This window comes from Toxorhynchites rutilus, chromosome 3 (assembly GCF_029784135.1).
Source record: "Toxorhynchites rutilus septentrionalis strain SRP chromosome 3, ASM2978413v1, whole genome shotgun sequence".
Taxonomy (NCBI): domain Eukaryota; kingdom Metazoa; phylum Arthropoda; class Insecta; order Diptera; family Culicidae; genus Toxorhynchites; species Toxorhynchites rutilus.
In genome coordinates, this window is record NC_073746.1 from 328,993,598 (window position 1) to 329,137,776 (window position 144,179).

The window sequence follows — 144,179 nt, forward strand, 5'->3', positions numbered from 1 at the left end:
CTTCATTTTATTCAAATCCCGCACAAAAAAGTAGCACAAAACAAATCACACGAGATTTTTCAAAAACAGGTTTTACTGTACTATATCATTTGAGATGATCTCATAAAGGGTGTGTCACATCAAATTGCATCACGGAAAAAACGCTGTAGAAATTCGCCCAGTAGACCGATCCTTTTGAAAATTTTAGACAGTAAAATAAAAACTATTAAACAACTTTTGGCATTTTCTTTTTATTCATACTTCGAGCCCGAGCCCGTATGCTCGCACCTTCCTCTTTACCCCGTCCATAAGGTTCTGTACAACGTCAGGTTGTAGTTTTTTTTGAACAGAAATCCATTTTCTCTTGAAGTCCGCCTCCGATTTGACAACTTTTGGGTTCTTCCGGAGGGCCTGCTTCATAATCGCCCAATATTTCCCTATTGGGCGAAGCTCCGGCGCGTTGGGCGGGTTCATTTCCTTTGGCACGAAGGTGACCCCGTTGGCTTCGTACCACTCCAACACGTCCTTTGAATAGTGGCACGAAGCGAGATCCGGCCAGAAGATGGTCGGGCCCTCGTGCTGCTTCAATAGTGGTAGTAAGCGCTTCTGTAGGCACTCCTTAAGGTAAACCTGCCCGTTTACCGTGCCGGTCATCACGAAGGGGGCGCTCCGCTTTCCGCAAGAGCAGATCGCTTGCCACACCATGTACTTTTTGGCAAACTTGGATAGTTTCTGCTTGCGAATCTCCTCCGGAATGCTGAATTTGTCCTCTGCGGAGAAGAACAACAGGCCCGGCAGCTGACGAAAGTCCGCTTTGACGTAGGTTTCGTCGTCCATTACCAGGCAATGCGGCTTCGTCAGCATTTCGGTGTACAGCTTCCGGGCTCGCGTCTTCCCCACCATGTGTTGCCTTTCGTCGCGGTTAGGAGCCTTCTGAACCTTGTATGTTCGCAGGCCCTCCCGCTGCTTGGTCCGCTGGACGAATGAACTTGACAAATTCAGCTTATTGGCGACATCCCGGACCGAACTTCTCGGATCACGTCTAAATTGCTTAACTACGCTCTTGTGATCTTTTTCACTGACGGAGCATCCATTTTTGCCGTTCTTCACCATCCGGTCGATGGTTAGGTTCTCGAAGTATCGTTTTAGTACTCTGCTGACCGTGGATTGGACGATTCCCAGCATCTTACAGATGTCCCGATGTGACAACTCCGGATTCTCGAAAAGAGTGCACAGGATGAATTCACGACGCTCTTTTTCGTTCGACGACATTTTTCCAAATTTACGAAAAATTGACAGTGAAGCATGGCCAACGTGTTCTATACACTCTTATCTGATTATAAACGAAAGCTGAAGATATAATTCCTAAAAATTAAATTTCTACAGCGTGTTTTCCGTGATGCAATTTGATGTGACACACCCTTTACTTTTGACTGTAACTTTCCAACGAAATCAAATATCGAAAAATTCTTTTAGGACAACATTTGTGAGGGCCATCAGCTTCCCTGAAATGCAAACAAACCCCCTTTAAAAAGGCAATGGATTTACAAATCACTATCCGTGCAATTAAAGGGAGGCTGAATTCATCGGTTGCGGATCGAATCAAGAAAGTGTCGATGCATTCCGAATGTTAAAAAGCACAATTTATCAGAAGGAAACACATAAGTAAGCCCTCGCATTTCTGAACATGTCATGTGTTTGGATAAATCTAGGCTTAAGCTGTTTATGTGAATTCCAGAAAAGGGCTGAAGGGCCAACAAATGGTTTGACAACAAAATTCTCTCTTTTCCAAAGAAGACATAAAATTATCAAAGTCTCGATATGGAGAGCTCTGACAAGAGGTTGACGAAATTCAATTCCTTGCCCAAAAAAACTTGTAAGTACCTGGCGAAAAATAAGAAATAACAAACAATAAACGCCCATCGAGAATCTTCTCTTCCTCCATTGAACAAAAAAAAAAACCGAACGATTTATTCCTTCCCATTTTTACGGGATTTTTCTTCAAGTTTCAAATACGACCACTCAACCGGAAAATATGTTACCCATCATTGTTCCACGCCGAACATCACGAACAAACGATCGCCGGTCGGTTGGAGGAAGCTCGAATCCAGGAAGCGCAACCACCAGCCAGTCGGTCGCGTGAGCCAAATCGGATTTCGTCCAGGAACCTGTCCGCACCATTGTTCCATCGCACTTCTCGGGCCACCGGTAATGATGGTGGGTATAAAAGGATTATTTTTGGTCAGGCGAGTTTTTTTTCTATTGCTCTCGAGAGGGGCATTTTTTATGCTTCGTGAATATGGACTCGGAAAGAAGGATTAGAGATAATTTCATAATTGTTAATGAGAGGAAGAGAAAATTGTTCATGAACTGTGGAGCTTCCGTTTTTTTTTAGATTGCCTACAAATGATAACATATGGGCACTTTGGGATTCAATGGAAGGATAACGATTGTATGTTTCATTTCTGTATACTCGTTAGCAGTGAAGGAATTAGGGAATAATGGAATTATAGATTACAGAAAACAACAATACCGAATAGCATAATATCTTCCAATATCTCAATAAACGGTAAGAAATGCGCAAAACCACACTGTTCTGTCTCTAGATAATTAATGAATCTGCTTCTATATTTTGACAAATTGCCATCTCAACTGGATCACTCCGCTTGAAGCTTGAAGAAACCATTTATCAAAGTTATCTCTCCGACGACTTCTTTGCTCATCAAAACCCGGAAGGATGTACGATTTGCGTTTCTTTTCCTGATTGTTTTGGTTGGAAATTTCGCAGAAAGGACCAACAACAAACTCGACGAGTGAATATTGGGCGAAGTTGCATCGTTTATTTATCTTTTTGACTAATTTCACTGCATCTTCGCAGCAGCCCGGCTACACAAGGGTTGCTTATTGACTTTTTGTTTATTTTCACAAGACGTCTCTGTTGGACGATGGCAATGCGTCCGAAACTCGAAGAAAGCAGCAACATCTGCGCAGACTCCTGCAAGGATTATAATCATTAGTGGGTGTATTCTTTGGCCATTGATGTTATTTAGATAGCAGCAGCGACAGCATCCACACAGTTGCTGCAACATGAGGAAAAAAATTGGAAAATCATTGAGGAAGACTCGTCGAGACAAGAGGGCAAACAGATCCGCTGAGAGGAAGAAAAATAAACTTCTCATCTGCGTGTGGGTGTGTTTTTGTATAGCGTTACGCTCCCAAAAAGGGTTTCTTGTTTGGCTCGTGTGCTATTTTTCTTGATTGACTGACTGAAGGAAGGAGATCTTGTTTCAAGATCGTGTTCGCAGAAGGCCAAGGTTAGAATGACACACCAGGGATTCGATGCAGCCGGATCGGCGAATGAGACTAATTGAAGGTTCCGCTCGGAGACGGCGACCACGTGCCCTCAGCTAGTTTTGGATACCATTTGACAGAGTTCTTCACGCCTTCCTGAGGAAGAGGAAAGTGTGCCAAATTATTCAACCCCTTCACTGGATTGTAGAAATTTTATTGTTCGAAGTAATACTTGGATCACAGCATTGTTGACGTAGGCGAAGTACCAACAATGTTCATTCGACTGAGGCAAATAACTTTACTTCTAAAATATTATTTAATATCGATCTCATCTTTCAAATGTAAACGACATAATCGTTCTGAGTAGCTGAGTAGAAATTAGAGCCAGTTTAAGGCAAACACACTCAAAACAAGAAATGTTGAATTGTCATAGTTAAGATCCGACCACATGCATAGTGAAAATTACTCTATATTGAATCAATGTCATCCATTCATTGATGGATGATACACAATGGATGAATTTCATGGCAACGAATCTTAGGAGTTGGCAGCACCATCTCAAATTAGAGTGAAATGTTCTGGATGTAAAAAACATTGATCATTTAAGCAACATTGCATACTTGAAATCTTCAAAAAAGAATTAGAACACATTTTGAAAAGTGCCAAACTTTTTTTTTCTTCTTTTTACAAAAGACTCTGACTTAAAAATTAACAAAAACAGGGTGGACTCAATTATATACAGTCTCGGATTTCTTCTCACTGTATATAATAGAATCCTGTATATAATCGAGTCAAAAAAAAATATTCGTTTTTCATTCCTATATTTTTTGTTATTTGAATAGAAAAGAAGAAATACATTTTTGATTCATTCCCACAAAGTCAGAAAACACCTTTCTTACATGGAAAAAATAATTTATGACGAATTTCATGCCAACTCGTCTTAGGAGTTGGCAGCACCATCTCAAATAACAGTGAAAAGTTGTGGGTGTAAAGACATGGGTCATTTAAGTAACTTTTCATACTTGAAATGTTCGAAAACGAATTAGACTACTTTTTGGAAAAAAGCCAAATTTTTTTCTTAATTTTTTACAAAAATTTATAACTTAAAAACTATGATACCTACAGAACTCATGTCAAAGCATGAAATGTAGGAAATTGTTTAATTTTCTACAAAAAAATACCAAATAATTTATGGAAAAAAATTTCGCTGACAAAAAAGTTATTTTCATTCGTCTTCCTAAGCTCGAAGCCGCCGGACGGTTTTATATCGTTATCGTCCATCGTTGAAGTGATACCGTTATTTTCGTGGCTGGTGAAGTGAGTGTTGGACACTAACGGGATTCCCTGTGAATTCATTGAAGCAGACACAACAAGCGAGAGGAAGAAACCCTGCACGCGAGCGCTGTGTGCTGGTGTGTTATCGCCGTAGCACCGTCTTCGACATCATCACCGCGTGGTGCGATACACGGGTTCAGCTGTACCGAACGATCAACACGCAGCACCGTTATAAATAATCCGCACTGGTGTGCATAATAAGTATACTGAAATTAATAGGTTAAGGTTATTAGGTTAAGGTTAATTATAAAAAAAAATTGCAAAAATTATAAGAAAGTGTACATCTGCCATTTTAAATGGCAGAAGGGGAAGAAAGCGTTGACATGGATATCGAATCCACTGTCTCCCCCTCCCCAGCTACGGGTGCTGGGAAGTCGCTTAAACGCGTTCCCCCCTCAGAAGATGTCTCTTCACAGGAAGAGTTAACTCACCTCAACAAGCCTCCCTCAAGAAAATTTGCAAACCTTTCCTCTTCAACCCCTCATTCTCCCGCTCCCGTTTCCGCTCAACTCCCGAACTTGCCTCCCAGCCCTACTGATCCTGCTCCCGCTCAACAATCGACCTCGACCTCCCCCTCAGTTGCTTCCTCTCCTCGTGTCAAGGTCTATCCAGAAGATTCACCTGGAGCTGGCCCATGGGTTGTTTTTTTTCCGGCCCAAACCGAACGGAAAATCCATCAATGTCATTCAGGTTTCGAAAGATCTGGCAAGATATTATTCCTCCGTGGTCGAAATCTCTAAGGTTAGACCGAACAAACTGCGTGTTGTCGTGAGTGATCGGAAACACGCAAATGCAGTTGTGATCGACGAGAGATTCTCCCGAGAGTATCGTGTCTACGTGCCGTCCCATGACGTAGAAATCTCGGGGGTGATAACTGAATCGGGTCTGACGTGTGAAATGATAAAGGAAGGAGTTGGTAAATTTAAAAGACTCCCGTTGGTGAGCGTTAAAATTTTGGACAGCCGCCAACTAGGGAAAGTATCCCAAGAAAAGGGAAAAACTAAATTCACGCCGTCAGACTCGTTTCGAGTAACTTTTGCTGGTTCCGCTCTCCCTGACTACGTCATGGTGGGCAAATTAAGACTGCCTGTGCGACTCTTCGTGCCAAAGCCCATGACTTGCCAAAAATGCAAGTCAGTTGGTCACACTTCAGATTATTGTGCCAACAAGGAGCGCTGTGCCACTTGCGGAGAGCAACATGAGGGGAAATCCTGCAGTGCGACTGAGCATAAATGTCCATATTGCGGGGGATCCCCACACGAGCTCTCAGTTTGTGAAACTTACAAGAGTCGCTGGGAGAAACAGAAGCGCTCTTTGAAGGAACGCTCGAAACGCACTTTTGCGGATATTTTAAAGGGCGCTTCTCCACTGGCCCAACAACAACAACCAATCATCACACAAAATGTCTCCGCCACGTTGCCCGTTGACGAAATGGAAGCGGACACAGCTAACGGGGGCACACCGTTCATTTTCCAAGGGAATCCCCGGCGCAAAAATGTGACCACTCCCAAAGTTCAAGGACAAGTCCCTCCGGTGATACCCCCTGTTAGCATGCCTAAAAAATCGAGTGCAGCGGACAAGCAAAATCAGGTTCCTCCTGGCTTCCGTGGGAATAGTTCACCTTCGAACGACCCAGCACTCGAGGGGACATCAAAAACCCCAAATGTCCCTATTTTTCCGTCCAGCTCAACTCCCCAATCGGGATTTATAAAGTTGTCTGACCTTTTGGACCAAATCTTCAAGTGTTTTAATGTTTCCGACTCCATCAGAACCATTGTCATTTCAATGCTTCCAGTATTAAAGACAATTTTGCAACAATTGATGCAAACATGGCCCCTCCTTGCAATGATTATCTCTCTTGATGTCTAATTCAAATAGAGAGGTCGGAGATATCACTGTTTTACAGTGGAATTGTCGTAGTCTTATCCCTAAATTGGATACATTCAAATTTTTAATTCATAACTTCAATTGTGACGTTTTTGCTCTGTCCGAAACTTGACTTTCTTCGCGAGATGATCTCTCTTTCCACGATTTTAATATTATACGCTTGGACCGTGTTGACAGATACGGAGGGGTGCTTTTGGGGATCAATAAGTGCCACTCATTTTTTAGAATTGACCTTCCACCTATTGGAGGGATCGAAGCTGTTGCTTGTCATGCAAACATCAGAGGCAAAGACCTCTGTATTGTCAGCTTGTATTGGCCTCCGGGAGCTGCGGTTAGCCGCAAGCAACTTGTTGACATGTGCTCACTCCTTCCTGAGCCACGATTGATCTTGGGAGACTTCAACTCTCACGGAACTGCCTGGGGGGAACAGTACGACGACAATCGTTCATCGATGATATATGACCTTTGTAACAGCTTCAATATGACCGTTTTGAATACTGGGGAAACAACACGTGTTCCTAAACCTCCTGCTAACCCAAGTGCTCTTGACCTCTCGCTTTGCTCGAATTCATTATCGTTAGATTGCAAGTGGAATGTAATCCAGGACCCCAACGGTAGTGATCACTTGCCAATCAAAATTTCCATCACCATTGGTTCGAATTCTTCTGAATCTATAAACATGGCATATGACCTCACAAGACACATTGACTGGAAAAAATATGCGGACGCAATTGCTCTAGCCATCAATTCCAGAGATGGTTTGCCTCCATTGGAGGAGTATAACTTCCTTTCTCGTTTGATATATGACAGCGCGGTTCGCGCTCAAACGAAACCCATCCCAGGCTCCACTTTTTGTCAAAGGCCTCCCAATCCATGGTGGGATAGCCAATGTTCCAAGCTTTATCAGGATAAATCGAACGCATTTAAAGCTTTTCGGAAACGTGGAACCATTGAGAATTTTCAAACGTATTTTGACCTTGAAAATCAATTTAAAAACTTGATCAAAGGGAAAAAACGTGCTTATTGGCGAAATTTCGTGGGAGGTTTGTCACGAGAAACGTCAATGAAAAAATTATGGAAAGTGGCTCGAAACATGAGAAATCGCTCTTCATCGAATGAAAGCGAAGAATATTCACATCGATGGATTTTTAATTTTGACGGAAGGTTTGTCTCGATTCCGTTCCTGTGCAAAAAATTGTTCGAGATATACCACAAGATAGGTGCGATCTTGATTCTGAGTTTTCGATGGTAGAATTCTCTCTTGCTCTCCTTTCTTGTAACAATTCGGCTCCAGGAACGGATAGAATTAAGTTCAACTTGTTAAAAAACCTCCCTGATGTGGCGAAACATCGCTTGTTGAATTTATTCAATCGGTTTATGGAGCATAATATTGTTCCAGATGATTGGAGACAAGTGCGAATTATAGCTATTCAAAAACCCGGAAAACCCGCGTCCGACTTCAATTCGTACCGCCCAATAGCAATGCTGTCTTGTATACGGAAATTGTTGGAGAAAATGATCTTGTTTCGCCTTGATCGATGGGTTGAAACGAATGGCCTACTCTCAGATACACAATATGGGTTCCGCAGGGGCAAGGGGACGAATGATTGTCTTGCGTTGCTTTCTTCAGAAATTCAAATGGCTTACGCCGGAAAAAAACAAATGGCTTCAGTATTCTTGGACATAAAGGGGGCCTTTGATTCAGTTTCAATAGAGGTCCTGTCAGACAAATTACACTCTCGGGGTCTGCCGCCTCTATTGAATAATATGTTATATAACTTGCTTTGTGAGAAACAGTTGAACTTTTCTCACGGGGATTCGACAGTAAATCGGGTCTCCTACATGGGCCTCCCCCAGGGCTCATGTTTAAGCCCCCTTTTGTACAACTTCTATGTAAGCGACATCGACAATTGTCTTACACAAAATTGCAGCCTAAGACAACTTGCAGATGACGGAGTGGTGTCTGTCGTAGGATCAAACGAATCTGACCTGCAAGGACCCTTACAAGATACTTTGAACAATTTTTCAACCTGGGCCATTGGGCTAGGGATCGAATTCTCCACGGAGAAAACAGAGATGGTGGTTTTTTCTAGGAAGCATAGACCAGCAAAACCAAAGCTTCAACTTTTGGGTAAACCGATCACTCATGCTATGTCATTCAAGTATCTTGGGGTCTGGTTCGACTCCAAATGTACTTGGGGGGCCCATATTAGGTATCTGAGTAAAAAATGCCAACAAAGAATAAACTTTCTCCGTACAATTACCGGCACCTGGTGGGGAGCCCATCCCGAAGATCTTATAATGTTGTATCGAACAACTATTCTCTCAGTGATGGAGTATGGCAGTTTCTGTTTTCAATCAGCTGCCAAAACACACCTCATTAAACTCGAGCGAATTCAGTATCTTTGTCTCCGTATTGCGTTGGGATGTATGCCCTCAACGCATACCATGAGTCTCGAGGTTTTGGCAGGCCTACTCCCACTAAAAGATCGCTTCAATTTATTATCGCTTCGGTTCCTCATCCGGTGTAAGGTTATGAACCCATTGGTGATCGGAAATTTTGAGCAGCTTATCGAGCTAAATTTTCATTCAGGATTCATGAGCTCATATCATGAATTCATCTCCATGCAGGTTGATCCTTCTTCGTATACTCCCAACCGTGTTTGTTTTCCTGACTACATCAATTCCTCTGTACATTTTGATCTGTTCATGAAGGAGAAAATCCATGGAATTCCAGATTATCATCGATCGGGGATCGTTCCTACGATCTTCAATGCAAAGTTTGGGCGTGTCAATTTTGATAATATGTACTTTACTGATGGGTCCTCTATGAATGAGTCCACAGGATTTGGAGTGTTCAACGAATTTTTTAGCACCTCCCACAGTCTTCAGAATCCTTGCTCTGTGTATATTGCTGAATTGGCAGCAATACATTGGGCGCTGGACAGCGTCGCCTCACGACCTGTTGAACACTATTACATTGTAACGGATAGTCTTAGCTCTGTCGAAGCTATCCGTTCAGTGAGGCCGGAAAAGCACTCGCCGTACTTCCTTGAGAGAATACGAGAAAATTTGAGTGCTTTAACCAGACGCTGTTATGTCATTACCTTTGTCTGGGTCCCTTCACATTGCTCAATTCCGGGTAATGAGAGGGCTGACTCATTAGCAAAGGTAGGTGCAATTGAAGGCGATATTTATCAGCGTCAAATCGCTTTCAATGAATTTTATTCTTTAGTCCGTAAAAATACCATCGCTAACTGGCAACGTAAGTGGAACGAAGATGAATTGGGTCGGTGGTTCCACTCGATTATCCCTAAGGTTAGCCTCAAACCATGGTTCAAAAGTCTGGACTTAAGTCGGGACTTTATTCGCACCTTCTCTCGACTCATGTCCAATCACTGTTCGTTAGACGCGCTACTCTTTCGTTTTAATCTTGCCTATGGCAATATCTGTGCTTGTGGCCAAGGTTACCACGACATCGAACACGTTGTTTGGTCGTGCGAGGAGTATCTTGTTGCCAGATCGAATTTAGAAAACTCTCTTCGGGCTAGAGGGAGGCAGCCCAATGTGCCGGTGAGAGATGTGTTGGCTCGGTTAGACCTTGATTACATGTCCCAAATGTATGTCTTCCTAAAAGCTATCGATATTCGTGTGTGATTGTCCTTATATCCTTATATTCTCCTTTTCCTTTTCCTTCGCGAGAAATCAAATCCCTTCTTACTAACAATAGAATAAGGTGAAATGTAAATACATGTTAGATATAAGATAGGCTTAAGAATTGAGTATGATGAATGTGAGTGCGAATGTGAGTGTGAACATTGTCAACATATCCTTATATCCCATCCTTTTCCTGAAACAAAATGTCACCCTTCTAAACTCGAGCAAGCCGCGAGTAATCGGTTCTCTACCTCATTAACATTAGAATTAATAAAAAATGTTTATGTATACTTGTAACTATACAGATAGGAGTTTGGCTCCTTTAAACTTATGTAACTGAGCCTGTAAAAATAAACGATTTAATAAAAAAAAAAAAAAAAGTTATTTTAAAATATTTAAAATTATTAAAATTAAAATATTTAAAATTATTAAAATATTAAAATTAATTTTTCTCAAAAACGTATTTCTTTTCCAAAATTCCCAAAAATATATATATATGAAAGACCCTTAAAATTTCCAACAAATCGTCCATACATCGGAAGATGGGCACTTTTAGAGGGAAAAAGTTTTTCGAACAACATTTTTTTCACATTTTTTTTTGAAAAAAAAATACAACTTATCCTAATTTTGTTTAAAGTCAAGATAGCGATATAATGTATTCGACAAAAGTTTTAGATCTGGCTAAAATATAAACTTTTGTCGAAGACATCAACTTTCTATCTTTTATAGTTTCTGGAATATAAGTCATTTTTGTATGAAGACTCCTGATAAAAATAATGTTTTGCTCGTAACATTTTTGTGCGTAAATTCTCATGTTTGACATGTTTCTAAATAGAGAAAAGTTAGCAGATCATGCAAATTGCGATAATTCATACAATAGAATATTAATAGCATTTTTTCAAAGAAAAACATGAAAAAGTTGTTGTTTGAAACACTTTTTCCATGTAAATGTGCCCATCGTCCGATGTATGGAAAACTCGTTGGAAATTTTAAGTGCTATTTATATCTATTTTTTCAGAATTGTTTGTTTTCGCTTATGTTTTCGAGAAAAATGAATTTTAATTTTCTTCTGATGGTAATTGTATGCACTATTCTTCGATCAGAACTTTGAAAATATATGAATTTTAGACAAACGAATTTTGATTTTTGAAATGATGCTTTTTCAATGAAATATTTGTTTTCGAAAAGATATTTAATTTTTGAATGAAAGATTAACACGTTAAGCCCCGTGTCAGCTTATGTTTTCGAGAAAAATGAATTTTAATTTTCTTCTGATGGTAATTGTATGCACTATTCTTCGATCAGAACTTTGAAAATATATGAATTTTAGACAAACGAATTTTGATTTTTGAAATGATGCTTTTTCAATGAAATATTTGTTTTCGAAAAGATATTTAATTTTTGAATGAAAGCTTAACACGTTAAGCCCCGTGTCAGTCACTAGGGACTGACGTTGTGCTTTTTGGTGCCCATCTTCCGATGTATGGGTGACTTGTTGGAAACTGTAAGGGCTATTTATATCTTTTTTTTCAGAATTTTAAAAACACTTGTTTTCGAGAAAAAATAATTTCAATTTTAAATTTTTTTTTCTCTATGATATTTTTTTCAAAAATTTCTTTGATATTTTTTCATGAAAACCTAAGTTATTTCCCACATTTCATTGTTTAACTAACATTCCGTAGATCTCATAGATCTTATCCTAATTTAAAAGATTTTTCGAAAAAAATTGGAAAAAACTCAAAGTTTCTCACACAAAATCTATCAGATCTACAAAATTTTAGTCAAGGAATGAAATGTAGGAAATTATTTAGGTTTTCATCAAAAAATATCAAACAAATTTTTGAAAAAAATCATTCCTACACAATTTCCTACATTTCATCGTTTTACCAGAATTTTGTTGATATATTTTTCTGAGAAAATATTACATTTATGAAAATGGATTTTATTTTTGTTATTATTGATTGTATTTTTATTTAAGTTTACTCTGTTAAAGATAGAGAACGCTGTATTCTTTTATCTTTTTTTTTGAAAGCTGGGGTTTTTTACATAACAATCAGAGAGATGTTTTTTTCGTTTATGAGTCATGAACTTTTGAAGTTAACTGATGGTTCGAAAAAGCATTTTTTCCCTCTTTTTTCCACTACAAAAATTCATAACTTTTGAACTACTGGACGGATTCAGATGATCGACATATGAAATTGAAGCTTATGAGTTAGTTTTCTTTAAAAAAAATTAATTTTGTGAAAATTTTGGATTTTTGTTTTTGTAATTATTGATTGAGTAAGTTTTTCATAGTTTTCTCGGTTAAAGATAGAGGGCGCAATATTTTTTAAAATAATTTTTCTGGAAAGCTGAGGTTTTTTACATAGTATATATAAAAATAAGAGAGGTGTTATTTTTCGTTTTTGAGTTATTCTTTTGCAAATTGAAATATTTTAAATCTTCGTTCAATATTCCTATGTGACTAGACTAGACCTATGCGACTAGAATCCAATGTTCCCACAAGTGTGGTATTTTTGTCAAAGAAGGTTAGCTAATTGGCTTCAATTGAATATATGGATCATCTAAATCGGTCCAGTAGTTTAAATGGTATGAATTTTTGCAAAAAGTCATTTTTGGGTAATAGGTCAAAAATGATTTTTCAGACCACCGGTTAAATTTGAAAAATTATATCTCAAAAACGAAGAAAAAGTCTCTGATATCGAGATGTGTTTTGTAAAAAATCCTCAGCTTTCAAAAAAAATATTTAAAAAATATAGCGTCCTCTAAGTCCAAAGCCATAAAACAATAAAAAACGACTATAATCAATTATTACGAATATAAATCCATTTTTCCCCAGTTCAATATTTAGCTCATTGGCTTCAATTTGATATATCGATCATCTAAACCGGTTCAGTGGTTCAAAAGTTATGATTTTTTCTGAAAAAAATCATTTTTGGGAAAAAATGGAAAAAATGATTTTTCGGACCACTCCAAAATGGAAATGGGCACCATAAAAAAACGGGTCCAATGTTTTGCTATACAGAACAAAATTTTCACTTTTGACGAAAATCGGAGAACCACTATATCGGTTTAGCATGGAATGGTTGTATTCTAATAATATCTAAAACTTCGTCGAATGCATTATATCGCAATCTTGACCCTGAATAAAATTAGGATTAGGTGTAACTTTTTCAAATAAAAGATCAAAAAGTTGTTGTTTAAAAAAAAAATCCTGTAAAAGTTTCCGATGTATGGATGACTTGTTGTATGAGTGATTCATATTTTATTAAGAATTGAGCAATTCCAAATGAAATCGTCAAAAAAATGCAGATTTTAAAAACATGTATTTTTTATTCGAATGAATGTTTGCATTCCGTTTGTGTTGGAGGAAATATGAGATTTCTACAGCAGCAGGGATTTTTTGACATTTGTATAGGGCGTAAGAGAAATCTTTGATTATTTATATCTCAAAAACTATGAGTCGTTCCGAAATAGTGTCTTAGAAAGAGTTATAGAGTATTGATGTTAAAATGTTAAAAAATATACACTGAAAAAAAATCAGTACTCTTTTTTTATTTACAAAAAGAAATTTAAATTTGCAATACCTAAAATATGTATTTTTATTATTTTTTTTCATATAAAATAGAAACCATGTTGAAAATTTGGAAAATGAGTCCGAGATGTTAAAATTAATTTTGACGAACTTTGTGGAACATCGATTTTTATGAATTTTCGAAGCTTCGAATTTTTGTATATTAACAATCATTTTTAGCCATTATGAGTCCTGATGTGACTTAAAACAAAAAAGCTCTTCATCAATCTCCTTCTAAATGCAGCCATTCTCGAGATATTCAAAAAAATATTTCTAATTTATTGTCTTTTTCAGTTTCCACAAATTTTTGTCAAAAATAGTTTTACCATTTTGGACACATTTTTTAAATTTTCTACATGTCTTCTATTTTATAAGAAAAAAACAAAAATATAAAAATACATATTTTTGATATTGCAAATTAAAGTTTGTTTTGTAAATAAAAAAGAGTACTATTTTTTTCTCAGTGTATATTTTTTTCACGTTTTAACATCAATACTCTATAACTTTTTCTAAGACACTATTTCGGTACGACTCATAGTTTTTGAGATATAAATTATCAAAGATTTCTCTTACTAAAATCGGCACGCCCTTTTCAAAAGTTACACTTGAGTAAAAAGATTCCCAATTGCTATGGTAAACTCATATTTCCTCCAACCCAAACGGAATACAAACTTTCATTCAAAAAAAAAAACTCATGTTTTGTCATTTGTCGATTTCATTTGGAATTGCTCAATTTAAAAAAAATACGTTTTTGAAAAAAATCAATTTAAATTTTAAAAAAATATCTTTTTTTCAGTGCAATTATTAAAAAAAAAGACGTAATTACTTAAATAATTTCCAATATTCCATTCACAACCAAAATTTTGTAGGTATCAAAGTTTTTGAGTTAATATTTTTTTTTAAATGAGAAAAATGCTTTGTTTTTTTTTCAAAAAGTAGTTTAATTCTTTTCTCAAGATTTGAACAATGCAATGTTGCTTTAATTATCAATTTCTTGCTGCCAATGGCCAGTCGAGTTGGCACGTATTTCGTCAATGAGAAACTAATTTGAATTGACGTTCGGTAACTATCACCGAGCCTAGCTCGCTAAAATTAGATCGGCTTTTCACTATTTCTAGGTAAAATTTTCTAGAAACACCCACACACCGATCTTCTGGATTATGTATCATCCCCCAATGCACGAGGGCGAAATGTCTGCACCCATTTGTGCAGAGTGGCAGCATGTGACCAAACCGTTATGTCGCAGTTCGAAAGCAAAATGCAAAACGAAACGGTAGTAATGAGCGATAACCCTTTTCAAATCCCGTCCCATCCTTGCAGCTTTCCGTCCTAATCCTGTCATCTACCCCCTTCCGCAGCGGGAGCACACGTTTCTGTACTACTATATGGTGGTGTTTTATTTTTTTAGGGCATGTGCAGGCAATCGATCGAGAAACTGCACACACTTTATTGATTCTCTAGTGAAAGTATTTGTTGACTATTCACACTCTCGGGTTCAGATTTGTTGAATTACCGGGTGTGAAAAGGGCGTTGCAAATCATCGCTTAATAGGTGATAAAAAACGATCGCTTGATTGACTTGCATACGATCAAATGAAAAGCGGCTCATTCAATGGAATAAAGGACTTAAAATACAGTTAATCTTTTCATCTCATTGTATCGAAGGGTTTGTCACTCTCAACGCATTGAAATCGTTGTCAATAAAACGTTTTTCACGTGAGTGACTGTTTTGCTCGCAAAACGACGAACCCCTTTTTGATGCTACCAATCGAGATTCTTCAAGTGAAAGTCTTTCGATAAAAGTTGACTGCTTATATTACACAGAACATTACATCACAACTAACTGGTTCGAAAGTAAATTTGGCAATCGCTGCATTGCATCAAGTGATGACTTTTTGGCAAGCGCAACGATAGAAAACTCGTTCGCGTTCACTTACCTTTCCGGGGTAGAATTATCCAACCTGTGCATGGTGTAAATCGCTCTATTGATAAATGCATTTATGGGTTTCCCCCGCATTCCACAGGCACAAGTTGGAACACACAAATATTCATCGTCTGGATCGTCGGTTGCACCACTTCAAAGACTCACCGTCTGTGTCAAGCGACTTGCGGCCACCAACTATGTTCCAACGCTGGTGAATCGCAAAACCAGTCTCAGACAAACCTCTTTGCTTTCACGCCTAATTACACAACTTCCGGATGTGCAGTTATGATTGATGAGCTTGTGCGACAATGTGGTCAATCCATTTCAATTGACGATTCTATCGAGAAGCTGCTACTGGTGTTCAATGCTTGCTGGCTGTTAAGATGAGAATGTTTCACACGGAAGTAATCGTCAGTATTTGTTAGCTATGCTTGAGTGGAAACGATTTGATGCTTTCTTTTCACGGTTCGGTGATATTCAAACAAACCGTTATTGGGTTGTTTGGTGGTATTGTGTCGTACGGATCCAACAAAAGTCCTACCTAGCCCAAGCTTCAAGAATTTGTCAAGACACAGAAATGGGCAATGGTCTTTGCGAACATAAGCTGATTATGTGACCATCCTGCGCAAGCGAACGGATCAGGCGACATTAAACAGAAGGAACGAAAATTTGCATTTATCGGCTTTAGATTTACCGAGCAGAGATAACCGAGGGCGGAAGATAAGAGCTTTGAAGTTGCGTTTTTCCTTTCCGCAGTCTAAATTGTAATCCAATTCATTCACAAATACTGTAAGTCGTGGGGACCACTTTGGTGCGCCTTTCATACGGTTCAATTACCAATTTTGTTTTCGAATCTGTGCCTATGTAAGCAGTACTTTTCTAAAATTTTGAATCTTGTTGTACGAATAGCGTTCGTGAAGGAAAATTCTTACAGGTTTTTATTTTTAAAAGTTTGATGTATTATCGAAATATGAAATCACATTTATCGTGCGCTCTTTTTTTCGTATAGGTTTGTTATAAACTTATTGCTGTTTATTTTGCAGAATGTACAATAATCACGGTCAGACATGACAAATTCTAGATCAGATAGCAACGGAAACAGCAAACGATACCTTTGATAAATTTTACTAGACAACGTCTCGCAATATTGGTCGAGCTAAAAATTAAGAGCCAATCCGCGTAATATTGTTCAAGGCAATCAGGCGAAGCATTCACAGAAAATTTGAAAGACAAAAAAATGAAACAAGTGAATTCCACACAAAAAATGTCGCAACAAAATTGATTTCACACTCGTAATGTGTCGTGTAACTAAAAAATGGATTCTCTACGGCAAAAAAAGACTTATTGGGGTGCCCACTTATATTTTACGGTGGTCAAAAAATTTATTTTTATCCCTTTTCTCAGAAAATGACTTTATTCCAAAAACTCATAACTCTTAAACTACTAGACCGATTCCGATGATCATCAAATTGAAGCCAATTAGCTAGTCTTTTTAGAAAAAAATATTATACTTGCGACAAAATTGGAAATTGTTTTCTTAATTATTGATTGTATTTTTTTTAGTTTACATGATCTCGGGACGTCCCGCCCAAAATTTATTTTTCGTTATCACATCCACGTTTTCTTACTAAGCGCTGTTCATGGGTCCAATCGCAGAATTACTCATTGATTGATCTTCTGATCTACCCTTTTGAATTACCTTTTACTATAAAATCCCTAGTATTTCTACCAACACTCGACATTATATTATCAGATTATTTTCAGACACAATTCTCGTTAAAGATTTTTCAACCACTTGCAAATAACATGTTTCTCCGTTACGTTGCATGCCAAATTTCGTTTTATTTGCTTTGATTAATTCTTGAGTAATGCAGAAATTTGTGTTTTATTTGTATGGAAGAACCCTTCCCCTTAAGAGAGCGGGGAGAAGTATCTAACCGCCATAGAAACATTTATTGCACCCTAAAGTTTCCATATGCCTAATTTGGTTTAATTTGCTTGATTAATTCTCAAGTAATGCAAAAATTTGTGTTCCATTGGTATGGCAGCCCCCCCTAAGAGAGGGGAAGGGGTATCTAACCACCCTAGAATCATTTATTGCACCCTAAAACCTCCACACGGCAAATTTCGTTTCATTTGCTTGATTAATTCTCGAGAAAATTAAAAATTTTGTGTTTCATTTGTATGGCAGCTCCCCCTTAGAGAGGAGGAAGGAGTCTCAAACAGTCACGAAAACCTTCCCCAGCCCCAAAAACCCCTACATACCAATTTTCATGTCGATCGGTTCAGTAGTTTCCGAGTCCATAAGAATCAGACAGACAGACATCACTCCATTTTTATATTTATAGATCTTGAAAGCTGAGATTTTTCTACACAACATATCCAAAATTAAAGAGGCGTTTTTTTGTTCGTGAGTTATGATTTTAAAAATTAACCGATGGTCCGAAAAATCATTTTTTCCCTTTTTTCCAAAAACCACTTTTTCAAAAATTCATAACTTTTGAACTACAGAGCTGATTCAGATGGTCGATATATCAATTTGAAACCAATGAGTTGAACGAAAAAGTACTGGCTAATTGGCTTCAATTTGATATGTCAATCATCATCGGAGTCGGCCTTGTAGTTCAAAAGTTATGAATTTTTGAAAAAAAAATCATTTTCGGAAAAAGGCGAAAAATTTGATTTTTTGACCACCCTAAAATGTAAATGGGCACCCTAATATAAAAAAATTAAAAAAATACGAGTCTGATATTTTGAGATAAAGAACAAAACTACCACTTTTCACGAGAAAAAATCGCAAAGGACAAGGTCGAGAGAATACGGGGAATTGGTGGAATCGGTTCAAACTTCAGGTTTTTCAAAGCCTCTACATTTGCACGCGAAGTATGTGGACGAGCGTTGTCGTGTTGCAATATAATTGGCGCCAAGTTATCTCCAACAAGACAAACTCGACGTGTACAGGAGAAATAATACTTCTACATACCACCTGTCGCGCTGAAGTTTATTTAGTTTGTCTTCTACAAGCATGTATATTACTTATCACCCTACCCTTGTATGATCCTCTATCACCTCCTGAAAGATTCTGGATATATGCATTTTTGTAGGAAAGATTATTTGTGATCTTAAGGGAATGTACCAAAAAATTAAATCCTTCTTTCATACCTAAAAAACAAAAATAAATATACGGATGTAAAACAGTGAGTAACAATGACCCTCCCGATCGAGGTCCTCCCTTAATAAGAGGTCCAAATAATTTGTTTCCGCAATTTCACTTTATTTAACATCAAACTTTAAGTCAATCTGCACTTTAATGAAGATCAAAATGAAATGTATTCAAGAAATGTTACTTGGGAAAATTTCTATATGGAAAGATTTTCAGCCAAATAATAAAAAACGACAATTTTTTAAAGTTAAACGGTTTCATTGGGATTAAACATAACAATAATGAAGATAGTGTACAAAAAGTTAAAAAAATATTAGGTGTACCGATAAGTTCCTTCGGTTGTACAAAAGATGGCGTAACTTGATTATTATTCCAGTGAATAAAATTTCCAGACATTCGGTGGAAAGCTACTGTCATTGCGCGTTTTATTTAATATATGCCAAAAAGCTGAAGCGTAAACATAGTTTTTGCCACTTCGAATATGTCGAATTTCGTACCAACGAGAGTGTTTTTGCGTGTAATTAAACAATTACTTCAATATGAAGAAAAAAGCTGCGGAGAGTCATCGCATTTTGGTGGAAGTTTATGGTGACCATGCTTCAACTGAGCGAACGTGTCAGACGTGGTTTGCACGGTTCAAAAGTGGTACTTTGACTTGGAAGACGAAGAACGTTCCGGACCGCCAAAAAAGTTTGAAGATGAAGAACTGGAGGCTTTATTCGATCCGATCCGAAGATCCGTCACAAACGTAATAAAAACTTGCAGTTACACTTGGAGTAGCTCAGCAAACCATATCCCATCGTTTAAAAGCAATGGGAATGAACCGATAATTATAAACGTCGGGCAACGTATGGATACCTCAGCCATTCATCAACATCGGCATACGAATGAAACACACAAATTTGCATTACTCGTGGGGGCTGTTATATAAATGAAACACAAATTTCTGTAGAGAGTTATTCCAAATGAAATCGTCCTAAAAATGCAGATATTCAAAACATGGGGGCACAACGGTTATTTCCAAAGGGAATCCCCGGCGCAAAAATGTGACCACTCCCAAAGTTCAAGGACAAGTCCCTCCGGTGATACCCCCTGTTAGCTTGCCTAAAAAATCGAGTGCAGCGGACAAGCAAAATCAGGTTCCTCCTGGTTTCCGTGGGAATAGTTCATCTTCGAACGACCCAGCACTCGAGGGGACATCAAAAACCCCAACTGTCCCTATTTTTCCGTCCAGCTCAACTTCCCAATCGGGATTTATAAAGTTGTCTGACCTTTTGGATCAAATCTTCAAGTCAACTTCTTTTAATGTTTCCGACTCCATCAGAACCATTGTCATCTCAATGCTTCCAGTATTGAAGACAATTTTGCAACAATTGATGCAAACATGGCCCCTCCTTGCAATGATTATCTCTCTTGATGTCTAATTCAAATAGAGAGGTCGGAGATATCACTGTTTTACAGTGGAATTGTCGTAGTCTTATCCCTAAATTGGATACATTCAAATTTCTAATTCATAAAGTCAATTGTGATGTTTTTGCACTGTCCGAAACCTGGCTCTCTTCTCAAAATGATCTCTCTTTCCACGATTTTAATATAATACGCTTGGACCGCGATGACAGATACGGAGGGGTACTATTGGGGATCAATAAGTGTCACTCTTTTTTTAGAATTGACCTTCCACCTATTGGAGGGATCGAAGCTGTTGCCTGTCATGCAAACATCAGAGGCAAAGACCTTTGTATAGTAAGCTTGTATTGGCCTCCGAGATCTGCGGTTAGCCGCAAGCAACTTGTTGACATGTGCTCACTCCTTCCTGAGCCACGATTGATCTTGGGAGACTTCAACTCTCACGGAACTGCCTGGGGGGAACAGTACGACGATAATCGTTCATCGTTGATATATGACCTTTGTAACAGCTTCAATATGACCGTTTTGAACACTGGGGAAACAACACGTGTACCTAAACCTCCTGCTAACCCAAGTGCTCTTGACCTCTCGCTTTGCTCGAATTCACTATCGTTAGATTGCAAGTGGAATGTAATCCAGGATCCCAACGGTAGTGATCACTTGCCAAACGAAATTTCCATCACCATTGGGTCCAATTCTTCTGAATCTATAAACATGGCATATGACCTCACAAGACACATTGACTGGAAAAAATATGCGGACGCGATTGCTCTAGCCATCAATTCCAAAGATGGTTTACCTCCATTGGAGGAGTATAACTTCCTTTCTCGTTTGATCTATGACAGCGCGGTTCGCGCTCAAACGAAACCCATCCCAGGTTCCACTATTCGTCGAAGGCCTCCCAATCCATGGTGGGATAGCCAATGTTCCAAGCTCTATCAGGATAAATCGAATGCATTTAAAGCTTTTCGGAAAAGTGGAACCATTGAGAATTTTCAAACGTATTTATCCCTTGAAAATCAATTTAAAAACTTGATCAAAGGGAAAAAACGTGCTTATTGGCGAAATTTCGTGGGAGGTCTGTCACGAGAAACGTCAATGAAAAAATTATGGAAAGTGGCTCGAAACATGAGAAATCGCTCTTCAACGAATGAAAGCGAGGAATATTCACATCGATGGATTTTAAATTTGGCACGGAAGGTATGTCCCGATTCCGTTCCTGTACAAAAATTTGTTCGAGATATTTCACAAGATAGGTGCGATCTTGATTCCGAGTTTTCGATGGTAGAATTCTCTCTTGCTCTCCTTTCATGTAACAATTCTGCTCCGGGATCGGATAGAATTAAGTTCAACTTGCTGAAAAACCTCCCTGATGTGGCGAAACATCGCTTGTTGAATTTATTCAATCGGTTTATGGAGCATAATATTGTTCCAGATGATTGAAGACAAGTACGAGTTATAGCTATTCAAAAACCCGGAAAGCCCGCGTCCGACTTCAATTCGTACCGCCCAATAGCAATGCTGTCTTGTATACGGAAATTGTTGGAGAAAATGATCTTGTTTCGCCTTGATCGTTGGGTTGAAACGAATGGCTTACTCTCAGATACACAATATGGGTTCCGCAGGGGCAAGGGGACGAATGATTGTCTTGCGTTGCTTTCTTCAGAAATTCAAATGGCTTACGCCGGAAAAAAACAAATGGCTTCAGTATTCTTGGACATAAAGGGGGCCTTTGATTCTGTTCCAATAGAGGTTTTGTCAGACAAATTACACTCTCGGGGTCTGCCGCCTCTATTGAATAATATGTTATATAACTTGCTTTGTGAGAAACATTTGAACTTTTCTCACGGAGATTCGGCAGTAAGTCGGTTCTCTTACATGGGCCTCCCCCAGGGCTCATGTTTAAGCCCCCTTTTGTACAACTTCTATGTAAGCGACATCGACAATTGCCTTACACAAAATTGCAGCCTAAGACAACTTACAGATGATGGAGTGGTGTCTGTCGTAGGATCAAACGAATCCGACCTGCAAGGACCCTTACAAGATACTTTGAACAATTTTTCAACCTGGGCCATTGGGCTAGGGATCGAATTCTCCACGGAGAAAACAGAGATGGTGGTTTTTTCTAGGAAGCATAGACCAGCAAGACCAAAGCTTCAACTTTTGGGTAAACCGATCACTCATGCTATGTCATTCAAGTATCTTGGGATCTGGTTCGACTCCAAATGTACTTGGGGGCCCATATTAGGTATCTGAGTAAAAATGTCAACAAAGAATAAACTTTCTCCGTACAATTACCGGCACCTGGTGGGGAGCCCATCCCGAAGATCTTATAATGTTGTATCGAACAACTATTCTCTCAGTGATGGAGTATGGCAGTTTCTGTTTTCAATCAGCTGCCAAAACACACCTCATTAAACTCGAGCGAATTCAGTATCTTTGTCTCCGTATTGCGTTGGGATGTATGCCCTCAACGCATACCATGAGCCTCGAGGTTTTGGCAGGCGTACTCCCACTAAAAGATCGCTTCAATTTAATATCTCTTCGGTTCCTCATCCGGTGTAAGGTTATGAACCCATTGGTGATCGGAAATTTTGAGCAGCTGATCGGGCTAAATTTTCATTCTGGATTCATGACTTCATATCATGAATTCATCTCCATGCAGGTTGATCCTTCTTTGTATATTCCCAACCGTGTTTGTTTTCCTGACTACATCAATTCCTCTGTATTTTTTTATCTGTTCATGAAGGAGAAAATCCATGGAATTCCAGATTATCATCGATCGGGGATCGTTCCTACGATCTTCAATGCAAAGTATGGGCGTATCAATTGTGATAATATGTACTTCACTGATGGGTCCTCTATGAATGAGTCCACAGGATTTGGAGTGTTCAACGAATTTTTTAGCACCTCTCACAGTTTTCAGAATCCTTGCTCAGTGTATATTGCTGAATTGGCAGCAATACACTGGACGCTGGACAGCGTCGCCTCACGACCTGTTGAACACTATTACATTGTAACGGATAGTCTTAGCTCTGTCGAAGCTATCCGTTCAGTGAGACCGGAAAAGCACTCGCCGTACTTCCTTGAGAGAATACGAGAAATTTTGAGTGCTTTAACCAGACGCTGTTATGTCATTACCTTTGTTAAACGCGCTACTCTTTCGTTTTGATCTTGCCGACAGCAATATCTGTGCCTGCGGCCAAGGTTACCACGACGTCGAACACGTTGTATGGTCGTGCGAGGAGTATCTTGTTGCCAGATCGAATTTAGAAAACTCTCTTCGGGCTAGAGGAAGGCAGCCCGATGTGCCGGTGAGAGATGTGTTGGCTGGTTTAGACCTTGATTACATGTCCCAAATATATGTCTTCCTAAAAGTTATCGATCTTCGTGTCTGATTGTCCTTATATCCTTATATTCTCCTTTTCCTTTTCCTTCGCGAGAAATCAAATCCCTTCTTATTAACAATAGAATAAGGTGAAATGTAAAAACATATTAGATATAAGATAGGCTCAAGAATTGAGTGTAATGAATGTGAGTGTGAATGTGAGAGTGAACATTGTCAACATATCCTTTTATCCCTTCCTTTTCCTGAAGAAAATATGTCATATGTATTCTAAACTCGAGTAGACCGCGAGTAATCGGTTTTCTACACCATTAACATTAAAATTAAGGAAAAATGTTTATATATACTTGTAACAATACAGTCAGGAGTTTGGCTCCTTTAAACTTATGTAACTGAGCCTGTAAAAATAAACGATTTAATAAAAAAAAACATGTATTTTTGATTCGAATGAAAATTTGTATTCCGTTATGAGTTTTCCACAGTAAATGTGAATGGGAAAGAAAGATAATTAGGAAGATAATTTATATTTCCAAAACTATGAGTCGTACCGAAATTGTGTCTTAGGAAGAGTTATTCTTTTTTTTATTTACAAAGAAAACTTTAATTTGCAATATCTAAAATATGTATCTACATGACTTCTATTTTATATGAAAAGAATAAAATTTCATATAAAATAGAAGTCATGTAGAAATGAGTTACGTTGAAAAACATTTTGAAGACATGTGGGTTAAAACTCCTAAACATATATTTTTACCATAATGATGTATTTGGAAAAGTTTTTGAAAATTATAAGCAAATTCATAAAATTTCATGAACATGATGGTATAACACGACAAACATATTAAAAGCCCATATTTACTATAACTAAGACAATAAATTAGAAATATTTTTTTAAATATCTCGAGAATGGCTGCATTTAGAAGGAGATCGATAAAGAGCTTTTTTGTTTTAAATCACATCAGGATTCATAATTTGAGGTTAAAAATTATTATTAACTTACAAAAGTTCAAAGTTTCGAAAACTCATAAAAGTTCGATGTTCCACAAAGTTCGTCAAAAATAGTTTTACCACCTTGTACTAATTTTTTAAATTTTCTACATGACTTCTATGATATGAAAATGATATGATATGATATAAAAAAAACCTATTTTAGATATTGCAAATTAAAGATGTTTTTTGTGAGTAAAAAAAAGGAGTATTAATTTTTTTTCTCAGTGTATATTTTTTCACGTTTTAACATTGTTAGCGCATAAACCGGGCTAACTGCGGTTGGATGGTTCTGGCTAAGCACACTGTGGAAATTGAAAAACACAATTTTTTGGAGTCCAAATTTTCTCTTTATATTTCACTCATTACACAACATTTGGTAATCACTTTGTCGTTGGCGGTTAGGAAAATAACTGGGATCATGAATCACGTTGTGCGTTGCTTTTATGTTTGTCGGAAATTGGTGGGGTGATTATCCTGTCGGTTCGACTCGGCTCGCTCGGGTGCTGTTCGTTTGTAATGTTGCTACTTATTTCATCTCGCTCTCGCACGTTGCGGATGATACGATGGAATGAAATGGAGAGCAATTGCTTCGGGTAGTGAATGGAAAATTTCTGTTGCTGACAAAATGGAGGATTTTAATTTATTTGTCCTGACATGTCAGAACACGTAAGCGCTCGCTACACGTGGCGCGAACAAACATCAATACTCTATAACTCTTTCTAAGATTTCGGTACGACTCATAGTTTTGGAGGTAAAGTTATCAAAGGTTTCTCTTAATAATATCAGTTACGTTCTTTTCAAAAGTTACACTTGAGTCAAAAAAATCCCAATTGCTGTGAAAAACTCATATTTCCTCCAACCCAAACGGAATACAAACTTTCATTCGAATTAAAAATACTCATGTTTTTCATTTGTCGATTTCATTTTGAATTGCATAAATGTTTTTATGATGGTTAGATACCCTTTCCCTCCTCTCTGAGTGGGGGGCTGCCATACAAATGAAAAAAATCTGCATAACTTATGAACAAATGAAGCAAACGGATACAAATTTGGCATGTGGAGGATTCACTGAACTACCTCCCGACCGTAGTGGAATCTCGTCTCATCAAGCCAGAACTTCAAGAGGTATTCTTCTTTGTACAATGTGGAGTCGATCAAACAAATACGACTGTCACAAATATCTTGACTTTCGCTCCACCGGGGCAAAAACCTTGCTTAATCACGGAATTACGAGCAAATTTATTCATGAATACGATCTTTAATCTGCCAGGCACACATTTTAGGTAAGCATTTTTGGCCAGAAAACTGTCCGAAATCCATCCTTAATTAAGTTCTCAATTGAAGTAAGTCATCAATTAGCAAGCATCCTTCGTACCCCAACAGAAACTGATCTTACCACCTCGCGAGCTTTGTTTGTTCTGTGAAAACAAAATAATACTGGTAGACGGCTTCTATGTGTAGTAAAAGTACTCTTTTTTTTATTTGTTCACAACTCCAAAAAAAAAGTCGGAAATCAGTGCCTCAACACTAGAATACCCCTCTTAAACACAAAAAAAAACAGTAAATGACGGCACGAATGTCTCGATTTCTTCGCGCAAAATACATCAGAAACCGATAAAAGCTCTGAATCGTAATGATGGTAAATTGTTTGTTGTTGACGTTTGCATACGACCTCATGACTAAAATTTACCAATGTTATGTCCTACTGAAAAAAACGCGTGAGTTTCTGTTTGTTTAATATCCAGCCAATTGAGGATTTTTATAGGCATGATAGTTTGCTCAATAATTCATCAGTAAGAGAAAATTTCAACACGCCATTATTGAAGTTTTGAGAAACTCTTCACCGTTTATACCTCTGTTAAACACAAGCAGCTTCCAGGAGCTGCAACCTAACTGTTGATGGCATCCGAGCGAAAATACGATCTACTATTTTTCACATGTCAAATCCGATCCCGATTTTCACACCTTTCAATTTTGATCCTCACTTTTGTCTCCTTTAACGGGTTCTTCCGAAGAATGGCTTAACGCTACCTCGTGTCCCTGGGAAAGGGATTTACGAGACTCATCTTTTATCGTCGTGATAAAGAAGGGGTGCGAGAAAAAAAATTCGGGAAGGAGATTACTTCTAGGAGTTTTACGAGAGAAAAAAATGCAATGCACGAAGGTGTTAATGTGACATTTTCTCGGTCAGATTGTTCCCATTTTTTGTTGGACTCTTGACTGCAGCTTCCGTCCCACTGGTTAAGGGATAAAAAGAAATCTGTTTGCTGGCGACTTAAACTCGTTGCTCTCCAGCAACAATTCAAGGAAGTGTTTAGATAATGTTTGCTTGGCAGAGATTGAGGAAGGATTTGTTTGTTTTCTCGCATAATCCTTCGCTGGAGTTAGAGATGTACAATTATGGTGTTAGCAAAACATAACACGCAAAACAAAATCTCTTCCTTCGATGAGCTTGCCAAAAGGGTGTTACCGAGGTGTAATTTTACGAGAAATTGTATCCGGAGAGTTGAAAATTCCCTAGAATTGATTGATTGACTCTCTGTGATTTCAGATTGTTGTTAAACGTTGAGATTAGTAATGTTTTCGCCTATTTTCCTTGTAATTCCCTATTCGACATCTGTTTAACTGCGGATAACATACCGAGCAGAAAAAAGAAGGCCTAAACAGCCATTTCTCAATAATAATTTTCAGCATGTAATAAGATTCCTTTCAACCGAAATCGTATACACCGGTAGACAACGTGGAAAATTGCCACCGCAAAATTCGCAAATCATTCACATTTTTATGCAAATCAACATAACCAAACGGACCAATGATTTGGCAATTTTCTTTCAACAGAATTCACCTTTTGCGCCATTGTTTGTCGTTTTTCTGCTGACCGATGTGGTTTTTGGCTAGAGCTATTTAGTTTTACAATTTCCTAAGACTAGCAAATCGGTTTCTTCAGAGACTTTTGGGAACAACGCAAAAGTTGTTGAGTCATTTTCGGCAACTCTTTTGCTCCGTTCGTTCATATTTTTTAGCAAAAGGGAAGTTCCTGGAAAAACTTACGTTAGCTGGGGACTTTCTTTCGCTTCCATGTTACATAGGTTATTTCTTCGACACCTTCACTCTTCTTTATTAAAGATTAGCAGCTTATCATCTTCTCGGGGATCTCTCACTTCTGCTTCATCACGTGCGGCAAATCGTACACTCCGCGGACACATTTAATCTTGACACCGGGCAAATCCTGCATCCGCCCGACTCGCACCAGCACAATGTTGTGCTCCTGCAGATTATGGCCAATACCCGGGACGTATGCCACCAGCTCCTTGCCGGTACTAAGCCGCACCAGTACACACTTGCGGTTGGCCGAATTGGGTTTCTTAGGTTTTTTGATTAGCGTCTTCAGCACAACACCTTTGGCGAAAGGTTTCCCGTCCAGTGGCTGTCTCGGGGGACGTATCTTTATGAGTGGCCCGGTGCGATGCATCCGGTTCAGCGTGGACTTCTCGGCTCGCTGCAGGAACGATGAGAAGGCTGAAATGGGAGGCGAATGAAGGCACGCGTTAGAAGGGTTTCTTAGTGGACCCAGGTGCAGCTCTTTGTTCATTGGTGTTGTTTTTGCATAAACTTAATTTCATATATTGGTTATATTGGTGAATTATTATATTTATATAGTTTCTAATGTTTTTTTTTAATATCATATGTTTGGAAGTGTTCTTATATTTTTGTCAGTTGAAGAGTATTAGTCCAAGAAGCATTATGAGTAATAGAAATTACCTTATTTATCGTCAGTTTATTTCCGACACGCGAGTACCGATCTCTACATCAAACGATCACATATAAGTAAAAGACTGATCTGCCCATGATTGCATAGGAGACAAACATTTTTTGTTCGAAAACATTTGAGCAACTTTGAAAAAACGCTTCCAAAAAATCACTGTTTGTCCGCATAACAGACATAGTTCCATACAGCTTTCATACATCGTTCGAAAATCAACAATTGTCAGTATTAGGTGCTGCAAGATATTTTTACATTTGAATCACATTCTTACCAGAGTCCAAACACGCCTTTCATGATGGTGTCTTATCACATAGCGTTTCCTGATAGATGAATAGATGAATAGAAGCAACTATTGAAACGTTGCTCCATGCTTATATAGGAGACGTAAACGACAAAATGAACAAAATCGAGTTTTTCGCTGTTTCGCATTCTACACAATGGGCCTGATTACGAACGCTACTTCACGGTGAAAACGGAATGAAATGCAAACAAATTGCATACAATTCATTTCGTTTTCACCGTGAAGTGACGTTCGTGATCAGGCCCAATGTAATACGTTTGCTCAACATGCAAACAAACATTTTGACGTAGGACTACGTCTTTCATTTCTATACCGGGGTGTAAAATCAAAGTTTCGAAAACGAAAGCGTTACGCCGGAGACCGAGATTTTGAGCGTTAATAGCTCCTAAACAACTGAACGAACCGGTATGATAAACACTTTATTCGAAAGATAAAATGTCTACGCGTTCTATACTTGTTACTTTTTGATCCAAAAACTTGTTTCAATAGTCTTAAAATTGCTTTCAAAACAGGCTATTGAAATCATCAATCGGTATATAGGCTAGCGTCGCTTGGAAGTCCACTCAGTTATAATTGAACAGCGATTGGAGCATGTTGTCGCTATTGTGGTGAAGCTCTTCGTTTATCATGAAAGCGCGGATGAACGGTGTCACCAAGAGCCTGTTTGTGCACCTTAGGCCAGAAGAGAATCCATCAGGAGGAGAGTGATGCCACAAACGGTTCCCCGGGAAGAGATCGGAGCAGCCGCCACACAAACACATACATGTGCGGAACTCTTCGTTTGGATGCCATTCAGCATCGAGAAAACTCCGGAAAGATCCAATCGTTACTGTAAAATACATTTATGCACAAGAGTTCATTTTAATGTTTTCTATCCATGTAACACTGCGACTAAATATTTTTCAATCAAGTGCTATTAACAGGTGGTTATCGAGTTAGAATTAACCACTGGTGGGCTTCGAGTATCGAGGAAAATCAGGAAAGAACTAATCGTTGCTGAAAAATACTCTACCAGTTCCCCTGGGAATTGAAAAATACATTGATGCGAAAGAGTTTATTCTAATGTTTTCTATCCATATAATACTGCAACCAAATACATTTGGTTTTGTGGTTTTCAATCAAGTGCAATTAGCAGGAAAGCTTCTGAAAATTATTCTTCCCCATCAGTAGGACATTTTCGTATCCAATATTGGATGCATAAAACCTTGTACCCAACGTAACGCTCTCGTTTTCGGAGTCCCCCAAATATTCATTTATTCATTCATTCAGAATGAATTCAGATTCAACTTCAAACAAATGATCACTAAATCAACGATAGTCCTACGTCATCATTGCGGTTATACCATAGATATAACCCACTTCCTGTTTTTTGTTTGAAAACATTTGAGCAATTTTGACATAGTTCCATACAGCTTTCATACATCGTTCGAAAATCAACAATTGTCAGTATTATGAGCTATAAGCTAAATCCAGGGGAAGTGGGGGCGTAGTGGTCACCCTACGGAATATGTCCATTTCCAGCGTCCACAAACCGATTCAATTCCCGTTTTTCGAAGAATATTATAGCAAATTTGTTCAAATTATACTTGATAAGACTATTCACCCATAGTCTCAATTGAATTTTTCTCATGCATACAAAAAAGTAGTAAGAAACACATAACGTTCCGCATAATAAGGCTTCGTTTAGTTGGAGTGGCATATTTTTCCAGGGTCAATACCACAAAAGAAACCTCTTCAAGAGCAGAATGTGACGAGGTATATCAACTTTAGTAAACAGAACATTGTAATTTGTTATTCACCTATGACCACTCTGCCCTCAAATACGGAAGAAATCTCTATGCTAATTAATCGCTGAGATTGAACAAAATATCTGTTCACCTCTCCTAGAATAGGGGAACAGTTGTCCAAACTGATGATTTGTCCAACATATCAGATTGAATATACTAAATTTCACGCGAAATTCCTTAGATACCATGCGCACAGAACTACGGCCCAATGGCTCTCGAGAGAGCAATTTTTGTTTTTATTTATATTTTGACATTTTTACAGCTCTACTGAAGTACAGGGTGACTCAAAAGTCATTAAATTCTTCAAACATAAGGTGACTATCAATACGGTTTCAACATTCAATAGTTATAGTACCAAACAAGCAGGTGACCACTTTGCCCGCCATGACCTATTTGCCCCCACAACCCTTACATTTGAATCACATTCTTTGTAGAGTTCAAACATGTCTGTCACGATAGTGTCTTATTACTTAGTGTTTCCTAATAGATGAATATAAGAAACCATTGACACGCTGCTCATATAATTACTATTTTCTGTACACGATGAACAAAGAGAAACAATTGTGTTTTTTAATGTTATAAATACCTAAATTTCTGCATTTGAATCTTCAAGTAGATAATGAAACAATCTTAGCATTCGGCACTCTTCGGATTCAACATTGTATTATTCCAGATACTCAGCATTTACTCATACCGTTGGAGTAAGTCACTACACCATCTTGCGATTGCGATTGATCGTGATATCGGTAAATCATGTTGCTAAAATTACAAACATTGCAGATTTCCTTTACAAATTCAATTAATTAAAAAAACACGAACCTGCTGTTCTTATCATATCCCTAAGTATTTTTCAGGAAAAAAATTATAGGAGGTTGTGTTCAAGACACGATCGCATTGTTGACGAAGAACTACGCTGTGGTTTAATTCAAGTTGCTTGTTTATTACTGCGGATTTTATTTTATAATGAAACGAAAATTTTGAAATAACCATTCTACCGGTTTGGTCGCTCTGAATTTTTTTTATTGTAGAATAATTTGATGATAAATGTTTGATGATTCATTCTTGTGCTCGCAGTGATCCCCGATAATCGATTAATCGAATACTTCCTACAGAAATCGATTATTAATCGAACGAATACTGCGCAACCAATAATCAAAGCGAACGAATAGTTTACGTCGATTAATCGATCCAAACCCAGAGAAAAAAAAACGTATGGCCGCTGCAGTTTTATACTGAAATTCAATCATTATCTTTGACGCTCCTCTGGGATCGTAAACAAAGCTCAAAGGCGTCAATGCGAATTGAGCTTCGTTAACGAGTTTAGGGGAACGTAAAAGATAATAATTGATATTCAGGCGCAATGAACACTTTTTGATTCCAGATGGCTTTCTAGCAAATGAGGAACATAAGTCTAACTAATTATTTCGCTCAGTGTGACGATTAATCGATTATTTGGGGCGATTAATCGTATCGAATAACAAACTGCTGAAAAGTATTCGATTAGCTGATGAACGATTAATTTAAAAAAATCGGGGATCACTACGCAGAACAATCCTTTGCTCGAGATAAGCGCAGCTGTCATCCTTAGTGGAGAAAGTTTTGCTACTGGCAAGCGAAACCAAATCACATACAAAATTCCAGAACGACATTTACTTTCTTGGTGACTAAATAAACGAAATAAACTCTATCTGTTAATCTCAACAACCTTGAAAAGAGTAGCACTGCTTCATTATGATCAAGATTAGTGCAAATGCAATCCTAGTTGAAAGCAGTTTTGCGACTGGCACGCGAACCCAAATAAATTAATTACTTAATATAACTTATTGAATAATTTGGTATTCCACAAATAATTTCTTGGTGCACAACCTTAACACCTGCTTCACCATAGCGTCAGTTCAATGCATTGATGACAGAAAACAAACAATGTTGATTGCTGAATATTTGCCTCAGCAGAGATTCATTACTAGCGTAAATATTTACCCTAGCGTAAATATTTCCCTCCCGCTATATTCCCTCCTTGTTTATATTTATCATTACGACTGCATAATTTGCAACACAAAAAAATCGGCAATCATAGCATAAAAATAGGTTATTTTTGCATCTTTACAGGGCCAATGCACACAGGAGCAGATACAAATGGGGTTTCAGCGTAGCACGCACGTACGCACACAAATATCCATATATCGATGGGTTGAAGCAACTAAATATACACACACTTATCTCCGTTCTGCGCTCTGCTCAACAGAAGCCCTTTCTGTTAATATTGTCAGTCTACATTAGCTTAGCTATCATCCTTTGTGGAGAGAGTATTCCTACCGTCATGCGAAACCAAATCACTGACAAAATTCTAGAACATTGATGATTCCCTACACAATTGTGTAGCTCAGAACCTTAATGCAATGGCGTCAGTTTGATGCAATGATTGCAATGCTCGCGTCCACAGCTCAATCCGAAACGAAGACATGTGATGACGCAAAACAAGCAAGAACAAGCGATTGTCATTGCTTTGAATACAGAACGATACTGAAAGTTTGCCTTCTTTCCTTGCTTGAGACTTTAAAGTTCTTCAGTTCATTCGTCTCTAACCTTCAAAAAGGCCCTTGGAAAACTTTACTTTATCCATCATATTACTCCTCCACCCCCATTGCTTTGAGAAAGGCATTCGATCCCTCGCCGTGCAGCTCGCCCAGCAACGATGTTGTTCAGTCGATTTCCTCACGAAGAATGAAAGTTTGCCTCAGCGAGATCCACTGTTCATATTCTAGGCAAATATTCCCCTTCTTCTTCTTTTCCTTTGTTCACTTTACATCTAACGATTTCCCTTTCGTTGCTCGTCGATAAGTTGCTCGTTATTGACAGCTCTGTTCGGGAAAGCACACAAATGGACAGAACAAATGTATGAGGAAATGGGAATTCTTCCAATTTTCATCAATTCAAACCATATACAGACTATGGGATTGTAATGTATAGCATATCAAACAAATCTTAGGGAATTTCCGATTCGTTTGGTATACAAATCGCCAAAATCCGTTCTCGGCAAAAATAGTTATTAACGTTAACTTTATTTCATAAAAACGTGACCTGTTTTCTGATTTGGCACCCTTAATGAAAGACGTAGTTCTACGTCAAAAGTACTATCATAGACTCGCAACAAATCAAGAGCACCTTTTCCAGACATTTCACTAAATTTCTTCCAAACCTTTTTGATTTTATCCGATAACAACTGAAACTACCGACGGAGACGTTTTGACTATTATCAGAATTGTAAACACTAACGCTAAAAACAGAGAAACCTGGTGATTACGTCTAGCTATGCGGACAAATGTTCATTGAAACGATTGATTGTCCGCATAAATAGACGCAAGCGTTTTCCAAATGGAAAAATATGTTTTAATCCGCAAAATCACCTAGGCCCTCTTTTTGTCGATAATATCCTTTAACTGGATAGATCATTTCAAAGGAAATTTGCATGGTTATGCTTGTAGGCCAAAAAACAACAAAAATGCGTTTTCCGAACACTAATGATGTTGTCGATTACGTCTCCAATGCAATCATGGGCAGTACAGCTGCTGTATAGAAATTTTACTACAAATTCAGTTGTTTAATTTTTTATTATAATTTATTATAACATCTTAACCCAGTTAACCCAGGCTCAATAAAACAAATCGATATTTTTCTAAAACTCCACTTTAAAACATCTTTTAGTTGTTTTTTTTGTTAATATCTCCAATTTTATCATTTGATGGTTATAATTATAAGAAGAGTCTCTGGAGAAGATTATAGCCTTAATGATAGATTTTCGATCGGATAACTTTTTTTTCTCGGCGTTTGATTTTATCCGACATCCGCTTTGTGAATGCTCTATGTCTCAGCCTGAGCCATCTACTGCCATCTGTAATTCCACGTCGTCCTGAATCGTGGCCGGTGAAATGAATTCATTTTCACCTTCCGTGTCGGAGCTATCGTAGGTTCGCAACAAATCCAGAGCACTTTTTCCAGACATTTCACTAAATTTATCCCAAACCTTTCTGATTTTATCCGCTAACAACTGAAACTACCGACGGAGACGTTTTGACTATTATCGAAAATGTAAATACTAACAGACAGACAGAGTAACCTGGTGATTACGTCGAGCTATGCGAACTAGGATTGGGCGATCTCAGATCGATTCTTAGAAGATCGATATTTTCCATTCAGATTTCCGATTTTTTGGATCGATCTTTTGTACTCGAGAAAATCGAGAAAATCGATTTTTTTTGCCTTCGATCTTTTCGATCTTTTTGTAGATTTGTTTTTAAGTATACATCGATTTTTAATCTCACCAAAGGCAAACTAACATTTTTTTTGAAACATAATGTCAACGTTTGGATCGCTTCTTGTACGATTTATTTCTGTAAAAATGCTGACAGAGACAGAACTAGCGGCAGCTACTGAGGGGTTGTACCAGTTGCGCAAAGGATCACTGAACTTGATGTTGACATCAATTACAGACAAAAGGTTGTTTTTTAGAGCTGGCGTCAAAATTAAGAATCGACTCCTACCAAAGGACAGATGTATGGTACGATTGGTTTTTATGGGGTCAGTGTAAGCTGAGTTCTGGGTGGTATCGTTTTTGGCTGTTGTTGAATCTAATAATGTTTTTCCAATTAATTTATTTATTAAAGCGACTGCCTGACGGGACAAGATGAATGCATTAAGTCCTTCATGCTGAGGTCCAAAACAGAATGCTTTTGATGTTTGAATAGAAATATAAAATTTGTATTCCCTGTTTGAAGAAAAACGACATTCATATAGAATAAGCAGATAAATAAAAAAAGCTTTTAATTTTTCAAAGATCGATTCAGCAAAAATCGATTCGGCAAAGATCGATTCTTTGGTACCGATTTAATCAGTGGATCGATCCCCACGTCGTTTGGAAAATCGATTCGACAAAATCGATCTTTTTGAAAGTCCGCGTAAATAGACGCAAGCGTTTTCCAAATGGGAAAAATATTTTTTAATCCGCAAAATCTCCTAGGCCCTCTTTTGGCCGATGATATCCTTCAAGTTGACAGATTATTTCATTGAAATTTTCATGGTTATGTATGAAGGCCAAAAACAACAAAAATGCGTTTTCCCAACACTAATGGTGTTGGTGATTACGTCTCCTATGCAAACATGGGCAGTGATTTGCTGGAATAAAATGATCCACTTCCACCACTATTGGAACTGTCGATTAATTTAAATGGAATAACCAATGACATTGTCAAATGGTATTTCCACCATTTCCAATATATGTTTTCGTTACATGTGAAACATAAAATGAATATGCCTGATTTTCGATGAATGATCGTAACAATTATGTATTTTTCGATATCTCACAAAAATAAAATTCTTATCTTCAGGAATGCAACATCAGAGGAAAAATCTTGAAAACCACCCATAAACCTGTCAAATTGCTGTGCATTACAATCTGCGAATACACGAGTCAACCAATGCTAAAAAGTGACGATCCCTCCAGGGATCGGACGAAACAAAAGAAACGAAGCTAACCGCACAAAGCCAGCAATCGGTGTCAAACAAACGGATCAATTTTCTTGCGATTGCCTTTTTGGAAAGAAACACACATACGGAACTTCTCAAGAAAAAGAAAACGCAACCAGAGAGGAACACCAGAAGAATATGTTATGGTTGTCAGGGAGCAAAAGAAAAAACAATCGACAAAAAACACGCTATTTTGTGGCGTTACGATCTCTATTAGATGGTGATTTACAAAGAAAGATCTACAAAAGGTGATAGATAAATGATTGAACGATTTCCCTTTGTTTGAAGCCATTGTTCGCAGCCTCTGATGAAATGACACATGACCGATGGTTGAGACCATAACTCTGTGGTCACTGCAGCTGAACACAGATATCAGGCGTGGTTTCTTGCATAAAATTGACCCTTTGCGATGGAAAATGATCGAAATCATAATTATACATGCTCGAGAGCGTTTTGTGGAATTCGCTTGAGACATCCAAAGAGTTGTTTGCATTTCTAGAGAATCCACGGCAGAACACACCGTATGGTCAAATAGATCAAAATATCGAGATTCGTTCTCTAATCCGAGGCAATTGAGTTTTCAGGGCTGGGCCAACTGTTGTCAAATCCTTTGGACATAGCTTTGGCAGTAAAAGTAATAATAAGAGATGGGTCCACCTGGCTGGTGTTGGCCGCTGTTGCCTGATGGCGAAAATCCTTTACGGTATTTTACCTCTTTTGTGCTTCATCATATTCTTCAATATTTGATATGTTCTCTGTCCCCGCCGCAGGCCATAGGGTGCACAAATGACAGAACATACAGGCAATGTGGCGAAGAGAGGCCGTGAAATATTAATCTCCTCTTCTTTTATCAACGATGGTTGGCTCGGATGAATTGATTTCTGTTTGTTTCTGGCGGAACAGATTGTTTCGATTTTGTTTCCGCATCCAGTGACCAGTGGTTGAGAGACGTGAACGTGAGCCCTGATCTAACGAAAGGTTTGAGGCCATATTGCAGTACTGATTGCTACCCGGGTTGTATCCCTCATTTTCCGATTCGTTTGTTAGGATGGATGACGTTCGACGCCATTCGAACACCTATCTTAATATACACTGTTGCTCCAGCAACGAATCGAAACGCTTTCCGTAATTTTAATATTTATTGCGATGATAATGTATTAAAATTTCCCTACAAAATATTCACATTAATTCACAGTTATCGAAATAAATCAATCCTTACGTTTGTAGGTTCTCGATAATTCCTGATATTTCGTTATACGTTTCAATATCTTTTTCCCTCCTCGATAAGCCTGAATTGAAAGTATTTTTGAATGTAAATATTTTAGTACTGTACACTGAAATACCTTAATATCTCTTTTTTTGAACACAATTTTCGTATTTCTATTTCAATATCTTCTATCTTCTATCTACGACACTTCTGTTCTATCTGCGACTTTTCTTTGGCGCCTTTTTTGAATTTGCGCTATTCAATTTCCTTTATCTGATTTCCTTTATCATACAATAGCTTTTCTAATTCTTGTGCTACGTCACTGTGCGTTACGGTTGGTACATAGGGTTTTGATATAGGTGCGTTGTCACATCGAAGTTGTGCGCAACAGTCCCCCCCTAAGTTGGGCTCTGGTTCAACTTGTTTATATTTGCACCGATATCTAATACAGCTAGTTTTACCGCTGGTCTTTCGTATAAACCTGAAACTGTTTGTACTGTTGCTGAACGAACCTGGCCATCTTTGGATATTTTTGTCGCTACCACTCTTCCTTTAGGCCAACATGATCTAGGCATATTAGGGTCTACAACAATCACAATATCGCCGACGCCTATCGGTTTCGCTGGAAGGAACCATTTTGTTCTACGTGTTATGGTCGGTAAGTATTCCATTACCCAACGTCTCCAAAATAGTTGGCTAGAATTTGTGATGTTTTCCAGGAATGTTTTACAACTATCGCGCTATCATCGTAGGGGACCAGTGGTTTAGAGCCGTTGGATGATCCCAGCAAAAAATGATTGGGAGTTAATGCTGGTGATGATACATCGTCTACTGGTACGTATGTTAGAGGTCTACTGTTCACGATGTTTTCTATTTCAGTTAAAGTATTCCTCAACACTTCATCGGTGAACGATCGTTTAGGATGGATTTCTGCAAGAATCTTTTTAACAGATTGTATAAGTCTCTCCCAGCTACCACCCATATGTGGTGATGCAGGAGGATTGAAGTTCCATGATGTTGTTGACGATGTAAACTCTAGCATGATCCTCTGCTTATCAACAGTCTTTAGCGCATCAGAGAGTTCTTTGCTTGCTCCAACAAAGTTGGTTCCACGATCACTGAAAATCTCCACTGGAGTTCCGCGTCGTGCCATGAAGTTTTTTAGTGCCATGATACAGGAGTCTGTGTTAAGAGAGTGTGCGATCTCTATATGGATCGCTCGAATAGTTAGGCAGGTCATAAGAACTCCCCATCTCTTTTCAGTACGTCGACCAACCGCGACATTATATGGACCGAAAAAATCTACGCCAGTATAGGAGAATGGACGTACAAAGGCAGCAAGTCGTGCTGGAGGCAGGTTCCCCATAGCTGGTGGTTGAGGTTTTGCCATTCGTATTTTGCATTGCTGACACATACGCCTGACCTTTTCGCACTGGACACGTAAACGAGGAATGTAGTATTGCTTTCGCACTTCATTTATGTAGGTTTCATGATTTTGATGATGGTACCTTTCATGTCTTTCTAGCAAAATCAGCTGTGTGAGACGATGGTCACGTGGAAGCACAATCGGGAAGGCACTTTTCTTGCCGACAAACTCACAGACATCGATTCGGCTATGAACTCGCATTACGCCATTGTCGTCAAGGAATGGACTGAGTTTGTACAGTGAACTTTTCCTCGGTAGAATTTGCTGATTTTTTATGCTTTTAGCTTTCGTAAGGATTGCCATTTCTTCAGAGTAAACTTCGTTTTGTGCTCTTCTATAGTGAAAGTTTTCGGCTGTTGCTAACTCGTGCATCGTAAGTATTCCTGTTTGTGTTACGGCTTTTGCTAATTTGCGTTTTATATTTTCAGCGAATCGTATCACCAGCGCCGTTATGCGTCGCAGATGCTTCCACTTGGAGTGATCTTCTGGTCGCAAAATATCGTTGAAATCAATTGTATGATGGAGGAGGTTTTGGCGGATTTCTTCCACTGTGACATGGTCGGATGTTGGCATCTTTGGCCACTCACATTCATGCTCCCATAAAAAGGAAGGACCATTGAACCAGCGGCTGTTAGCATCGAAATCCGGTTGTCGCTGCCACTTGGTACCCTCATCAGCAACATTCAATTTTGATGGAATCCAATTCCAATCCTTGATCTCTGTATTTTCTAGAATTTCGCTTGTACGAAAGGCTACAAATTGGGAGTATCGACGATTGTCTGAATTGAGCCAACATATGACATCCCGTGCATCCGTCCAGAAATAACGTCGTTTGATGTCCAGTGAATGCCCTTGCTCGATACTTTTGGCTAATCGAACACCGATGACTGCCGATGACGTGGGATCGAGACAAATTTGATGGGAGCTACGCGTGTTTTAGCCCCAATTAAAGCACATTTTATCACACCATCCTGTACAAAACGAAAGTACGAAACTGCAGCATATCCCAATTCGCTCGCATCTACGAAGGTGTGTAGTTCGACGGCATGTTGATCTCCACACGACGAAGTATGATAACAACGAGGAATTCGTATTTCCTCGATCTGTGGTAGAATCCGAAGCCATGTAATCCATCCCTTAAGTTGCTTTTCATGAATCATATCGTCCCATTCTGTTCCTGCTCTCCAAATCTCCTGCAAGAGAATTTTCAGGAACATCAGATAGTTCCCTATCAGGCCGAGAGGATCATAGATGGACATTAGAACGCGAAGAATTTCTCGTTTGGTTGGATGCTTTCCTTCAGCAAGTAACTCGCGATTTCGTTCGACATTTAATTTGAATTGGAAAACGTCAGTTGTTGTGTTCCACCACATGCCAAGCACCTTTTCCAAGGCAAATTCTGTGATGATATCCAGATTCATCTCTGGTTTGCGGCTCGTTTGTAAAGCTTCCAGAACTGGTGTCGAATTTGAAATCCAGTTACGCATTTCAAAGCCACCATGTTGATGTATTAACCGGACGCATTTTGCTAACTCGATTGCTTCGTTCTCTGTATCTACGCTCGCAAGCAAATCGTCGACATATTGATTCTTCTGAATCGCTTCAACAGCTGCCGGGTACCGTGCAGCGAAACGACGAGCATTCTCGTTGATAACAAATTGTGCACAGCTGGGCGAGCAGCTCGCCCCAAAGGTCATCACTTTCATGATGTATGTGTTGGGATCATTCGATTGATCTTCGCCACACCAAAGAAAACGCTGACTATTTTGATCGGCCTCGTTAATCAACACCTGGTGAAACATTTCACGAATGTCGCCACAAATTGCTACTCTCCGCTCTCGGAATTTGTATAGCACCGAAGTCAGAGCAGTCAATTGCTCAGGTCCCTTTGAAAGAACTGAATTTAACGAAATGCTTCCTACTTTTGCAGCTGCATCCCATACCAGTCGTATTTTCCCTGGCTTATTTGGGTTAATGACAGGAAAAATTGGCAAATACCAAGTGCGGTCATTTCGCTCTTTGCTTTCTTCCAATGAAAGTTTCCGAATATAGCCTTTCTCTTCATAGTTTCTCATTATTGCCTTCAATGCTTCAGCAAGAGATGGGTCACGAGTCATTCGCTTCATGAGACAGTTATGCCGCTTTAAAGCCATCGGCTTACTATTAGGTAAGTGAATATTGTCATACTTCCAGAGAAGTCCTGTTTGATACCGTCCGTTCTGAAAGCTTGTAATTGCCCGTAACGTTTTCATACCTCTTTCATATTCGATTGAGTGAGAAGGTTGATCATCTTTCACGATACCTAAGCTGTCAAGAGCGAAAAAATTCTTAACGATGGTGTTCAGATCTTCATCTTCTTTGTTGGAGTGATAGCATACGTGGAAGTTGTGAGACATACTACTCTGGGAACAAGTACCGAAAATGGTCCATCCAAGACGTGTTTTTACCGCTATTGGTTCATGCTCTTTACCTTCTCGACTATTTAGCACGTGTGTCAAACGTATGTTGCTCATTCCTATCAACATTCGTGGTTGAATATCCCTATACGATTCTGCTCCCACCCCTCTCAGGTGACTATATTTTTCACTTAGATCCGTCATTGAGAGAGACTGACGGGGTAGATTCAAATCCTTTACAGTATAAACGTCGGTTATTCGGTGTTTGCTGCTGTTTTTTGGCGAGCCTGATATTTCTAAACTAACCCGAGTAGCCGAATCTTCATAACGGCAGGCATCAGAGGTCCAGCGAAGACACAACGGGTGTTTTTCACCAGTCAAATTCAACTCCTTCGAAATATTTTCCTCCAACAATGTTATGGATGATCCTGAATCTATGAATGCGTAGGTTTGTATACTTAATTCACCGTTATGTAACGTGATAGGAATATATTGAAACAATACTGAGTGAGCATTTAGTTGGTGAGTGCTACACGTATAATCGTTAATCTCGTTTGGGATGGGATTGTCCTTAGCATCATTATGCAAAAGTTTGTGGTGCTTGTATGGACACCCATTTTTTTTGCAAATTTTTGCCAATCGACACGATCCTCTATGGTTTCCCAGACAACATCGGCACAACTTAAATTGACGTAATACGACCCAGCGTGCATTATGATCTAAGCTGATGAATTTTCTGCATTTGGTTACTGTACTGCAATCTCCCTCACATACTATACATGTGTGACGACTATTCGTTATTTGACGTGGATATGTTTCAGAATATGCGCTCAGGTAAGGATAATTTCTTTGAGGTTTATTTTCGGTAGAATACTGTGGAAGAGTTACTGAACATGCAGCTTCAGCTATAGTGTACAACCAATCGCTAAATTCTAACAGTGTAACTCTATGCAATGCTTGCCGGTGTGTTGCCCAGGTAAGTTTGATCATCGGTGGTAGCCTGTCTACTAGTCCTTGAAGGAGCGCTATGTTGTAGAGATGCTCTTCAATATTACACGCCTGTACCGTTGCCACCAGGTTGCGTACCGCCAATGCGAATTCAACTATTGAATTTAATTTCTCTGCTCTTGGAGCAGGAATCGTGTGAACCTTTTGTACTAGAGAATGAATTATAATTTCTGGTCGACCGAATAGCATTTTCAGGGTTGACAACACAGAACACATGTTGTTGTGATGTAACAGCTGGCTTCTGACGGCTTCTAATGCTTTTCCTCTTAAACAGCGTTGCAGCCGTACTATATTTTCCTCCAGTGTATAGCCGCACAATCTTGTTGTGTTCTCAAATGTTGCGATAAAAAGTGGCCACTCTTCAGGATTGCCACTAAATACTGGCAATTCTTTAGCGATAGCATGTCTGGCCGCAAGTTGGCTATTATTCAACAGAGTAGCCTCACCAGTTTCGTGTAGCTGGTTATTTGTATGAAGTTCGTGTACAGTTGGTCGGATGGAGTGTAACGGAGATGAATGGTAAGTAGGATGTGGAAACGTGTCGCCACCAGCGGTCACTCTCTCCGTGGGTGAATTTACAATGTTTAATGGTTGCTTAGTAGATGCATTAATCAATACCTCGTACTTTTTTTGTAAAAATTTTCGCTCAAGAGCCCATTCCTCCTCTAGTAGTTTGATTTGCAGTTCTGTCGACGATAGATTTGCGTTTTGCGCTGCGTGTTGGTTTGCTCGCGATGTACTCGAGATAGCAAGGTGTGATTGAGCGCACTGTGGTACGAACAAAGCTTGCGATGTTGATGGCTGCAGTGAAGCTGGCATGACGGTGTGCTGCGTTTGTTCCATCGAAACGCTAGGCAGATTTGGTTGAAACGACGCTGCCGTAGTAGTCAGCGGTGAGGATACAGGTAGACTTTCGATTGTTAAAGGGCGATGTGGTACAATTGTGGGGGTAGAACCGATTGCCGAAAGTTGCGTAGGAGCGGGAATTTTGGCCTTCAGGCATTCCTGACAGCTCCAATCATAATTGGCAATATTATGGTCTACATTTACACATGTAAAATGATACCATTTTTGGCAGTCATCGCAGCAGACCATTCTGCTATTGTCAGGAGACTTACACAGCGCACAGCTTTGCTCCTGGGAAGGTGAGGAAATTTCACATGGCATTTTCAAATTAAATATCGAAAAACGGAAATTTTAAAATGTTGCTCCAGCAACGAATCGAAACGCTTTCCGTAATTTTAATATTTATTGCGATGATAATGTATTAAAATTTCCCTACAAAATATTCACATTAATTCACAGTTATCGAAATAAATCAATCCTTACGTTTGTAGGTTCTCGATAATTCCTGATATTTCGTTATACGTTTCAATATCTTTTTCCCTCCTCGATAAGCCTGAATTGAAAGTATTTTTGAATGTAAATATTTTAGTACTGTACACTGAAATACCTTAATATCTCTTATTTTGAACACAATTTTCGTATTTCTATTTCAATATCTTCTATCTTCTATCTACGACACTTCTGTTCTATCTGCGACTTTTCTTTGGCGCCTTTTTTGAATTTGCGCTATTCAATTTCCTTTATCTGATTTCCTTTATCATACAATAGCTTTTCTAATTCTTGTGCTACGTCACTGTGCGTTACGGTTGGTACATAGGGTTTTGATATAGGTGCGTTGTCACATCGAAGTTGTGCGCAACAATACACCAATGCCTGATTTCAGCAGCACAATCCAATCCAGATTATAGAAAACAAGCTGATATAAGCAGCGAAATCGTTGTTTCTTATAACAGAACAATTTGTAAGATTTGTACTATTTGCATAATTTAAAAAAAAACCATCTAACATGTTTGCGATATCTTTTGTCATCATTCGATTCTTTTGATGATGTCGTTTTTATTGCTCATACCTGTTCTACATTTTAGAATTATAAATTTTACAATTTTATCAAATTGAAACTAAAGTAGGTTAGGTAAAGTACGTATCTTCGATAGTCATTTTTGTTACGGCATTGTCATTCACTAGTAGCTGATCTGTATTTTTTTCGATGATCTATAACATCTATTTACTGTTTTTTTGCTTCATGAATTATGTATGACAGATGAAAGGAATAAGTTTCTCATAACAATGTTATACTCATACGGTCGATAGCGGAGCAATAAGAGACAAGCTCGTTGGCGAAACTGTGAAATTAAGAAAAAAATCAAACTGGGACATTCTATTCAGCGAATGAAAGCTGAATTATTAGACTAATTGAATTCGTTATTGTTATCTGGTGAACTATTGTCTTCGTCCACAATAGTTTTAAAAAAAAAACAGAAAAAAAAATCTCAAATCGAAAATATGTAACTAGAAGCAGAAATGCCAACCAAATTTTTAAAAAAAATTTGGAAAAAATTGGAAAAAACTGGAAAAATTTTGAAAAAACTGGCGAAAAGCTGAAGATTTTTTTTTTAATTTTTTCTCAGTTTTACCAATAAAAATTACAATATACAGTGACAGTGTCAGTATGTAGCATTGGTACTTACATATTGACGTCACCGGAGCGTAATTTTCAATATGAATTTCATTATTTATTATTTCATTTTTTTCCGTAATGAAATTTATTCTATGTCTAATGTTTGGGCCGCCTTGATTCCTTATCTTCGTTAGACAAGGACTTCGCCCCACATCACATTAACATCAGAATATTTTTTTTTGCAAAAAATAAATTCACGCTCCGGTGGCGTTAATAGGTAATTTTTAATTTTATTGATCCTGTTTGTGATCATACATTTTAAGATAATACTTTTGTTTTCCATTTTATGTCATTCTAGGTAATTCTGACTGTTCTTCATGCATGTCTACATAATGTTTGAAGGCTAGAATTTCTCGCACAGTTTATGTTCTTGTTCTATTAATAAGTTTTATTTCGTTCAAATTATATTCTGAAAACAATCATTCAACGGTTGCTTAGGAATACGGCAGAATCAGAAATGTTTTTTCTCTTGAAGTCAATAAAATCCAGGTTTCGGATATCCCTAAATGAATTATCGATATCCTGAATATAATTACAATTGCCATTATTCTGATGACTTTGTAGGAAGGGAACAATTGACATATGCTTCCTTTCTATAACATTAGTTGAATCAACTATCGTCATGTTGGTGATCAAAGGATCATTGAAATTAAACCGTTTTAGAATTTGATTGCAGAGTGCAATATAAAAACTTATCGAATCGATCTTAAAATCAGCTACGACGTTGTCTGAAATTATATATACGGACAAATTTTCATTGCTCTACATTTCAGTCGCGGCACCTGCATAAACATTATCCAAACTGACATAATTTTCATGATCGAACTGTGCGTTGTTGATAATCACAGTCTCGTAGAGCGTTTTGGAGTCAGTTTCAATAACTTCAATCAAGTCGTAGAAGCAGTATTTAACATGGCGTGTATCTTCCTTCCAAAAGAACGTGTGTGCGATCAACGCTAACGACTTCTTCGATGAAACGTCAGTAGACTCGTCTGCTATCGGACTAAATGAATTTCGTTTGAAGTGCTCATATAATCCTTCATGCTGTTCTCAGAGATGCAAACCAAATTTTTGAAAAAGTTGGGGAAATTCGAAAAAAAAAACTGCTGGATAAGCACACCTAGTCAAAGTCAATTAGCTAGTCTTTTTTGAAAAAAATATCAGACTTGCAAAAATTTTGGATTTTGTTTTCGTAATTATTGGTTGCATCTGTTTTTTATAGTTTACATGGTTTCGGGATATTTTCTCTTGAAAGCTGAGGATTTTTTACAGATACGTAACGAATTTTTAAACTTTTTAGACATTTGCAAATGAAAGCACCTTTATGTGATGCATCGTAAATGGTCTGATTTAGTAGAACATACTTGAATTTTTCTTGGATATATCGCTTTTTTACATATTCAAAAATGAAAAAATATTCTTCATTCATCTGAATTTTGAAAATTGACTAAATCAATTTACACCATTCGCGAACCGAATGGAACAATTTTAACACCTGCAGGCAAAACTCTTTTTCCATGTCGTCCACGTTGACCAGAAAACTAATTAAAAAATTACAATAGCTCTAGCGGTATTATGTATTTGCACACACATAAATGTGTGAACTGACCGACGAACTTTTCACTCAATCCCAATTGGACTGCACGCATTTGTATTGTTCGCTCTGGGAAGGGTCACTTTGTTCTCACACCACTCCAGCAAGCCCAAATTGTCCACGCGGGAATGTTTAAACGAAAGGGCACCGTAAAAGTTCAATTTGTAAAATCCTGTCGGAATGTGCATTCAGGGGGCGAGAGGAGGATGAAAGAATAACAACACGCCAACAATTGGTTCGATGATGCACACGTGCATCTACTCTACTCTCTCTCATTCTTTTATTTGCATCCTGTCCAATTGGACCCACTACATATTGCATTTTGTGGTATTCTTCAGGCCGTGGATTCATTTACATTTAGATTAGATTTTTATTGTTCTCGGATTTGCATGTTTGGGTTTAGTTTTTCACTTGCAGGAATGTCGTTCAACTATCTGTCCAGTCATTCAGAAATAACCTATATTCCAATAAAGTACGAATCCGAAGAGAGTAAACTTTTTGTATTCTACCTACATGTTGTACTGTAATATCCCGGAGTTAAATGCGATCTAGAAAGTATCCAAAACAAAACCTATAACTTTTCTTCCTCAAATCGCACTGCAAACATTTCGAGCAATTTCTTACAAGAACGCTCGCAAAGATTTTGAACACAGGCCTATCCTAATAGGTCAGCGTGCTCACGTTGAACATAATAACAATCAAGCTGTAAACATTCATTTTAACGAAAGCCATTGGTGTAATCTTGATTATTGCCGTAAAGAATGTCGGAAAAAGTAATCTATTGTTTTCTCGGCAGTTGGATTCAGTGATCAATATCTCACGTAGTATCGATCATACAATTTCAAGTTTAGGCCCGTTGGAACGGTGACATTTCATCCACCAACATTGGCCAACAGAAAAGGTGTTGTGTTCCATCAGGACAACTCAAAGCCACACAATTCCCGGAGCTTGATTGGGATGTTTGGATGCATCCATTATATAGTCCGGACCTGGTACCAAGCGATTAGCACCTTTTTCTCGCATTGCAAAACTTCCTGAGTGATAAGAAATTGGGATCAAGAGAAGATTGTAAAAATCTATTGTTAGAGTTTTTTGCCAATCAGGACCAAGCCCAGGACCAAGAGAAGTATTATGAAGCTACCTTTAGAATGGAAACAAATTTAACAAAAAAAACGATATTTGACTCAAATCGGACATATCGCAGCATATTAAAAAAAAAGTTTTGAATTTCACGCAAAAATAATGGATTACTTTCTCTTCAACCTAATGTGTATCAGCTATTCCATGTCAAACCGATATTCGGTTCTCAGATTTTCGTCAAAAGTGGTAATTTTGTTTTTCATCGCGAAACATTAGAGTCGTATTTTTTATTATGATGCCCATTTCCATTTTAGGGTGGTTCGAAAAATCAATTTTTTCCACGTTTTCCTAAAAATGGATTTTTTAAAAAACTTTTGAACCGATTTAGATGATCGACATATCAAATTGAAGCCAATAGACTAGTCTTTTTTTAAAAAACTATTGAACTCGCAAAAAAGGATTTTATTTTAGTAATTATTGATTGTAGTCGTTGTTATTGTTTTCATGGTTTTGGACTAGAGGGCGCTCTATTTTTTCTTGAATCTACGAAATTTATGAGAACCGCTATATCGGTTTGACATGAAATGGCTAATATATAATGTACATCATAATCCGGCCTTTTTTTTGTATAGGTTCAATCAAATGGTTTTTTTTCCTACATCACAATGTGTGTTCTTTTTTCAAAGTAATACTGTAGAAAAATAACATATTGTTATCTTTTATTTATAATTGTTCTCAAAAAATGCAACACTTACTTTTGTGCATAACATTTTATAGAAAAATTTGATGAAATTTTGGGAAAAACTAGTTTAAAGTGTAATGTTTACATGTGCAAAATTTCGTCAACGACAATCTATCAAGTGGTTATCGAGAAGGCTTCCAAGCAAGAAGTACTTTGACAAAAAAAGTCACAGGAGGATCGTGTCCGAGACACGACCGCATAGTTGACGTAGGATTCCGTTAGGCTATCTGTTGATTTTGCATATGTTTGAAAAAACTCTTCGATAATGATTTGGTGGCCCTGAAAAGGGCCGTTTTGTTTGGTTGTTGGGTATGGTTTGTTCACTCCACCAGTGTTTACCGAGTGATGATGACACAAGGATGGTAAACAGTCGTTGGATGGTGCGTATCAGATAAAAGATACCGAAGTGGAACGAGATATGATGAAAACTGCCCTTTGTGATCCTAGACGAGATGGCTCCTGTGTTATGTATGGATGAAATAAATAAAAAAACTCACCAATGTAATATAAGATAATACCGACATACACAATTATCAATTTTTCTTTGATATAGAAAAAACTTATTTGAAATGGAAAAGGTAATTTTCTTTTATATTTTTTTACTTTCTGGGTGTTTATTCAACCCAATGCGAATTTTAATTGGACAATAACAATTAATACTATATGTAGAGCATATGGAAAATCACTTTTTCTAATATATCTTCACTTTTCCAATTTTCCTGCCGTATTAACTATCAAGTCATTTTCAACACAGCTGTTACCATACATCATACTCACACTTGTGCTAAATTTTTCACAATAAACGATCGATCATTGATATGAAATTTCACGAAGCAACCAACATTCAAGTCCCAAATAAAAATTTTATTTGCTAGAATTTATCGTATCACTCACCTCGCTTGCAATATAAAAATACCCCTGACATGCATATATGTGCAATGCCGATTTCCTCAGGCAGTTTGGTTTAGATGTCTCCGTTAAGGAATACATTTCGGAAGAAACAAAAGCTCCCCCTATTTTCATGTATTTGCAATGTCGATTTCCTCCAGGCAGCTTGGTTTGATGTCTCTGTTAGGGAATACATTTCGGTAGTAACAAAAGTTCACCCTACTTTCATGTATTTGCAATGCCGATTTCCCCCAGGCAACTTGGTTTTGATGTCTCTGTTAGGGATCCGCCGCATGTGTCGTCAATTTCGACCAATCAGAAGTGGTTATTTCCGTTAGGATAGGAGTTGAGATTTTTCAATTGTTCGATAGTTAGCTTCATGACAAATATTATTTACTTCAATATAAAAAATTGTTATGGAGTGCCGAAATCGATTGACGCGAAAATCTCATTAATCCATCATGAAATGACTGAGCAATAAGCGTTTGAAATTGGACAATTTTCACGATGTGCTCGATTTTCGATTTTCAATTTGTACCCCAATATGTTCCCGAAAGACGTAACCCTACGTCAAAATATGCGAAACAGTTGGAAATCGACCGTGTCCCGTGTGGTAAAATCGTTCAAGGGGACCCAGACGACCCAGTGGCGAGCTGACAGCGGAAGAAAAGCAAAGACGACCGACCCCGTGAAAGTAATGAAGGTGAGGGATTACTTGATCTTGCGCAATCCGTACCTTTCGAATTCATTTACACCCAGGTTTTTTACGCGGGGGATACGTACTTCGTAAAAAACCGCGTTAATTGAAAAATCCGCGTTAATTCAAAAATACGCGTTAAAAAAATCCATGTCACCTAATGATAGACATCAAATGGGACTATCCTTATGTATAACGGAAGTAAAAATTTAAGTGTTGCTCGCTTCCGAAAACCTGTAATTTTTTCCTGCAATTTTGTTGGTTACTGGTAGCTATAGTTCGGTTTTCCTCACGAATGAGGTCATCTGCTGTTGCTAGAAGATTCCCTAGTAATTTGTACACTCTTCTGGCGATGCACGTGCAGTACCACTGTTGGACCGTCCAGAGCTAAGTAGACAGGGAAAGACATTCACGAATTGCTGCCCGTAAAAACCCTGTCCCGTTGTACCGCCCGGCGGGCTCCCCGTTACCCAACACCTAAAATTTGTTAATGACGTTTGCGTTTTTCTTAACAGTGTTAAGGCATTTATCTACGCAGATGATATGAAGCTGTATATGGAAATAAAGAATGAAAAAAACTCTCAAACATTCCAAAATGAAGTTAACATAGTTTATAATTGGTGCACTAAGAGTTTATTACAGCTCAATGTTAGGAAATGCACTTTGATGACTTTTACAAGAAGAAGAACACCATTGAACAATGGTGTTAAGCTGGGAAATCAACCCATCAGTAGATGTCAACGAGTAAGAGACTTACGCGTGGTCTTAGATTCAAAACTAACCTTCGTTGATCATTATAATACAATCATCCATAGAGCAAATAATATGTTGAGCTTCATCAAACGATTTAGTTAGCATTTCCACGATCCGTACACAATAAAAACATTGTATATAACATACGTCAGATCAATTCTCGAATACTGTAGTATTGTATGGTCCCCCTACATAACTTCACACGAAGACAGAATTGAATCTGTACAAAAACAATTTTTATTATTTGCACTTCGTACACTAGGCTGGTCTTCATACCATCTCCCACCATATGAGGCACGTTGCATGCTAAACAATATGAAAAGCTTAAAAGAACGTCGGAACTCTGCCATGATTATATTTATTATTGACATCATATCACAACGAGTGGACTCAGAAGAAATATTAGGAAACCTAAATTTTTACGCACCGATTAGGCACCTGAAAAACCCTAACATTTTCTACATAGATTACCGAAGAAAGAATTATGCCAAATATAGTCCTATTAATCGTATGATCATCCTCTGTAACGAACACAGTGAAATAATTGATGTAACCATGTCAAGGTCAATGCTTAAAGACTATCTGAATAGAATAAGATATAGTTAAATTTCACTGTAATATTTGGTCTACGCTGGTTTGACGAAATAAATAAATAAATAAATAAATAAAAATTTGTTGATTATGTAACTTGTTAAAATCGTCTTTTGGATTAAACGGATAAATTATCCAGCCAGCTCTCTTTAGTTTTTTTTCTAGTTTTAAGTAAGTAGTTTTAAGTAGTATTAAGAATGTATTGGTCTACAATTTTGATTGACGACAATAACAATAAAAAATAAAATAAAAAATAAAAATCCACGTAAGAATCGTGACAAGGTGCGGCACTAAGCGGTAAGCTCCGTAACAAGCACTAATTACCGTAATATGCTCTGAAGGAACATGAGAGAAAAATGTGAGCTGTGGGAGAGATGTGATATTGCATTGGTTTTTTTTACGCGAGTTCCGGGTAAAAAACCGCGTTAATTGGAAAATCCGCCAAAAAAAAAACCACACAAAAAAACGCGTAAAAGGTACCTAACCGAATCGATAAGCAGAATACGGTGGCCAAATCACGCGCCAGGAAGTTGTACCGCGGTTGGCTAAAAAAGCTCGATGACGAAGAATTAGAAGCTTACTTTAACTCGAATATCAGCGTTTAACGCATAAAAAGTAGTGGAAGCATTGCGAGTAACTCAACAAGCTTTTTTGTGCAATTGAGAGGAATGATAATAAACAAGAAAATTTGGTGCTCTATGAGTCGAGACCAAGAGACGTCCGGTAAGACTAAGAGGGTGTTGTTTACCATGAGTTACAATTGGGCCGTGCATTTCGAAAAAAATACCAAAACACGAGCTGATATGTGATAAAGTGTGTTCATGGCAACGCGCGGTCTCATGTCATGAAAGTAATATGTTTTTATAATGTTCACATGGGTTATTTGATAACGTCAACTGTATCCATTAGACGCACCAATTCACTGATTCACATTTTTCGTATCCAGAATTGAATTCATGTTTGAAATGCTGCGATTTTTTTATTGATCTATTTATCTGATTAGAAGATGGATTAATTTTTGAACACATTCGTACTCCAATCATATTTATCTTATTTTCGCACGCGATACACGGTGTAGATGCAAAACTGTTATTTGCTAAAATACATGCAAACTGATACCCCTATCGCTCCAATAATACGTCAATAATATGCGTGTTCATAACGGTAACAGCAAGATAAGCGTGCATTTTGGTTCAATTCAAATCACAATCAGTGATTTTTCTCATGAGATAAGCAACGCCAGCAAAGTTTATCTCATTGGTATAAATAACCTTCATGACATAATCAAAGATTTAGTTCTGTTACGCGTACACTTCGCGGTTAAAGCTTCGCGATGCTGCTCACGGAACTGGTATTAGTCAAAGTGCTACTGGTAGCTGTAAATGCGGAATACCACGCGTCATTCCCATTTACTAGAAGAGAAAACTCAAAACTAGAGGATAATCAAGAAGTTGACGAAAGCTTTCGGCTCCCAAACGAAACCTTCCCCACTCACTACACGATCCATCTTAGAACTGCAGTGCACGAAGGCGTTACGGACTTCCAGGGAAGCGTAGATATACAGGTGAATGTAGTTCAACGAACTGATAAGATTACTGTGCACAATCGTGGGTTATCCATCCTCGCTGCGACGCTGTACCACGTTCAAAACGATGATTTAGTGAAGATTGATCAACCGAACGGATACCATGACGAACGAACGGAACATTTTGTATTCCAATGTGCATCACTTCTCAGCATAGGAACCTACCTTCTTAGCATCGACTACACTGGAAAACTGCAGTATCCAACCTCGAATGGGTTTTTCATGAAATTCTACCGCGACGAGACCAACCACCGACGATCCATTGCGTCTACCCAATTCGAACCGACACGTGCTCGTATGGCCTTTCCGTGCTACGACGAACCGACACTAAAGGCCACCTTCTCCGTATCGATAACTCACCACAGAACGTACAATGCTGTGTCCAACATGCCTATGGACGATCTTGAGGTGGTAGACATGGATTATGTAACCAGCAGATTCAAGAAGACGCCGCTAATGTCCACCTATTTGGTGGCGTTTGTAGTGTCTGATTTCGAAACCAAAAGCTTGGGTCAACAGCAAATCCATGCCCGGTCGAATGCCATTCGCGAAACTGCATTCGCGCTTCAAGTGGGTAAGAAGATATTGGACGCCTTAAATTTTCACACGGGTGTTTCCTACTATAACTACATGCCAAAACTGGGACAGATCGCTGTTCCGGATTGGGGAGCTGGAGCGATGGAAAATTGGGGATTAGTTACTTATGGGTACGTTATACACAATTTACTCTAATGTGGACTTACAATTTTGTTTAACCCTTCCACAGTGAACCAGGATTGTTATTCAACCCAGAACGGAATGCTTTCCACAATCAGAAGTATATAGTTACTACGATTGCACACGAGTATGCCCATCAATGGTTCGGAAATCTTGTGACCACCGATTGGTGGCAATATATTTGGCTCAATGAAGGATTCGCTACCTTGTATGGTTACTATGGAGCACAACTGGCGATTCCAGATCAGGCTTACATGGATCTCTTCCAAGTAGAGGTTCACCAGTTGGCGTTGGGGACGGATGCTAGCGAAACGACACGACCCATGGATTGGAATGCTGATTCGCCTGCTGCGATCTCTGCGCTGTTCGATAGGGTTGCTTATGAGAAGGGTATGTAAGCTCTGCATTTGTAGAATTCAGTCGCCTAGTTCATATTAGCCATTACTTCCAGCTGGGAGTGTTCTAAACATGTTTCGAATCATCATAGGAGATGATAAATGGAGGGCTGCTATTAAAGAATACCTCTTATCCAGTCAACTGTCTGCTGCGAAGCCAGATGATTTGTATGCTGCCTTAGAGAACACAATCTCTCGAGAAAACAACATTCCAGATAACATGACAATTAAGACGATCATGGAATCGTGGATAACTGTGGCAGGCTATCCTGTTCTAAACGTTCGGCGAAACTATCATACTAAGAAAGTGATCATATCCCAGGAACGATTCCTAAATGACAAAAGAGTGCCCAATGATCATGTTTGGCACCTCCCTTATAATGTAGCCAACCAACGCGATCAGAACTTTGAACTGGCTAGCTTTGAGTGGTTGACTACGAAAGCGGCTGAGATTACGATCGATGCTGCTGATCCTGGGCAATGGTTAATTTTCAATCGTCAACAGTTCGGATTTTATCGTGTCAATTATGACACGCGCAATTGGGAACTGATCACTGATGCTTTGATAGTCTCATCGAGTAGCGTCCATCCAAACAATCGCGCCCAGTTGATCGATGATGCGTTTAACCTTGCTCGTGCTGATCTTCTAGATTTTGGAGTTGTTCTGCGTTTACTGACAGCTGTCGCTGGCGATCAGGAGTATCTGCCATGGGCCGCTGCAGATAACGTATTGGTCTATCTGTTCGGCAAGCTGCGCGGAACTGTTCACTATGAGGGATTCGAATCCTTCGTTCACTTTTTGATCGGACAGCACTATCCATCCATACAGATTGAATCTGTAGATGATGACGGAACCTTGATAAGAAATTATTTCAGACGACTTATCTCAACATGGGCTTGTAGAACCTACTATGCTGATTGTATGACAAAAGCACAAGAAACTTTCAAAACAGCTGTCAATGCCAATGTTGGAACACATCCGGATGTTTCGTCTGTGATCTATTGCTATGGTATCCAGCACGCAACGAATGATGAATTTTCGTGGTTGTTGAATCGCATGTTGATATCAAACAATGCCGCCGAACGGATGGCTCTCATCGACGCTATTGGATGTGCCCAAAAAGCGGATCACCTGAAGACTTTCCTAGCCTCGTCGATCAGCGCTGCGGAGGAAATCAATTACTACGAAAGTGAGCGCGTGCGGATGTTACATTCCGTTTACACATCAGGTCGGACGGGCGTTGACGCAGTGATTCGTTTTTTGAACGATCGGAATGTGGCGGAGGATGTTATCCGGTTGCTTGGACAGTCTGCGTTCAATGATGCCATCAGCAATATCGCATCGCGTACAAACACTGTGGAAGAGTTTGATGAACTGAAGCAACTGCTGGATAAGGTCGGAACGCTAGTATCGGAAGAGGTGATAAAAAGTGCATACGATAAGTTCAAAGAGAACTTAGATTGGCACGAAAGTCTTGAGGGTTTGATTGTGACCGAATTCCTCGAACAATATCATGACAAGCGATAATCTTAGATTTTACGTAAATAAACAGCACGGTAGCTGTTGATAAGTTTTACTCATTGAATCCGAAGCCTGTCTCGTTAAAAGAGACTTTGTATATCTTATCAACCAATTTATGACCGACTAGAATTGCCCAATAAATAGGCGCACTTAAGCTTATGGGAATCAGTTTTACTGCTGCTGTCGTTTCGTTCCGAACTGGTTCTTCGAGTAGTTTAAAATGGGTTTCGGACGATTATTATTATTCTGTGCACTGATATTGCGCGTGTCCGCGAATAACCCGCTATGGAGAAAGCTTGAGGGGGATCTAGAACCAGAACCCGTAACAAACTTTCTGCAGCTTGTCGATGAAAGTTATCGACTTCCCGTAACATCGACTCCGTATCATTATAATCTACAGTTGAGCACGGCAATTCATGAAAATAATCGTCAGTTCCAAGGTGTGGTGGAGATTTTCTTGAATCTACTCGAAGTAACCGATAGAATTACGGTTCACAACCGGCAGTTGACGATCTCCAAGATGAGTCTGTTCAGAGTGTCCGATCAAAGCGAGGAGCAGGTCCTCATAGGAACGCCAGACTTTGAAATGGACAATCGAACGCAACATTTTGTCATCACCAGTGGCCAGTTTCTGTCCGTAGGCAATTATGTGGTCAAAATCGAGTTCAGTGGGGTGCTTCAGAATAATAATAATATGGGATTTTTCGCATCATCATATTTAGACGACAATGGCAAACGTCACTATTTGGCCTCCAGCAAGTTTGAGCCAACACACGCCAGATCTGCCTTTCCTTGCTACGATGAACCCAAACTTAAAGCCACATTCACACTCTCGATGATACATCACAAGGATTACCACGCCGTCTCGAATATGCCTCAAGATGGGGAGGTAGTTGCAGACGTAGATAATCCAGACTATGTGAAGACCACATTCAAAAAGTCAACCCCAATGTCCACCTATCTGTTGGCATTCGCTGTGTCAAACTTCCGCATTCGGAGCAAAGGTATCCACACGGTCTACGCAAGACCAAATATGTTTGAAGAGACCGAATATCCGCTGAACACTGGGGTTGATATTTTGAACGTGCTCGGCGAGTACACCGGAGTCGACTACACGAAATATATGCCCAAAATGACCCAGATTGCAATTCCGGACCGCGGGACCGGTGCCATGGAGAACTGGGGTTTAGTTGCATATGGGTAAGTGAGCGTAATAAGTCGAATGACGATAGCAAGAAAAAAAAGCATTCATTGTTTCAGATAAGACATTACATATCATTCCAGAGAACCCGTGCTTTTGTTCAACCCCACGATAAACACCTATCGCAATAAGAAGAGTGTCACCACAATAATCGCCCATGAATTTGCTCATCAGTGGTTCGGGAACTTGGTTACCCCGCTCTGGTGGGATTATCTATGGTTAAGTGAAGGCTTTGCGACGGTATATGAATACTATGCCGCCCAGCTGGCTTATCCGGAGGATGGTTACTGGGATCTCTGGAACGTACAGGTGGTACACAATGCACTCGGCGTCGATACCAAGGAATACACTCGGCCAATGACCTCGAATGCGGCTAGTCCTAGTGAGATTGCGGGATTGTTTGACACGGTGGCGTACGGGAAGGGTAAGCAGCACTATGGAAGCATTGACGAGCAAATTTGAATAATTTTTCTATCTGTTAACAGCTGGAAGTGTTTTGAACATGTTCCGAGTTGCATTCCAAGACGATAACTGGAGGGAGGGTTTGCTTTCGTACTTGATGAGCAATGAACTTGACGCAATCACTGCACAGCACCTGTACGAAGGCTTGCAGACAGCTGTCAATGGGAAAAATCTCTTCCCAAAATCGTTAACCGTTCAACAGTTAATGGATTCGTGGACCACCGAACCCGGCTATCCACTGCTAACCGTCCGTCGCGATTACAAGAATGGGATTATCTACCTATCTCAGGAGAGATTCTTCGATGATAGACAGATGCCGAACGATCATGTTTACCACATTCCGTACAATTACGCCACAGAGACTAAACCAGATTTCAGTATCCTAGAATTCGAATGGCTATCTTCGAAAGGAACGAAGTTATCCACATCAGCATCTTCCTACGAATGGATTATTTTCAACAAGCAACAAACTGGATACTACCGGGTAAATTACGATTTGGAAAACTGGAGCTTGATTATCAAGGCTCTCCAAAGAGATCCCTCTGCGATCCATGTCCAGAATCGAGCACAGCTGATAAATGATGCATTCAATCTCGCTCGCGCTGATCGCCTAGACATGGCGTTACCCTTAGAACTTTTGACGTATCTCAAGAAAGAACACGAATACCCTCCATGGGCAGCGGCTAGCTCCATACTCACCTATTTTAACAATAAACTTCGTGGAACTCCAATACATGAACACTTCCTGCTATTCACCGAAGAGATTCTCGAATCAGTCTATGTCAACTTACCAATAGACACCGTGCCGCGGAACGAAACTTTGCTGCAGAAGTACTTGAAGCAATCCATATCTACCTGGGCCTGTCGCATTGGAAAACAGGATTGCATGCGCCGAACGGAAGCTACCCTCAAACAAGCTGTCCAAAGAAACACACCGGTTCACCCGGACATTGCGAGCGTCGTCTACTGCTACGGTTTGCATTCTTCCGGAGAGCCAGAGTTTACGTGGATGTACGAAAGACTGCGTGTCTCGCGGAACCAAGCCGAACGCTCGCTACTGATCGATTCTCTGGGCTGCTCCCAGAGCAAACCCTTCCTCAAAGCTCTCCTGACAACCGCCGTCGGCAATAGTGGTGCCTTTAACTTCCTCGAAATCGAACGCACCCAAATTGTGTCTGCTGTTTATTCGACGAACCGCGTGGGTGTCGATGTTCTTATCGAATTTCTTATGGATGATAAGCAAATCAATGATTTCATTGCCCGATTGGGTCAAAGCGTTCTGAACAACGCCGTCACGAACATAGCATCGAGAACCAACAACGTAGCGGAAAACCAGCTGCTAGAAGCGCTTCTTAGTAAACAAGAGAATAAGATTAGCCCAAGCAGTGTCCAATCGGCGCGAACCATCGTGACTGAGAAAGTGGCTTGGTTCAACACACTGGAAGGTCTAGTGGTTGAAGAATTTTTCGTGGCATCCAGTAAGAAGGGAAGCATCAGTTACAGAGAGTGAAGTAAGTGAATATTAACCGCCGAATTGAGGACGATACATTATTCAAATCAAAATCATCACGAATTAGAGAAGCTTAGAAATGGTTAAATTCAAATACGTGTATGAAATAGAATAAAAAAAAACTTCTAAAAATTGAATACAGGTGATGGATTGTAACCATGGAAAAATCATCGGATAATTGAGTCAGTTTATGTGAAATTAAATTTTGATATCCATGGCCTTACTCTAAGAGGAGCTAGCTAGATCTGACCGATACGTTACAGGAGGATTAAATCTGCTTTTTGAGAGTTTTTTTCAACAGAGATTTTTAGCCAAAAGCTAAAAAAATAATCGTGGATGATCCGCGGAGGTGTTCCGAGACAAACTTTACAGTCTCAACGTAGTATTACTTGCATAATTTAAAATGTTATTTGAGGTTTGTGTACAAATCACAACAACCGGTAAATTTGACTCTCAGAACGCGTCTTTGCAAACGAGACGGGAGTCGAGCGAAACAAAACCGACACGAACCAACTTTATTGCTAGAGAGTTAATCAGCCACTCGCTTCGATCTGCCTGAACAACTTCTCTTCCTTAGTTGTACAAATTGAAATTGATCGTATGTAGCGTGACCTCACGATAAACTATGATTAGTATGACTAATGCTTAGGGAGGGCAGGCAACTGTGATTTCACTTCCTTATCGCTTTCTTGAGATTCACCTTTCATAGTATTATTTCTGTGTAAATATGATTAGTACTGAATAGTACTACTAACGTTCCCAGTGGAAATTCTGCCTTCTCAACGTATGTAGGTATTACTTGCGTCATTTTTATTAGTAGTACTTAACTTATACCTTTTTTTATTTTATAGCCTTGCATCTATATGTGCAACTTTAGGGGCGTCATCTGTTGAAAAATGATACTTGATACTTGCTCGGACAGTGTCCGGTCGGTGTCAAGGCGTTGTACTATAGGTCAAAATTGCTGTTCGGCCATTGCTCGTGAAAAAACAAATTTGTTTGCAAAACAAATCGTACCTTTTGGTGACAAATGCATTCGTTGGCAAAATAACTGCTCGCGCTTTACTGTCGAATCATAACAGTGCAGAAGGATGTTTTTAGTATATCTTTTCGCTTCTAGCTGTGCAATCAATGCTTTTCTTTCCAAGCAAAATTGACTTCTGTTTGGCTCCCATCGGCGGGGAAAAGAGTACTATCAGCTTACGGCGATGGTGACAAGAAATAACGCTGATTGTGGCTCCACTGATTTCGATCAGGGATAAACAGAATGCTGTGCATATACTGGGAAGGAGATTACCAGGTCCAGAAGATCCGGAAAGGGCTGTTACAAGTAATTGGCTAGAAGAGGTTGTGCACTATTTTTCACGAATATATACTTGCTTATTTTTTCCTTCAGTTATTCCCCTCAGCGAGTTGATATGAAACCATAACAACAAACCCAAACAAAGAGTAAATAATTCTGAAATGTACGTCTCGCTACTCGTCTCACGTCAACTCCTGAAAGTGTCAAGAACGAAACACCTATCGTTCATCATCTTGGTCGGTGTACTCAAATCTGCCATATTCAATCTGAGTAGGCCGCTTGTTATTCTGTGACAAGGTGTAATAAATAATTTGGATTGTTTTGGTGTTAAAAGAGCTCTCCAGTGAGCTTAAATCATCGATATATCCACCTCTGATTTCAGGTATGATATAGATAATACACAAAATGGCTCAGGCTCGACGAATTTGGTTGAATATCCAAATCTTGCTAAGAGATCGACTTTTTCATAACCTTCTACAACGCAGTGACCAGGCACACAGTATAGAATAACACCGTTAGTAGAAACTAGTTGCTTTTTTTAACGAGTTTTAGGACCTTTATCTCAATCACTTTGAAGGGAACACTAATTTTTTGACGTAGGACTACGTCTTTCATTTCTATACCGGGGTGTAAAATCAAAGTTTCGAAAACGAAAGCGTTACGCCGGAGACCGAGATTTTGAGCGTTAATAGCTCCTAAACAACCGAACGAAATGGTATGATAAACACTCCATTCGAAAGATAAAATGTCTACGCGTTATATACTTGTTACTTTTTGATCCAAAAACTTGTTTCAATAGCCTTAAAATTGCTTTCAAAACAGGGTATTCAAATCCACAATCGGTATATAATCGAGCGCCGCTCGGATATTCACACAGTTATAATTGAACAGCGATTGAGGTACCATCGTTGGAATGAATGGTTAGGGAAACACATAGACTTCTAAACCATGGAGCCTGTAGAAATCGGCATTGCAAAATAGATGGAAGCGGCGGATACTTTCGTACTCGTTTGCGCTTTTGCATATCGGAATGTTTCCCTAACACAGACTTTAAAACCATGGAGCCTGGGAAAATTGGCATTGCAAATGAGATGCAAGCTGCCATACTTTTGTAATCGCTTGCGTTTTTGCAAACCGGAATGTGTTTTCTCAACACAGATTCCGAAACCAATAAATTGGGAAAATCGGCATTCCAGATCTCGGCAGTACTTTTATACTCCCATGCATTTTTACACTCCGGAATGCGTTTTACTAACACGGTCTACAAAAGCGGGTACAAATGCAACGCTTTGGCTCGGTTGTTCAAGACTGCATGCCCCTTCATGTCGCCAGCTCACCGAACTTCTACGCATATCGTTTGATTATAACTATTTGCTACGATAACCACTACCATAATGCATGAATTGACCTAAATTGGGATTTGTTTGCAATTGAATTCGTAAATTGTTTCATTCATTCACTAGTTTAATCAATAATTTAATCAACAGCACTGCACAGTGACGATATCGTACCCAATAAGGAACATTCGAAGTACGATAAGCCAACGGCAGTCCTACGTCAACCTTGCGGTTATATCATAGGTATAACCCATCCATAGTTTTTCTCTTTGTTTCCACCCAGTCTTCATTCATGCTTACTACTATGGTTCAGTGGAAAATCTTTCAGGATTTGTAAATGCCCTGTGAGATCTCCTTCTAAAAAATGGTTTACACGTTCCAGCCTAAAAACACCTTTTTCCGCTTCAAGTTATTGATGCAAGGCTATAAAATAAAAAAAAGGTATAAAAGAGCATCTAGGGCTTTGGAGTGTGCGCATTGGGCATTGTTCCAGTTATTGATAAGCATACCAGCAGTGTACAGATTTCTCTGGGAAGGTACAGATATTTTCTTTATTTTTGGTACAGATTCTGTACCAATTTTCGTCAAAAAGTACAGATTGGTACAGATTTTTTTCGCGTGTGAAATTTTGCGGATCGCTCACGAGTTTTCTCGTGTTTCGCGTTTCGTCTGTTACGGATCGATCACGAAATAACCCGTGCTTTCTACACTTGATGGTTAAATACTTGGTATGCCTAGAATCTAACAAGACCTACGAGCGAGCCACCAGCCTCGTCTCATCCACACCGAAGGAAACGATCTCATTCGTGGAATCCGAATAAATGAAGCGTTCAAGTTTGCCCCAAAACGTGCGGTCCTTAATGTGTCTTTTACGCCGCAGTATCGCTTGGCTAGATTCAAAAAAACTATGTATAAACATTATAAAACACACGAAGGACTTGAAAATGTGAATGTAGTATTTGTAGTAAAAAACATAGTATTTTTGACGTAGAACTACGTCTTTCATTAACGGTGCCAAATCAGAAAACAGGTCACGTTTTTATGAAATAAAGTTAACGTTAATAACTATTTTTGCCATGAACGGATTTTGGCGATTTACATACTAAACGAATCGGAAATTCCGTAAGATTTGTTTAATATGTTTTACATTAGAATCCCCTGGTTTGTAAACGGTTAAAATTCATGAAAACTTTAACGTTTCCATTTTCCCATACATTTGTTCCGTCCATTTGTGTGCTTTCCCAAACAGAGCTGTCAATAAAGAGCAACTTATCGACGACCAACGGAGGGGAAATCGTAGGATTTAATGTCTCCGTGAACAAAGAAAAAGTAGAAGAATTAAGGGGAATACTTGCCTAGAATATAAACAGTGGATCTCGGTGAGGCAAACTTTCATTAGGCATCGGACTGTTGAGCAATCCAGTTTACTTTGCTTTCGCTGCACTTCGATCTAAGATTGGACCCCACCAGTGGTAACCCAACTTGGATATCGTCGTGTGGTTTTTTACAGTTCTTTTTTCCCGTTATTTATATCGTGTGTTTTTCTTTCCGCGTCATAAATTAGACGCTTCTCGTAATGTGTTTGACCAAAAAAAAAGAGGAAGGCAGGCTCGAGCCCTGCAAAAAACGAGCGCATTGCCAGAGGCAATAAAATTTCGAGGCAAGCGTCATCTAATGATGCACGCGATGTTGGTGCAGTGAATAGCGCTCGCTCTGAACCGAGCCTTCGCGAGTGTGACACCGCATCGAACAACAGCGAAGTAGGCGATTTCGGCGCGTCGGTCAAAAATGTAAACGCCGTTACCCAGGCAGCAACCAAAATCAAGCTCCCCCGCTGGTGGTGAAGGCGGTCGCTCTTGACAAACTCATCAGCGAATTCACATCGTGTTACAGTAGAGCACAAGCTGTGTGGCATAATTCAGTCTTTTTCCAAGCAGTTAACATTGTTTGTTTTCCGTCATCATAAGGGCTTCGTTGATGCGTTGGTTGTTATTACAAAAAGAGTTTATTTCGCTTGTTTTGTCACCAAGAAAGTAAATGTCGTTCTGGAATTTTGTATGTGATTAGGTTTCACTTGCCAGTAACAAAACTTCCTCCACTTAGGGTGACAGCTGCGCTTCTCTCTAGCATGAGAAAGTAATGCAACTCTTTTTCGAGGCCAGTAATATTAACAGAAGCGTTTCTTTTGAGAATAGCGCAAAATGATGAGAAGTGTTTATATTCCTAGTAGTTTCAAGTCACCAATGTATGGCTCTGTATGCATGCTATGACGAACGCTTGTTTGGCGCTTGATTTACGTTGTACGAACGATGAGGCAATACTAAATAACGTAGCATGATATTTGATACTTGCAAGTGTTGTCATTGTTGTTGTTTCCATGCGGTGCCAAAGATATATTGTTATGTGATGTGGAATAATGGTGCTGGTGCAACATGTATATAATAGACTGTAGCCGAGTCTATGTCAATTGCAAAAAAGGCCACCGGAATAGCGTTTGAGATAAATTTTCAATGCATTGACATGAAATAAATTGCGACGTACGATCAGCTAGTGTATTGTTTTGCGAGGGCAAGAATGAATCATCAATCAATTATCGTCAACAGATTCTACAATGAAAAAAACCACTTCAGAGATTAGTCTACTAAGCAGTTGTTTCTAAAATTTCACAGCATTATAGAATAATATCCCAAGGTATAAACAAGCGACTTATATAAAGTAACAGCGTAGTTCTACGTCAACAATGCGATCGTATCTTGGACACAACCTCCTATAATTTTTCATACTAAATTTCTACAACGAATATTTTCGATGGTACAGATTTTTAGACGAAAAAGTACAGATGAGAAAGATTTTTAACCTCTCTGGAACTGATTAAAATGTGTCAACATTGCATGCCAGACATCGTAGTTTATCGAGTTTTTTCTGAGTTGATATTTATGTAGCCTTAAGCTACCACAGTAGTGAAGCATATGTTAGTCTGGGTCTCCAGTGAATCATTATCGGATTTATTCTCCACTTTTTCCCGAATATACTACAAGTCCAAAGCGCAGTCTGGGCTTTAGATATTGCTGGTCGTTCCAATTTAGCTTTGGTCAAGCATGACAACAAAATATTTGATTCGTTTTGAAAGCTTCAATTGTATTCCTCCCAATCTAAGAGATGGAATATTATACTATGGAATGGAATTTGAAATGATAAATGGAATTATGACTGTTTTTGAAGAACTAACACCAATTTCTTCCAAGTTGTACAATTTGAGTGTGTACTTAAGGGCATTCTATTGGAAATAGTGTACTCACATTTACCCCTCACTAAAATGATTATGTCATCAGCGAAACCAATGACTTATCCTAAATTAGTTACGTTATTAGGGAGATCGTCGTCAACTAGTGACCACAACCAAGTACGGAAAAATTCATTCGCTCATTTCTCCACACCAAATTATAAATCACCTTTGTATCTGTTTGGAATAATCATGGCGAAAAGAATGCAGCTGACCTCAAACCTGAGCTTTCCCTTTACCAATTTCTCAAAAGATATCTCGGTCGGTCAAAAATGATACCTCGACTTCCTTCCTCATCGAACCAAACTACCCCACTCGCTCCATCGTAGTCCTAAATCCAAATCCTGTCCAATTAATCTAGTGTTAGATTTAGTTATTACTGAATTGTTAGTCTTAATTATATAGAAATTAAGTTATATCTTAAGGTGAAATTCGACTCTGTAAACGTTAGATAATAAGTAATGGAGTCTGATTAATAAACGTTTCTGAAAAAAAAAGAATGCAGCAAGCAATCGTGAGATTGCACAATGAATCATTTTTCACTCTCCGACCATCTTCATTCGGAACTGAGAGTGAACATAACAAAACAAAGAGTGGAAAACAACATTCAATGAATGAATACTCCTTTGGAAGGATCGCACGAAACAAGATAACGAGTGAGTCAAAATAGACTCAATCTGCGTGTAGGGGAACCGCGGGTAATACGGACAGTGGCGGTAATATGGACAGGTGGTTGATTTGTATAGTTACATTTTGAATTTCAGATTTCTGTGAATGGAAACATCTTCTACATGTTATTCTCTTTAATATTTAAGCCACCCTATGGCAATGAATACTGATCAAAAGTGGAAAAGGGAAACAAAAACCGAAAATCATACATGATTCCGCGTGTGGATGTAAGTTTAGCTGCTTTGAAATTAAGCATTCTTTTTTTTTCCCAAAATATATTTTTTATTAAGGCACATGTGGCGTTAGCCTGACGGGGCCGGGAGTCCAATATTTTGACAAATTTTGTCTTACAACTATGTTAGTAATATGTAACCGATTACTCGCGGTTGGCTCGAGGTTAGTATTACAAGTGTTCTCATAATTGGTATGTTGCAGTCTTCGATGCTCTATACGTGTGCCCGACACGGGCTACTTCCTATTGGGATGCAGCTGACCATTAATCAGCAACGCTCCCTAGTCTGTACCCCATATCTAGCGTGGTGCGTCTTTCTCGACTCGAGGAATCCAGGATAGAATGGTCACTCATCAGTTCGTGTAGAGTTGTCATGAGCGGTACAACCTTTGGCTCTTGTTGAATGATCAGTGGACTGCACAACCTTTGGCCCGTGTATCTGTAAAGAGTGTGTGTATGTATTGCCGCGACTAAGTAAAAGTTTATAGATCGGATAGGAGGGATATGAAACAGGGACACAACGAAGGAAACATCATTAAACGTTGACATCGGCGTTTCTGAGGAACAGGTATAGATGAAGCAGAAGATCAGGATCACGGCTACCTAAGATATCCCGGACGGGGATATCCGATTGTCTGCCTTTTGCTCTCAGTGCTCTAGAGAGCTGAGAGCGAGCAGCATGGAACCGGATACACGACCAGACAACATGCTCGATGTCGTGGTAGCCATCGCCACAATCACAAAGATTGTTTGCTGCGAGCCCAATGCGATAGAGATGCGCGTTTAGGTTGTAGTGATTGGACATAAGCCGAGATATCACGCGAATGAAATCACGACCTACATTCAATCCCTTAAACCAAGCTTTCGTCGAAACCTTAGGAATAATCGTGTGTAACCAGCGACCGAACTCATCTTCACTCCACATGCGCTGCCAACTAACGAGTGTGTCCTGACGAGGAATGTGAAAAAATTCATTATAGGCAATTTGCCTTTCAAAAAGTGTGCCTTCTGAAGCGCCCACCTTAGCTAGCGAGTCCGCTTTCTCATTCCCCGGAATCGAGCAATGAGAGGGGACCCATGCTAAGGTAATCTTGAATAATTTTTCGACCAAAACACTCAATAGATGTCTTATTCTTGTTAGGAAATAAGATGAGCGTTTATCAACTTTCATTGAGCGGATTGCCTCTATTGAGCTGAGACTGTCTGAAAAAATAAAATAATGGTCGATGGGCAGTGTTTCAATGATCCCTAGAGCATAGTATATCGCACCCATTTCTGCGACATACACGGAACAAGGATCTTTGAGTTTGAAAGAGGCACTGGAATTTTCATTGAAGATGCCGAAGCCAGTGGACCCGTTTATGAATGAACCGTCAGTAAAGAACATTTTATCAGATCTAACTTTCCCATATTCTGCCGAAAATATCGGCGGAATAGAATCGGAGCGTAGGTGATCTGGGATTCCATGGATTTTTTGTCGCATGGACAGATCAAAAATGACAGAGGAATTGCAAAAGTATGGGAAGCAAACTTGGTTGGAGATGCCTGGTGAAGGGTGCACGTCGTGGGTAAGGTACTCATGGTATATAGACATAAAACTTGACTGAGGAGTCAGTTGGAGTAGATTTTCGAAGTTATCAATCACCAATGGATTCATGATCTTGCAACGGATGAGAAATCTGTAGGATAATTCTGTGAACCGAAGAGTAAGCGGGGGTACTCCTGCCAAAACTTCGAGACTCATCGTATGTGTCGAATGCAAACACCCCATGGCTATACGCAAGCAACGATATTGTATTCTCTCCAGCTTGAGAATATGAATCCTGGCAGCTGATCGGAAGCAAAAACTGCCATATTCTAACACTGATAATATCGTTGTTTTGTACAACTGAATGAGGTCTCCTGGATGCGCACCCCACCATGTTCCGGTAATTGTTTGGAGAAAATTGATTCTTTGCTGGCATTTCTGTTTCAAATACGCAATGTGTCTCCCCCAGGTACATTTAGAATCAAAATATACACCCAGGTATTTGAAAAACATAGAGTGTTGGATCGTTTTGCCGGATAGGTAAAGCTGGAATTGGGCGGGTTCGTGCTTCCTAGAAAAAACGACCATTTCAGTTTTCTCCGTAGAGAATTCATGGTATCTTGCAACGACTTTTGCAGAGCGACGGGATTAGTACCCGTGATGGAAATAACTCCATCGTCTGCAAGTTGTCTCAGCGTGCAGTCTCTAGTTAGACAATCATCCATATCATTGACGTAAAAACTGTACAAGAGGGGGCTTAGGCAGGAGCCTTGCGGTAGGCCCATAAAACTGTAACGAGAAGATTTTGAGTTGCCATGAGAGAAATTCATGTGCTTTTCTGACAGTAAATTGTACAGAAAATTATTCAGAATTGGTGAAAGTCCACGATTATGAAGCTTCTCTGAGAGAATTTCCATGAAAACTGAATCAAATGCCCCTTTGATATCGAGAAAAACGGAAGCCATTTGTTCTTTGCGAGCAAATGCGATTTGGATTTCAGAAGATAGCAGCGCGAGACAATCATTCGTTCCTTTACCTCGGCGGAAGCCAAACTACGTATTTGACAGCAAATTGTTCGTTTCGACCCACTTGTCTAAACGAAGTAGAATCATTTTCTCTAACAATTTGCGAATACAGGATAACATTGCAATCGGCCTATACGAGTTGTGATCGCAAGCCGGCTTGTTGGGTTTTCGTATGGCTATCACTCTCACTTGTCTCCAGTCATGCGGGACAATATTCAGCTCCGGAAACTTGTTGAACAAGTTCAGCAAACGCTGTTTTGCCAAGTCGGGAAGATTCTTCAACAAGTTGAATTTAATCTTGTTCGACCCCGGAGCTGAATTGTTACATGAGAGGAGGGCAATTGAGAATTCTACCATCGAAAAATTCTCATAATCGCATTGGAGCGGAATATCGCGTACGACGCTTTGTGCAGGAACAGAATCGGGACAAACCTTCCTTGCAAATTTGAAAATCCAACGGTCAGAGTATTCCTCGCTTTCATTGGTATGGTTCCAGCCACGCATTCTCCTAGCCGTATCCCAAAGAGTACTCATAGCGGTCTCCCTTGACAAACCATTGACGAATTTCCGCCAATATCCACGCTTTTTTGCTTTAATCAGACTTTTTAGTTTGGCTTCTAGAGCTTGGTACTTTCGAAACCATTCCACTAATCCAGTTTTCCTGAATTTTTTGAAAGCGGATGATTTTTCAAGGTAGACCTTTGAACATTCCTTGTCCCACCAAAGTGATGGAGGACGACGTCGGAAAGTGGTAGCCGGTACACGTTTCTTTTGAGCTTGAAGTGCGCTATCGTAAATCAAACTTGATATAAAATTATACTCTTCAAGGGGAGGAAGTTCATGCATCGAAATGATTGCTTCAGATATTAATTCTGCAAATTTTCTCCAGTCAATATTCTTCGTGAGGTCATACGCAATATCGACTGACTCACTAGATTTTGATTCATTGGCGATCGATAAAATTATTGGTAGGTGATCACTACCGTGGGGATCTTAAGCATTTTGAGTGGTTTAATATCAAAATTCAATTCGCTGATGGTTATATTTCGGTTTGTGAGTTAACAGAGGAGCGCTTATAGGTATGTGCTATTAGGTGAGTGGAAAATTTTAATAATTGAAATAATTGTACTGGTGGGGTAAAACCGATAGCTGCCAGTGGGAGTGAGATGGACTGTGAAAAGTCTGTTTAATCTGTTCCTGCGTCTATAAATGGAAAAATGTGGACTGTTTAGAAGCTGAGTGGAACCAAAAGGAAAATAGTTGAGGGTCTGTTCGTTTTACTGCTAAAAAGCACGATATATTAATTCGATTTTTTCATCATTCAACGGACATTCGTGATGAGTTCAGACCTTGGTTGAATAAAAATAATCCTCTCGTGATCGATAAATCTTTACGCTTCATATAATATATAATAATTACAAACCTGTCCATATTACCCTAACTACATGTCCGTTAGGGTGGCAATGGATGTATGGGAAAAAATCATCATCGAATTTCAAAAACCGACCATGTACATTTTGTTTATTGGCCAAAAAAAATGATCTTAACCTGAGTGGCAAGTCCCAAAAGGTCGATTTTCGGCCAACATTTTTTTTTCGAGATGACACCAGATCCCGACGTTTAATGTATTTTTAAGTCATTTGGCATAAGACGGCGCCAGTGGTTGTATGGTTAGCGTAACAGCCTCACAATCCGATCGGCCTGGGTTCAATCCCAGCTGGCGTCGTTGGGATTTTCTGAGGCGAAAAATCTCTGGTTACGTCTTCCTTCGGAGCGGAAGTAAAAGAAGTTGGCCCGGCTCATGAGTTGTTGAGTCTGATAGGTAGGAACAGGTGGAGTCGCCTCCCTGATGTCGGTGATTGGCACTAAAGTGGCGGAAATAGGCCGACGAAAAATAAGCGAAGATAAAAAAAAAGTCATTTGGCATCGAAAAAAAAATTAAACGGATATCCGGTAACTATCCGGTATCCGGCCTATCCGGCCAATATTTGCTATCCGGCCGGATACCGGATAGTGACTCACTATCCGGCCGGATACCAGATATTAGAAAAATATCAATAATTTCTCAATAAAACAAGATAAATCACATTTTTTTCAAGATTAGATCAATATTAGTATATAACATTAATTCATAAACACTATTAATTTTATTATGAGTTATTTGACCGACCGACTATGTTTTGCTTCGTATACCAGGCCAGCTTCAGAGAACAATCTTTCTTTGTGAACACTACTATAAGGAGCTGAAAGATAAACTCATACGAACCTCGCCAATTGGAGTACTGCTTAGAGTTTTATTACTACCAAACGTAAGGAACGTGATTGCGTTACATTCGAAATGTTTTCGCATAACAGCCGATTTCGTTAGCAATGAGATTTTTTTCCTAAATGCAACGATGACTATCATTTTCATTTGCCACTTCGTAGAATCTGGTCCAAAAGCAGTTTCGTTACTTTCGCTTCGTTTAATTTGATTTGTGTCGAAGTAAGTGTACCCTTTCTCAATTTTTTTTTACAAAAATCATACTTTATTTCTCATAGAGAATGATCAAGAAATAACAGGGTTTTGGTAAACAATAACACTCATAATATAAATGGCAATGGGAATGCCTTCATATAATTTGGGCTTGGCAGCGAATGGGTTAACTCGATTAGTATGGAAATTATTACAATATATCCACAAAAATTTCATCATTGTAGTAGTAGTTTCTCCCAGTTTCGTCTACGCAAATAAAGAGCCGAATATCCGGCTACCCGGCCTCGAAGCTTGTCGGATATCCGGCCAAACTACTATCCGTTTCATCACTAGTTTCCACATCATTAAAATATTACATACATGTTCTGGAATGATCTCTCCTATCGTTTTTGCGTGGATATCGTCACAAAAAAATCACATTCCAGCTATTATTCATATATATATTTTTATTTTTTACTCACCGGCACGCTCTTCAGACCTGAATCCTGTTGAAAATCTTGTACGCAGAATCTAGATTGAAGAGCTGAAGGTCGCAATTTCGGGAACATGGAAAAATCCAATTTTATCCAAATGACTTCTGACTTCTGAACACGCACAGTATGTCCAATCAGAAGTCATTTTCGCCTTGTTCAAAGGTTTTCTAGACAGTTTTCTAATCTTTTTAAGTTTTTTGTTCCGGAAAGATGCATCCTATCTTAAAGTTGTCTATTTCAGTGGACAGTTTTCTTCAAAGGAAGAACATATATTGGCTTCAAATTCTAATCAAACTATTTCAAGCTATTCAGTTGAAGAAATACTTTTCACTGACATCACAATCTTCTTCTGAAGTTCGGAATGATAAACATCTCAATTTTATTTATCTTAGATCTATCAATTGAAATCCATTCATTCTGAAGTTCAATCAGAAAAATACCAGCCAGAATCAGAATCAAAATCATAATTAAATATAATTGATCAGATAGCGATTCCTCATTTAACACATGCCAATTCTTTATATCTGATAGTTTAGAGCTGCAAAGTGTTAGATTATTGTTCCATCGTTACAAATGTTAATATTTTTTGACATTAAATATTCAGCAAACATTCACCTCCAACATTGATGTTGCTACTACCCCAGACCATTATCGTGGCATCATACGATGAACTGTTTATTCTTTAGGCTTTAGGCTTTAGGCCAGCGCAGCAACATTAAATGGGGGAACTTCGACGCTGTCTCCTTGGAAATAAACCGAAGCGACGATTCGATTCTTTGTTTTTAAGAGGCTTTAAACTTTGCAGTTCATTTAGAGGCGATGTGACGATGATAACGATCTTCCCTCAGGTCGTAGGAACCTCCAGTTGTATTGCCACGATGTCTCTATTGATGAATTCCGTCATGGGTACATACCTCATATTAACCCGTACAAGAATTACTGTTCTTGGTTTGGACATTTTTGTGTAGAAATTCTTCGAAGCCTATAAATATGATTGAACCAAAGCTCTTGATTAACCCTTTCCCGTACAATATCGAGTCTCACTCGTGGGTACTTCAATAACATAGGGCGCTAGAACGCTTAGCAGGATAGTGAAATCACTTGATGTGTGCCGTATTAAATAATACGGGAAGGGGTTAAGAACTACATCCAGATTTTCGTTAGTGAACCTTCTGCATAGGCATAGTGGAAAATGTGATTGAACATAAGTAAAAGTGAATTGTTTTTTGAATAGAATAAAATCATACCAAGCTCTTGAAGCTTGGAGACTGGAGAGAAGCTAGGAATAGCTCAATCCGTCTTCCCGGGCTGCAAATTCTCTCAACATGGCATAAATGGGTTCCGGCGAAATGTTTATTCGTACCATCAGTTTTAGAAAATTTTCAAAGAAGATTTATATACAGTTAAATTTCCGAAACTGTTTGAATTTAATATAACAGTAATTTTCGACTGAAAAAAAAACAATCAATTTTCGACATTAATCTTTATTCATTTTCCAGAATACATGAGCGTTAGAGCTAAACTTAACATGCCTATTTTCTTCTCCGCCAAAGATCAAAAAGATATTTCCACCTCGATGACAAATGTTGTGATGTCACCCCATCGAGGAAGCGTATTCGAAATTAATTTTGATCATCGTAATTCTTCCTCTTCTTTTTTAAGCTAACATAAATTTAAGCTTACTTCAACAGAAGCGACAAAAATATATAACTCATAGCAGTACGATCATCACTAGCAGGAAGTTTGGCAAGTCCTAAACACGTTCGTTTGGCCACGCACAAACCGTATACTTTTCGTACTAATCCGCGCTTCATCAAGCTTCGTAGTTGGCGGGTATATAACAATAATAAAAAAAACTTAGTTAAGAACATCCTATACTCATATTTCGATTGAGGGGTTGGGATTCCTAATCCAGAGATCATATTCAGTTAGACTCGTGCTACTAGTAAAGTACTATTGTTTTCAACTTATATGACATGGTTGAGGTCCTTTCGGGGTTGTTTTTTTTTGCAATGCAAACTACTGTAAATTATTCAATTAATAAAGAGTAAGATGATCCTACTGAAAAATGATATTTCTTTACTTAGAAAATTGGCAAGAAATCACCGCGGCATCGCGGGTTTCAATGTAGTCGTCTCCCGGTGGTTGTGCATTTGTAGTTTGTTTCCATACTCTGAATCGTTCGTTCTAAAACTCTGCTTATTAAAATGGCACCAAACCGGTCAAAAGCCGATAAAGGTAGCTTTTGACGGTGGCAACTGGGTCTGATTATCTCTTTTATTGATCACTTGTATGCTTGATAGGCTTAGCCAAGATTTTACCTCGTACATTCTTAATTAATGTTTATACTATTTCGGTAAGTTCATTCATTCAAGTAGTGGTAGTAGTTGTAGTAGTAGTAATTTGCTGTAGCAGTTAGGTAGTCTAGTGTTGTGTGTTTGTTTTTTTGTAGTAGTCCCAGTAGTTCCCGAGCATGAGAAAAATAAGTCCTTATTCTATACCATGAGCAAATATCATGACCAATCCCGGTTCCACCATAACGTCCTCTGACATGTGTGTGTTATCGCAATGCAATACTAGCACAGCTTGTTTTCCTAAAAAGAAAGAGGAAACTAATTATTGTGAGCAGCCTTCAGAATAGTGTGTTAAGATTGACTCCAGAACCAGTGGAGATTTTTTTAAAGCTTTTTGATCAACCGATTAACCGCACATAATCAATATGTGTTCTATCAACTTCTACGAGTGTAACATTTTGGCTTGTTCAAATAAGTTCTTCGGCAAATATGTACGGAAATCAGTCATTTCTAGCATTACCCTAGAGTTACAAACCATAATTTCTTTTGTATAATTGTGTCACCTTAGTTGATTCTTCTTCCAATTACTGTAACCACGCTGAACTTCGGCGTTCAAAAAAAAAACAAAAAGTCGGTCCGAAGTGTCAGTTCCCATGCACCGACGCGGTGCTCATGTTAAATACCTTCCGGTTTTGAACAAAGTAGTGTTCTTCTAGTAGGCGGAAGACTGCCCTTCTTATTTTCTTTAAGTTTTTCCATCTTGCTTGGAGCATTTTCATAAGTAAATACTGATACAAAATAATTCCACTTTTTCTGGTGAAATGTTTACGACATCAACGATCTCACTAAATTTCATTTTCAGATTTTCCAATATTCGACACAATATTATTTCCATCATTTCTGATTTACCGCTTCCGGTCTGGAACATGTTCATCATCCAAAAATTCGAATTTACCGACCGGCATTTTCAAAGACTCAAGACCGACAGACATTTTTTCTGTTGTTCATAGACTACTTAAAACTCTTCTTGTGGAAAACTGTCGACCGGCATCGTTGAAGTCGCCGAAAAGGTTAAAATTGTGTCGTCGCATGTCTTTCTGGAAAAAATAAGTTCAATCATGAACGACCGATCCGAGTGTCTCCCTTTGACATTTCTTGTTTTGCCGAATTATGTCAAATGAATGGAATTCCCAATATAAACAATCAGATTCTTGACCTATGCTTTACCAAGACAGAATCCGTGCCAAACGCAACAGTTTGGCAGACCATGACATCAACACCATCTGTTTCTTGGTATATGACATGTCTCATCACCATTTGTTTTCGCAAGTAGGGGAGCCGCGGGTAAGACGGACAGTGGGGGTATGATGGACAGGTGGTTGATTTGTATAATTGCATTATGAATTCCAAATTTCTGTTGATGGGAACCCCTTCTATATGCTACTCTAGAATGTTTAAACCATCATACGACAATGAATACTGATCAAAAGTGAAATAGGGAAACAAAAACTGAAAATCAAACATGATTCCGCGTGTGGATGTTAATTTTGAAATTTATTTGACAAAAATTAAAAGAGTCCAGTTTAGTGATCGTAATAGCAATATCGAAACTTTAACTAGCGATATCTTATAGTAGAAATTCAAGCCTTCTTCCGTTTCTCATCTTGGAGGTATTCCGTTAGTTTTTCATAGAAATATGCTCTCATATGTTGGTTTAGCCGCAGAATCTTCTATTAAACTGTTCGATATGAGGATAAACCCAAAGTCTTCATTCGTAGTTGGGTTTCATTGACATTTGGTGGCGTTCAATCATGTCGAATAGAATTCATGGACGAATAGATTTTTTTAAATTTGTTATTTCCACATTCGAAAATGAATAAAACGGAGCGAGAAGTGGCCCACGAACCGATCGACGGAGTCCCCTACGAGCCGGCCAAGGAGAAGCTCGAATGACGGCTGTCCACACTTATGGGAACTACCAGGTGACGGATCACATGGACACACGAAATGAACAGATTTGTGATCCGCGCCTATTACATCTGCACTGCTATGGAGAGGGACATGAGCAATCGCACTCGACTAAACACACTATTTGAGATCGCGTATTCAGAATTCGTCGGGAGTGCGAATCGATGAATGCAAGGCGTAGAGCGATTGTATACAACAATACGCTCTCCCAAATGCGAATTGATGAGATTGAGCAACAAGCACAGAGAGAACTAAGCAGAGTAATTGACCAAGTGATGTGTCGCAAATCATTAGCACCAGTGGGGGTCACAATACAAGATCCTCCTGAGCCAAAAGATCCACAGTAAAATCAACAGCTACTTCTCGATATGGTCTTTCATTTCGATATTGGCATCCAAAACCATACTTTTCGTTTCGTACTCCGAAAAAAAAAGTCCCAGGATGCCGATTTTTGACAAAAAAATTTTTTCGAGATGACACTAGATCTTGACGTTTCATGCAATTTTAAGACGTTTGGCATAAAACAAAATTTTGAAAACCATTTGTGACATTTTTTATTTAGACCGTATTGGTTTGGAAATATAGGTCGGACTCGATTATCCGGAGTATTGATTTTTTTTTTCACTCCGGATAATCGAATCCTCCGGACAATCGAGTCAAATGAAAGGGATTGACTAGTAGAATACAGCTATTTATGAAAAATGCAAATCCAAAATGGCTGCCGTCACAAAATGGCGCCATATATATATTTTTTTCAAAACCTCATCAATAGTCCTTGAGAAAGTTCTTGACTAGTAGAATATAGCAGATCATCAAAAATCCAATTCCAAGATGGCCGCAGTCCCCAAACAACTAATTACTTTTTAAATGGTTTCATTCAGCTTGACCTGTTTGTATATATGTTTGGATGTTGTAGGGTTGTCCCAAATTAATAGAAAATTGACCTCGATCCTGTTGACTGATTGATCTGAAATTTGGTAGACACATTAAATTGTACTGTCATTTTAAAACTGCGTATTCCATGATAATGAAAATTCAATTTGGCCGTCGCAAAAAAAAATGGCTGAATGACTTGACTTGGAGAATACGAAAAATAATAAACAACATAAATTCAAAAAGGTCGCCGCCACTAAATGGTCGACTATGTATTTTTTGCAATCCCCTCAATATTGGTATCAAATGAAATTATTTGACTAATAGAATACAGTACATCATGAAAATATTCCGAAGAAAATCAAGTAAGAAATGAACGTTGGATTTCCATTATCCACAGTTAGTTGTTTCATCATATACCCGACGATTTTATTTTGGTCTCATCATTGCCCTAGATTAATGAAGGACGGATGTGATAACTACCAACTGACACTTGTCTAATTATTTTCTAGCACATTACTACATTAAACCGTTTAACTTAAAAAGTTTTTTTTACTTATTCCATTTTCTAGTTTTTAATAAATTATCTTTATCATTAGTATACTTCTCTACATTGAAACCATTCAAAAAATTATTTGTTTTTAATTTTTATTTCTTACCTAACTTTCTTTGGAATATTTTGATGATGTAGTGTATTCTATTAGTCAAATCATTTCAGTTGATACCAATATTGAGGGGATTGCAAAAAAAAAACACGGTCGATCATTTTTTGGCCGTACAAATGAAACATAAATTTCTGCATAACTCGAAAACTATCAAACAAATGGAGCCAAATTTGGCATGTGAAGGTTTTAGGGGGCAATAAATGTTTCTATCGTGGTTAGACACTTGTCCCCCTTCTCTAAAGGGGGGGGGGGGGTTGCCATTCAAATGAAACACAAATTTCTGCATAACTCGAAAACCAATCAAGCAAATGAAGCCAAATTCGCATGTGAAAGTTTTAGGGGGCAAGAAACGTTTCTATGGTGAGCAGACACTCCTCCCCCTTTCGAAGAGGAGGCTGCCATACAAATGAAACACAAATTTCTTCATCTCATGTGAATGTGAAGATTATAGGAGGCAGTGTCAAACCACCGACACTTCATATTTTCTGTGTCAATCATTTATTCCATGTAACGGAGAAACATGTTAATTGCAAGTGGTTGGAAAATCATGAACGAGAATTGTGTCTGAAAATAATAATAATATTATAATGACGAGATTTGGTAGGAATGTAATAGTAAAAAGTTATTTTAAAAGGTCAGATTAGGAGATCAATCAATGAACAGTTCTGCGATTGGATCAATGAACGTGCGCTTAGTAAGAAAACGTGAATGTGATAAAGAAAAATAAATTTTGGGCGGGACGAAGTTTGCCGGGTCATTCCGCGTCGAGACCTTCGAGTAATCAGACGTATATTGTGTCACTCCGTTATCGTTACCGTTCTCGGTTACCGTTAGCTGATGTATTTTCTGCCGTGTTGTATCCATACGCTTTGTTTATACAATTCGTTTGAGCCCAACAAAAAACAAAGTGCTATCAGCAGAAAGCTAGAGTGACGATTTATTTCGCCGTGTTTTGCCATTATCCCGCATTCGGATACTGTGCGACCGCCGACAGTGCGTGTGTGTGATACACAATTTCAATTGCGGCGAGCGTCGATCACGTGTTCAACCGATCGAGAAGTTTCCAGTTCATTGCATTGGTTATAGAAATTATTATAAAATATTATTATAATTATCATCCGTATAAACTATGGAAGAGTGTGAGAGATCTCCAAATATGGAGATCTCTTACGATGAAAATATTGACTCCCCCTCGGTTGCACAAAAAGGGGCCGGGAAATCGCTCAAGCGCGTTCCCTCACCGGAAGATAATTCTTCCGAAGAAGATTCAAGCCACACTAAAAATCCCCCCTCTAAGAAATCCGCAAACCTCTCCTCTCAAACCCTTAACCTTCCCGCTTCCACTCAGCCGACGACTTCGCATTCCTCACCTGTTACTTCCGATCCCACTCAACCATCTACCTCGTCCCTCCCCTCTGTTTTATCCTCTTCCACTCAATCCTCGTCTTCGTCTGCCCCCTCAGTTGTCTCCGCTCCCCGTGTCAAGATATACCCAGAAGATGCACCTGGAACAGGCCCGTGGGTTGTTTTCTTCCGGCCCAAGCCACAAGGAAAAGCTTTGAATGTCATTCAGATCATGAAAGATCTGACAAAAAATTATTCCTCCATGGTCGAAATTTCCAAGGTTCGACCGAACAAACTGCGTGTTGTCGTCACTGATCGGAAGCAAGCTAACGAGATTGTTGCTGACAATCGGTTCATTTTAGAATATCGCGTGTACGTACCTTCCCATAACGTAGAAATTTCGGGGGTGATAACAGAAACGGGTCTGACGAGCGAATTCATAAAACAAGGAGATGGCAGATTCAAAAAACTCCCTTTGACGAAAGTTAAAATTTTGGACTGCCATAAATTAGGAAAAGTGTCCCGGGAAGAGGGAAAAACAAAATTCACGCCGTCCGACTTGTTTCGAGTAACTTTTGCTGGTTCCGCCCTCCCTGACTACGTTATGGTGGACAAATTGAGGCTACCACTGCGACTCTTCGTGCCAAAGCCCATGACAACAAATGCAAGTCAGTTGGTCATACAGCAGATTATTGCGCCAACAAGGAGCGCTGTGCCACTTGCGGAGAGCAACATGTGGGGAAATCCTGCAGTGCGACTGAGCAAAAGTGTCCATATTGCGGGGGATCCCCACCCGTGCTCTCAGCTTGTGAAACTTATAAGAGTCGCTGGGAGAAACAGAAGCGCTCTTTGAAGGAACGCTCCAAACCCACTTTTGCGGAAATTTTAAAGGGCGCTTCTCCACTGGCTCAACAACAACCAATCAACACACAAAATGTCTTCGCTACGTTGCCAGTTGACGAAATGGACGCGGATACAGGTAACGGGGGCACACCGTTTATTTTCAAAGGGAATCCACGGCGCAAAAATGTGACCACTCCCAAAGTTCAAGAACAAGTCCCGCCGGTGATACCCCCTGTTAGCTTGCCTAAAAATTCGAGTGCAGCGGACAAGCAAAATCAGGTTCCTCCTGGCTTCCGTGGGAATAGTTCACCTTCGAACGACCCACCACTCGAGGGGACATCAAAAACCCCAACTGTCCCTATTTTTCCGTCCAGCTCAACTTCCCAATCGGGATTTATAAAGTTGTCTGACCTTTTGGATCAAATCTTCAAGTGTTTTAATGTTTCCGACTCCATCAGAACCATTGTCATCTCAATGCTTCCAGTATTAAAGACAATTTTGCAACAATTGATGCAAACATGGCCCCTCCTTGCAATGATTATCTCTCTTGATGTCTAATTCAAATAGAGAGGTCGGAGATATCACTGTTTTACAGTGGAATTGTCGTAGTCTTATCCCTAAATTGGATACATTCAAATTTTTAATTCATAACTTCAATTGTGATGTATTTGCTCTGTCCGAAACTTGGCTTTCTTCGCGAGATGATATCTCTTTCCACGATTTTAATATTATACGCTTGGACCGTGATGATAGATATGGAGGGGTGCTTTTGGGGATCAATAAGTGCCACTCATTTTTTAGAATTGACCTTCCACCTATTGGAGGGATCGAAGCTGTTGCTTGTCATGCAAACATCAGCAAAGACCTCTGTATTGTCAGCTTGTATTGGCCTCCGAGAGGATCAGCGGAGGATCGAGAGGATCGAATTCTCCACGGAGAAAACAGAGATGGTGGTTTTTTCTAGGAAGCATAGACCAGCAAAACCAAAGCTTCAACTTTTGGGTAAACCGATCACTCATGCTATGTCATTCAAGTATCTTGGGGTCTGGTTCGACTCCAAATGTACTTGGGGGCCCATATTAGGTATCTGAGTAAAAAATGCCAACAAAGAATAAACTTTCTCCGTACAATTACCGGCACCTGGTGGGGAGCCCATCCCGAAGATCTTATTATGTTGTATCGAACAACTATTCTCTCAGTGATGGAGTATGGCAGTTTCTGTTTTCAATCAGCTGCCAAAACACACCTCATTAAACTCGAGCGAATTCAGTATCTTTGTCTCCGTATCGCGTTGGGATGTATGCCCTCAACGCATACCATGAGTCTCGAGGTTTTGGCAGGCCTACTCCCACTAAAAGATCGCTTCAATTTATTATCTCTTCGGTTCTTCATCCGGTGTAAGGTTATGAATCCATTGGTGATCGGAAATTTTGAGCAATTGATCGAGCTAAATTTTCATTCTGGATTAATGAGTTCATATCATGAATTCACCTCTATGCAGGTTGTTCCTTCTTCGTATATTCCCAACCGTGTTTGTTTTCCTGACTACATCAATTCCTCTGTACATTTCGATCTGTTCATGAAGGAGAAAATCCATGAAAATCCAGATTATCTTAGATTGGGGTTCGTTCCTACGATCTTCAATGCAAAGTATGGGCGTATCAATTGTGATAATATGTACTTTACTGATGGGTCCTCTATGAATGAGTCCACAGGATTTGGAGTGTTCAACGTATTTTTTAGCACCTCACACAGTCTTCAGAATCCTTGCTCGGTATATATTGCTGAATTGGCAGCGATATACTGGGCGCTAGACGCCTCACGACCTGTTGAACACTATTACATTGTAACGGATAGTCTTAGCTCTGTCGAAGCTATCCGTTCAGTGAGGCCGGAAAAGCACTCGCCGTACTTCCTTGAGAGAATACGAGAAATTTTGAGTGCTTTATCCAGACGCTGTTATGTCATTACCTTTGTCTGGGTCCCTTCACATTGCTCAATTCCGGGTAATGAGAGGGCTGACTCATTGGCAAAGGTAGGTGCAATTGAAGGCGACATTTATCAGCGTCAAATCGCCTTCAATGAATTTTATTCTTTAGTCCGCAAAAATACCATCGCTAACTGGCAACGCAAGTGGAATGAAGATGAATTGGGCCGGTGGTTTCACTCGATTATCCCTAAGGTTAGCCTCAAACCGTGGTTCAAAAGTCTGAACTTGAGTCGGGACTTTATTCGCACCTTCTCCCGACTCATGTCCAATCACTGTTCGTTAGATGAACTACTCTTCCGTTTCAATCTTGCCAGCAGCAGTCTCTGCGTTTGTGGCTAAGGTTATCACGACATCGAGCACATTGTTTGGTCGTGCGAGGTGTATCTGGTCGCCAGTTCGAATATAGAAAACTCCCTTCGGGCCCGAGGAAGACAGCCCAATGTGCCGGTGAGAGATGTGTTGGCTCGGTTAGACCTTGATTACATGTCCCATATATATGTTTTCCTTAAAGCTATAGATCTTCGTGTGTGATTGTCCCTATATCCTTATACCCTCCTTTCCTTCCTTCGCGGGTAATTCGTCCCCTTGCTATAAATAGTAGAATAATTTGAAATGTAAATACACTATAGATATACGAATAGATTTAAGAAATGAGTGTTCATCAACATTGTTACAATTTCCTTATATCCCATCCTTCTCCTAAAAATATGTCACCCTCCTAAACTCGAGTACACCGCGAGTAATCGGTTTTCCACCTTACTAACCATAGATGTAAGAAAAATTGTTTATATATATAGTTTTAAATTATATTTAAGAATTCGGCTCCTTTAAACTTAAGTAACTGAGCCTGTAAAAATAAACGAATTAATAAAAAAAAAGTTTGCCGGGTCAGCTAGTCTGTTATAAAAAATATCAGCTTCTTAAAACTAATGTAACTGAGCCAAATGAACGATTTTAAAGGAAAAATGCAAAAATATTTCTCACATAAAAGAGAAAACCATTCGAAATACAAATCCAAATGACTAGTGTGTTTTATGTGGACACAAATGATACCGTTCCATCAAGAAGCGGTCGCAGATATCGATGGAATTCATTCAACATTGGTGCTGGAGTCAATAATTATAACGCCCACAATACAAACCCGGGATCCTTCGACATACGTAACTCTCGTATATCCGTCGGTTGTTCTGGCGGGTTTCCAATGAGCTCAGTCCTCGGGGCCACCGTCGCTCATGACAGTTCTCCATCAGGTCGTCGAGAATGTGAGGTGGACATCCCGATTCCGAGAGGGCTCGTTTGATCATTAGCTACAACGAAAATCAATACGTGATTAAATTAAAAAGATCCGGGAACCACAAATTCTTCATCGAAAAATACAAACTTGTAACGCGTCATCCGGTGTTGAAATCATTCCACCCCACCGAGTAACTCGTGCCCTCGCCAGTCCATTGCACCACCTCGTCACTTCGTCCCGCTCCATCTGATCGGCGATGGCTCGCATCGCGGGATTCGATACGCGCATCGCCCTCATAAAATCCTTCACCAGGTTCAGTTCACGCTTCAGCTCATTTATCACCAGGTTCTGATCGTTGATTTCGTTCTTCAGTTCGCTCATTTTCTGCTGTTGGTTGTGCACTAATGAGCGCAGCTCACGGAAACAGTTGTGATCCTTATACTCATCCTTTGGAATCACAAAGCCACAGCCTTTTTCGCACGGCAATGGACGCTTTGGGTTGTGTTCACACTCCTCGATATGGGTGGCCAATGTGTCCAGCTTGAGTACCAAGGTACACCCGTACATGGCATTTTCACAGCTTATGTTGAGTCGTGAAAGCAGGTTTCGAAGGATCCTAGGTACGGCACGTAAATTACTGTTTGTGATGGGATTCCTGTCAACGGGACAGGTTGGCTGGCGGGAGAGCCATTCTGTGATGCAGGCTCGACAAAATGCGTGCTCGCATGCTACCGCCTGGAAGAGATCGTTTAGTTGTTTCGTTTACCAGTAGCAATAAAATCAACTGACCCCAATCGAAGGAATACCGAAATAAACTTTGGAGGGAGAATCTTTGCCAAATACTTTTTTTCCAAAAAAGCTGTTCAAGTTCATTACCCTAACTTTAATTATTGGCGCACAAAATCGCATGCAATCGGTGATAATAGTGAAACTTCGAAACAATCATATCGGTAAACCAAAACATATTTCACTTTCTATTGACCGCTCCGGAGAAAGGAAAAGTAAACCGCAAATAGAAACCCGAATTGATGGCGTTCTGCGGAAAAGTGAAACAATAATTGCTACCCCAAGAGAGGAAAATTCAATTGAATTGGAACGAACGACGATAGATCGATATCAAGAGCAATACACCGAACGCGTACGGATTTATCCATTTTCCCTATGAGGAACCAACCACTCTCGAAACGAAGATCGTACCATATTAAGCGGGGTAATTTTTGACCATTTATTATTGCATTTACTCAGCTTGATTGTTTGGATTACATCCAAAGCCAAACAAATTCAAGGCCAATGAAGAAACATTAGTGTTGTTTGTAATGTTTATCGCTTCTTTTGTGTGTATCAAATTGAGTTTAGTTGTTGGCAAACAATGGGAACTTTGAAAACGTCTTCTTTAATTGGTCTATCGTATCTTGCGCTATGCTTCACTTTAAATGTATGTATCTGTTAGAAACATTGACTGAAGAAAATTTAGTTTCTTCGATCTTCGTCTGAAGATCACGATCGTCATCATGGCGATTCAATCGAATAAATAGGAAGTGCATCACCCGTTATAACGATTCGCAAGCGAATGAATTCGTTCCTTCCGAGGTCTACATTCGCATCTTATCTCCCATCTTCACTGATGCGTGTATGTTGCCTCACCTTGCGCATACATCAAAATTCATACTCTTTAACACCCGCCCCGCACACACGTTTCATGATAATAGGAATAACAGCATAAATTATGTTATCGCCGTCAGTTGACGAACTCTGATTGGTTCAAGTGAAGTCCATCAAGTTCGCAATATTCCGGGCAAAGATTCTCCATTGTTGATAACCGACGAAGGAGTGAAAGGAAATTGGGGCCAGTCGGAGATTTACGCTCACCTGTAACGGTTCCTCTAGCACACCGGAACAGATCGGACAGATCAGCTCCTCGTCTACGTCACCTTGGAAGCGCGTCAGTTCGTAACCCATGCCGGCTCTGCTTCTGCTCGTTTGGTTCCGATCCGTGACGGCTCCCTCGCCTAGGAGGACCGCACAAGATATTCGTCGATCACTTTGCTTTATCCAATTCTTGTTTTCGTGCACCACTTCGCTCTGGTCGCGCCACTTCCTTTCGCCTTTTATTTTCTGAATTATTACACGACAAAGCTTATCGCAAGACACAGTTCTGCTGCTGCTGCTGCCACTGATGATGCACTACATTACACTATACAAACACGAAACACTCCACACATTGAAAGTGGGAACGCATTCACCGCCAGCCAAGAGAGAGAAACAACAAAAAGCCCACCAAACAACACGGAGGGGAGATGGCGGTATCAACGGTAGCCTCCGTCTCCTAAATGAAGAAAGAGGTTCAAGACCTTGCGGCAGACCAGCGGTAGCAAGCAACCAGCAGCCTACAGCCGCTCCAGCGTCCTCTCTTCGGCTTCGTTCCTCGGTTCTCAGCCAATCTACTGCCAACCAGCCAGCCAGCCAGCCAAGTGAGATACATTTCTCTGCTTCTTATGCTCGGCTGTTGATTTTATTATTATACTTATATTTAGCAATTTCCTTTAATGTGATTTAAACACTTTTTGCTGGTCTCCTATATGCACTGGTTCGCTTCTCACTGCTCGCGGAAAATGGCACGGAAAGAAACGATAATTTAGGGGAGTTATTGATCGGGTGTTCTGACTGGGAATTGTACGATGACTATTCAAAAATCTAAGACGAAAATCGAATTCACAGGGAATTGAACTTTGAATTACGCTGATGTGTTTTTTTTAACTAAACGTTCAAATTATTTGAACTTATCATAAACGCATATAGTTGCGATTATTTACCTCAATTAAAATATTCATACATTAGACAGCCACCTATTTTAAATGTGGTACGATAATAACTTCATTCGAAAGGAAAAAAAGTGCAACAGTTATACACTGCGTTTCATAACTATAGAACCAGTCATTTTTCCTGAGTTTCCAGAGATTTGTAAGAAGTCGGTTGAGTTGAAGTATACAGTGTAGGATATAATAACTAGCTTTATCTATAAGACTAGCCATTTGAACTTTATTGTTGTGTCCAGGCGCGAACCACTCAAAAAAACGAAAATTTCAGTGTTCCATAACTATAGAACCAGATGGAAAAGCTTTCACGTCCATTTCACATCAATTACAATTAGTTTCTAATTCGTAGGTTCTCTCGAGTTCTCAACCAGTTCAAATAACTCATTCGAGATGCTATCGACAAAGCTGCGCCATGTTGTAATGTGTTTCTCGTTCTGATTTGGCAAACAATCTGACCAGAATCTGAAGCCCCTATTCAATGAAGTATGCTTCTCCTATGTGAAGCTCCATGTCATTCAGATTTTACGAATTGATGCCAAGTTACCATTTATCACGCCGTTTTTTATGCAAAAACAGAAGTAAATGATTCTGAGGTACTTCATTGCACTTCTGACTGTTCATTCGTGTTGATGGAATGGTTGATCTAAACCAGGCCTTTTTGGGAAAATTCTCTCCAAACCATATAAATCCCCTCTCCAAAACTGCGGGTTTAAATACAAATGAAGCTAATCGCATGGGTTTCACTATTTCAGAAGAACCTCTCTGATCAAAAGGAATTCAACTGGAATAGAATTTCTTCATACTGGAAAGCCTTACGGAACGTGTCATATAATTTTTCAACTCGTAACTTTGCAGGCGGCAGTTTGATGGTTTGAGGAAAAAAAAAATCAAAAAGGCCTGGTTCAGATAGCTTTTTATCAACACGAATGCAAAGTCAGAAGTGCAATGAAGTACCTCAGAATCATTTACTTCTGTGGATTCCGCTAGTTTTGAAGTCATTGACAAACTTGGGGATGGACGGCAAAATGCTGCACTTTGTAGAAAACCTCGCGTCAAACCGGACCTTCGAGGTAACAGTTCGGTACAAAATGTTTAGGCGCCTCCATGAACAAACTGATGTACCTCAAGATTTCATTTTAGTGTTCGCATTCACCTATGAGGACGACAACCTTGAAGTAGTGGTGGGGAACACGCATAGGGCTTCCAGAGAGCTACCAGTGCAATCTGTAAATGGGCTGTCGAACAAGGTTTCCGACTTCAGTGGCAAAAGAGTGGTCAAAATTTACAACGAGGATGCATCACCCGCCGTAAAACCTTGAAAATACTGAAACACACTCCAACCCTCCACCGATAACTAAACAACTTTGGTTTGGGGCCAATGGAGGATGCTGGTGGTCCGAGTGGAAAATACCATTAGAAACAACGTCCGAACTGGGGCGAAATTAGTGGGCCTGAAGCAAACTTTTGTCGATTTTATCTCACAGAAATACTACGAAAATTGTCCGTTGAAGCGACTTCAAGCGGTCCAGAAAATCAAAGGCTCCACAGTCAGGATCGAAGACGTGAAAGCGATGAGGAAGTAGCGAATCCTGTCCAGACTAAGAACCGGCCTGGGGTCTTGGTAATCGGTCAAACGACGGGAAAAGAGTTTTATATAAATGTGCTAAAATTCTCGTGATATACAAATTTAAAATTGTTTATCCGTATCTGTATGTAAAATCAATTAATGTTTGTTGCAAGTTCATCGTAAACACACTTTGCGGCATTTATTAGGTCGTTTTTGTTGGGGCGAACCAGCTTAGGCGTCACAGAAAAGTAGAGGATAGCTTGAAATCTCAAAAAATAAAGAATGAAACACGTAATATAACGTAACATAATAACAACGTCAAAGGGATTTGGAAGAAACTAAACAGTGAAATAAAAATAACGTCACGGGAAATGTTTGGGAATAAGTCGAGAACAAACCGCTACTATTTATAAAGCTAACATAGAATAAAAAAATAGGAACAAATTTAAAATAGAATTCGAACGCAATTGAATTATTTTCCGATTCTATTTTTAAATAAAAATGGAGAATGGCCACGTTTGTCCACGGAGGGGGAGGGGGTGTCTAAAATAGTGTTTTTTCTGTCCACGTGGTATGTGGACAACCCCCCTTATCATAACTTCAAATTGTATGAAGGAATTCTTGAATAGAATAGGAAATTACAGAAATTTGTGAATAAATACTCTATTTTAGTTCAAAAGTATACTTTTCCTAGCAGTTTGAACTCTATTTTTGAAGATTATCACTGATATTTCAATTATTTATTGACTGAATTGTATAGAAAAACTTGTTTGAAAATGTTACTTTCATGTACCCATTATGGTAATAGTCTTCCTGGAGTTTCGCAATAAGTGCAACTATTTGGTAATAGTCAGTATCACATGGAAATAGTGTTAATAGGATTCATAAAATACTTCAATAATAATTCTTAAACAAAACTGTGCCTCTAAATATTATACCTAGTATGCAATACAATGTCGATAATCCTACACTCGACGAAAAATTATGGGAATAGAACAAAGTCGAAATTTTTAAGTGATTTTAGAAATTTTGTAACTTCTTGAAGAACCAACGCATGAAGATCACATATGCGCCATATTGAAGCTTCACATTTTAAGTTTTGAGGTTTAATACTTGAATGCTTCTATCTTGTTGTATTTAGGTTAGGGTGGCAGCGAAAATGTCAAATTTCAAAAACCGACCATGTACATTTTGTTTATTGGCCCAAAAAAATAACCTGTGCAAAGTTTCAGCTCAATCGGACATAATTTAGGGGTGCCCCAAAGCGCTCAATGTTTGATTTTTTGATCCTCGAAAATCTTCCAAGGGAAACTTAGAAAATCGAATTTTTTTTTCGTTGCCAAATGACTTAAAAAGGCATGAAACGTCGAGATATGGTATCATCTCGAAAATTTTTTGACCGAAAATCGACCTTTTGGGACTTAGCCTGAGAGGCAATGAAGATATGGATAATTGTCGAATTTAAAGAACCGATAATGTACATTTTGTTTATTGGCTCAACAAAAAATGACCTGTGCAAAGTTTCAGCTCAATCGGACATAATTTAGGGTTGCCTCAAAGTTCTCAAAGTTTTGATTTTTCGATCCACGACAATCTCCCAAAAGAGGAGTAAAGGAAATTTGGAAAATCGTAATTTTGTTTCGATGCCAAAAGTCTTAAAAATGCATAAAACTTCGAGATCGGGTGTAATCTCGAAAAAAAATCGATTTATTCTGTTTTTGAGGATTTTGTAGATTAACACAGTATTTTATTCACCAAGTCAATAGTAAATCTAATTAACCTTATCAATCAGCATTCATTTAATCCCAAGAACGCCCCTGTAAGTCATCTTTACTACGGGAAAAAAATGATAGAATGTAAAATTTCCCCTTTTTTTGAAGATTTTTTCAATAAAGCGAATATTCCCAAATCGGAAGGCAGTTTTTAAAACTCCAATAAATTCTCTACAAATTTCATTATTTATTATTATTATTATTTGTTATTCGGCAATAATTGCTCAACTCTTGAAAAGATCCTATCTGCTTTGCTCGATTCTCTTCAGTGACTTTCTCTTACGAAAACCACAGTCTTGTAGACAAATTTTGCGCCACATAATTTCAATATGCGAAGAACATCCATCAATTAATTGTATTCAAGATTAAAAACTAAAAACTTCAGGGATGATAAGCTGAGAGAGGGTACACTTACTTCACTACAAATTAGGCTGACCAAACGTACCGTTTTTTCGACTATTTTTAATTGTCCCGTCTTTTTTCCAATCTGTACCGTATTTTGAATTATCTATATTTATATTTACGTGAATGACGGATATCTATAGTAGCATGTCCGAAAAAAAACTGAAGCTATTGAGAACCAGAGCAGAGTGTCCAAAGCCCCTAAGGAGGATGATTGTAATGGCCGTTGTCCATTATGCAAAATTATTCAAAGAAAGAAATGGATAAACCCCCAAGTCAGAAACTCCCTTCGTAGAAAAATATATCGTCTATTCTAGGATTATTAATGGAGATTATCGGCGATCTTTCCAGGTTACCAAAAACAACTTCGGGCAAGAATTGTTAGGAAAATTTCAAATGTAATACGAGCGATGATATATAGTAAAAATATATAGTTTGAGAGTTTTTAAAGGAGTTTTCTCAATGAGCTTCTCAGGTCAAAACGGATGCTTTTTTCGTAATCTCGTTTCGCCGAATAGAACTCTCGTTCACGTTTTCAGAATCACATCACTTACCACAGTGAATCCTAATTCTTCTTACCCATTCCCACTAACAATTTTTATTTCATGATAATCGCAAGGGAACCACGCTATAGAGGCGACGCTTCTGGTCGTAAATAGCATACTAACATTCCTTCCCTTCCCTTGATGACTGTTAAGACGTGGGCGGCGTCGTTATTGTCTAATCAAAGCTCGAATCACCGAAATATACATAATGATAATGATTTGCTAATCCCAAGCGTTCTTTGTGCAAATTCGCTGGTTCAGTTCAATCACAGAGAGTAACTATGAAGAGTACAGTTAACCCAAGCTCAAGTTCAAGCTCAAAAGAGCTGTTTTTCATGCAAAGAACGGAAGGAATTAAGTTGCACACTCTATATTATGATATGAAAGTTTTCGTGGATTACCTGTCCCGTTTTTATTCCTGAACTAATTGGTCAGCCTACTACAAATCAAAAAAGAAATAACAAGCATTACAAGTTCGAATCAATCGCAATCACAATCCTTGTATTTGGTTCTCAATAAACTCTAAGCAAGACCCTCAAGCGGCAAGTTTTACTTATCGTTCAGCTCCTTGCAGTAGTGTTCACAGCGAAAGACTGTTCTCTGAAGCTATTTTGTTATGATTTATCTTCTGTTAATCATAAATTATTGTTTTTCTCCTAATTTCGGTATCCAGCCGGATGAAACACTGTATTTGCATCGAAACAACCGCTGCAGAGTGTGAAAATCTCATTATCTTGATCACACAATCCTTAGCAAAATGCTAAGAAGCAAGCTTCAGTGCGACGCACTATTTTCAAACTAGACTTTTTAACAAAAGAAAAATGTTTCGCATGGAATCAAGTACCAAAATCGACAAAGTAAAGATTTCTAATATTTAAAAATCATATTAGAGCCGCCAAAAATAAGATATGTTTTCTAAACTAATAAAACACTCACTCGTATTACTAAAATATGAACTATTGCGATAATAGGTACTTCTGACCTATATTCATCATATAAATTCGCTAGTGTAAACGGTTTCTATAAATCTCTTCATACTTATTAAAACGAATACATCACTAATCTAAACGGGGTTACGCAGTTTTTGAAGGAAAAAAAAGAATTCATCGAGAAAAGACCAGATTTGTCGGAAAAAAAAACTGAATGATTCTTATACAAATCGAGAACTTCTAGTGACAACCGTCGTCAATCAAACGGTAAATCTGAGGTTCATTGTTTGGCTTTTTACTTAGTCTAGTGAGTCACTATAACATTCCAACAAGAAGTTGACTTATCAAAAACAATATAATAACAATCCACATCAAACCAAAAACCTATGATCAGTCAAGAAATATCAAAATTCAATAATCAAAACAATACTTAAAGTCTACTTTGTGAACAAATTAGAACTCAGCGGTAGAACGCAGCAATATTCTGCACTACTGTTATGCTAATTTTAGCAAACGTAAAATATCCCAATTGGTATATTTATAGCATAAAATTTGAAACTTGTTTGAACAATCAGACAATGGAAGCTGTGAAAGTATCAATTTGTCCAATGAAAAAACAACTCCAATATAAACAACTTCCAAGTGTATGGGACAAACAATGCCTTCCGTGCCACAACACATAGAAGAACAGCTTTTAATACCGTTCGACACCGGGCAGATTGCAGTGCGATCTTGCGATTTTACTCCTTTATATTTCTGCCAGCATCCCTCGATCTTCCGCGCACACCAACACGACAACACACCACGGCCCTCTTCCTCCTCCAGAAACACACTCAAAATCGCGGCGTGGGGACACACCATAAAGTTGTAAAACAGGTTACACAATTTAGATTTCGGTTGTCCTTTTTCTCTGCTTGCCAACTTGCTGCGGTCGCTGGTTAGCTCTTCCTTCTTCTTTGATGGGCTTTTTGTTTTTCTCATTGTTACGGTTACGGTAAGCAGCCCTCGTTTCGGTGTCTTATCACTTGTGGTTCCTTTCTCTTGACCTTCCAGTTGATATCAGTCCTCGATTCGTGTTGCCCCAAATTTTACCAATGAAGCAAGAAAACATAATCCATACGTCCCTCGAGAGAACATCTGTTAATGGAACGAATCTCTCGTTCATAATCTAGTTTTCCACCTTGTTTACCATTGCAGTTTCTTCATGAATTCGTGACCCTTCTTGCACTTGAGCGAATCGTTTTTTTTTTCTTTCGCTACATGCAGGTGGAGAAGAATAAGAGGCTTACTTTCACAATGGGTTTTTCACGGAACAAAGCTTTCAATCACATCACACGGAGTTTGTGCACTAGAACTATCGACAAAACCGCTCACGAAATCACTGTCCACATGCCGATCTAATAGTTATTTATTGAGCGATTGCAAGACAACAAACTGCTCACTGCAGCAGCCATCGAAAACTAGACTTATTTCGAAATACACACACTTCAGCTGCGACAGCTTACAACATGTATTTATCGTGTCTCGAGTTCGAACGTCTCTCGCCTCGACACTTGCGAAAGAAATATGAAACCAACAAAACGACCAACAGCAGGACACACTGGACACACGCACACAACCGTATTGTTTGTGTGTCCGATTCGGAACTGTCAATCGTGGTGAAGCGTCAGAGTTGTTGCTGTGAAGCAAAGGGTTGTGGCTATGAGATGTAGATGGCACGGGGGTGGATATGAAGAATGGTTATACTGTTCATACTAGAGATGCCAGACTTGTCTGTAAATTCAAATACATTTCGTTTTCATTATGGTTTTTCAAATTCCGGGAAAAAAATCAAAACCACTAGGTTACAATAATTTCAAATGTCATTGGTTATTTTTGGAAATCATTATTCATAGAATGATAAAAATATATGAAGTGTTGAACGTAAATTTTACGAAAGATTTTACGAACTTTCCATGTCATACCGAAAAATAAGAAAATTATACTGATAAAATGAAACCTCTTACCTTCTTCTTGAATGGCACTAACGTTCACAGTGAAACTTTCACCGTCTCAACATAAGTTTTACTTGCGTCGGTTTAAATTGGTAGTGCTAAGCTAACTAAGTTGGGATTTATTATTCCAAATAGGACGCCTTGAACGTATTCTGAGAGACAAGCTCTAGAATTAGAGACGTCGGTTAATCGTTCGATTAATTCAAGTAATCGAATGTATAAAATTATAATCGAGTAATTTTGTATCGAATAATTTTAAATCAAAATATGAATACATCGAATAATTGTCACTGTAATCGCGATTAATAAAAGAAGGCATTTTTCTCACTGTTAATGCATTTTTAGGTTAAGAATTAGACTATATAATTTTATCCAAAAAATTTTGTATCCAATAATTGAACATCGACAACCTAATAGGCCACGCGACCAGAATGATAACATGATACGTGATTATTACAAGAAAAAAATATTCGCTCGAATAATCGAATATTGAAAGACAATTATTCGAATGAATCGAATATTGAAAAATGCCCCAACGATTAATCGATAATCGAATAAATGAAAAATTTAGACATCACTATCTAGAATATGCGTGACCACAGTGCAAGTCGGAAGAAATTTCTTTGACGAAAAATCACCCGGCTAGCACGCGAATCAAACTCAAATCATCGGCATGTTAAATTTTGACACTACCCACTCGGCCATGGGAGCACAACCCTCTTAATCTTAATCCGCGTGCATATGATGAAGTTTTAAATGCGGGTTATTGCTTGAGGAATACTCAACTTAAGTAACAGTTTTGACCGCGATGTTCACCGTGAAGTGGAAACGGGAATAACCGATTGATTTAAGAGATGGCGGGTAAAACTTTATCAATGAAAAGCTAGACGATAGCAAAACACTTATAAATTTTCGAATAAGTCTCGTTTTTTTTTCGCTACCTCATTACACTGCATACTTTGAACGTTATACATATTTTGTCATCGCGTCATATCAACAAAAACTCGAATTAAGACATCAAATATTATATCTACTAAATGAAATGAGCGGGCACAGAAATGGCTTCCTCTAAACTGGGGACGTAATCAAAGCCACCAGACGTTACTTCACAAAATAAATGAACTCTAAAAACTGAATAAAGAAAGAATAAAATCGTCCCAAATTGTAAAAAAAAATGTAAGGGGTTGTATCTAGTACACGACCGCATTTTCGACGTAGAACTACGCAATTATATTATGCAACCCTCCAGTTTACCACTTCGAATATTATTTTAGAATGCATTTTCGATATAGCTTTTTAGTTTTTTTTAATTGTTATTACTTCAGTATTAAAAATTTTCATTTGAAATTCGAACATTTTCAAACTGGTTAACCTGGCCTGGTAAACTGATAGAGAATAATATGGATATCGCTACTAGACTGTAGATCTACATATTAGATAAATAATATATTAATATATTACATTTCCCGTATGCATCTCTTTTGACGTAGCACACTTCGATACAGAGGACTTCCTCTTATTATATCGAGGGGTGTGTGTAATTGTGTTTGAAATCAGCATCAGGCATTAATGATATCCGCTCACTCGCAACTGTGGTCTCATTCCATCTTTTTATTTTGTTTTTCGTCTCTAGCCCTGAGAAGGACCCTTGTGGAAAAAATGGGTGGGTTATATCTCTGATATAACGGCAGGGTTGACATGGAACTAATTTTGTCTTAGTAAGTATTTGTATTGTATTGAATAGATTATCGATTGAACGAAACAATTCTCAAATTCAATTGTATTCAACATATTTGCTTTGTACGTAAAAAGTATGAACAGTTGTCATGTGAGATAAATTCATGCATTGTACTAGATTATGTTGTTCGTTACAAGTAAATTTGATGAACGATGAACGATGAAAATATGTGAACGGAAGAATGGTCAAACGATCATTGTATTTTACATTTCCCTCTAATATTATTGCACATATCATGTTTACGTAGTTCTCGAACCGCGAAAGTTCATTCACCTCTAGTATCTGAAATGACGATTTTCCCAGGCTTCTCAGTTCAAACGTACGTTTTAGGGAAACATATTCCGGTCTGCACAACGACAAGCGAGTACAAAAGTACTCAACACCAAAAAATACCACCGACTTGCATGTATTTGCAAAGCGGATTTCCCCAGATACATTAATTTTGAAGTCCGTGTTAGGGAAACACAGCTCGGTGGGAACAAAAATACCCCCGACTTGCATGTTTTGACAAAGCGGATTCCCCCAGGCACATTGATTACGAAGGGAAACACACCTCGATGGGAACAAAAATACCCACAACTTGCATGTATTTCCAAAGCAGAATCCCCCAGGCACATTGATTTTATACAGATTTTATACAAATACAGTTCGGTAGGAACAGAAATAACCCCTACTTGTATGTATATTTACAAAGCGTATTTCCACAGATACATCGATTTTGAAGTCTGTGTTGGGGATACTGTATATCGGACCAATCCAAACTTGGCAGTTAGGCCGTTTAGATAATGCTTGACATTTTCCAATTATTCAATTGTTCATCTTATTAAAAATAACATTTTATTAATTATGATAGACGCGTAGAAAAATTCCCTATCAATTGATGCAAACATCTTCCCGATCTATTAAAAAATGTTCGAGTCATAAGCATTCGAAATACGGGTAGGGTTAGCACACAAGTCGGCAGAACAAATTTGTAGGAAAAAGAAAATTCTTCCAGTTTTCATGAATTAAAACCGTTTAGAGATTAGCGAATTGTAATGTATAGCATATTACACAAATCTTAGAGAATTTCCGATTCCATGGATGTGCAAATCATAAGAATTTGTTCGCTGTAAAAATAGTTATTAACGTTAACTTTAATTCATAAAAACGTGACCTGTGTTCTGATTAGGCAGCCTTCCTGAAAGACGTAGTTCTACGTCAAAAGAATAACAAATATAATAAAAATCCACGTTTACAAACACGAAAAACAAGATATTTCAGCGTGGAAACTATGCTTTATCAATATGAAAATCATTAAACTAATCATCTGTAAAGTCCTGTATACCATTGGTCAGATAATGCGGAAGCCAAAAGAGCAAGAATCTACCTCTCACTGACAAATTTCGGGGTGATCTTAGATATGTCTAAATTTTCGTTTATTCGGTTGTCGATTAATCGTGAGACCATTTTCAAATATTCGGTTCATTCGAATAATTGTCTTTCAGTATTCGATTTATCGAGCAAATATTTTTTTTTTTTAATCAAACTAAACAGAAATTTATAATAAGAAAGATTATGATGTCATAATTTCAAAAGTCTATTAAATATAATTATTTTTAAATAAACATGAGCTTGAGCTTGAGCTTGGGTAGACTGTACAATTCGTAGTTGCTCTCCGTGATTGACTTGAACCTACCAAATTGCACAAACAACACACAGAATGACGCTTGGGACAAGCAAATCATTCTCGTTGTGCAATTTTGGGTGATTCGAGCTTTAAATGGCCACGTCCTTACAGTCACCGGGGGAAGGGAAGGGATGTTAGTATGATATTCGCCGCTCGAAGGCCAGCAGGGTTGCCTCTATAGCGTGGTTCCCTAGCGAATGTCATGGGAGGGATAATTGTTAGTGGGAAGAGGTATGAATCAGGATTTACTGTGGTAAGTGATGTGATTATGTATACGCAAACTATTGACCACTTGACGAAACGAAAGTCAGAAAATCCTATAAATCATAATACGCGGGAGATATTATCTTTAGGTATCTTGAGAAAGAACACCTGTGGTATGAGGCAGACCGGCTATATATCCTATTATTCATCGCACACATTTTTATCGAAGTCCAATCGCGACAGTGGAGAGTTAACTTTGGGAAACCTGAGAAGGTAACCGAGAGAATTCCGGTAATCGTCGGGCGTACTGTTATAGAACTCCCTATCGCGATGCCGGAGTTATGTTTTTGGAAACCTGAAAAGGTAAACGAGAACACTCCTCTGTATAACGCGACGCACTTCGTTATAGAGACATACTGTGAAAACACGCAACTTTGTGAAGGCATTCCGGAATATGTGAAAACATTTATAGGCCACCTAAAACTGTGTGGAAAACAAGTTGAAGTAAAAAATCGCCTGACATCCATGAATACCACAGAATACCCACCCACCTACACATAAACATCTATGGAGGAGAAACAAACTATAAACGAAACACACAGCCCTACTTTGCATTCCTAAAGATAATGCTACCATCCGTTTGATGTACCGTCGATGGCGGCGAGATCAAGCCAAAACGGAGGAAGCCACTACTAACAATATCCCTACAAATACTTCCGAAAGCTGCGAACCGCCTAGTAGGAGACACACCCTCAACCCTCAACGGTTTCTTCACCCATACACAGGCATCTAAGAGAAGAACGTCACAAGAACGGGGCAAGCCCGGGTGTTATATAAAAATGTTAAAGAAGATTGAAAAGAAATGAAGAACTTAGCTCTCGATGTGACCATCGCATAACGCCTGCAAATTCTGCCTCGGTGATACATTCACTGCGATATATGAACACACACACAGCCTGAACTGAACATCAGGAAAAAAACGAAACAATTCTGAGCCTATTCGATGAATTCAACTAACACAAAATTAACTCCATCATATCTTAACTTTTCTTAAAATTTCATCCGACTACAATGAAACATTAGTTTTCAACGTAACTAACACAGAAACTCAACTGATGTATTGTAATTTTCCCGTACGGCGGATAAAACCGAAACACGCGTAGACATGATTTTGCACGCAGAAAAAAAAACAAACGCGGAGCGAGCTAAAATACGTCTACACCCGAAGACTGCCCGTTCGGGACTCCCAATATAATTTTTAAATAAACATGGTGCAGAATAATGGTTTTTGAGTGACGGTTGAACAAATTTTGCACTGTATTTTTAGAAAATCGCGATTACTGTGATAATTATTCGATGTATTCATATTTTGATATTCACTATTTGATACAAGAATACTCGATTAAAATTGCAGATATTCGATTATTTAAATGAATCGAACAATTAACCGACATCTCTAGGTAATCTATAGAATTACTATGAATTTCTCTTTTATCGATAATCGGAGTTCTACTGTATTTCATAGGAGAATAATTTTATGACCATTCCCTGTATGTTTTTTGTTCAATGGAAATTTACCAAAAATGTATAATAAAAGGTTGATAGTAGAATGCTTTTGTAGACTTGACCTAAATGAATGGAATAACTACATATTGAGCCGTTCAAACGAAAACAAATCACACATTCGCAACTCGGGATTAGTGATCCCCGATGATCGTTCGATTAATCGATTAATCGAATACTTCCTACAGAAATCGATTATTAATCGAACGAATACTGCACAACCAATAATCGAAGCGAACGAATAATTTACGTCGATTAATCGATCCAAACCCAGAGCAAAAAAGTCACAGGAGGGTTGTGTTCGAGACACGACCGCATAGTTGACGTAGGATTCCGTTAGGCTATCTGTTGAGTTTGGATATTTTTGAAGAATTACATCGTTTAATAATGATTTGGTGGCCCCGAAAAGGGCCGTTTTGTTTGGTTGTTGGGTATTGTTTGTTTATTTCACCAGTGTTTACCGAGTGATGATGACAGAAGGATGCTAAACAGTCGTTGGATGGCGCGTATCAGATAAAAAATGTCGAAGTGGAATGAGATATGATGAAAACCGCCCTCTGTGACCCTAGACGAGATGTCTCCTGTGTTATGTATGGATGAAATAAAGAAAAAAAAACTCACCAATGTAATATAAGATAATTACCAATACCGAACACAATTATCGATTTTCTCATCAGTTAAAACATGTTACTTTAATATAGAGAGAACATATTTGTAATAGAAAAGGTAATTTTCTTTTATAATTTTTACTTTCTGAGTGTTTATTCAACCCAATACGAACTTTAATTGGGCTAACAACACCTAATACTATATGTAGAGCATATGGGAAATTACTTGTTCTAATATTTTTTTCACTTTTCCCATTTTTCTCGCCGTATAAACTTTCCCTGGGTGAAAATAAACACAACAACACAGACAGCTTAAACCTAACGACTCGTTTCCGAGCGGGAACACACCTTATGGAAATTGAAACAAATCGTTTCATGTCATTTTTAACACAACTGCTACCATATACAACTTTATACTTACACTTGTGCTAAATTTTTCACAATACATGATCGATCATTGATATGAAATTTCACGAAGCAAACAACATTTAAGTTCCAAATTTAAATTTTATTTGCTAGAATTAATCGTATCACTCACCTTACTTGCAATATAAAAATGCCCCCGACATGCATATATTTGCAATGCCAATTTCCCCCGGGCATCTTGGTTTTGACGTTTCTGTTAGGGAACACATTTCGGTGGGAACAAAAGCTCCCCCCTCATGTACAGGCAAACCTTTTTTAGTGCGGGGGATAGGGACCGCATAAAAAAATCGTGCTTTAAAGTAGCTTTAAAAAATCGTGTTCAATACATATTTTGAAAAAAAACTTTTGTACGGTAGATAGGGACCGCATAACAAAAAGTTTCCCCCAAGAAAATAACTCAAAACCACGCCGTTCACTGTTCAATTTTCATTTGTTTGGGACAGATGGGACAGTTTGCCTTTTCGGTTGCGCGTGGCTGTTTTATGCTTTTAGTTGCATATCGAAACGTGTTGCTGTTAGAAATCATGTCATGCAAAAACTTAGAGCATTTGATAGGGGGAGGGGAATGATTTCAGAAGATAATTGAGGGGCTTAGAATGAAAGGGGTGTAAGTGATTTGATCGATTTCTCTACATCGATTCTCTCTTCTGGACATAACTTAGCTGCAAATACATTCCCAGCTGTATTTGACAATGTGGAAGATAGGTCAGAACCTCATCTATCGGATTTTATAGCGAACTGAAATTGGAACTTTTTTGCAGTTGAGTTATTAACTAAAGAAAAACTAGATGAAGAGAAATCGATCAAGTCACTTACACTCCTTGCATTCTAAGGCCCTCAATTGAGACGCAAATATGCTTTTTTCGCACTGAAATGCATATAAACCATCGAAAAAAAACTAAATGGACGATAACTTCGTCAAATATGCTTCTTTTCATATACCGCACAAAACAAAACCCACAAATAAAAATCGCACAAGAACAGAAAATCGCACAAAAAAACCTCACAAAAACAGGTTTTACTATATTTGCAATGTCGATTTCCCCAGGCAACTTGGTTTAGATGCCTCTGTTAGGGAACTCATCTCGGTAGGAACAAAAGTTCCCCCAACCTTCATATATTTGCAACGCCGATTTCCCCCAGGCAGCTCGGTTTTGATGTCTCTGTTAGGGAAACGCCGCATGTGTCGTCAATTTCGACCAATTAGAAGTGGGTATTTCCGTTAGGATAGGGGTTGAGATTAATTGTTCGATAGTTATTTCCATGACATATTTAATTTTCTTCAATATAAATAATTGTTATCGAGTGCCGAAATAGATTGACGCCAAAATTTCATCAATCCATCATGAAATGACTGAGCGATAAGCGTTTGAAATTGGACAGTTTTCATGATGTTCTCGATTTTCAAATTTAAAAATTTGTACCCCAATATGTTCCCGAAAGACGTAATCCTACGTCAAAAACCGTACGGCCGCTGCAGTTTTATCCTGAAAATCAATCATTATTTTTGGCACTCTCCTAAACTCCTAAAATGAACTCAATGCCATCGATTCAAAATGAGCTTCGTTTACGAGTTTAGGGGAGCGTAAAACTTTTAAACGTATACTTTTTTTGATTCCAGATGGCTTTCTAACAAATGAGAAATATTAGTCTAACTAATTATTTCTCTCAGTGTGACGATTAATCGATTATTTGGAGCGCTTAATCGTATCGAATAACAAACAGCTGAAAAGTATTCGTTTAGTGGATGAACGATTAATTTCAAAAATCGGGGATCACTACTCGGGATTATACAAACGTGACCGAGCGCAGTTTGGAATAAGGATGCAATCATGCATAGTGAAATGTCCAAATCATTATAAGATACCATGTATCATTCTATAATATATCTAAACAAATGATCGACCGGCGACTATTACACAATCAAGCTGATCTTACCTTCATTTGCGAGAGTCTTGGTGATATTGAACGTTTGGCGCAGGAAGTTCATGACTCTACAAAAAAAAATATGTATACAGATTACCTAAAGAAAATGGATTGCTTATGGTGCTATACCTCAATTTCAATCGGGATGGAGTATAATATTTGCGCCACCAGCTGGTTCACAACACCAGAAATACAATTCACCCACGAGTGGTATGTTTTTTGTTTACGAATCACCACAAATGAGCACATAATGTGAACTGTCAGCTAGTTATAAGAGAGGTGTTAGCCAGTTCTGATCGAAAAGTACATTAGACCAACCTAGGTTCGAAAAATCGACCGCAGGAAAATCAACTGTGTTATTTTCAACTTTTTTCGATTCTTTTTTTAATGATTTTGGGGAATTATTTTAATTCCAAACAAAGAATAGAGATTGTTAAAGTTTAAGATTCACCGCGAGTGAAACTCGCTAATTGAGAAAAAAATTTTTTTTTACATTTTTGGGTAGGTTTTAACATAGAATATATAGAATTATTTGTAAATATTTTACATCATTCATTACTAATATGATTAATGATCATACATCGAAGTATAATTAAGGCAAAAACGCTTTTTTTCTCGACACCTTGTTATTCACCTGTCGGTGCGTTTCTTTCAGAATCTATTCGATCGATTTGGCTGAATTTTTGTTCAACATGTAAAATGTCTCGGGATTCTGTGAAAATGAAATTATTTTTGTTGGAAAATTGAGAAAAAATATATACAGCTTCTTTTTCGAATTTTGAAAAACTGTTATGTTAGAGGATACATTTTGACGTTTCAGTTAAATGACCTTGCAGTTCTCGAGACAAGTATTCCGCCAGTTATAATTATTCTTAAATACATGTTCAAAAGTACCCTCAACACTCCACTTCTTGACTAGGGAAAGAGATCAATTGATATTAAGGTGCAAACATCTTGCCCAAGACAATTGATAGGATGCGCATTACTATAAAATTAGGAGATGCAAGTCAATAATAACAGAAGCCGCACAATCGGTGCGATATTCATAGTTTTCCGAATGCTATGCGTCTTAATGAATACAATACAATATAGCAGTTTATTCACAACATGAAATACGTATTGATGCAGAAAAGTAAATTTTCATTCTTTTTTTTTAATTTTCTAAGAATCATTTTCGCTTCATACTAACAGAACAAGAAGCTCAATTCCACAAACGCGAAATCCAATTGAACTAATAACAATGTCATGTTCCACAATGCCAATGAGAATTATTTTTTTCGTTGTCTATGTTTCGTTAGCGCAAATATTGAATGGACTACCAACGCGTATCATGATGTAATTTTCGAACATACGGAAATTAATTTTTTCCGAATTTTCTGACCTTCCTTCAGAGTTTTCCGAAAATTTTCAGATTTTTCTCTCCGCTATATTGATCTACGGGCCAAACAAATACAACAAAATGATGGTGACTCAAATCGGACCATTCCTACTCCGGATTTTGCGCTTCGCAACACATTTGACCTTCCATTTTTTTTATAAAGATAGACAAACAGAAGATATAGGAGTGCGTTATTCCGCCTGAAAATTCATTTTTACCTTCAAACGAAGATCAATTTTGTTAGCACAAATATCGAATGGACTAACATGATGTAAATTTCAAACATATGGAAATTCAATGTCCCGAATTCCCCGACCTTCCTTCAGAGTTTTCCGGAAATTTTCCGATTTTTTTCTCCGCTATATTGGTTTACGGGAAGAGACGAATACAACTAAATAAAATCGGACTATCCCGCTTACGAACAGATTCGGTCTTCCATTTTTATTTATATAGATTGAATAATGAAACCCCCATATTCTTTAGGGTATACTCTTCCGTATAACAACATTTGTAGGTATCAAAACAATATTGATGTTCATTAAATTTAGTTTTTAAAATGAGGTGTTCGAAATTTGAGTCAAAAATTAAGTGTTCGGAATTTGAGCCAAAACGGTATCCTGTTTTTTAACGTTTTAAATGAGCTCGAAGAAATAAATGTTGTAGTTAATGTAATTCATATTTTCGTTGGTTCAATGCAAGAAAATGTTCAATAAATATAATTCTAGTGTTTATAATCATAAAAGCCTAGTATTTGGCGGGAGAGTAAAATTGAATTGTAATTCAGATTAGAACATCTCAGGAATTATGCAAATCCAATTCCCGCTTCATCTATCCGACAAAACGATCATGCACTCTATGTTTTTCTAATACCTGGGTGTATATTTTGATTCTAAATGTACCTTGAGAAGGCACATTGCGTATCTGAAACATAAATTTCAGCAAAGAATCAATTTTCTCCAAACAATAACTGGTACATGGTACATCAGTGTTAGAATATGACAGTTTTTGCTTTCGAACAGCTGATAAGATTCGTATTCTCAAGCTGAAGATTATATCGTTACTTATGTATAGCCATGGGTTTTTGCATTCGACACATACAATGTGTCTTGAAGTTTTGTCAGGAATATCTCCGCTTACTCTTCGGTTTACAGAATTATCTCACAGATTTCTCAGCCGTTGCAAGATCATGAATCCATTGGTGATTGATAACTTCGATGAGTTCCTTACCCTAGACGTGCGCCCTGCACCAGGCATCTCCAACCAAGTTTGCTTTCCATACTTTTGCAATTCCTCTGTATTTTTTTATCTGTCTATGCGTCAAAAAATTGATGGAATCCCAGATCATTTACTATCCAATATAATTCCGCCGATATTTTCGGCAAAATATCGTGGAGTTAGAACTGGTAGAATGTTCCTCACTGACACTCAATGAAAACTCATTTTATTTCCTGACAAGAATAAGACAATTATTGAGTGTTATGGTCGAAACATTTTTCAAGATTACCTTAGCATGGTTTCCCTCCCCCTCCCCTCCCCATAAGCATTAACGTATAGCTCTATTATAGCACTAACTTAGCATCTCTAATACCAAATGGCAGTATATCTGCTTTTTTATGCTTATAGGCCTTATATCAACATTATTAATGCATATAAGCATTAATTTTTTTTTCCAAAATATATATTTTGATCAAGGCTTATATGGCGTTAGCCTGACGGGGCATTAATGAAAATAAGCATTATTGAAAGCCCTGTATGCGCATTTAGTGCTACCATATAATGCTTACAAACATTAGGATAAAACATATGAAAATAGGTACTATTGGAAGCCCTATATGCGCATTTAATGCTACCATTTTTTCCAGACCCACACATACATGATCTTTTTGTGCAGGTATCTGAGTGCGGTTATTGAAATAGGACAATTTTCTATTCATTTATATGTATCAACAGTGGTCCAGATAGCAAAGACACAACAGAGAAACATACATGTTGCAGAAATACCTTGGTTCGAATCTCGTAAGGTAATTTTATTATAACAATTATTTCTCATTCCAAACAGTGCGCCGTAAATCTAAATAAATGATATATCAATATCATCCATAAAATGACTGCAATAAATCTATGTGGGACATTAAATACATGATTTTTTTTTTATTTTCTGTCGAGTCCCGATAGATTCGATGACTTTTTCCTAGAAACAAAAACGAATCAAAAAACAACTTCTTAGTAAAGGCTGCCACCACAAGTGACGTTTTCAGTTAGCTCTAAGTAAGCTTCAGTAATGCTTATTTATGGCTGTAACTGAAGCATTTAAAGAGCCCTATATTTCGCCTTTTTAGCATTAGATCCACCCAATATTGGTCTATAGAGTGTAATAAGCATTTATTCAGTATTCTATATGTGGATACAGTGCTGATTTAAGACCATTTTTTAGTGCTTACTGGTTACCTGGGTCCCATTGCTCGATTCCGGGAAATGAGAGAGCGGACTCGCTAGGTATGGTGGGCGCTTCAGAAGGTACACTTTTTGAAAGGCAAATTGCCTATAATGAATTTTTCAGCACACACTCGTTAGTAGGCAGCGCATGTGGAGTGAAGATGACGGTCGTTGGTTATACATGATTATCCCTAAGGTTTCAACGAGTGCATGGTTCAAGGGATTGAATGTAGGCCGTGAGTTCATTCGCGCAATAACTCGGCTTATGTCCAATCACTACAACCTTTATCGTATTGCTGTCCGTTCTTAACTCTCCAGAACATTGAAGTCACAAGACAGACAATCGGATATCCCCTTCCTAGATATCTTAAGTAGCCGTGATCCTGATCTTCTGCTTCATCTATACCTGTTCCTCAAAAACGCCGATGTCAACGTTTAATGATGTTTCATCCGTTGTACCCCAGTATCATATCCCTCCTATCCAATCGATAAACTTTTACTTAGTCCCGGCGATACATACACATACTCTTTACAGATACACGAGTCGAAGATTGTGCAGGCCACTGATCATCCAACAAGAGCCGACAGCTCTACACGAGCTGAAGATTGTGTTGGCCAGTGACCATTCTACCCAGGATTCTTCGAGTCAAGAGAGACGCACCACGATTAATATGGGGTACAGACTAGGGGGGCGTCGCTGATAAATGATCAGTTGCACCCCAATAGGAAGTATCCCGTGTCGGTCACGCGTACAGAGCATTGGAGACTTCAACGTCCCAAATAAGAGAATACAATGAAATACTAACCTCGAGCCAACCGTGAGTAATCGGTTACATATTATGTACTAACATAGTCATAAGGCGAAAATTGTCGATAATTAAAAAAAAAATTGTTGAACTCCCGGCTCGTCAGGCTAACGCCATATAAGCCTTAATAAAGTATATATTTTGGAAAAAAAAAGCCTAGAATCAACGGTCATTTTGAAAAATTTCGAACATGTTGCGCATCATCCGTCCAGTGAAACATCGCTTGATGTTCAGTGACGTGACAAAATGCTCTGCATACTAACACAAACAAGACCCGGGAGTTAATAAAACCGGGCTGCATCAAATTACGAAATCATTGTATCGTCATCAGCGTAGTGCCACGGTTGTGCTCTCGTGAAAAGAACCTAGCACAAGCAGAAGCAGCAGCTCCTTGTTCTATTAGTGTAGTTCCAGATATCAATCAAAACACACACACGCTTCTATTCTCATACACACGCAGGCTAGAAGTAGAGTAACCGAGGAAGAAGAAAGTTCCGTTTGTTTCGGTGCGGGAGCAAAAGAGAAAGAATAGGTGGAAATTGATTTTTTTTGCCTGCAAATTTTCTACTGCAAGTGAATAACAAACCCATTCAAAAAGTAATCCATTCAGAACGGGTGAACCAGCAGAAACAGTGCGGACAGTGCGAAATTGGCTTGGTTTGTGACATTTCGGTAAAAACTCGAGCAAAGTTTTTAGGATCGAAGTGACTGCGAAAGTTGCACGATTCGAAAAGTGCGGAAGTGAATCAGTGCGTACGGCGGCGGTAAGGCAAGTCCGCAGAGAAAATCATTCGTTGTGAAAGTAAGGTAACAGAACAGCCTCAAAATTACTACTTCAATCATGACCAACAAAGTGCTAGCAGCCGTACAAGATCTACAAAAACAAAATGGCGAACCGCAGAACACCGCAGCAGCGTCATCGGGATCGGAGAACGCCCGAACCAATCTGATTGTCAACTATCTGCCCCAGACGATGACCGAGGAGGAGATCCGATCGTTGTTCTCGAGCGTCGGAGAGGTAGAAAGTGTCAAGCTGGTGCGCGACAAAAATGTTATATATCCGGGTCAACCAAAGGGACAGAGTTTAGGGTATGGCTTTGTAAACTTCCACCGATCGCAGGATGCTGAGCAGGCGGTGAATGTGTTGAACGGATTGCGGCTGCAGAACAAAGTGCTGAAAGTGTCTTTTGCACGGCCCAGCTCGGAAGGCATCAAAGGAGCAAATCTTTACATCTCTGGCTTGCCGAAAACCATTACACAGGAAGAATTGGAAGTTATTTTTAGACCATACGGGGAGATCATAACTAGCCGGGTTTTGGTCCAGGATGGAAATGATAAACCTAAGGGGGTTGGTTTTATCCGGTTTGATCAGCGTAAAGAGGCGGAGCGTGCCATTGCCGCACTCAATGGAACTACGCCGAAAGGTTTGACCGATCCTATCACGGTCAAATTCTCGAATACTCCCGGACAGAATTCAGGCGCAAAACTTGTGCAACCCACTTTGCCCACCTTCCTGAACCCACAGTTGACACGCCGACTTGGAGCTATACATCATCCCATCAACAAAGGCTTGGCTCGTTTCTCGCCGATGGGAGGAGAAGTTCTGGATATGATGCTACCGACAGCACCAACAAACGGTATTGGCGCCGTTGCTCCGTCTGGTGGCTGGAGTATTTTCATCTATAATCTCGCGCCGGAAACCGAAGAAAACACCCTGTGGCAACTCTTTGGTCCATTTGGCGCCGTTCAAAACGTTAAGATCATCAAGGACTCCGCAACGAACCAGTGCAAAGGCTACGGTTTTGTCACGATGACCAACTACGAGGAGGCGATGCTCGCTATCCGATCTCTCAACGGATATACCCTTGGCCAGCGGGTGTTACAAGTCAGCTTCAAAACCAACAAATCAAAGTAATTCTCACACCATATATAAACTAATAGCTTATTTTCCTTTCCCCACAACCAACACTAACAAAAAAAAAAAAGACCACGCGAGACCTACGCGTGTTGAAGCGCCTGAAATGATTTGATCTGCTAAAAATATCCAGCTTTTTTTTTCTTTCTCTTCGCTGTCTCCGGCATTGAGAGGCAAATCGAAATCAGATTCTTCCAAATTTTGTCAAATATTCCAACAACAAAAAAAAAAACAAAAACTAACGACACCAACATATGTCACAGTTCGCTTTTCTGATGCTGATCTTTCGATTACAGCTCCGGTTTGGGTGAACTTTAAAAAGGCAGATTGGAAGACAGTACACAGTAGGAGGGAGTATATCAAACGCATCGGGACGCGCCGTCCTCTGTCTCTGGTCAATTATCCACCCCCAACAAAATGAGTAACGATGGTGCAATACAATCGAGTACAATATATGTAGGAACGAAATACAACACGTGAGCGAGAGAGAGAGGAGGGGTGCGATTTTTTTTGGCACGGAGGAGGGTGGCGGTTCCGATGAGTTTGATATTTTCCAGCTTTTTCATTCAAAACGGGTGCGCATGCGGATGGTCAAAGTAAGCGGTGAAAAACACAACCCCTCAACACCAAGGAAATCACGGCGCGCGAAATAGAAGACCTCGGTGAAAACGATGAAAAAACAAACGCAAAAAAACCCAAGCAGGCTAGAGAGAGCGCGAGATGAAGCGAGATAGCAGGAGACAAGTATGTGTGTTGGTGTGTACTTCGGTACCCCCTTGTATTCTGGATTTTATATTCACTTTTTCTAGCAAATCACATTTTTCTCTGCTCTTGCTCTTGTTAGCGCTAATTCACTAATCATCGTATTTGAGAGTTCATTACTACTGCTTTGATTGGCGCATATTCGGCTAGCGCTTGTACTTGTGCACTCATACAAACACAAACACACCGTGCGTGTGCACTCGTTCACGTCAGGGGAATTAATTGGCGTCCCGTTTTGTGAAGTTTTCTCCGCTTCTTGCGGCGGAGATTGTTCACACACACACAGAATGTGCAGCTGGAAAGACAAAGAAAAAGAAAAAAATGGCAATGATAACAACAAGAGGCGTGGGATGATTGAGATCAGGCCCCGTCGTGCAATGTGTATTTGATTTCGAGCTTCAACACGCTGCGGCTTGTGATTGGGCGGGGAACGACTTGATAGTCCACGTTCCACGTTAAAAGATAAAACTTCCTCTGGTAGGAAGGCTAGGTAACGCACCGAAATTTCTGTTTTCCCAAGAAAATAAGCGCTACCACTATGAAAGAATAAGCGGTTGGGAAAAAAGAAGATTAATGATAGTATTGATGACGAAAACGACGATCAATAAGTAACAAAGTCCGCTGACGAGCAGTCAGCGGAAAATGAAAACTGAAAGAAACACGAAAATCTAGTCAAAAGAAAAAGAAACTTTTACAAAAGCAACATGTAACAGGATAGGTTCTTTAATGCGTTAGAATTAAATGTTCCCCTAATATATATACAAAAAAACACACGCAGTGAAGGAACTACAACTAAACTCTATAGAGAATGTGTATTTTCGTGGAAGTGGTACTGCAATATTTATTCAAGAAACTCTAAGCTATAAACATACCAACATCACCACGATTCAGTTCCACCACGCAGCCACTGTAAACTGCAGAGGGCATGTTTCGGAGCATAACGCGAAAAAAAAGCTGCGATGAGAAACGATACAAGATAGTAAGATTAAATTAATATTTTAGGAAAATTTTATTTATTTGTGCAACTTATTTATTGACAAACGGCAAACGACAGCTGGAGTAGTGTAATCAGAGCAAAGAAAGTTTACTTTGAGACAAACAAAACTTATTGTAATTTTAAAGCGAAAGCAAAGAAAGCAAATAATGAAGAAGAGAGAGAAAAAAACATAACAGTAATGTATAAACATTCACAGATACAGAAGCTATCGATGGAAGAACGCGCAAATTGAAAGAGACACAAAACGAACGAACGAACGAAAAAAAAACAAAACGTACTTAAAGCGAAGACGAGAGAGGAGAGCCAGTTTTCTTCGGAACAAGTGGAGATAAAGTAGAATCGCTAGTTTTCTATCCTTCCGGGGATGTTCTGTTTACTTTTTGCCAGATTTTTTTTAGTCTAAAAATGGCAGAATGCTTAAGTTTAAAGTGACACGTGCATCACACCGACACCATGTGTCACAAAACTGTTGTCAGTCGCGAGACAGTGACACATTAACATTTTCTCAATAGCGGTAGATTTTTATATACGACAAATGGACACACATACTCATTAGTTTACAAGCAAAAACCCACCACTGACCGCCACTTTTTGTCTTTGTTCAAGACTTAAAACATTGGCATATTTGTACTTGTTGAGCAACATGATTGCAACTCTTTGAGAAAGGCTTTTACTTTTAAACAATCGAGCGAAGCGAAACAAAATAAATTTAAGCTGATAAAAAGCGGTACATTTGACACGTAGAAAGTCTATACAAATGTTGTTTCCGATTTATTTCTACTCAAACGCGTAGAAATGGGTTTGGAGTTCGTATATACCTAACAACAACATTCACTGGGTAACCGAATAATATATGCAAGAAGTATGAAAAGAAGAAAAAAATATTACAATGTCGCACAGTATCTTTAAGATAAAGATAAAACAAGTTATTAATATATACAAAATGGACTCCTTATAGAAGAAAGCAGCATAGAAAATCCAAAAATACTCCCCATCCCATTTCTCATTAAAAAAAAACATTGATATTGCAAGCAAAAAAAGCATCCGATGTGACATAAAAGGCAGAAAGCTGAGTCGTATTTTACGTTCCATGTTCTACTTTATTCTCGCTTTTGGTTCGATTTTTTCGCTTTACTTTTTTTTAATTTTAAGTTTCCACGGAAAACAACTATTCCTCCATTTATAGAGTAGTAATTTACACAAATGTCATTTCGTGATTTTTCTAGTCCACTCTGACACCGCATCGCGCTGCTGCTAATCGCAGCAGGCTGCTGTCGTCAGTGAGATGAAGGAACATTCCTCCCGCGGGGGATCGTCTCCGTTCGTATGCAAAAGTACACACAAAAACCGAACACCCGAATCTATTCCATAAAACTGTGATACAAGCAAAACAAGGATAAACCTACGTTAAGAGAAAAAAAAACAAAACATGTATTGGCACATTAAAACACACACTCACACACACACATACATACTCGACGCGTGAGTGCGACGCTTCCCGCGCGCACTCTGTGTGGCGGCGAATATTTTTAGTTCGCGCTAATACTTTTCGATCTTTTTTCCACGCGCATTCCTGCGAATGCCCTATTCTTCCCGGCGGCGGCGCCTGGCCCTGCTGGATTTGCTATGCAGAGGGCACGCGCCGCGCATCCGCCATTTGACATTTGACGACGGTTGACACACGGCAAACATAATGGATTACAGACAAAAGTCAGAGCTGAGTGGAGCTCTCTCGCTCTCTCTCTGTGTTTGGATCTGTTGTGATGTGTTTTCAGTTTCACTGTTACTTGGTTATTTTGTTTTTTCCTCTTTTATTCTCTCGATTATGCGTTCGTTTTGTTTTTATATTGTTTTCATTTCGTTTGATTTGGTTTCTTTCTTTTTGGTGCTTTTAATTTCGGTTGGTGAGCGTTAAGAGAATCTTGTCAAAAACAAATCGATCAGATCACACAATAAGGAACATCATTATTTGCTTCAAATTTAGTGTATATCTTTAAAATAGAAAAACAAAAAAAAAACAACTAAAGGGATCTGTTTCCAACTCATCATCTGAATTTTGGTTTGCTTCATTATTACTTTTAAGTTTCGAAAGGAAGTGCTTACACACACACAACGCGCGAATAGTAATTTTCTTTTTCTTTTTATTATGATTTCGTTTCGTAAGTACACCAGAACGCGTCAATGTCAGAGAGTGTAGGCAAAGGCAGGTGTTAGTTTGTAGTCTCAAGTGTCAGGTGTCTGACTTTATGGGTTTTGAGTTACTTATTATTTCAGTTATTCATTGTTGTTTTCGTCTTCTTTTTTTCTTTTCAATACATTTTAGTTATAGTCTTATTTTATTTTAGTTCTGCCCGAGGGCTGGAATTGCTTTGGGGAAAAGGTGTGAACATCACAATTGTTTTTTTTTTACTCTTGTTTTCCTCCCCCGGGTGAGACTATTTATAAGTTACATCAGTTATTGGCAAAATCAATGGCCCTCATTTTTTTTTTGATTAAAAAAAGTAAACACATCGTAATCATTCTTGAAATCTCATCTATCATGTTCTTTTTGAATGAAAACAAAAGTTTTTCTTGTAGAAAAAAGCAACTTGTATTCCCGAAAAAAAACAGTGACAAAAAAAGTGCACAGATCAGAAAAAGCTTCAAATAAGTTTAACTAAAGGCAAACAAGAACCAAAAGTTTTTGGAAATTTATAGCGCTGACGATGGCCCACAGGTTTTCAATAGGGTTAAGATCTGGGCTTCGTGGGGGCCATTAAATGGGTTTGATACTATACGACCGGAATAATGACTTTGTTATCTATGCCGTGTGGTTCGGATCGTTATTCTGCTGAAAAACGAAGCGCTTCTCAAAGCCCGTCTTGATGAGGGAGACCTCGGCATTACTTTTCCAGTACTGCAGCGGCTTATCAGCGTGTTCCTTGGCGAATTTGAGCCGTTCCCCTGTTAATGAAAGGTTGCTGAACCCATGCGACAACGGACAGTCCGATGCGAAACTGAAAGTTGATGCTCTTCCTGGATCTGCCGGATGGTAAATTTCCGATTTATCTTCACTTTCCGTTTGAAGTTATGTCTGTTCTGGCATCTGTTTCGAGTTCCCTACCTCTGTCTGAGCGATCGACTACCGATCGTCTACAAATTCTAAATAATTTTTCCGATAATTGTTGCCTTGCTGATGTATCGTTTCGGATGCACAAAGAAATCGTTTTTGAAATAATTGCGTTCTCCATTTTTCTCGATTTCACCGGGAGCGAACACGTTTACAAATGCTCAAAGCCAAGCCAGTTGTTTCTAAACGTCAAAATACTCAGAACATAAACAATAGAGAGGGGTCTAACGATGGAAACTTATCTAAAATATATCAATTTTCACAGGTGGAACTTTATTTTCTCACTATTTTTTTCTATAAAAAAACTTGTTTTTCTCAGTGCAACATGAATGAAATCTCTAAAAAAAACATAAACAAGATTTGAAGAATGATTACGATGTTTTTACTTTTATTTTAACCAGAAAAACGAAATAAATGAAATAAATTAGCACTTCATTTTGCCAATCACGGTACTGATCATTTCTTGGGTTTACTTCATTGATCGCATGATGTACTATCGTATCATTACCACATTATCATTTTATGTTTATTTTCTCTTAATTTTTATTTCTTTTCTTGTGTGTTTTTTTCTCTTTTTCTTTTTTTTCTAGGATTTATGTTAGAAAGAATTGAGAGTGATGTGTGCAATAGGATGTGACTATATGTTTCCTTTTCCTTCTTTTCACCTTACACCACTTTTTCTCGCTTTTGCTTAGATTGTAATGTGGAAAAAAAAAAGCTGAGAACAAGTAGTAGTATATATATTTAGCAAGAAACGTACAGAGAGAAACACTATTTATTTAAACAGAATTTCATACTTATTTAAAACCTAGTTTGGATAGCGGAAGTTTAGTACCGTAAGCACACCTTTTTTTGTCATGAATGGTTTGTTCTGTGACCACTCGGTTGCGAGATTTTTACCGTTTTCAGACAAAGCGCAGCATACTCTGTTTATTTGAGTATTTTTAACAGTGAAAATCCGTCAAGCTATGTTTTATTAGTTCCTTATCAAATTGGAGTCAAGCGGAAACGAAAGTGATCATGAAATCCAGCAAACTGTTCGATAGAAGCGAAAAACAAAACAAACAAAAAATATGAAAATTTGGAATCAGAAGTACAAAAACGCGCGTGCGAAGAAGATAAATAAAATACTTGCATTCCCACAGGTTTTCAAATCGAAATCAGTTAGATAAGCCAGCAACAACAGTTTGCTGGAATGACACTTTGCAAACGAAAACATTCAGTATCGAATGACAAGAGAACAAAACCCATTACACAGAGACCACCAACTTGTTAGTAAATAGCTTGATTTCAGTTAAACGATTAGTTTCATAGTATTTTTTAGAGAAGAAAGCAATGTTTCAAACATCTGTGCAAAACTAATTATAAACCACCCTCAAGAGGAAATGGAAGTGAATCTTAAACAAACTAAACAATCGAATTTTTTCGAGGAAAAAAAACAAAAATTGATAGCTGAAAAATAGTCCTAACGATTTGTCACGTTTTGTAACTTGTGTTAGTATTTCCTCTTGTCTTATTTTGTGTTAGTTTTTCCACCAACAAAAAAAAATGCGAAAATCGATTCAAACTGATTACAACAACAAAACAGAGAAAGCTGACATATTGATAAAAAAAGCATCAATTATAATTATAGCCTTGATTTGTCATTATTTATATTCAAATTAATCAATGTATGATTTTATTTTTCTAAATATGTTCTTGTGTATATATAAAAATTATGAGAAAAAAAAACAAGCATTAAATAGTGAAAAATATGGAATACAATAAAATCTTATAATTTATGTCCATTTTTCTTCATTTCATTTTTTCCGTTATTGGTTTCCACCAGAATAACACAAAGAAAAAGAGTTCAAACCAAAGTCAACCGGAACAAAACTGATTTGGCCTGTGTGCTTTGTTTACTTCTTCTTCTTCTTCAGTTTGTATGTTGCGTCCTTTTACATACACGAGTATATCTATGTTTTATTGTGCGTCTAGCTCTTGGGTTCGTACTCAGTATCAACCAATCGGAACTCGTTACATTTGTTTCCACTATATCTCATCATGAAACATAACATAACAAAACTCATCAAAACACCACTCACATAGCCACACACAAAACCCGCACCACTTTCGAACACGCTTTCCAAAGGTCGAAATGTCAGCAATTCATAGATATCTCTCTCCCACCTTCTCAAAAACATTTGTTTTTTCAGTTTTGAGTTTTGATGACAAACATCCAACGGAAAAGGCTGACAGAAGAGAACATTCAGAAAAAAAAGTGTTACAATCAGACTGAGAAAAAAAAAAACCGAAACCAAATGTTCCGTTCTGATATACGTTTTTATCGGCTTCCTTCCTTCTTGAGTATCTGGATTTTCTTTTGTTCACTAGTAACATACCGGTTTGAGTTCCGCCAACATTTCTTGCGTTTCCGGAATTTTTGTGCGTGTGTGTGCGTGTGCGTGTGCGTGTACCGCCAAGTTTTTGAGTTTGGAAATCACGTTGCAAACTAACAACTGTTAACATCGTTTCGTAAACGTATGTTTTGAGTCAAAGGTTAATGATTTCGTTTGGTTCTCCATTATTATTCTCTTTATGTGGGTAAGTAATGATTTTCTATTTTCTTTTTTAACTCCTGTTTCCGAATTTTCCGTTGTCTATTTACTGTCACTTTGAGCTAACTTCTCAACAATTATTCTCATCTGTTTTTACCGATTAACGTTACTGGATTCCATTTTTCCGTTTTTTTGTGAGTTGCGAGGACTCGACAAAGATTTATCGCAACTCGCGAAAATTCGGAGTATCATTTCATTTGTTTGCAAAATTATTTATGAGTAGAGCAAAATAATATGTCCAATTCCTTATTCACATTACCGTTTCGAGATCGATTCACAAATTTCGTTCCATGATTTAATACTGCTTATAAGTTTGCTGTATTATTTTTTCATTTTGTTTTTCAACATAACAAAATCACTTCTTCGACCCTCTGAGATCGAACACATGAATGTTGTTTTCAAAGAGCAAACAGTTTTGTATTTTATTTTCAGCATGCCGTTTGAAAGTAGTTTCATCACGCAGAAAATGATTCACCTGGAATCACCTTTCTCTTTCTCAACTTTAATTGTTTCATATTTCATCCCACATTACATATATTCGATGTGTGTTTTCGGTTTTCGTTTATTCTCTCCTATCGACCTTCTTATCGTTGTCTGTCTACATTATTGTAAACTAGTTCTACACGTGGCTTCGTTTCACTTAATTTCCAATAAAAAAATCGCAATTAAGCAATTTTTGATCACTTATTACAACTTATGATTAATCACGAAAAAAGTGTTGTATGTTTTGATTTATTTTCAGCAAACCAAGAGCAAGTGCTAAACAAAACCCATATGTTTCTTAACCGCTAGTTTTCAGGTACATTTCACAGTTTTTCATTATTGGTTCGTTGTTCTTTGATTGCCAATAGATTTGATTTTTTCGTCATGTGTTCAGAACTTGTTGTAATCACAAAAAAAAAATCAAATCGAGCGAGGAGCAAGATCCCGAGACAGAGAGCAAGAAACAAAACAGAAAAGTTCATCTCCGCGAAGGCACGAAATGACGAAAAACTTTCTGAGCAAATATATCTTCTCCCGTTTTCTTTTTCTAGTGGTAAGCAGATATTAAGAGGCTGTGAGATTCTAGAATCAAATTCTAGATTCCAAAAACAAAAACAAACAATTAAAACAATAAAGACTGAACGAAGAGTACAAAAACTAGTGAAATAATTAGAACGAAACACAAATAAAAATAAATACATTAGGAGCTAAAACCGATAATCGCTTGTTTGAATCTATTCGCCTGCAGTGGAAATATAATTATAGTCTCTGGTCTCGAGATGGGCGCGGCTTTTTAGGGTGTTCTACTGTTTCCATGGTGTGGTGTGCGGGTGTGTATTTTCTCTTGCTCTTGCTTCGTGTTCGAGCCTTGTGGCAACCGCACGTGCGCACTGGATTCCGGCCCATCCTTGCTCGGGATTTCCTTTGGGAGTGCACAAACACACTGCAGAAAATCGATAATGCTCCGTTCTTGCTGTCGTTGGCAAGGTATTTGATTAATGTATGACGCTTACTGAATGTTGATTCGGGGGAAAACCGTAGCTGTGGTTGTTATCCTAATGTGTACCAAGAATGAAATTTTTTTTTTCATTTTCAGTAATAAGCTAGAAAATTGCTTGTTACCGAACATTTTTTCAACTTTTTTATATATTGAATTATATTTCCAAATAAGTTATCAGTCGTATGAGAAAAATCACCAAAATGAAAATCATCGAACATTCAGTGCCCGACACTAACAAATTAACCAGAATGGGTCTTAGTATTTCTCATGATATATTTGCTGCACTAATTCGACGTATTTTCGCAAATAAAGCATGTTTCAGTTATAATTTGGTCGCATAAAGTAGTAGAGAAGACAAAGGTTTTCATCACAGGGGCAACAATGAATGGAAAAGATTACAAGGAGTGTCTTCAGAACAGGATTTCGCCATTCATTCGATCACACAAAGGTCCCACATGACTTGGTAAGCTGCCATTACAGCGGGGATGTCGTCAAGTGGTATAAGGAGAACAAGATCGATTTCATTGAAAAAACTATCAATTCATCAAATTGTCCGGATTTTCGTCCCATCAAAAGATATTGGGCAATTGTCGAAGGCAAACTGAAGAACTGTGGCAGAACCATTAAAAACCAGCTCAAATGAAGAAGTGGTGAAACAAGATAGTAAATGCGGCTACCAGCAGTACTGTGCAGAAAAACATGCGTGGTATCGCACGAAAAGTCCGAAAAATCATTCGAAAAGCTGACGAATAATTTTCATGTTTTTTCCGGTTAAAGTTCATTAAAAAACCTACAAAATGACATCCTTCCCTTTTTTGTACGTTATTTCTATGCTGAGAAATGTCCTATTTTATGTGACCAAATTATAAATGAAACAGGCTTTATTGACCAGTTTCCAGAAAGACACCGAAACAGTTCGAATATTAGAAATTCTGAGAGAGAATTACGGGTGGAAGTCACGAAATGGTTCCGTAAACAGCTTTGTTGCTTACATTCACCAAATTGGACTAACCAAAACTAAATTTCATTCCTCTGAATGCAGTTAAAATAACCAAAATTACTTCCGCCCCTCATTCTTCTTTTATATATATTTTTTTATTGTAAGGAAGTAACATACCAAAGTAACTCTTGGTTTTCTCTTTTGTGTAAAAAACATGATTTTTTTCAAAGAACGACTTGTTGTCAGTGGTTTAAAAAAAACCTGAAACTCCAGGAACAGGAATTTCACTGAAGTACATCGTTGCCATAGTCGGATAAATTCTTTGAATTAATTTGAATGAGCAATCCGTAAGTGAGCTTGAGCTTGGGTAGACTGTACACTTCGTAGTTGCTCTCCGTGATTGACCTGAACCAGCGATATTGAACAAAGAACACACCCAATGACGCTTGGGAGTAGCAAACCATTCTCATTGTACAAGTTTCGGCGAACCGAACTTTAAATAGTCAATAACAAAGCCGGTCACGTTCTTACCTGGTGAAGGAAAGGAATGTTAGTGTGATATTTGCCACCCGAAAGCCAGAAGGGTCACTTCTATAGCGCGGTTCCCTAGCGTTTATCAAGGAATGTATAGTTCTTAGTGAGGGGGAGGTAAGAATCAGGATCACTGTGGTGAGTGATGTGATTGGGAGTTTATCCATTTCTTTCTTTCCGTAATAACCATGGATAACAGCTATTACAACCATCCTCCTTAGGGGTTTTGAACCCTCTGCTCTGGTTCTCAATAGTTTCACTTTCTTTTCGGACATGCTACTATAGAGATCCGTCATTCGCAGCCGGATTTGTAATAAGCAATCCATAAGTGGTTGAAAAAGGTGAGTTTGCATGTACTTGCAATGCCAATTTCCCCACGCTCATGGATATGAAGTCTATGTTAGGGAAACACATTTCAGTCGGATCAAAAATACCCCCGACTTTCATGTATTTGCAATGCCGATTTCTCCAACACTGCTTGGTTTTGAAGTCTGTGTTGGGGAACACATTTCGGTGAGAACAAAAGTCCCCTTACTTCCATGTATTTGCAATGTCGATTTCCCCAAGGCTGCTTGATTATAATGGCTGTGTACGGGAAACCGTAAATCGGACCAATCAAAACGAAGCAGTTAGGGCGTTTGGATAACGCTTAACATTTTACAGTTATTCAATTGTTTATCTAATGAAAAATAACATTTTATTAATTGCGATAGATGCGTAGAAATATTCCCTATCAATATTTAAACAGTTCGAGAACTCGCGAGCTGATCGGACAAGTTTGAGAATCGATCCGATAACGGTGTTTTTTTTCACGCAGATCTATATTGTGCTTTTTTTCATCAGTGCTTGCGAGTGAAGCGAGCTCAATTAAAAGTGGTGCACGATCGAGACGCTGAGGATCCAGTTCAGATCAACACACATTCATCACACGCTACACAGCAGCGGCAAGTAGAAGTTTATTTTTCTATTGTTCCATATATCATTCCTTCAACCTCCTGTGTACGATTTACACTATTGTCCAACATTGTATTTACCAAATCGGCAAGCGTTGGCATTAGGGGTGTACATCTTTCTTACATTACCGTTGAACTTTTGTTGAAACTTTTTTTCATTTTTGAATTTTATACAATAAAAAATTGAAATAAATATAATTTATATATACCTTGAATACAAATATAATTTATTTACTCATTTATTTTTTTCTATTTTTTATTATTATTCTACACTGTTCACATCGAACAGGTGACTAATTCATTATTATGGCTGAGGGTGGGGAGGATCCCCCATCCACGTCATTGAATGTTTCTGATGCTGACCCACCTCCTGAAGAGCAGGAGGATGAAGCAGACGTTGAGGAGGAAAATTCTGTGTATGAAGTAGAAAGTTCTGAAGATGAGGAAATTGATGAAAAACATGATTTTCGTCTAAAGGAATACCCGGAGGGATTCAAAGGTCCATTCATTGTATACTTTAGACGAAAATCAAAACCTTTTAATGTCATTCGCATCTCAAAAGAACTAACGCAGAAATTTTCCAAAGTTACTGAAATTACTCGGATGGGGCCAGACAAATTACGAGTTGTCGTCTCTTGCAGGACCCAAGCGAATGCAATAACGCGCTGTGATCTCTTTGCGATTGAGTATCGCGTATACGTACCCTGTTGCAACGTTGAAATAGACGGTGTAATAAACGAAAAGGGTTTGACTCGAAAAGAGATACTCGATGGTGTTGGTCGCTTCAAGAATTCCTCACTTAAAAGTGTGAAGATTCTTGAATGCGATCGACTGAAGTCTGTGTCACTTAAAAATGACAAACGAGTTCTCAATCGGACAAACTCTTTTCGAGTGACATTTGAGGGTTCCGCTCTTCCAAACTACGTTGCAATAGGTGCTCTTCGTTTACCTGTTCGGTTGTTTGTACCCCGGGTAATGAAATGCAACAAATGTATGCAACTCGGTCACACGGCCGCCTATTGTTGCAATAAACAACGTTGCGCAGATTGTGGAGAGAGTCATGATGGGACTTCTTGCGCAAAAGAGCGCAAGTGTCTTCATTGCGACGGGGCCCCCCATGATCTTTCTCAATGCCCGGTGTACATACAACGAGGGGAAAAACTCAAGCGTTCCTTAAAGGAACGTTCCAAGCGGACTTATGCAGAAATGCTTAAGAGTTCCGCCCCAACGACTCAGGACAATCCCTACTCCATTCTGCAGAACGACGAGCCTGTTGCAGACGCTCCCAATGCAGGAAGTTCCGGTACATCGCAGGGTGCCATTAGGAAAAGAAAAATTACTTCTTTTCCATCACTCCCCAGAAAGAAGACCGAAACTTCCCAAGTTGGAATGAAACCTCGTATCGAACGTGCTGAGAATAGACCGAAGCAAGTACCTCCTGGTTTAAGCGGTTCTTCTACGCACCAGGGGTCCTCAGCACTTCCCGGAGCAGAGCCCAACACGTCTGTTCCTTTTTCGCGGTCGAGGCAACAGCCACAATCTGGCTTGCTTGCGCTTTCTGACCTGGTGGACAATATTTTAAATGCTTTAAATATAAATGACCCTCTTAAAAGCATAGTATTATGTTTGCTTCCGATTGTGAGAACATTTTTGAAAGAAAAATGTGGTTTCTTAGCAGCGTTCATTTCCCTCGATGCCTGATTCAGTGCAAGAGGTCAAGGATTTGACCACTGTAATACAGAGGAATTGCAGAAGCATCATCCCTAAACTAGATCAATTTAAATTTTTAATTCATAGTTCTAACTGTGATGTGTTTTCCCTCTGTGAAACATGGCTTTCTTCAGTCGACGAACTGAATTTCCACGATTTCAACATTATTCGCCTCGATCGAAATGACTCGTTTGGTGGCGTACTATTGGGGATCAAAAAATGCCACTCCTTCTATAGAGTCACTCTCCCATCGATGACAGGCATTGAAGTTGTCGCTTGCCAGACACAAATCAATGGCAAAGACCTCTGCATTGCCTCGATATATATTCCTCCAAGAACTATGGTTGGTCGCCATCAGTTTTTTGATATCATCGAGGCACTGCCGGAGCCGCGGCTAATCTTAGGTGACCTCAACTCCCATGGAACAGCATGGGGTTCACTCTACGATGACAACCGTGCCACTTTGATTTATGATCTGTGTGACAACTTCAAATTGACAGTTTTGAATACTGGGGAAGCAACTAGAATAGCCAACCCTCCTGCACGGGCAAGCATGCTAGACATATCACTTTGCTCTTCTTCGTTATCCCTGGATTGAACGTGGAAGGTAATCCAAGATCCCCACGGTAGTGACCACCTGCCAATCATTTTATCGATCGCCAATGAATCAGGTTCTCATGAGTCAGTCGATATTGCGTATGACCTCACGAAAAATATTGACTGGAGAAAATTTGCAGAAATAATATCTGAAGCACTTGTTTCAATGCATGATCTTCCTCCACTCGAAGAGTATAATTTTATATCGAGTTTGATTTACGAAAGCGCACTTCAAGCTCAAAAGAAACGTGTTCCTGCTACCACTTTACGACGTCGTCCTCCATCACTTTGGTGGGACAAGGAGTGTTCAAAGGTCTACCTTGAAAAATCATCCGCTTTCAAAAAATTCCGGAAAACTGGACTAGTGGAATGGTTTCGAAAGCACCAAGCTCTAGAAGCCAAACTAAAAGGTCTGATTAAAGCAAAAAAGCGTGGATATTGGCGAAAGTTCGTCAATGGTTTGTCAAGGGAGACCGCTATGAGCACTCTTTGGAATACGGCTAGGAGAATGCGTGGCTGGAACCATACAAATGAAAGTGAGGAATACTCTGACCGTTGGATTTTCAAATTTGCAAGAAAGGTTTGTCCCGATTCCGTTCCTGCACAAAGCGTCGTACGCGACATTCCACTCCAATGCGACTATGAGAATTTTTCGATGGTGGAATTCTCAATTGCCCTCCTCTCATGTAACAATTCAGCTCCGGGGTCGGACAAGATTAAATTCAACTTGTTGAAGAATCTTCCCGACTTGGCAAAACAGCGTTTGCTGAACTTGTTCAACAAGTTTCTGGAGCTGAATATTGTCCCGCATGACTGGAGACAAGTGAGAGTGATAGCCATACGGAAACCCAACAAGCCGGCTAGCGATCACAACTCGTATAGGCCGATTGCAATGTTATCCTGTATTCGTAAATTGTTAGAGAAAATGATTCTACTTCGTTTGGACAAGTGGGTCGAAACGAACAATTTGCTGTCAAATACGCAGTTTGGCTTCCGCCGAGGTAGAGGGACAAATGATTGTCTCGCGCTGCTATTTTCTGAAATCCAAATCGCATTTGCTCGCAAAGAACAAATGGCTTCCGTTTTTCTCGATATCAAAGGGGCATTTGATTCAGTTTCCATGGAAATTCTCTCAGATAAACTTCATAATCGTGGACTTTCACCAATTCTGAATAATTTCCTGTACAATTTACTGTCAAAAAAGCACATGTTTTTCAATCATGGCAGCTTGAAATCTTCTCGATACAGTTTTATGGGCCTACCACAAGGCTCCTGCCTAAGCCCCCTCTTGTACAGTTTTTACGTCAATGATATGGATGATTGTCTAACCAGAGACTGCACGCTGAGACAACTTGCAGACGATGGAGTTATTTCCATCACGGGTACTAATCCCGCCGTTCTGCAAAAATCCTTGCAAGATACCATGAACAATCTGTTCACGTGGGCCCTCAAGCTGGGTATCGAATTCTCTACGGAGAAAACTGAAATGGTCGTTTTTTCTAGGAAGCACGAACCCGCCCAATTCCAGCTTTACCTATCCGGCAAAACGATCCAACACTCTATGTTTTTCAAATACCTGGGTGTATATTTTGATTCTAAATGTACCTGGGGGAGACACATTGCGTATTTGAAACAGAAATGCCAGCAAAGAATCAATTTTCTCCAAACAATAACCGGAACATGGTGGGGTGCCCATCCAGGAGACCTCATTCAGTTGTACAAAACAACGATATTGTCAGTGTTAGAATATGGCAGTTTTTGCTTTCGATCAGCTGCCAGGATTCATATTCTCAAGCTGGAGAGAATACAATATCGTTGCTTGCGTATAGCCATGGGGTGTTTGCATTCGACACATACGATGAGTCTCGAAGTTTTGGCAGGAGTACCCCCGCTTACTCTTCGGTTCACAGAATTATCCTCCAGATTTCTCATCCGTTGCAAGATCATGAATCCATTGGTGATTGATAACTTCGAAAATCTACTCCAACTGACTCCTCAGTCAAGTTTTATGTCTTTATACCATGAGTACCTTACCCACGACGTGCACCCTTCACCAGGCATCTCCAACCAAGTTTGCTTCCCATACTTCTGCAATTCCTCTGTCATTTTTGATCTGTCCATGCGACAAAAAATCCATGGAATCCCCGATCACCTACGCTCCGATTCTATTCCGCCGATATTTTCGGCAGAATATGGGAAAGTTAGATCTGATAAAATGTTCTTTACTGACGGTTCATTCATAAACGGGTCCACTGGCTTTGGCATCTTCAATGAAAATTCCAGTGCCTCTTTCAAACTCAAAGATCCTTGTTCCGTGTATGTTGCTGAACTGGGTGCGATATACTACGCACTGGGGATCATTGAAACATTGCCCATCGACCACTATTTTATTTTTTCAGACAGTCTCAGCTCATTAGAGGCAATTCGCTCAATGAAGGTTGATAAACGCTCATCTTATTTCCTAACAAGAATAAGACAACTATTGAGTGTTTTGGTCGAAAAATTATTCAAGATTACCTTAGCATGGGTTCCCTCTCATTGCTCGATTCCGGGGAATGAGAAAGCGGACTCGCTAGCTAAGGTGGGCGCTTTAGAAGGCACTCTTTTTGAAAGGCAAATTGCTTATAATGAATTTTTCCACATTCCTCGTCAGTATATGCTGGTAAGTTGGCAGCGCATGTGGAGTGGAGATGAGTTCGGTCGTTGGTTACACACGATTATCCCTAAGGTCTCGACGAGGGCATGGTTCAAGGGATTGAATATAGGTCGTGATTTCATTCGTGTGATATCTCGGCTTATGTCCAATCACTACAACCTAAACGCGCATCTCTATCGCATTGGGCTCGCAGCAAACAATCTTTGTGATTGTGGCGATGGCTACCACGACATCGAGCATGTTGTCTGGTCGTGTATCCGGTTCCATGCTGCTCGCTCTCAGCTCTCTAGAGCACTAAGAGCACAAGGCAGACAATCGGATATCCCCGTCCGGGATATCTTAGGTAGCCGTGATCCTGATCTTCTGCTTCATCTATACCTGTTCCTCAGAAACGCCGATGTCAACGTTTAATGATGTTTCCTTCGTTGTGTCCCCGTTTCATATCCCTCCTATCCGATCGATAAACTTTTACTTAGTCGCGGCAATACATACACACACTCTTTACAGACACACGGGCAAAAGGTTGTGCAGTCCACTGATCATTCAACAAGAGCCAAAGGTTGTACCGATCATGACAACTCTACACGAACTGATGATTGCGCCGGCTAGTGACCATTCTATCCTGGATTCCTCGAGTCGAGAAAGACGCACCACGCTAGATATGAGGTACAGACTAGGGGGGCGTTGCTGATTAATGGTCAGCTGCATCCCAATAGGAAGTATCCCGTGTCGGGCACACGTACAGAGCATTGGAGACAGCAACATCCCAATTACGAAAACACTTGTAATACTAACCTCGAGCCAACCGCGAGTAATCGGTTACATATTACTAACATAGATAATAAGAAAAATTGTATTGAACTCCCGGCCCCGTGAGGCTAACGCCATATGAGCCTTTATAAAAATATATATTTTGGAAAAAAAAAATATTTAAACATATTTCCGATCCAGTAAGAAATGTTCGAATTAGAAGCTTTCGGAATCTTTTATTTTTTCCTGCAGATTCTGTGTATAGGTTTTCATTTCACCCCCCATATTCTTCGGTTAGACGTAGACCCACGTCAGAATATCTTTTTTAGAGGTTTATGCGATAGAGAGATGCATACAGATTGTATTCATATAAATTCGACATGAATCGGTTCAGTATAACTTGAGATATCGTGTACGCCAGTTTGAAAAAACTAGTTTCGAGAAAAGCGCGTTTGAAGTTCATTGTTATGGCACGGCTACACTGCGTTTCACAACTATAGAACCACTCATTTTTTCTGAGTTTACAAAGATATGTAAGAAGTCGGTTGAATTGAAGTATATAGTGTATGATATATTACCTACTTCATTTAAAAGACTGGCCATTTGAACTTTATTGTTGTGTTCAGGCGCGAAACAATCGAAAAACTTAAATTTCGGTGTTTCATAACTATAGAACCTGATGAAGAAACTCTTACTCCTTCACAAAATTAATGTCATTTCACATGAATTACAATGAGTTTCTAATTCGTAGGTCATCCTCAGTTCTCAATCAGTTCAAATAACCCATTCGGGGTGATTTCTACCAAGCTGTGCCATGTTGTAGTGTGTATTTCGTTCTACGCAGAGGATAATGCTCGTTTAAGCTCTTCAAATAACACATACTGCTTGTAAGCTGCATCTACTATTCGTACGATCACTCCTCATAAGTTCTTGATAGTGTTTTGATCTGTTGAACAAGCTGACCAGTCCAGAATCTGAAGCCCCTCAATAAACCAAGCCGTGACTGCAAGGCTAAATTTGCTGGGTCTCGTTCATGAATTGGGAAATCAACGATACGGAAGACAACAATGAAGCTGATGTATCGTTCTTATTTGAAACCGCATTACTTCGTTGTTGTCATTTAATCGAGGATTGTTCACAGCGGTATTCTAATTTAGAATCACAGCCTAATTGCCACTTCCTTTAACCACGAACTTGCAAATGTATTAATTGCTCTTTGCTCAGCTGAGGCGAATGTGGTACTACTCAACGATTTTAAATTTCAATGGCTACGTTGTTGATATTTGTGAATGACATCTCTAGGAAAACGCTTTGTACATATTCCATCTACCATGCAAGGCGATAAAGGATTCGAATCACCGCATGGACCATACACCATTATTGTGGAAACGGTATCGAACAGTTATTCATATTCCGGAATCCGATTGGTCTAAAACTCAATCGAATTTCACGATCACTCGATGTCGTTTAAATGCATAGAAGACATAGTCCTAACCCTAATTTAACTTGTTTGTCTATTAATTTCCTTGCATTTCCACCAAAACTTTATACATAAAATCATCGTCAGACAAAATTTTCGTTCAAGATTTATCCCCCAATTGCAGTGAATGTGTTACTTTTTCACATCGAACATATTTTTATATGTAGAATTAACTTGTATTAAAAAAAAAAAATGGTTAAAAAGCGTGCATATTCCTCCCGAATATCCATTTTGCATTTTTGCTTCAAAATGAGTCATGATGTTCATAATGAATGGAGTACCTGTGGCAGGATCACCTTCTCTAATGTTTGTACAATATTCATCTTGTTCTTTCAGAACGGTCACACCTTTTTCGTCGAAGATATTTCTTCTGACTTGCATTGCGGTCACACACATTCTAGAACTTGCCACACAAAATACATTCAAGGTGTGTTGTTTGGTATAGAAATCTCAACCAAGTACTACTGAAAATGAAGCAAGTAATACTACGATGAGAAGGCGAATGTTGGGAACGCTAGTGCTATTGAAAAAGAACATGAAGAGAGTCGTATGAACGATGAATTCCAGATTATAATTTTTTTTTTGAATCACAATTTCCCGCGTCGTTGTGCATACACCTACTATGATTTCAGTAACGTTTGCGCACTGAATCTAGACACGTGCTCTCCAGCAGATGTTTTATCAGAATTGATGACAATAACGTGATTGTCATTTCGCAAACGGAGCAAGTGTGATATTGTTGTGTTGTTGTTGAATATTGTTCAATAATTCGTTGTGCTCATTCAAAAATACTTCCAGCTCGCCGGCGATACGTCTGGCTTTAGAAGAAGTGAGGTTACTTGCGAATGGGTGGATTAAAGTTCGATCTAGCACCACCTGTCATTTAACAACATAAATAAATTCGTTATGTTTGAAAAACGACCGACGGTTAAATTATTTGAATATTGTTTGTTCAAAACTTCTAAAATCGCGATTAAAAATAAGGTATGTGGGCTTAAATTTGTGGTTATATGTATTGTTTGAAGCAAAATTAAAGAACAGAAAAATATTCAGATTTTTTTACTGCATAGAGGCGCTCTAATCGGTATTGAATATTTAGTAATCGGTATCCTAGCGTCATCGTATATAGTTTACAACCTATTCTCATGCTTACCAAGTTTTTTCTGCATAATTTCATCAAAATCGGTCGAGTCGTTTCGGAGGAGTTCCGTAACAAACACCATGACACGAGATTTTTGCAAAGATATGCATAGTCATTTTTTTCAAATTTTTCTAATCAACCCAAATATTTTCCAAAGTATTCTATCATTCTAATTTGGGTGAAGACAAAATCGAAAAAAATATGGATCACGCAGATCTGATCAGTCATGATGATGAGTTATACGTACGTGGGAAAATCCTTCTTTTATACAGGGTTTTCCAACTTTAAATTCCGAAAGTAAATTGAAATAAAACACACTTAGAATTCGAATTTCGATGAAACTTTCATTTCAAATTGAAGTTTGGTTTATGCCATTATGTGTGAAATACAACATCATTCAAATGTCCACCTAGGGCTTCCTCGCGCACCTTGATCCGGAACAGGTAATTTTCGATAACTTTTCGGCACATATGGGGCGGTATCTCGGTCATAACTTCACGAATGTTGTCTTTCAAATGTTCAAGAGTTTGCGGAGAGTTGGCATAGACACGGTCTTTCGCATAACACCACAAAAAAAAGTCTAGCGGGTTCAAATCGCATGATCTGGACGGCCAATTGGCATCACCAAAACGCGAAATTATGCGTCCCTCAAATTTCGTTCGCAATATGGCCATGTCCGGTCGTGTTGTGTGGCACGTGGCGCCGTCCTGCTGAAACCACATGTCATCCGTATCCATATCTTCAATTTGTGGCAAAAAAAATCGGTTAACATGCGGCCATAGCGCTCACCATTCACAGTTACCGTCTCGCCGTCCTCATTTTCAAAGAAATACGGCCCGATGACTCCACCAGACCATAATGCGCACCAAACAGTGACTTTTGGCGGATGCAATGGCCTCTCAACAATCACGTGTGGATTTTCTGAGCCCCATATACGGAAATTTTGGGTGTTCACATAGCCACCGAGCTCGAAATGTGCCTCATCGCTGCAGAAAATTTGATGCGAAAATTTAGCATTTTGCTGCTGTTGTTCGTTCACCCAATCGACGTATGGCCGACGCATTCCATGGTCACCACGCTCTAATTTTTGTACCAGTTGGACTTTATATGGATGTAGGTGCAAGTCCAAATGCAAAATTCGCCACAATTATGTGTTTGACAAGCCCAACTGCTGAGCACGCCGTGGAATCGAAACATTCGGGTCATCCTCCACACTGGCAGCAACAGCAGCAATATTTTCGGCCGAACGCACATTACGATGATGCACAGGTTTCACAATATCCACTACGGATCCAGTTTGTTTGAATTTACTCACTACATTAGCGATTGTGTGCTCTGTAGGCCGTCCATGACGACCAAAATCCGTCCGTAATGCTCGAAAAACATTTGCCGGTTTTTCATCATTTTTATAGTATAATTTAACAAAATTAACGCGTTGTGCGATGCTAAAACGATCCATATTGTAAAATGGCAGACATTGAACTAACGATATGACGCTTTGGTTGACAGCTATGTCAAACGGTTGTCAGCGCAGGGCTGTATACTTTCGGAAGCCAGAAGTGGAAAGCCCTGTATATAAAGATTATATTTTTTATTAGCTAGTCTTCCTTGAAAAAAATACCATACTGGCGAAAAAACTAGATTCTATTTGCATAGATCTAGTCTGGTCGCATATAAATATTGAACAAATATTAAAAACATGGTTATTTTGAAAAAAAAAAACTATTCAAAAACAAAAAAAAACATCACTTTGATATCGAGATATGTTATGTGAAAAATCCTCAGCTTTCAAGAAAAAATATATGAAAATACGTCCTTGGTCCCGAGACCATGTAAACTATAAAAAACAAATACAATCAATAATTACGAAACAAGATCCAATCTTTTTCGCAAGCATAAAATCCAAATTAGCTTTAACTTGATATGTCGATCATCTAAATCGGTCCAATAGTTCGAAAGTTATTTTTAGAAAAAAAGAGAAAAAAAGGTTTTTCGGGCCACCCTAAAATGGAAAAGGTCACCCTAACAAAAAAAAACGGGTCTAATAGATTGCAATAAAGAACAAAACTATCACTTTTCACGAAAATCGAAGAACCACTATATCGGATTGGCATGGAATGGCTGAGCTACGAAAGCAAAAGAGTTTCGGCCCAGATGCTCGAGCTCGTTGTTGAAGGTGTTGTCAAATCCGGGGGCTTCCATGTTTTTGGATTCAAAAGCGTTCTGATTTGTCGGTTAACACAAGCAATCTGTGGTCTATCAGTTTCTCGTTCAATATAGCTTAACGTTATCCTACATTAACCATGTGGTCGTGTCTGGTACATAACCCTGCTGTAAATTTTTCAGTGACTTACAGCTTTCTTGAGCTACTGGTCGTTTTTGGAAGCTGTAAAAATCCGCCAAGATGATCCTGATCCACAAAAAAGGCGATAAGCATAATATTGATAACTACAGAGGAATTTCATGCCTATGCGGTGTATCAAAATCATTCGGACCTAGTGTCCTCGTTTTTCAAGGTTGTTGGAAGAGCACCAAAAAGCATGAACTTCATTATGCGTGTCTCCTAAAAAAATCTTTGTACTGTCGATGTCTACTGCCTCCAATCGCTGTTTTGCGCCCTGGTTCGATTAACTCTGGATTATGGAAGTGTCATCTGGAATTCGTACTTTCAAAACGGGGCGACGCGAATCGAATCAGTGCAATAGCGGTTTGTAAGTCATGCCCTTAGACTGTTGTCTTTGAGTGATCCGTACAGGCTTCGAACGAGAGTCGCAGCTTGTTGATTCATCTGGGCAGAGATGCCAACCTTCCTGATTTTTCAGGATTACCCAGACTTTTTGACATGTTCCCTGATATCCTGACATTTTTCCTGATTTTTCTAAAATGATCCTGAGTTTTCCTGATTTTGTTCTTTTTACTTTTTTTATTAAATTCGTTTATTTTTACAGGCTCAGTTACATAAGTTTGAAGTAGCCGAATTCTTAAACATATTTTTAAAGCTATATATAAACAATTTTCTTAGCTCTATGCTTAGTAAGGTGGAAAACCGATTGCTGGTGGTGAACTCTAGTTTAGAAGGTACTTTTTACTTTATTAGAATGAAAATTATTCGTAATAAATATACGATGTTTTCCTGGTTGGAAATCAGAATTGTCACAATAGCCTACATAAAAAAGCTCTACAGTCCGCACTTGTATAATGTTTCATCATTTTATGTTTATTATCTATATATTCCGAAGCGATTCGCTTTGTTCAAGATACCCTGTCGACATTTATTAAAGCTTGATGTTAGCGTGAAAGAAAGATACTCTATCAGATTAGCCAAAGGCAGTTTCTAATCGTTATATTTTGAATGATAAATGATTGAGAAAACTTTGTATACCTAATTCCTAATTCTTATTTTACAACTTTGTCTATACATTTCCTGATATTCCACAAGAACTCATCATCATTAGCATACTCTTTCGAAATCGATCTCGAAGCTGAATTCATTATTCTCGAAGCTCCATTATGAGCTTCTACTAATCAAACAGTCAATAAATTCCCACAATTAATCGATGTGATAGCCGTCGTGCTCCATCAGAGCAACGCTAACCTTCATGCCTCTTTGACAACACGGCAATTTAATTTGGATTCTGGCTGGAATATGCTATCCCACCAGCTAAACTAACCCGATATTGCGCCTTCAGATTATCACAGGTTAGGGTCCCTGTGAAATTAACTCTAGCACACGAACATAGTGTCGAAGAAGCATAGAAAATATCTTTCATTTGTATATAAAACAGTTTTCGAGGAGAATGTAAACATATTCTGGGAGGATCATATTTTCAGGCTGTGTAAAAGATGGCGAAAGATCGTAGAACAAAACTGTGCTCACAAACTTGAATAAATGTAGTCTGCCTATAGAAATGGTGCGATTGTGCTTCTAAAAATCGGCTCGAACTTTTCGGACAACACAATATGAGCTATTCTGATTTCTCCTGATTTTTATTTTCATTCTTCCTGATTTTTCAAAATAATAGTTGGCAATCCTGCATCTGGACTCCCAACATACCAGATGAAATCTAGCAAGATTATTGTTTGTTGCTCGAACTACGGCATGCATTCCGCAATAACGGGATTACAGTGCGTATTCAATACGATTGCCCCATATTTGGTCTCAGTTTTTCCAGAAACACGCTAGAGCAACGATTCTTGAGTAAAGGGTGTGTCACATCAAATTGCATCACGGAAAAAACGCTGTAGAAATTCGCCCAGTAGACCGATCCTTTTGAAAATTTTAAACAGTAAAATAAAAACTATTAAACAACTTTTGGCATTTTCTTTTTATTCATACTTCGAGCCCAAGCCCGTATGCTCGCACCTTCCTCTTTACCCCGTCCATAAGGTTCTGTACAACGTCAGGTTGTAGTTTTTTTTAACAGAAATCCATTTTCTCTTGAAGTCCGCCTCCGATTTGACAACTTTTGGGTTCTTCCGGAGGGCCTGCTTCATAATCGCCCAATATTTCTCTATTGGGCGAAGCTCCGGCGCGTTGGGCAGGTTCATTTCCTTTGGCACGAAGGTGACCCCGTTGGCTTCGTACCACTCCAACACGTCCTTTGAATAGTGGCACGAAGAGAGATCCGGCCAGAAGATGGTCGGGCCCTCGTGCTGCTTCAATAGTGGTAGTAAGCGCTTCTGTAGACACTCCTTAAGGTAAACCTGCCCGTTTACCGTGTCGGTCATCACGAAGGGGGCGCTCCGCTTTCCGCAAGAGCAGATCGCTTGCCACACCATGTGCTTTTTGGCAAACTTGGATAGTTTCTGCTTGCGAATCTCCTCCGGAACGATGAATTTGTCCTCTGCGGAGAAGAACAACAGGTCCGGCACTGACGAAAGTCCGCTTTGACGTAGGTTTCGTCGTCCATTACCAGGCAATGCGGCTTCGTCAGCATTTCGGTGTACAGCTTCCGGGCTCGCGTCTTCCCCACCATGTTTTGCCTTTCGTCGCGGTTAGGAGCCTTCTGAACCTTGTATGTACGCAGGCCCTCCCGCTGCTTGGTCCGCTGGACGAATGAACATGACAAATTCAGCTTATTGGCGACATCCCGAACCGAACTTCTCGGATCACGTCTAAACTGCTTAACTACGCGCTTGTGATCTTTTTCACTGACGGAGCATCCATTTTTGCCGTTCTTCACCTTCCGGTCGATGGTTAGGTTCTCGAAGTACCGTTTTAGTACTCTGCTGACCGTGGATTGGACGATTCCCAGCATCTTACCGATGTCCCAATGTGACAACTCCGGATTCTCGAAATGAGTGCGCAGGATTAATTCACGGCGCTCTTTTTCGTTCGACGACATTTTTCCAAATTTACGAAAAATTGACAGTGAGGCATGGCCAACGTGATCTATACACTCTTATCTGATTATAAGCGAAAGCTGAAGATATAATTCTTAAAAATTAAATTTCTACAGCGTTTTTTTCGTGATGCAATTTGATGTGACACACCCTTTATGATTAGGTTAAGTTGAGATCATTTGGACCTCGGAGGTCTGTCGAATGATATTACAAACAATGAACAATTTCGGGTAGTAATTGTTGGAACTTATAGACTGGTTGCTTGGTAGAAGTTTATATCAATACGTGGACAAATTTTTACCTGAGTGGTTGAAGCAAGACGGAGCATCGTCTCATCAGCCTGCGTATGAGGTGTCCGAGCGAGTGCACGACGGTTGCTTCGTGTGAGCATATGAATGACACAGTAGATGTAAGGTATGCAATCCGCGCATGATGGGGCATCTGCGGAAAGTACTAAGGTGGAGATGAATATGCTATTCAGTATGGTGCCATTTGATTGAGTGTAAAAACTATTGAAACAATCTAATAATACAGAACTCTTTGCCAATCCCACTTCACATGACTTTCTTCTGTTGGTGGCCAGTCACAATTTGTTACAAAACAACGTATTTCGTTGCATTGATAAAGCAAATAATATGCATTTTCGATTCTAGACGTGACTGTATTTCTTTCTTTCTTTTTCTGAATATTTATTGATCGTGTCCACGTAGATATATACTACATAAGCCGAAAAGTCTCGGGATTTTTCAACAAATGGCGCCACTAAAAAATGAACAAGATTCATTCAAGATTCAAGAGGTCCATCTGTCACTAGCTATGTGTGAAGTTTCATGACATTTCGTTTATCTGTTCATAAACCACAGTTGTTTAAGTTCCACTACCTGAGCATTCGTAGAGAAAATAGAAAAAAATCGTAATTTGATCAAACATTGTTTTTTGACGTAGGACTATGTCTTACCCTTTAATATAGGGGTCCATTCCCATATTTCGATGTGAAAAAGTGTTCAGTTTTTGAACGTTAGTAGGAATTTAATTAATTGATTGATTTTGATTCCAAATATACGAATCAATAGGAAATATCCTCAGCAATTTTTTATATGCTTAACCTCTTCTCGTACGATTTGATTTTCGAAAGAGTGAACCAAATGCAGACGCTTCGATGGATCACGCATCGAGTAATTTCACTTCTCTGCTGAGCGTCTCTGTGCCTTGTGATATGCAAGCGCACCACGAGAGAGACTCGATGTTGTATGTTTTGGCACAATCATTTCACATCGAGTGAGACTCGATGTTATACGTGAAAGGGTTAACATTACGATTTTTGCTAAAATTGATGAAAAATGGAAAAAAAATCCCTACTTTCCCATACATTTTGACTGAGCTCCCGCAGCAAACAGCTATCCATTACAAGCAACCGCGGGTACGGGCGAAATGTAGGGACAAGGTGAAGACAAGTGGGGAACGTAAAAGAGATTATGTATATGATTATGTTTGCCTCTCGTTTGAGTATTTTAAGCTTTGGAAGGAAGCATCTGCGTATTAAATTTTCATCATCATTTCGCTAAACGGCAGCGGTCGGTAAATAGTCTTTTTCAAGATTTTCAAAGATAAAATTATAAGTTAGCGTTTATTTTCTCCACACAGGCTTGTATCAGCACTAAGGGTGTATAAATAATGCGTTAGCGTAATTCGCGCCAATAGTTTTTTATTTTTTGAAAAATATGCATCGAAAAGTGAGCTGACTTCCGGGTTTAGGAAACGGTGCACAGCACTTTTGTCTGGCAGCCTGTTTCATACACAAAAGTGCAGCAACAAGTTCATTTAATCTGTGAAAGTCGGTAATAGTTACTAAGTGATTGATTTGAGCAGTTTTGACGTTATGGTTTAATCACCATAAGTATGTTTTGTAGTATGTTTGCCACCAACTGTTTGTTGCAAGCTGAACAGAAAACCCTACAACATTAGCACCGCTTTTGAGTGCTTTGGTGAAAATATGAAAAAAATCAACAATGGTCGTATGCTAATGTATTATTCTATACTTTGTTTTTTTTTCGAGCTCTGATATCCCTCAACTGTAATTTTTGCATAAAAACTTGGTTAAAGACAGTTTGATATACGCAGTCGTTATAAGATCTGTGCTCTAGGAAATTCGAAAAAAATCGATTAAAACATTTGCTATGGCGGCTAGGAGTGTTATTCTTCCTGAAATTTAACAAATTATTGCTTCATGTACGCATGCCATTTCTCTTAGTTTCGCATTCGCTATTGAAGAACCGAATATCCGGTGTCGAAACTGGGCGGATATCCTGTATCCGGCCAAGTCACTAGTGGAATCAGTGAACCTAGTGAAAAATGAAACGAATAAAATTCTTGCATGCATTAAAGATCGTTACCCTAGGTGTGTTTGTATTCTTTTATGATGAACCAAATTGGATGGTTTTGCTAAAACCAAATTTATGACAAAAATAAAACAATATATTGAAAAAACCTTATTAACAGGCCTGTGTGCAGTCCTACGTCACTCCGTTTATGTCCTCGACATTACCCACCCGTCTTTTTTATGGGAAAAACTCCTGAACAATCAATGCAGTGGTTGACGAAAGTTGTTCCACTTCTGCACCTTCGAGAACAACAGTTTATCGGTGGTTTAGTGAATTTAAAATCGCCCGTACAAGCACCGCAGATGCATCTCGCTCTGCAAGACCAAAAGAGGATTCGAATCCAGAAATCGTAAAACAGGTGCATCGACTCGTTTTAAACGATCGTAAAGTGAAGTAATGCGAGTTAGCTGAGGCCATAGGCATTCCAAAAGAACGAGTGGGATACATTTTACATGACAATTCAGACATGAAGAAGTTATCCGCGCGATAGGTTCCGCGTTTGCTGAACGTCGATCAAAAACAGCGACTAACAACTTTGGCGCTGTTGAAGCGTGATCAAGTGGACTTCTTTCGACGTTTTGTGACAATGGATGAAACGTGGATCCATTACCACACTCCTGAGTCCAAAACAGAGTGACTGACAAGCAACGAAAGCTGGCCAAAGCGGCCAAAAGACCAACAGTTGGCCGGGAAGGTTTCAGCCTCAGTTTTTTTGGGATGCGCATGGCATGACAGAAAGGAAAAACCGGAAAGTATTATGCAGCGTTATTGGACAAACTGAACGACGAAATAAAGAAAAAACGGCCCCATATGGCGAAGAAAAAAGTTTTGTACCAACACGACAACGCATCGTCGCATACGTCCTTAAAAGCGATGACCAAGTTGGACCAATTACGATTCAAATTGGTTGCTCACCCACCATACCAACTACCAACGACTACTATATGTTCTCAAACCTCAAGCGGTAGCTCCAGGGTAACAGATTCACATCGAATGAGGAAGTCATCGCAGAAACTGAGGCATATTTCAAAGAGTTCAGCTGAAAAGTTTATAAGGTAACACAGTTAACCTTTTTTGTTTTTGCAAAATTCAATTTGGTTATTCAACATAATTGCCTTCGAGGGCGATACAGCGATTATAGCGATCTTGCAACTTTTCGATAGCATTTTTATAGTACTCTTTCGGGTTTTCCAAACCAAAATAGGCCTCAGTTTCGGTAATCACTTCATCATCGGTCTTAAATTTCTTGCCAGCGAGCATTCTCTTCAGATCTGTGAACAGAAAATAGTCGCTGGGGGCCAGATCTGGAGAATACGATGGATGCGGAAGCAATTCGAAGCCCTATTCATGCAATTTTGCCATCGTTTTCATTGATTTGTGATTTTTCCATTTTTTCACAATAACAAAAGTTGCTTCGCTCTCAATGCTGTAACTCACGAACCAATCGACCCATTGCTGTACAATTTTGACACGTATCTATTGACAGATGGTGCTTTGCTATAGTCAAGTAGGTTTTTGCAAGAGGCGCCATCTAGACGTCAACCTCATGAAATTTTCAGCCGAACTGTTATGAATAAATACAGCTTTGCCCAAACAATGTGTTATTCAATAACAAGAAACCTTTCCAATTTTTTAACAGGTCTTTATTCTTCGCAGTACGACGTTAAAAAATTCCTGTGAAAACAGTTTATCATAAATAAATGAATCTACAATATACAAACTTGACTCACGTTTAGTGTTTCTTAATTTTAACTTTAAACATTCAATTTTTTCTGTCTCTATATAGTCTATTCAATTCACCTATTATTTTTCCGATTTAATTTAACTATCTGCCATCTTACTTTCGCTGCTCTATTATCCTTTATTTACTTTCTATCAATTGTATTCTGTATTACACTTTCCACTGGGATAACGAGGGGCAATTGGAATCATCTGCTAACCATTAGAAATGTAACCAAGGATGGAGGTTCGCCGCTAAAGATGCGACACTCCCCCGCAGTATGGCGAGATCAAAGATCCGGCTTACTCGTAGTTGAACCGACATCTAAAACCGCTAACTTTACTGCAGGTCTCTCCAGTATTCCACTTGATGTCTGTACGGATGCTCGACGAACCTGTCCGTCCTTTGATTTGATGACACTGATCACATGGCCTTTTGGCCAACAATTTCTAGGCAAGCTATTATCGACGATTATAACGATGTCTCCTTCCTCTATTGGTTTCACTGGTTGGAACCATTCAGTTCTGCGGGTTAGTACTGGAAGATATTCCGCCACCCACTGCTTCCAAAATTCATCTGCGCACATCTGCGACATTTTCCATGTGTTCTTTAGAGCGGCATGACTATCATCGAATGCTACTGATGGTTTTGAACCGTTTGATAAACCTAGCAACAAATGATTCGGTGTGAGAGGGTACGATGACTCGTCCTCTAGTGGTACCTCCGTGAGTGGTCGTGAATTTACGATCATTTCGATTTCGGTAAGCATAGTTTGGAGCAGCTCATCCGTTGGCAACCGTTTTGGTTTAATTTGGCTCAATGCCTTCTTGACAGTTTGAATAAGCCACTCCCAGCAACCACCAAAGTGTGGTGAAGCTGGTGGATTGAATGACCACTTTGTTTCTGTAGACACGAAATATCTCATCATTTTCTCTTGATTTATGTTTTCCAGTTCCTTTTTTAGCTCTCGACTGGCGCCTATAAAATTCGTGCCGCGGTCGCTAATAATTTCTATTGGAGTACCTCTCCTGGCTATAAAATTTCGCAACGCGAGGATGCAGGAATCGGTAGTCAAAGAATGGGCTACTTCTAAATGAATCGCTCTTGATGTCATACAGGTTATTAACACTCCCCATCGTTTCTCAACCCTACGCCCTAGCATGACTTGCATCGGCTCAAAATAGTCAATACCGATATATGAAAAGGGTCGAATGAATGGTTTGAGGCGCATCTCAGGAAGATTTCCCATCGCTGGTGGATTTGGTTGAACACTTTGGAGTTTGCAATGTTGACAATTTCGACGTATACGACCGTAGACGGACCGCAGACGTGGGATGTAGTATTTTTGACGTACCTCATTGAGAGTTGTTTGATGATTCATGTGACAGTAACGTTCGTGAATATGAGCGATGATGAGATCCGTTATATGATGTTGCCTAGGAAGCAGAATTGGACGTTTAGCATATTCCCCGGCAAATTCACATGCATCTATGCGACCCCGCATTCGTAAAATACCACGTTCATCAATGAATGGGTTTAGCCTGAATAGGGGACTACTTTTAGTCAGAACTCGTTTATTTTTCCAGGCTTGAAGTTCGGAATTTTGCAAAATCTCTATCTCTTCGGAAAAGGTTGCTGATTGGACGAGACGATACAAAACAAATTCTGCAGACTGCAGTTCCTCACTGGTAAGTGGGCCTATCATAGTTTCTCGCTGTGATATTTTTCTCCGCATATTTTCTGGAAAACGAAGGACGACTGCGACATGACGAACTAATCGTTTCCATTTTGAAAAATTCTCGAATTGGATGGTTGTGTCTTGGATTACATGATGTAACATGTTCGGACGAAGTTCTTCTGACGTGGTTACCTTTCTTGATTTAAAAGTGGGCCAATCCCCTTTAGGTTTCCACAAGAAGTCGGGTGCACGGAACCATCGACTTGATGGGTTGAGGTCTGGCAGTTTTTGCCACTTTGTTGCCTCATCTGCGACGTTCTGTTTAGTCGATATCCAGTTCCACTCTGATACATTGGTTGAATCGAGAAGTTCGCTTACTCTAAACGCCACGAATTGGTTGTACTTTCGGTGGTCTGAGTTGAGCCAACAAACGACATCCCTGGAATCTGTCCAGAAAAACCTTTGCGTATATCTCAGCTTATGGGATTCAGCAATACTGCATGCCAGACGTGCTCCCAATACCGCTGCCTGTAGTTCCAGCCTAGGGATTGAGACAAATCGTAATGGAGCCACCCGCGTTTTTGCACCGATTAAAGCACATTCTATCGTTTCATCTTCCTCGAATCTATAATAGGCAACAGCTGCGAAGCCATTTTCAGAAGCATCCACGAAAACATGAAGCTGGATCTTATTCCCCTCGTTTATCCCAGAAATTGTTCTATAGCACCTGGGAATACTAACGGAACCAACCTGTGGTAAGACATCCAGCCATATACGCCATTTTAGCAACTGCTCGTTTCGAATAGGCATCCCATGCAACACCAGAACGCCAAATCTCTTGAAGCAGAATTTTAAGGTACATCAAAAAATTGGCTATCAAGCCTAATGGATCGTAAATCATCATAAGCGTTCTTAGTACTTGTCTTTTTGTAGGAATCGTTTGTCCTGAGAGTAAAGCGTTATCGATTCTCGGAGAGACTCTGAACGTGAACGTGTCCGTTGCGGTACACCACCACATCCCTAAAACCTTTTCTGTTGCATGCTCTGTGCCGATGTTCAAGCTTTTCTCCGTTAATCGTTGTGCATCTAGTGCATCCACTACACGCGGTGAGTTTGATAACCAGTGTCGAATTTCAAATCCTGCCTGAGCATGGATATGACGTACCTCTTTCGCTAACTCAATGGCTTCTTCTTCAGACTCTACACTAGACAGCATATCATCAACATAGTGTGCGTCTCGTATAGCATCAGCCGCTCGCGGAAATCGATCTCGAAACCGTTCGGCATTATGGTTTTTCACAAATTGGGCACAACTTGGCGAACATGTTGCCCCGAAAGTCATGACTTTCATTATATAGACATCGGGGCTATATATATAGCCCTTTCTCTCGTAGTCGCGGATTTGCGCTTTTAATATTTCACATAAACTGGAATCATTTTGCATACGTTTCTCCAAACAAATCAATCGTTTTGACGCCATCGATCGACTTTCTGGTAATTGAAAATTTTCGTATTTCCACAATAGCCCAGTCTCATACCTATTTCCTCTTATGCGTGTCAACGATCTCATCAAAATATTTGCCCTTTCGTCATCTTTAGACTGCAACAACGGTGCTTGTTTTACAATTCCGAGACTGTCTAACGAAAAATAATTTTTGACAGCTCTTTGGAGCTCTGCATCTCCTTCTTTACTACAGGGACATATATGGAAGCTATGATAGGCATTATAGTTGGACAATGATGAACAGTTGGCTGACAAACACGGACCATACAATAACCAACCAAGTCTTGTTTTGGCAGCAGTGGGCTCGTTTTCATTCCCTTCAATAATATCTAGGGCATTACCCAGCTTACAATTATCAATTCCAATGAGGAATCTAGGGCTCACATCACTGTATGAATCGATCGGAAGCCCCTCCAAATGACTGTAGTTACTAGCTAGTTTTTTCATTGTGATCGATTGTCTTGGTAACGAAAGACGGCGAACTGTATGCACCTTCGAAAGCTGATATGTCTTGTTCTTGTTATGGACCCCTGAAATATTGAGCGCCAGTTTTACCGACTCTTTTTCCTCACGCTGCTGTTTTGCTGTCCAGTTAAGACACAATGGATGTGGCTCTCCTTCTAATTTCAGCTCTTTCAACAGACTATGTTCCATCAAAGTTGCCGAAGAACCATCGTCCAAAAAGGCATACGTTCTCACCGACGTGTCACGCCCGTAGATAGTCACTGGAATGTAACGGAATAGAACTTTCCCAAGGCTCGTAGCATGGGTGTTACAAGATCCTGTAGATTGATCGCTATTTCTGGAATCGTCATGTAACAATTCGTTGTGCATGTAACCGCATCCGTTTTTCCCACAAGGTTTCTTCATCGCACAAGAACCGAAATGCCTTGTTAAACACTTACGACAAAGCTTGTGTTGTCTCAAGGCTGTCCACCTCTCTCCTACGCTCATGTTTAAAAAGCTTTCACATTTCTGAATACTACTGCAGCTGCCATGACAAATTAAACATTCTTTATAATGAACCATTGGTTTTGAGGCCATAGATGCACTTGACGACGCATTCGCTTCCGCATCAACATAAGCTAAATGTAAATCTTCTTTACGCCCACGCCTTTCCACCTTGTAACCATACATTGATGACGGCATTGTTACGACACATGCAGCTTCAACAAGCTTCTCCAACCAATCGCCGAAGTCCGACAGAGTCACATGTTGCAACTGTTGGCGATGCATCGCCCAGTTAAGTTTAATCGTAGACGGAAGCCTTTCCACCAGCTCTTGCAAAAGGGCTACGTTGCAAAGATGCTCATGTAAACCGCATGCTTTGATTGTGGCACACATGTTTTGCACTGCAATACCAAAATCTATAAGCGTACCAAGTTTTTCAGCTTTCGGCGACGGCATATCCCGAATACGACATATCAGTGAATGGACAATTACTTCAGGTCGACCAAACAATATCCGTAGCGTATTAATGACACCTTCTAATCCTGCTGGGTATAGCAGTCGGCTTCTTACAGCCTCAAGCGCCTTGCCTTTGAGGCTACGTTGAAGTCGAAGCAAATTCTCCTCTTCATTAAAACCGCACATTCTAGTGGAACTCTCAAAACTTGAAATAAAAATTGGCCACTCTTCCGGGTCTCCTGTGAAGATGGGCAATTCCTTTGTAATCGCTTGACGGGCCGCTAGTTGACTCCTACTGAGCTCATGTGGCGCGTTAGATGTAGAGGACGAATGATCAGCTAATGGAATGAACTCAGCGGCACTAACATTCATTTGTTGACGACTGAAACAAGGTTCAATGTAACTTCTATCCACCTGAAACTGTAATTTTAGTCGCTCCTCGAGATGCTTCCTTTCTAGCGCCTGTTTTTCCTCCAGCATTGTAAGTTGCATCTCTATCTGCTTCGAAGGTCCTTCAGAATGATTCGTTTCTTTGTTTACATTTGAAATCACTGTCGAATTAGCGTTCGGAATTTGTTTAATCTGAGTATCCTTTCCCTGTAAGCTTCGCATGAATTCAAGCTGCTGTCTTTTTAAAGCACTTTCCCGTTCGGTATCCTTTTCACGTATGATTTGTTCAAACGATTTTTGTTGCTCATCGAGTCTACGCTGAAGCTGTTCAAGTTGTCCGCGTAACACGTTAAATTCTCCGAGAGATAATTGATTAGTTTGTGATTGTTGATCCGTTTCTTTTCGTACATTCGGTGTTGAGAATCCGATTGCGCCCTGAGCTGCCCTAGCTTCTAAACATTTTGTGCAACTCCAGTCAACATTCGCTACATTCTCATCGACATCCACGCACTTGAAATGGTACCACAATCCGCATTCATCGCAACTCACCATTCGGCTATTATCAGGAGATTTACATAATCCGCAACTCACAATCGATGAATGTTCGACGGACTCCGAAAAGTTTTTACGGTGATCGTTATTCTTGTGCATTTCAGCAACTTACTGCGATTCGTGTATTAAGCAGAATAAACGAATTTTTTAAATTGTTATTCAATAACAAGAAACCTTTCCAATTTTTTAACAGGTCTTTATTCTTCGCAGTACGACGTTAAAAAATTCCTGTGAAAACAGTTTATCATAAATAAATGAATCTACAATATACAAACTTGACTCACGTTTAGTGTTTCTTAATTTTAACTTTAAACATTCAATTTTTTCTGTCTCTATATAGTCTATTCAATTCACCTATTATTTTTCCGATTTAATTTAACTATCTGCCATCTTACTTTCGCTGCTCTATTATCCTTTATTTACTTTCTATCAATTGTATTCTGTATTACACTTTCCACTGGGATAACGAGGGGCAATTGGAATCATCTGCTAACCATTAGAAATGTAACCAAGGATGGAGGTTCGCCGCTAAAGATGCGACACAATGATTGGTTTTTTTTTTCAAAAATCCAGGGTTTTTTTCAGCCCATGTAGTAGAAGCCCCTTTAGGCATGCTAATTTGAAGAGAGTGCCTTTATTCCTTGTTCAGCTGTCGAAAGGCCGGTTCATGAAAAGACAGCTCGAACTACGAACAAAAACAGTTGCGAGAGAAAATGAAACGTTCCCAAATAGACATATATCACGCGATATGCTCTTTATCACGGGCATACCTGTTTCTGGCATAAGCCTAAAATTTAAAAGCCCCCGGTAAAACAAAAGCAACGAACGACAGGGGTTGAAAGCAATAAAAAATGAAGCAAAATCAGCCGGCCGGGCTGGCCAGCCATATCGACCCTTCTTTTTATGACATCAACAGAAAAAAAAAATCTCATTTTCCTCTGTTAGTATTGCCTTTAACCCCCGGGACATGTTTCTGTATTTATTCCGGATATCTCGAAGAGAATCAGCTTCCCGCTAGTGTTAGTGTGTATTGGTGGCCCTGTTGTGCTCGGAAAAGCAGCACATGCGCTTTGAAAATCGCCAACCCAATCCTTCGAAGGACGAAGCATGCCGGGAAGGGAGAAAATCGATAAAATTACCATAAGACGGCTCCGTGCGTGCGTACCACTTTCCAACCCCTTTTTCGGTTTGGGTCTTTTTTGCACCACCGCACCGCTCGCTATGGCAAATTCACCGCTCCTGTACGAACAAATCACCCCGACTAAAGAGCCGGCAACAAATTCTTGGTCCCGGGCGGCAACACAATGCACGCGCTCCGTTGCTGTATGCGCTTATCTAAGTGTATGTGCGTTGTTTGAGCGATTGATAAGTAGCCGAGTGAAAGAATCAAGGGTGAAACAATGCAGAACCAAAGGGGGTGGTTGCGATTGATGAAAACATGTGAGATAGCACGGGTTTTGTTTAAATTTCCTGCCGTATATTCGAGATCGTTGGATGGAAATTATGTTGATAATGTAGACCATAACTATTCCCTTCCAATTTTTCTGCCTTGAACTGGCGTTCAAAACCTCCTGGAATCAGGCAGTAACATCTGTCATGCGAATCCTCTTCTCTCTTCCTATCTCGAATAAATATAAGGAATGTGTAATCGGAAAACAGGCTTTCGAAAACTCGAATTTCAGGAAAATAAACTTTCTCGACACTCCCAAAAATGTAGAAAACATGTTTCAAACTAACCGGAATGATTTTGCCTTACAGAATCCACATTAATCTGTATTCGATCTCCCGTGTGCTAATCTCTTCCTTAATTAGGCGTCGTGCACAAATTACGTAACGCGATGAGGGGGGGATGGGGTCGAGATTGCGTTACTTTCTGTGTATTAGAGAGAGGAAATTGCGTTACGTAGGGGGGAGGGGGTCCAAAATCCGGATTTTTAGCGTTACGTAATTTTTGCACAACGCCTTACGCCAATTGTAAACAAGAGAATCTAAAGGGTATTGCGATCAAAATTTGGTCGACTAAAAATTGACGCATTTTGCAGGTGTGTGCGTGCAGAACTAAGCTTCTATTTCGATTTTGAAATTTGCTCTTCAATTATTAGAATGGTGTACAAGCAAAAAAAATGCATCAACATTTTTCTCACGTATCAATTGCCACCAACGGAATAAGTGTTCGGGAAACGAACTCGGGTTACGTAATTTGTGCACGACGCCTTATGTGAAGCTGAAGTTGTTATGATTCTCGTTTTGTGATAACCCAATTATATTCGATTGGTCAGGGTAGTACCATGGTACCGTTCCTTGATAATAAAAATTGGTATAAAACTGTTATTCATTCAGTACTATTCCAAGCCCGCCTTCACACAATGGCGTTAGGCGTCGTGCACAAATTACGTAACCCGAGTTAGAGGGAGGGGGGCAAGGTTGCGTTATTTATTGTGTATTAGAGATAGGAAATTGCGTTACGTAGGGGGGGAGGCGGTCCAAAATCTGGATTTTTAGCGTTACGTAATTTTTGCACAACGCCTTACGCCAATTGTAAACAAGAGAATCTAAAGGGTATTGCGATCAAAATTTGGTCGACTAAAAATTGACGCATTTTGCAGGTATGTGCGCGCAGAACTAAGCTTCTATTTCGATTTTGAAATTTGCTCTTCAATTATTAGAATGGTGTACAAGCAAAAAAAATGCATCAACATTTTTCTCACGTATCAATTGCCACCAACGGAATAAGTGTTCGGGAAACGTTTCTCGACAGCTAGGAAGCCTGGATCAGAGAGAAAATCAAAAGTCAGAAGCCACAGCGACGACAAACGACAATCTGGGACGGAGAGGTTGGGTTCCGTTGAAAGCGTTGACCACTCTCAACGCTTTCGAGCGGAACCCAGCCTCTCCATCCCAGATGTTGCGGTCGAATTGAGAGTGTATTTCACAACCCTGCATCAAACTTTAAAACCAGCCGGACTGTCGACTTAGGGGCTGTCCACATACCACGTGGACAACTTCAGGGGGGGTAGGGGGTATCAAAATGTCCACGCTT

At 39.0% G+C, this 144,179-nt stretch overlaps 5 protein-coding genes across 14 annotated transcripts; 3 read left to right on the forward strand and 2 right to left on the reverse strand.

The window, feature by feature from the left end:
• Positions 1-27,642: 27,642 nt before the first annotated feature.
• Positions 27,643-100,192, reverse strand: LOC129775160 (40S ribosomal protein S12, mitochondrial). The gene is made up of 3 exons (XM_055779528.1): positions 100,053-100,192; positions 99,936-99,991; positions 27,643-28,071 (listed from the first exon to the last, which is right to left on the reverse strand). Exons 2-3 carry the CDS (start codon positions 99,985-99,987, stop codon positions 27,710-27,712), a joined length of 414 nt encoding a protein of 137 aa, XP_055635503.1. The 5' UTR covers positions 99,988-99,991; positions 100,053-100,192; the 3' UTR covers positions 27,643-27,709.
• Positions 52,148-55,103, forward strand: LOC129775158 (aminopeptidase N-like). Its single transcript, XM_055779518.1, has 3 exons — positions 52,148-53,127; positions 53,187-53,527; positions 53,589-55,103. Exons 1-3 carry the CDS (start codon positions 52,169-52,171, stop codon positions 55,058-55,060), a joined length of 2,772 nt encoding a protein of 923 aa, XP_055635493.1. The 5' UTR covers positions 52,148-52,168; the 3' UTR covers positions 55,061-55,103.
• LOC129775157 (aminopeptidase N-like) lies at positions 55,215-58,397 on the forward strand. Its single transcript, XM_055779517.1, has 3 exons — positions 55,215-56,254; positions 56,339-56,679; positions 56,741-58,397. Exons 1-3 carry the CDS (start codon positions 55,275-55,277, stop codon positions 58,225-58,227), a joined length of 2,808 nt encoding a protein of 935 aa, XP_055635492.1. The 5' UTR covers positions 55,215-55,274; the 3' UTR covers positions 58,228-58,397.
• On the reverse strand, positions 72,941-99,975 carry LOC129775159 (E3 ubiquitin-protein ligase NRDP1). 8 transcript variants are annotated; one of them, XM_055779527.1, is made up of 5 exons: positions 99,936-99,975; positions 83,634-83,958; positions 81,912-82,499; positions 81,672-81,837; positions 72,941-73,147 (listed from the first exon to the last, which is right to left on the reverse strand). In XM_055779527.1, the coding sequence occupies exons 2-5, from the start codon at positions 83,721-83,723 to the stop codon at positions 73,044-73,046; spliced, it is 948 nt and encodes a 315-aa protein (XP_055635502.1). In that variant the 5' UTR covers positions 83,724-83,958; positions 99,936-99,975; the 3' UTR covers positions 72,941-73,043. The 8 variants fall into 8 exon arrangements, with proteins under 8 accessions (XP_055635502.1, XP_055635498.1, XP_055635501.1 ...); XM_055779523.1 differs by lacking the exon at positions 99,936-99,975 and adding an exon at positions 91,085-91,374 and having other exon boundaries at positions 83,634-83,937; XM_055779526.1 differs by lacking the exon at positions 99,936-99,975 and adding an exon at positions 91,085-91,374 and having other exon boundaries at positions 83,634-83,948.
• Positions 100,193-104,870: 4,678 nt separating the features above from the next.
• Positions 104,871-113,107, forward strand: LOC129775587 (protein elav). 3 transcript variants are annotated; one of them, XR_008742986.1, is made up of 3 exons: positions 104,871-106,454; positions 106,755-107,202; positions 111,917-113,107. XR_008742986.1 is itself a non-coding variant. In XM_055780483.1 (2 exons), the coding sequence occupies exons 1-2, from the start codon at positions 105,385-105,387 to the stop codon at positions 106,774-106,776; spliced, it is 1,092 nt and encodes a 363-aa protein (XP_055636458.1). In that variant the 5' UTR covers positions 104,871-105,384; the 3' UTR covers positions 106,777-113,107. The 3 variants fall into 3 exon arrangements, 2 of the variants coding, with proteins under 2 accessions (XP_055636458.1, XP_055636460.1); XM_055780483.1 differs by having other exon boundaries at positions 106,755-113,107; XM_055780485.1 differs by lacking the exon at positions 106,755-107,202.
• The last annotated feature ends 31,072 nt before the right edge of the window (positions 113,108-144,179 follow it).

Coding starts and splice junctions, on each gene's coding strand:
- LOC129775159 (XM_055779520.1), bottom strand. Junction 82,500..83,633: donor TGCTAGAGGAACCGTTACAG/GTGAGCGTAAAT, acceptor GATCTCTTCCAG/GCGGTAGCATGCGAGCACGC. Junction 81,838..81,911: donor CACCGGATGACGCGTTACAA/GTTTGTATTTTT, acceptor TTTTCGTTGTAG/CTAATGATCAAACGAGCCCT.
- LOC129775160 (XM_055779528.1), bottom strand. CDS start 99,987: ATGAACTTCCTGCGCCAAACGTTCAATATCACCAAGACTCTCGCAAAT. Junction 28,072..99,935: donor CAAGACTCTCGCAAATGAAG/GTAAGATCAGCT, acceptor CTCCCATTTCAG/CCTTCTCATCGTTCCTGCAG.
- LOC129775158 (XM_055779518.1), top strand. CDS start 52,169: ATGCTGCTCACGGAACTGGTATTAGTCAAAGTGCTACTGGTAGCTGTA. Junction 53,128..53,186: donor TGGGGATTAGTTACTTATGG/GTACGTTATACA, acceptor ACCCTTCCACAG/TGAACCAGGATTGTTATTCA. Junction 53,528..53,588: donor TAGGGTTGCTTATGAGAAGG/GTATGTAAGCTC, acceptor CATTACTTCCAG/CTGGGAGTGTTCTAAACATG.
- LOC129775157 (XM_055779517.1), top strand. CDS start 55,275: ATGGGTTTCGGACGATTATTATTATTCTGTGCACTGATATTGCGCGTG. Junction 56,255..56,338: donor TGGGGTTTAGTTGCATATGG/GTAAGTGAGCGT, acceptor ATATCATTCCAG/AGAACCCGTGCTTTTGTTCA. Junction 56,680..56,740: donor CACGGTGGCGTACGGGAAGG/GTAAGCAGCACT, acceptor ATCTGTTAACAG/CTGGAAGTGTTTTGAACATG.
- LOC129775587 (XM_055780483.1), top strand. CDS start 105,385: ATGACCAACAAAGTGCTAGCAGCCGTACAAGATCTACAAAAACAAAAT. Junction 106,455..106,754: donor TTCAAAACCAACAAATCAAA/GTAATTCTCACA, acceptor TTTCGATTACAG/CTCCGGTTTGGGTGAACTTT.